The sequence below is a fragment of the Littorina saxatilis genome, linkage group LG1, assembly GCF_037325665.1.
Source record: "Littorina saxatilis isolate snail1 linkage group LG1, US_GU_Lsax_2.0, whole genome shotgun sequence".
Taxonomy (NCBI): Eukaryota; Metazoa; Mollusca; class Gastropoda; order Littorinimorpha; family Littorinidae; genus Littorina; species Littorina saxatilis.
In genome coordinates this window covers 33,024,931-33,129,930 of record NC_090245.1, presented here as the reverse complement: position 1 = coordinate 33,129,930, position 105,000 = coordinate 33,024,931, and the positions used below count along the sequence as shown (strand labels likewise).

The window sequence follows — 105,000 nt, the reverse complement described above, 5'->3', positions numbered from 1 at the left end:
CCGAGTCCCTTAAAACCTGAATCGGTCATCGTAAGGGTCATTACTCCTTCCTCTTTTTCTCGTTTCTTTCTTTATTTTGTTTCTTCTCTTTTTTCCAGTCATTTCTACTTCTTCTTTCTTTCTTTCTTTCGATCTTTCTTTCTTTCTTTTTTTTTTTTTTTTTTAGTCCATGGTAAAATATCCACCGACAGACTCCAAAAAGGGAGGTAGTATATTAGGCTTTTCACTGCATCGAGGCCATCTTCACCAGCAACAAGGCTATTTTTAACAGCATCAAGACTATTTTCATCAGCAACAAGGCATTGTTAACAGCATCAAGGCAATTTTCGGTAGCAACAAGGCTATTTTTAACAGCATCAAGACTATTTTTATCAGCAACAAGGCATTTTTAACAGCATCAAGGCTATTTCCGGCAGCAACAAGGCTATTTTTAACAGCATCAAGGCTATTTTTAACAGCATCAAGGCTATTTTTAACAGCATCAAGGCTATTTTTAACAGCATCAAGACTTTTTTTTATAAGCAACAAGGCTATTTTAACAGCATCAAGGCTATGTTCAAGAAAAGATGGTAGCAGCAGGCAGGTTTCATGGTATTAGGCCATTTTGATAGTCTCAGATTTGCTTAGTCTTTTAAATCCATATCTGTGAGAATCTGCTGTATTTGTTGTATTAACATGCAAACTAGTTGTTGTTTAAATACTTTTTTGAAAATAAAAGTTGAAATTTTTGATAATGTGTTTATTTATGTGCGTGTGAATGGTGGCGATCGTCAAAATACGGACGGATGAATTTACTTTTGCCACAGCATCACTAAACAAAGAACTAAATTCCAACACACACATGCACAAGTATCAATGCTGTGGTGGTTGAGAGTGCCAGAACACATTGAAATGATTGTTTTTCAACAACAATCGATATCCATAACACAAATTCTAACTTATACTAGCTCCGCAAAAAAAAATGTATGGGGATTCGGATCTGTCCGTCCGCATAGCGATATCAAGAGCATCGAAACTAATTGTGATTTCACAGGACAAAAACACAAGTTTACCTAATTTTGTATACTGTAAATACAAGTTTGTGCACCCTTGAAGTGAGTTATAATGTTGCCGAGGTCAATTTGCCCTTGATCGACGCACGGTGACCCGAGTTTCAAAGTTGCGATCCAGTCCGTCTAAACAATGTAGCGATCGCCACATTTTTCTTTTCATTCAAAAACTAACCGTTTGGGGAGGAAGTGACCTCACGTTGTTTTACGTTGACGCTCGCGCTCGACAGAAAAAGACCGCAACAGTTTTTCAGTTAAAAAAATCGCAAAGTAATTACATTTTCTGAGGTTTTCTAGTGTCCGTCTAGTAACAATCGCCACTCTAGCGATCGCCACTGAGTGTTGAAGTCACATTTAACTCCATTTTCGACTGTTTTAAGAAACTATTTTGACGCTCAATCGTCACGTTTCAGTGTCGAAACACGTACTGTGCATTTGCAATCAGCAGGTGTGTCCAAACTGAAATGCGAGTGATGCCTCGATTTGTCACAGTGGCGATCGCTCACGTGGTTGACGGACAGAAATACCTTCTTAGGGGGTAGGGGAACAGTTACTCCCCCATACAATAATGGTGTTTACAAATGATTGCAAACTTGTCTCTTTATAAACTGTTCAGACATGTCTTCTCTTCAATAATTTTCAGTTTTGCTCGGTTTGTTAATCAGGAGCACCTTGCAGTAAATGCTTCATCTGTGACAATGCTCGAAATGTTGACGTAATTCCAATGCCCATATCCTTCTCTTGTTACCTCATCTAGCCAAAACCATTGAAGATAGAAAGACATTTATTGAACAAACTAGATGCACAACACCAGTCTTAACACGTTTTGTTCTTACATGTATATGAAAATATTGATGGCCATGGAATCGTTTGAAAAAAAGACGGTTTTTTCCTTCAAAACGGTCTAGGTCTGCCGGAAGTCGTATTTTTTCAAACCATTCATTTGAGGATCAATATTTTGATATACATACAAGAACAAAACTTGTTAAGGATGATGTGTTGCATATTTTTTTTTCAATAAATGTCTTTCTATCTTCAACGGTTTGGGCTATATGAGCTATATGCATGCATAGGATGACCGTATTGCTTTTTTTGCGTTTTCAGGGTATGCCGCTTTGCGCCTGGTTTTTAGATATAAATAAGGACCAGGACTATAAAAAAAATTACTGTTTTTAGTTGTAACAAACTCACTTTGTTGGAAAAACATGTCCTTTGAATTGTGTGCCAACATTTATTTTGTAGAATTTGAGTGTGTAAATAGTAAATTGCTGAACACAATACTGTGAAACCTGCCAGCAGCATTTCAACTACAGCAAGTCTGACAGCTTCAGCAACCTGAACAAACGCGGCTGGTCAGGTCATCGTCTTCAGACTTAGAACAGGGCACAACAAAATGAAAGCTCACTTCCTTGACATGTTGAAGATCAAGAGTGGCATGCCGGCAATCCAAGACGAGCTCCTGTGTCAAAGCTCCCATTGAACTTGCTTCAACATTGTAACTGCACGAGAAACGCCAGAGAGGGGGGAGAATTTCCACCACAGCCGGGTAAGTCTGCAGAGAACTGTGTCATACAAGCGGGCGAGGGTTGTCACCATGGCGTAAACGAAGAAGCAGAAGAACTTGGTGAAAACGTTCATATTTCCAGTTCTATCGTAACGAACCCAAGTTTGGAAATCTTGCCACTTGAAAAAAAAGTGTGAAAGGTATTGCTGTGCACAGTGTCTTATTCTTCTTGTCGTTCGCCTTTACACTTGGAGTTCAGCTCTGTGTATGAAGCTGGTGGTCTTCTGTAGAGCTTCCACGGGACCGTGCACCTTATCTTGGAGGGTCGTCGGCCTAGGCCAAGTCTCTGTCCTCAAGGGCTTGAGGTTTTTAAAAGTTCTGTCGGACGTGAGCTGTGTCTTGTTCTGCTTCTCCACAGGGGCACATGGGGGAGGGCACAGCTCGCAGTTCTTTGTGCAGGTGTTGTTGCAGTCTGTTGTGCCCATTGTCAAGACGGCAGAGGACCGTCACTTCCTTTTTGTCGTATGTTACAAATATGTGCGTCTGCTCTAGTCGATCGCGTGGTTTTGTTTTTCCACGATACTGATTTCCCTTCAAATCCAGGTAATTATGAGGTTCACGACAACCATCATGGGAAAACTGTCTCCCTTCAATAGACACCAGTGTGTGGTGTAGCCATGACTGATTGATAGACAGTTTTGCTGTCCCTCGTCCCATGTTGCCAAAGCAATGGGCGTTTGCATGCTGTTTCTGTTTCGCGGACCATAGGCCTAAAAAGGAAGTTGTAGAAAATCCCACTTCACGCCACTGGGGTAGAACACACACACACACAAACACACCCAACACACACACACGCACACAAGCACACACACACACACACACACAAACACACACACGCACACACACACACGCACACACACACACACACACACATACACACACACACACTCTCACACACACACAAACACACACACACACACACACACACACACACACACACACACACACACAGTATGCGCAAAGGCAGGTAGGAATACAGCACGACAGACAAACACATGTAAAAAAATTTTAATGCGAGTGTGGATGTGTTCGGTTGTTTGAGTGAGCGTGATAGAACATGTCAGGGAGAAAGAAAGAGAGGGACATATCGACAGACAGAGATGCAGAAACACACACACAGACGCACAGGCAAAGAGACAGACAGACTAAAGAGATAGACAGAGTGAGGTATGGCCGCAAAATATTATATGTCAGAGTCAGTCATTGTTCTCTAACCACTTGGTAATATAGCTCTCTCTCTTTGTTCACCAGATCGACACACAAAACAATACAACAACAAGAAAAATGTTCATTCAAAATGAACAGCGTCGATGCAATGTCCACCAAAGATTTATTTTGGGAAGTGTTAAAAGGTTAGGGTCAAAAGTCAATGAATTGCATGTTGTGCTGGATATATAAATTGTTTATTTCAGTCAATGCTTGCTATGAATTAATCAAACAGCCACAAGAAAAAACAAGTCGCGTAAGGCGAAATTACTACATTTAGTCAAGCTGTGGAACTCACAGAATGAAACTGAACGTAGTCCGCCGCTAGTGCAAAAGGCAGTGAAAGTGACGAGCCTGTTTGGCGCGGTAACGGTTGCGCTGTGCTTCATAGCACGCTTTACTGTACCTCTCTTCGTTTTAACTTTCTGAGCGTGTTTTTAATCCAAACATATCATATCTATATGTTTTTGGAATCAGGAACCGACAAGGAATAAGATGAAATAGTTTTTAAAACGATTTCGGAAATTTAATTTTGATCATAATTTTTATATTTTTAATTTTCAGAGCTTGTTTTTAATCCAAATATAACATATTTATATGTTTTTGGAATCAGAAAAGGATGTAGAATAAGATGAACGTAAATTTGGATCGTTTTATAATTTATTTATTTTTTTACAATTTTCAGATTTTTAATGACCAAAGTCATTAATTAATTTTTAAGCCACCAAACTGAAATGCCATACGGAAGTCCGGCCTTTGTCGAAGATTGCTTGGCCAAAATTTCAATCAATTTGATTGAAAAATGAGGGTGTGACGGTGCAGCCTCAACTTGTACAAAAAAGCCGGATATGACGTCATAAAAGACGTTTATAAAAAAAAAACCAAAAAAAAACCGTCCTGGAATATCATTCCCAGGAAGTCTCATGTCAAATTTCATAAAGATCGGTCCAGTAGTTTAGTCTGAATCGTTCTACACACACACACACACACAGACAGACAGACACACACACACACACACACACACACACACACACACACACACCAAGACCCTCGTCTCGATTCCCCCCTCTATGTTAAGACATTTAGTAAAAACTTTTTAATTAAAAAATAGAGCTTGTTTGAAACAGGTAGAAAGGAAGAGTTGATATTGCAATATCTGTACGTGGGAATGTGGTGAAAAAGAGTGCTAAAAGTAGTAAGTCGGCCTCAGATCCATTTCAAATATTTATTGCAGAAAAACAAAATACAAATTAAAAACAAAACCACAGAACCATTACCAGGTGTCATAGGAATGTTTGAAAACAATAGTTTTAATTTTACACTGTAAATACAGGAATCAGAATTAAACACCTCAAATTGGCACATGCATAATGAATCACCTGGAATTGCAACAGGGAGATACTGAAGTAATTGGAAACAAACACTTGAAATTGACAGAGAAACAATTGAAAATATATTACTGACATGAGCGTACAATATTTTAATGGAAGTGCATTTTTAGCACGAAGCATCCGCAGGAGGATGCACTAACAATTACATAGTGCCACAAAATGTGTACGGACATTTCACAACCGTGCATTATTAGCACAGAACACATACATGGGGGCGCACAAAACATTATTGTACCATGATGATGATCGGGATTGTTGAAGATCTTTTCTTGTGCAAGGCGCCCCTGTATGACCGCAACTGATCCAACCGGCCGCATCTGAACAAACGACGTCGAAACGGCGCGAAACACGTCCTCTCGGTTGGTCTCGGATTGACTCGGCTCCTCTCGGTCTTTTTTTTTTTGTGTGTGTCTTTTTTTCTTTTCCTTATGGTCGGAGTGGTATATTTATGTACATCTTAGATTAAAAAACACAACCGAAAGCTGTGTTTAATCGTTTCGCGTAAATTGTACATTTTTTTTCAGCTTTGAAATTGTTTTGGCTTGGAGAGTCAGCGCGCTTTGGCTTGGAGACTAATTCTCCACAGGCACGTTCTTCCCAACCACAGATACCAGCGTCGTCCGCGACGCTGGAACAAAAGAAACTGAGGGAGACAGCGCCGGAGAAATTGCAGTCTGCAAGAATACCCACATAGCGTTTAAATTGTGAATAATTCAAAGGCATTCCTGGTGTGTGGTGACATACATATCTTATTGGGCGGTTCGAGACAAGTAGATTTGGCACAAGTATCCCTTTTACGAGTACATCCTCGAAACAACATTCCTGTGATACACGCTGATTTCAGTTGGCTTGTGCAGAACTATGTCCGTGTGTGTGTGTGTGTGAGTGTGTGTGTGTGTGTGTGTGTGTGTGCGTGTGTTTGTGTGTGTGTGTGTGTGTGTGAGTGTGTGTGTGTGTGTGTGAGTGTGTGTGTGTGTGTGTGTGTGTGAGTGTGTGTGTGTGAGTGTGTGTGTGTGTGTGTGTGAGTGTGTGTGTGTGTGAGTGTGTGTGTGTGTGTGTGTGTGTGTGTGTGAGTGTGTGTGTGTGTGTGTGTGTTTATGTTTGTGTGCCCTCACAAATCTGCATTGGGGTTTTTGTATGCACTATATTTTTCTTCTTAATAATTGTGATTTCACGTTCATGAAAGTTTCACGAGTTTAACAATTGTTAAGATCACTTCACCGATACTACGATAAAACGGCAATCGATCATCTCTCTCTCTCTCTCTCTCTCTCTCTCTCTCTCTCTCTCTCTCTCTCTCTCTCTCTCTCTCTCTCTCTCTCTCTCTCTCTCTCTCTCTCTCTCTCTCTCTCTCTCTCTCTCTCTCTCTCTCTCTCTCTCTCTCTGTTGCACTTGTGTTTGCCAGCCTCTGTCCATCTTTTTGTATACCACCACCATTCTCTCATGTCTCACACTCAAGCAACTCAGTAAAGGGACACAATCCTACTGCGTCGTGCGGTGATCAGTAAAAACAATGGGTATTTGCCCCTGGGACATTTTTGAAACAGCGGGCGCACCCTCCGCGCGGAGGAGGTTTGCGGCCAGCGCAGCAAAGAACAAGAGGGAACTTTTTCTCAGGGTCGCGCGGCAGCAAGCACTTAGTCTCTATATAAGGGGTAGCACATTTTAAGAAAGTGTATTGGAGTGTGTTGTGTATTTCAAAGTTAAACTGAGCACCTGATGCAGAGTTGTTGGGCCGCTTTGTTCTCTCTTGATTTTGAAAGAGCACAGTGACTACAACGAAATATGTGTGCGTGTGTTTCTCCCGTACGTTACAGCATTTAGGCCTATTCACACACAAACCGTGCGCAATCGAGCGCACATACACACACGCACACGCACATGCACAAGCACACACACACACACGGCACACTGACACACAACGTCACACACATACACACACACACACACGCACAAACACTGTGACACACACACACACGCACGTTCACCCGCACACACACACACATCATCACACACGCCATCACAAACACCATCACACACACACACACACTCACACACACAACTGAACACACACACACACATTCAAACCCGGCGTCACACACGCACGCACACACAAGTCAAGTCAAGTCAAGTCAAACAGTTTATTTACCAAATGCAAAGCACAGGATTTTGTTATGGTGTATGCATAAAACTTCACACTCCTTCCACACGCATATATCACAACAACTATGTACAGACAAAGTGTTCAATCTCACTGGGCCCACTACGTGTGCACACCAACCAGACAGTTCAAAACGGACTGGTTGTTCCTTTAGCACCAATCTGACAGGAGTAATCACAGGTTGCATGGATAAAGATAAATGAATTCCCTAAAAATCATATCTAAAAATATAGTCATCAATATAATAAATCCGAGTACATGCTAACACAGTTATTCAAAGGACACAACCCTTACATCTATTAAGATATTTCATTTAAGGATACTCGATCCATTTCAAAACTTTAACTGACACATATCACAGATCTAACAGATCTAAGAACGATCCACCATTGAGGCCGCAAGGACAAACATCTCCCCCCACCCCCACCCCCACCCCCCCCCCCCCCCCCACCACCACCACCACCACCGCCACACCTCATACACACAAATGACTTTTAAAGCACGGGAAAGGTGAAACCCTTTATTGGCTGTCAAACCATGACATTGAGGGGAAAGTCTTTTTTCTCCGAATTTTTCAAAAATGAAAATCAAGGTAGGCAACCAACAGATGAATGACAGGAAAACATTACACATTCAGTGATGCTCTTCTTGTCAATTTCACTGCCTTTGCCATGAGCGGTGGACTGACGATGCTACGAGTATACGGTCTTGCTGCGTTGCATTGCGTTCAGTTTCATTCTGTGAGTTCGACAGCTACTTGACTAATGTTGTATTTTCGCCTTACGCGACTTGTTTTGTTTGTCTTTTTTTCTACATTTAGTCATAAAATTAACATAGACCAGGAATCCAGACGAGGATGGTGGTGTATGTGTGCCTATGTGTTTGTGTTTGTGTGTATGTGTGTCTGTGTGTGTGTGTGTAGAGGGATTCTGAGAAAAATACTGGACCCATGTTCATGAAACTTCACAAACAAATTCGTCCAGATGATACCCCCCAGAAGTGTTTTTGCCAGTTTTTCTACAAATGCTTTTGATGACGTCATATTCGGCTTTTAGTGAAAGTTCAGGTGGCACTTAAAGTCCTAATTTTTGCAACCAAATGGATTGAAGTTCTGATCAAGCAATCTTTGACCGGATTATGGGATTGCATTTCAGCTTAAAAGCTTAAACATTCATTAATATAATTAGTTTGCTCATTAAGGAATTGTTAGCAATGATTCATTTTATTCCTCCTATTTTCCTGAATACCAAAATGTATAGATATGTCATGTTTACTATACATTTATGCTCAGAATTAACGAAAATCGGTTTGTGCAAATTGGGTTCGCCGAGTCGAGCGCAACCGTCAGCTTGGTCTTCGGGTTTGGGCTAACCACGCCTTACTGACTGTTAAGTCTCGGTGATGACTGGCTTTTAGTGTTGAGGTTTTAGTTTCAGGTTGACAGATCTAGATTCACTAAATGTTTTGATATCGCTTCGCGCGACTTGCTTATAAGTACTTTACGAAGTGTATGCGTTTATAACAAATTACGCATGTCTTCAACAACGAGATTGGCTTGATATCGTACGTTGCTGAGTCCACAACACCAGCCGAAGTGGAAGGGGGAGGGGAGAGCTTGGAGGTATAATTAAGGAGCAGGTAACACCTATGTTATTAAACACCTTTGAATGACAAACTAACTTTTCACAGACCAAACATCACGTATCAAGGGACAGCTGAGAGATAATAATTGTGATATGCACATTATGAAACACCTGTGGATGACAAAAAATAATGATGCCGTAGTCAAACCTACATTTGCAGGGACATTGTTCGTATATGAGTTATTCTGCACATTTGCTGAAGCAGCTTCTAACGCAATCACAAAATACAAAACAAAACAACAACAAAAAAATATTTTTCGAAGATAAAGACAGTCCATCTTTCCCCCATTGTAAACACAAATTCGAGAGCTTGTTTTCGGCAGTTTTTCCTAGTGGCAGTGGAGGCCGACGAGAGGCTGTGTGGAAAGGCAGAGCTACTGCAGTACAACGGCGTACCGCGGATATCGCCAAATGACGTGATTGATATTCTTGCATGACCGGGAACGCAGAAGAAGAATAAGAAGAAGAAGAAGAAAAAGAAGAAAGAAGTTTCAGCGTATTACCCCAAGCCGACCTGAATCCTACATCTACTGATCACACCGTAGATCAAGGAAGCTAAGGCAAGTTCAGTATACGTGCTGTCACGTGGTACGATATGGGCCCTCGAGTCGAAGTGTTGGCGGGCTGGAAGGTAGGATTTTCACTTAGTATCTTTATATATATACGACTTGTGTCTGTCTGTCTGTCTGTCTGTGTGTGTGTGTGTGTGTGTGTGTGTGTGTGTGTGTGTGTGTGTGTGTGTGTGTGTGTGTGTGTGTGTGTGTGTCCGCGATGCCAAGCCAAAGTTCTCGGTGGATCTTTTTCAAATTTGGAGACCGTATTCAGCTACACCCCGGACACAACCTCATCGATGAGATATTTGAACACGTGCTCTCAGCGCGCAGCGCTGAAGCGATTTTGGTTTTTCTTTGTTTTTCTCTGGATCCATTCCCAGTAACTCTTCCTTATCTTCTCCAGTGTTTTCAGCGTTTATCTCCCTTCCTTCGTGTGGCGTCAATCCATATTCCCGTTACTACGTTACTCTTTTTAGAATGTCACGATTGCACCCGTAAGTTGTCCTTACTGTAAAAGTGAAAAGGTCGAATCAATTTATAGCCACGCGAAAAATACACTGTTATCTATCTCTATATATTTATAGATATACATGTATATATATACGGCTTCTGTGTGTGTGTGTGTGTGTGGGGAACACCTGTAGATTGTAGAGTTCTGTTTGTGATGTGGTCTAGCGGCTTTGATGTCTCAGTATGTTCAGGCCTTCCTTCGAGAAGCCATAACAGTTATTCTCAATCCCGTTTGAGTGGACTTCGCCTTCAAAGGTGATTGTGGTGTTTTGGTCACTGAATCATTTTTGTGCTGTTCCCATTCCACCTGGGAGGGATTTAAGTTCATTCAAAGGGGGTCGATTGTGACAGGGAGACTGCGGTCGCCCTTCACAGCAGACTCTGCAGAGTTGTTCGCCTTAGAAGTTGTGGGCTTTCCTTGCATGTACCCGTAAGTTGTCCTTACTGTAAAAGTGAAAAGGTCGAATCAATTTATAGCCACGCGAAAAATACACTGTCATCTATCTCTATATATTTATAGATATAGATATACATATATATATATACGGCTTCTGTGTGTGTGTGTGTGTGTGTGTGTTTGTGTGTGTGTGTCGGCAACACCTGTGGATTGTAGAGTTCTGTTTGTGATGTGGTCTAGCGGCTTTGGTGTCTCAGTATGTTCAGGCCTTCCTTCGAGAAGCCATAACAGTTATTCTCAATCCCGTTTGAGTGGACTTCGCCTTCAAAGGTGATTGTGGTGTTTTGGTCACTGAATCATTTTCGTGCTGTTCCCATTCCACCTGGGAGGAATTTAAGTTCATTCAAAGGGGGTCGATTGTGACAGGGAGACTACCGTCGCCCTTCACAGCAGACTCTGCAGAGTTGTTCGCCTTAGAAGTTGTGGGCTTTCCTTGCATGTACCCGTAAGTTGTCCTTACTGTAAAAGTGAAAAGGTCGAATCAATTTATAGCCACGCGAAAAATACACTGTCATCTATCTCTATATATTTATAGATATAGATATACATATATATTCGGCTTCTGTGTGTGTTTGTGTGTGTGTGTGGGCACACCTGTGGATTGTAGAGTTCTGTTTGTGATGGGGTCTAGCGGCTTTTGTCTGTCTGTATGTTCTGGCATTTGAGAAGACATAACAGATAATATAGGGCTAAGAAATAAGCTCTAAAATTCTCAATCCCGTTTGACAGGACTTCGCCTTCAAAGGTGATTGTGGTGAACCGCCACGCTGTCTGTCTCTGTCTCGCGATTCACCCTCTAGTTCAATATATACCAGTCATTCATAACTACTATCAATTAGATTATGTTTCTTACGATGCTAGCTTATCCCTCCCTCATTCCTACTATGCTCAGTTCTTTGGTTTAGCAAGAAACGTCTATGAAAAATTCGAATCGCATGCTAAGATCAAAGTGCACCCATGCTAAGGTCAAAGTGCAATTCTTTCAGGCAGCTTTTTGTGCATTCCCTCGATCTATTGTACACTCTAAAACATTTCGGGAGGTTACCAGCTACCCATCTTTGTATTGTGAACAAAAACAAGAATGTGGAGGTCCTTGATCGCATGAAAACAAAATCGTGTGTGGGGTCCCAGTTCTTGCCAAGTCAAGATCAAAGTGCACATGTCTGTAAATTGCAGAAATGCTAAGGTCAAAGTGCTTTTTCAGATTATAGAGACTGCCCTCCATTTATAGTCTTTAAGGCTATTACATTGAAAATATTGTTGTAGAGGCTTCCTTGTAGCCGAAAATTTGTTTGGGGTCCCATACTATGGCAGTCAAGAGAATTATGTTACAAAATATTCACAGTATGCGAGGTTGTGCTTTTTACAGATGGACAGTCTTTCATTTGAGACTCTCGACAGCATTCATGAAATCAGTCATGAAGTGGTGGTGGAAGCCGGTGGGGATCAGGAGGAAGTAGAAAAAGTCGACCCAGTGAAACCCATGGCGTCAACCTCTATGTCCCAGGAGGTCGGTGAGGAGGAGCAGCAAGAGGAGGTACTACCAGGACAACCATTGGCCACTTCCACCCCCACAAAAAAATCACATCTGTGCAACACCTGCGGCAAGATGTATGCCAGAAAGTGGGCCCTGGTAGAACATGAGCGTCATTATCACAAGATTGGCGGTGGCTCGAGGTACACATGCCTGTATTGTGTACTCCTTTGAATCGCATATCAATGGGCACGAGGGAAAGAAGCCATTTTCTTGCTCTACCTGCAACAAGATTTTTGTGTGAAATAAAAGCTGTTCCACATTCATAAAATAATGTTCAAGAGAACTTTATACTGACCAACTGATTGACACAAACTTGATCTATAATATGTGACCTGTATCAATCCAGTCAACTCTAAGAATATTTCACATATTCAAACCAACCTCCTTCCCACTACCAGCACTCGCCTGACATACTAAAAATCCACCAAATTATTTTCGGAAAAAATTCTTTTTTGTTTTTGAACAAGAATGATGATAATTACTTATTTTCTTTCCCATATTGGGTGTTGGCTAGCCCAGATAAAATATGTACACTCAGACACTTGAGTGACCTCATTTCTGACACTATGACATCATAACATGATGTCATCACCAAAAGTAGCCAAGACTGACCAAATCAAACAATGACATCATAGCTTAATGAGGTCAAGTCTTATACCCTTGATAGCTCAGTGGACATTTTCAGTGGTCAAAATCTTTTCCAGCAAACATGTTCCTGCTGGGATTCTAAAATTTTATGAAAACAAGCCAAATTTTGGTCATGCCTGCTGATTACCAACACCTACAATTTAGTGAAATTTAGAGGCTTTTGCTCCCAAAATAACTGACAAAACCTCAATGTAAAGCTTTTACAAACATGACCCCACTGTGACCCCAAAATGTGACTGGGGTCAACCAAACTACGGTTACGTCAATAGATTATCAATCCCTTCAAGTGTTCAAAGTTTCAAAGCTCCAGCTTCAAAAACGCATGAGATAACATCAATGTTAAGTTATAATGAATCGAACATGACCCCCCCCCCCCCCCTGTGACCCCAAAACTTGACGAGGGTCAATCAAACTTATGTCAAGTCGGAAGATTATTAAACCCTAGAAGTGTGAGTATCAAAGCGGTAGCTTCAATAACATCTGATATAACCTCAACGTTAAGTTTTATAAAACGAACATGACCCCGCTGTGACCCCCAAATTGGACGAGGGTCAACCAAACTGGGGTTACTTCGTGAGATCATCAAACCCTAAAAGTTTCGGCCGGCCGCCCGGCCATACCACCGGACACATATGAATCCTAATACTCACCAATTACTCAGGTGAGTCAATAACTATAAATGGAGGGCAGTCTCTATGATCTGAAAAAGCACTTTGACCTTAGCATTTCTGCAATTTACAGACATGTGCACTTTGATCTTAGCAAAAACTGGGACCCCACACACGATTTTGTTTTTATGCAATCAAGGACCTCCACATTCTTGTTTTTGTTCACAATACAAAGATGGGTAGCTGGTAACCTCCCGAAATGTTTCAGAGTGTACAATAGATGATCGAGGGAATGCACAAAAAGCTGCCTGAAAGAATTGCACTTTGACCTTAGCATGGGAGCACTTTGACCTTAGCATGCGATTCGAATTTTTCATAGACGTTTCTTGCTAAACCAAACAACTGAGCATAGTAGGAATGAGGGAGGGATAAGCTAGCATCGTAAGAAACATAATCTAATTGATAGTAGTTATGAATGACTGGTATATATTGAATACTAAGTGAAAATCCTACCTTCCAGCCCGCCAACACTTCGACTCGAGGGCCCGTATCGTACCACGTGACCGCACGTATACTGAACTTGCCTTAGCTTCCTTCTGCGGTGTGTGATGGTGACAACCCAATATTTGAATAAGCAACAAGTGTAATTCTGGTACGACACAGCAAGCCCTATGTACTCTTCTGTTTATCGTACATACTGTACTAACTTGCCATCTGCTCGAAACATACGTGTGTGTGTGTGTGTGTGTGTGTGTGTGTGTGTGTGTGTATGTGTGTGTGTGTGTGTGTGTGTGTGCGTGTGTGTGTGTGTGTGTGTGTGTGTGTGTGTGTGTGTGTTGTGTGTGTGAGATTTCCGTACCACTGTTGCTATAGTTATCGTTGTTGTTGTTGTCATTTGTTTTCATTTGTTTAAATATCATGCATTTAGAATATCGTCCGCCACATTACTCGTTTGTTTCTAAGAGCACATTTATAAGTTTATCTTGTTGTGCTCCCCTTATTATAACTTTCAATTACGGCTTTGTATTTATGCAACTTAATAAAACAAGAAATTCCTCCGAGGTAGGAAAAACACCCCCGTCCTTACCATTCTCACTGCCACCAACTGAGAAGGCACTGCTAACAAGTGTGGTTAAAATAAGTTATTTCCCTTTGACCATGAATATGTCCCTCTATAAGTCCTTGTAGAATCTTAATCCACCAATAACTCCCTAACCGTGTGTTTGACTGGTCCCAATTTTTGTAAGGACCGTCTCAGGAATGTATAGAACCTGTTCACCAAGTTTGGTGACGATCGGTCCGTTCATTCTTGAGATCTATATGCGAACACAAACACACAAACACACAAACAAACACATCGACCGAATCCTATACACACCCCTATACCGGGGGTGTAAAAATGTTTACCAAAAAAAATATCCTTTCGCGATAGCCTATCCGCGGTCCGTCGCAGTACAGCAGTAGGTCTGCCTTTCCCCACAGCCTCTCGTCGGCCTTCACCGTACTGGAAAAACTTTTTTTCAAATTGCCGAAAACAGGATTTGCCGTAATTTTGGCTGAATTGTCGAATTTCTTTTCACAGTGGGGGAAAGATGGACTGCCCTTATCTTCAAAAAATCCCGTGTTTTTGTGTGGTGTGTGTGTGTGTGTGTGTGTGTGTGTGTGTGTGTGTGTGTGTGTGTGTGTGTATGTGGTGTTTTTGTTGTTGTTGTTGTTAATATTGCTTCGTTTTAAGCTGCTTCAGCAAATTTGCAGAAGAAATCACATTCGAGCAACGTCCCTGTAAGTGTAGGTAAAACAACGACATCATTATGTTTTGTCACCAAAAGGTGTTTGATAAGTTACATATCGCAATAGTTATCTCTCAGCTGTCCCTTGATACGTGATGTTTGGTTTGTAAAAAAAATGTTTTTCATCCAGAGGTGTTAAAGAACATTGGTGTTGTTACCTGCTGCTTCTACCTCCAAGTGCCCCCCCCCCCCCCCCTTCCACTTCGGCCAGTGTTGTAGACTCAGCAATATAACGATGCTATCAAGCCAATCTCATTGTTCGGAAGACAGGCGTAGTTTTTATTAACACTTTTACTTCGCAAATTACTTAATTAAGTCGCTTGAAGCGATATCAAAAGATTTAGTAAATCTGTCGGCCTGAAACGAGAAACCTGAAACCTCAACACTATAAACCAGTCACCATGGAGACATAACAGTAAGTAAGCCTTGCCTAGCCCAAACCCGGCCGAAGACCGAGCTGACGGTTGCGCTCGACTAGGCAAACCCAATTTGCACAAACCGATTTTCGTTAATTCTGAGCATAAATGTATAGTTAACATGACATCTATATTTTTTGGGATGCAGGAAAAGAAGAGGAACAAAATGCAATCATTTTTAACAACTCCATTTTAATGAAAGCATTAATGAGCAAACTAATTAATACATTTTTAAGCTTTCAAGCTGAAATGCAATCCCATAATTCGGGTTGAGTCAAAGATTGTTTGACCAGAATTTCAATCAATTTGGTTGAAAAATGAGACCGTCAAGTGCCACCTAAACTTTTACAAAAGCCGGTTATGACACCATGGAAACAAATTACCTTGTGACAAACAAGATATACATTTTAGACAGCATCCTGATATGCATGGATATATAAAAGGTTTACAGTGACATCTCTAGCCATCTGGTATATTAACTGAAACAGGTATGTACATGTATGCAAGCAAAAAATATCGAAAGTGATTTTGGACACTCTTTATTCTGATTTTAAGCTAGCTAAGTTTATTATTACAGCTCATAGTGCTAGTCGCCTGAAGAGTCACACACTTTTAAAGTTTTGGGGAAAATTGCTTTGGGATGTGTTTGTACAAAAAAATGGAAAGTGGCAGATTGGTTGGCCAATCTGGCTTAGAAAGAACCGTCGGTGGCACAAATTACAGAAAGGAAAACAATATTTAGAAGAATATTTAAGGTATCGAAAAGCTTGACGAGAAATGTTGACATTACCTCTTTCAACGGATGCGCCGTCACGATGTATAGTTTAGGTACAGGTGCGTTATCGCATTGGACTCTCAAAAAAGTGTTGTCATTTCGAGAGATATGTTAATATTGTTGCACTGTGCAAAACATTGAAAGCGAAATGCGTTTATGTGTTCAGAAATGTCCTGCTAAAACTACCGGACACATGTTAAAGGCACACACAGCCTCCCGTAAACCATCAGTTTCTGGTCACAGACACTGTCAGGCCTTTACACACAGTACAACCACCCTTTCGTTTAAACATTCACCGCTTGAGAACATCCTAGATGCCCTCCGTATATAGCGAGCATTTTTCAAAGAATGTAATTTTGCGTGGCTAGCCGGATTGTCTGTACCACAATCGGACGCCTCGTTTTAGCGCTAGGACTAACTTTTAAAATCTAAATAATAAATTGAAAGCTTGTTACAAAAACATTCTTAAATAAAAGATTTCTTTTTTTTCATCAAGACGAGATCAGTACAACTCGAGGTTTTGAAAGTTTTAAAAAAAAACCCGGGAGGCCGGAAGCAAGTCACGCAATGATCGTATTTCACCAAGGCAAGCAGACGAACTTTCTGCATATCGCTTGCGTCTTTGAAGCTAACCGCCGCCGATAAGGATAAGTTCGTGTGACTCGCAGTCGTTTGTTGCATTTTAAATTCAGAGGTACACAAAATTACGTGCTATTGCAGATACAGCAAGTCGCATTGAAATCACAAACTGACGACAAAATTGTGAGAAAAAAAAGGAAAGTGTGTGCCACGGGTCCACGATGGCTCAAGGGTAAAATAAACCACGAAATTTGGTGTGTGGTTTACACAAACTAAATAGCCATTCAAACGAACTGTGTCATTTAATGCTGTTAAATGCTAGTGTGAGTGTGTTCCATAAGGTTAGAACTGCGTTTTTCGTGAGAAGATTTAAATCGTTCTGTACACCATTTGAAGCAGACCTTTAATAAAACTTATAACATTAATTTTTTCAGAAAATATCCACAGACTTTCTTTCTTTCTTTGCTTTGTTTTTGATACTGAAGTTGTTTGTTGGCGCATAACCGTTCCTTCAAAGACGTTGAGACGCCGAGTCACTGTGGGGATACTTTCATAAATTATGCGCGTGCTTGTATGTCACTGATCAAAGAAAGGATACAAGAGTATTGACAGGTCTACTGGTTTCAGTCAGCCACTCGGAGAATACTGATCAAATATGCTCAGTTTCGAGTTTTTAGGCAGATATATTGAATGAATGTTTTCATGTTGCTTTAAGGTAAGGAAACCCCATGGAAATAAACAAAAACTTGGTGATAGGTGTGTTTTGGGGTTTAGACACTATGACACACTTTGATCTATGTTCTTTCAGTTGAGCATAGTCAAAATGTCAATTGTTGGCAAAAAAGGCACTTTTTTTAAAACTTTTTGTTGTTGTACTGATTGCTTTGGAATCATTTCTGGCCTCATTATATATTCATTATTTTCAAATCGCAATAACTTTCCTTTAAAACCACTTTGGAAGATGAATCAAGTATCAAAATGTAGATCTAAATACGTTGCTTGTGTTCGTCTGTTGTTGCCTAAAAGTGGGTAACCTTGTTTTTGATTGGCTGATGTGTGAAAGGGTATGAAGCCATACTTGCAAAACAGAGCGCGTCTTATATGGTACATTTGCGGGCTGAATCTAAATATGCCATGTGAATAAATTATCTTGTACAGTTTTAGATCTGCAAACTTGTGCTACGATTACAGAAGTTCAGTATGAGTAGGTCTAAGAAATGTTCGCGGCGTCAAGTCTACGGATTCATCATTGCTATGTTTGCTCTCGGAAAACACAACACAGATTTCTCGGGAATCTACATGCAGGGCCGGACCCAGGGGGGGTTCCAGGGGTTCCGGAACCCCACCCCTGGAAAAAGCATGTACCTTGCTTTGAGTTGTTGGTTTTTTTTGTTTTGTTTTTTTAAATAAATTTTGTGTGTGTCTCTAACAATCAAAACAATGCTGCTCTTAACCCTCAAAACAAGGCCCAGAATGCACCAGATTGCACAGATTTTAACCGTTTTTCAAAAATTTTCCGGGGGAGCATGCCCCCGGACCCCCCTAGTTCGTGCGCCTGCTTTGCAGGCGCGCGCTTGTGGCTTCGCCACTTCGCTGATTTGCCCCCCCCCCCCCCCCACCCAAAAAAAGGAGGAACCCCCCCCCCCCCCCCCTTACAACTCATTTGGTCCGGCCCTGACATGCGGCCACCTCCCAATACGAAAAGATGGACAAATCACAAGAATAAAATAACAAAGTACAAACAGTTGCTTTTGCTAGTTTTGAGCAAGCTGATGACGAGGTGATAAGGATCTGAGACACGTCACAGTGCCGTTGTGCGATGACGATATGCTATCTGTCACTGAAAATACACCACGGATAACTTGCGTTCAACGTCAAGCGCGATTTTAGGAAAATCGCGTTTTTCGTGGCATGCGTTGCGGTTACATGGATATTTTCAAAACTATTCAACCGATTGTCATACAATTTGGCACGATGTTTGTTGATGTATTGTTTTACATTTTGTTCCTCTGCATATAAAATACGTATTCTGAAGAAAGTTGTCATTATTGTTACGTTTTTATTTTATTTGGTACTTGTTTGGGCTGGTGAAAAACAACCTTTTTGTGCATTTGTCAAAACACTGGAGGAAAAAAACGCAGTCAATTTTTGACACTTCAGCCAAATGTGGTGACAATCGGACGAATAGTTTTGATCATTATGTGTGTAACGCTACTCCGACCATTAACTTTGGCGCCACAACACTTGGTCCTGAAAATTTGGTTTATGAAATAATAGTTTCTGCAGATATCTTAACGAAAATTGCGCCCTGCATTCCTTAATACTTTAAAGTATAAACCACGCAAGTTTTGTACAAATTGGTTTGTATTCTAGTGTGTAGCGCGAACACAAAAAAACGCTATTTTGCGCGAAATCCATGGGGCAGTTTGTCTTGCTTTCTGTTGCAGAAGAGTTATTTTACCATTCGAAGTAAGTGTGAAAAAGAAAGATGAAGTGGAGCGGCGTGTTCGTGTGTTGCCTACTGTTTGTCGCAGTCGCTGCGTCTGCTCGGGACATCGATCTTGATTCTGAGGCAAGTATGCAGGCAGCATGGGCACAGGGGGGGGAGAGAGAGAGAGAGAGAGAGAGAGAGAGAGAGAGAGAGAGAGAGAGAGAGAGAGAGAGAGAGAGAGAGAGAGAGAGAGAGAGAGAGAGAGAGAGAGAGAGAGAGAGAGAGAGAGAGAGAGAGAGAGAGAGAGAGAGAGAGAGAGAGAGAGAGAGAGAGAGAGAGAGAGAGAGAGAGAGAGAGAGAGAGAGAGAGAGAGAGAGAGAGAGAGAGAGAGAGAGAGAGAGAGAGAGAGAGAGAGAGAGAGAGAGAGAGAGAGAGAGAGAGAGAGAGAGAGAGAGAGAGAGAGAGAGAGAGAGAGAGAGAGAGAGAGAGAGAGAGAGAGAGAGAGAGAGAGAGAGAGAGAGAGAGAGAGAGAGAGAGAGAGAGAGAGAGAGAGAGAGAGAGAGAGAGAGAGAGAGAGAGAGAGAGAGAGAGAGAGAGAGAGAGAGAGAGAGAGAGAGAGAGAGAGAGAGAGAGAGAGAGAGAGAGAGAGAGAGAGAGAGAGAGAGAGAGAGAGAGAGAGAAAGAGAGACAGACAGACAGACAGACAGAGAGAGAGAGAGAGAGAAAGAGAGAGAGAGAGAAACAGACAGACAGACACAGAGAGAGAGAGAAAGAGAGAGAGAGAGAGAGAAAGAGAGAGAGAGAGAGAGAGAGAGAGAGAAGGCGAAGGCGAAGGCGAATTTTTATTGCATCAAACACAATGTGTATGTACAAGGGGGAGAAATAGTTAGCATGTGAACAAAGTGGACTTGACCGTCCGGAAGCAAGGCAACTTAAAATCAACACCTAGCACAAGAAGTAAAAACAGAGAAGAAGAAAAAAATACAGTAAGATGAAGACAAGGATTTTGGGTTGTACGATCATACCAGTCTATTTCACAATTGATTTTCTCTTTGTCTAAACGCGTAGAACACATAATTTGACAATGCAATCAGTCGTAATTTGTTGTCAGTCTGTAAAATACACAACGATGAGTTGGAGAACTGGTCAAGGTCAAAACAAGCACCAATGTACTTTTGACGGATTGCATTGTAAGCTGGGCATTTAAACAGGAAGTGGTTTTCATTTTCTTCAGTTGATTTACAAAATGTACAATTTCTGGATTCAGCGCACTCGGGATTATAGCGCAGTTTATTTACCTTCAATGGTGTAATGCCCAGTCTGAACTTTGTGTACATTTTGCGTATGTACTGGTTTTCAATGACACCCAGATACTTTTCTTTTTCAAGTTCTCCTTTAAACATCCTGTATACATCAAATCTCACACTTGTATCAAGTTTACAGTGCCAGTTTTGCTCAAAGCAGTCTTGCAGACGTTGCTGAAATGTTCTAATAAACGCACATTCCCTACCTACAGACCCGTTCAACCACACATCTCCAAATCCATTCATGCAAAGGAGGCATTTAACTTGTGAGACCCAATTCTGTTTTCCCCTTTCAACTGCGTTTTTTAACATGATGTATGACATCTTTGCATATCTCGAATCCGGCATACAGTTAAGTCTCAACCAGTACTTTACGCTTCGGATATTTGCTAGGATTGACAAAGTGCATCTTCCAAGTTCCCCATACACCATCTGGTTTGGACTGTTTGACGAGATCCCGAGTAATCTTTTACAGGCATACATGTGAACCTTTTCAATCTGTGAACAGTCAAAACATCCCCATAGTTCTGAGCCATAGAGCAAGATGGGAGCAATTTGCGCATCAAATAATTTGAAAAATATGTCCATGTCGTGGCATCCTATATTCCATAAGACTTTAAAAATTTCAATGACACCTTGTTTGGCTCTGGTGATTGCGTCATTGAAAGAGAGATTCAAACGGGCTTGGGTTGTGAATGTCAGACCGAGATACTTGTAGGAGCTAGCACTTGATACTTGCGCGTTTCCGTAGAACCATTTCTCACTTTTGGCTAAATGACCACCGTTTCGAAAAACAACGACATTGGTTTTATTCATGTTTAGCCTTAACCCAAGACGCTTTGTAATGGTTATAATATTTTGGCTTTATCAATAATACTCTTAGGTCACGTAGTGCAGGACAGCAGAACATAAAATGTATTTCATTTTCTTCAGCCAATTTACACAGACGACACAACAAATCTTCCTCACTCCGTACACTATACCTACACCTGTGTACAGCAAAGAGAGAGAGAGAGAGAGAGAGAGAGAGAGAGAGAGAGAGAGAGAGAGAGAGAGAGAGAGAGAGAGAGAGAGAGAGAGAGAGAATTTACTATTGAAGAAAGGCAGTCGGCAGGCTATTTCATGGGCAGAAAATGTTTACTTAGTTTCAATTCCGGTTGTTGTTGTTGTTACATTAATTAGTCAATGCAAGTTATGACTACTGAAACTACTGAACCGATCTTCATGAAACTTTACATGAGTTTCCTAAGTATGATATCTCTCGATATTTATTTTTTATTTTTTATAAATGTTTTTGATGTGAACGTTGAGGCGGCACTGTCCCGCTCTCATTTTTCAACCAAAGTACGGTTTACATTTTGGTCAAGTAATCTTCGATGAAGATTGGACTTTGGTATTGCATTTCAGCTTGGAGGCTTACAAATTAATTAATGAGTTTGCTCATTAAAGATGTCATTAAAATCGTTTTTTCGCAAACAGATTTAAAATTGATTGCATCGTATTTTTCATCAAATTTTGAATCTAAAAATACACACACACACACACACACACATGCATGCACTCACACACGCGCATACCATGACACACACACACTCATTGTATATTTTTAGATTCAGAATTTGATGAAGAATACAATGCAATCAATTTTAAATCTGTTTGCAAAAAAATCATTTTAAAGACAACTTTAAGCAAACTAATGAATTAATTTTTAAAACTCAAGGCTGAAATGCTATCCAGGTTTCCCAATTGCTTCGTTTCCGGCACGTGATGCGCACAAAAAATATGGGCGGTCTAGAAGTGTCGTCTGCGCAATGATCGCGGCGGCATTCTTGACCGCCAAGGACGACTGCGCACGTTGTGCATGTGAGACGTCATTCGTTAGACCTCAATATCAAAGTCCCGGCTTCATCGAAAATTACTTGACCAAAATTTCAACTAATTTGGTTGAAAAATGAGGGCGTGACAGTGCAGCCTCAAGTTTCACTAAATGCCGGATATGACGTCATCGAAGACATTTGTCAGAAAAAATAAAAAATTGTCTGGGGATATCACACCCAGGAACTTTTATGTTAAGTTTCATGAAGATCGGTCCAGTAGTTTTCTCGGAACTGATCTTCACACACACACACACACACACACATACACCACGACCCTCATCTCGATTCCCCCTCTATGTTAAAACATTTAAAAGAAACAATTTATTTATCTATTTTAATGCTGAACTTTCCATTGCCATGCAGGATGTAGCTAGCATCCCTCGTGTGAGCCGAGAGGCGTGGGCCGTGTACCAGCGCCTTGCTCCACGTGCTGTCCCTGTCCCCTGTTGTAATCCGTGCTCGAGGGGCTGCACGTGCTGTTATGCCTGACTGTGATGTCAAGGTCTGACAGACACGCAATTCGTGCTAATAAAGCGTGTTCATCTTTACCGTGGTTTAATAGACGTGTGTGTGTGTGTGTGTGAGGCGTGGTGGTGGGGTTGTGGTGGTGGTGGTGTGGTTCCCTGCTTCCGGGTTTTTCTTTTTTCAAACTTTCACAACTTCGAATTGTACTGATCTTGTCTTGATGAAAAAAGATTTCTTTTATGATTTAAAAATGTTTGTGTAACAAACTGTCAATTTATTATTTAGATTTTAAAAGTTAGTTCTAGCGCCAAAACGAGGCGCCTGATTTGCCGACAGACGGTGCACAAAAATAATTTCTTTGAAAATTGCTCGCTCTTTACGTAGGGCACCTAGGATGTTCTCAAGCGGTGAGTGCTTAAACGAAAGGGTGTTTTAAACACCCTTCCATTTGAACGCTCACCGAACGGAAAAAATCTTGGCTGCTTTCCATCGAGAGAGAAATTTTCAAAGAATTTATTTTCGTGGACCGTCTGATCTACAATCAGGCGCCTCGTTTTGGCGCTAGAACTAACTTTTTAAATCTAAATGATAAATTGACAGCTTGTAACACAAATATTCTTCAATCATAAAAGATTTCTTTTTTCATAAAGACAAGATCAGTACAATTCGAAGTTTTGAAAGTGTTATTTTAAAAAAGATAGGCCGGAAGCAGGGCCACGAAAGGTCGTGTCTCAAAGCAGACGATTTTTCTGCATAGCGCTCGCTTTCTTTGAAGCCAGCCCCCACCGACAAGTTCGTGTGACTCGCAGCCGTTTGTTGCGTTTTAGAATCAGAGGTACACAATAACGTGCAATTGCAGATACAGCCAGTCGCATTGAAATCACAAACTGACGACTAAATCGTGAAAAAAAGGAAAGTGGATCACACGGGTTCACGATGGCTCATTCGTTCTTTCTTTATTTGGTGTTTAACGTCGTTTTCAACCACGAAGGTTATATCGCGACGGGGAAAGGGGGGAGATGGGATAGAGCCACTTGTCAATTGTTTCTTGTTCACAAAAGCACTAATCAAAAATTTGCTCCAGGCAGGGGCTTGCAACGTAGTACAATGTATTACCTTACTGGGAGAATGCAAGCTTCCAGTACAAAGGACTTAACATTTCTTACATACTGCTTGACTAAAATCTTTACAAAAATTGACTATATTCTATACAAGAAACAATTAACAAGGGTAAAAAGAGAAACAGAATCCGTTAGTCGCCTCTTACGACATGCTGGGGAGCATCGGGTAAATTCTTCCCCCTAACCCGCGGGGGGAACGATGGCTCAGGGGTTAGATAAACCACGAAATCTGGTGTGTGGTTTACGCGAGATAAATAGCAATTCAAACGAACTGTTTCATTTAATGCTATTGCAAGTGTGTTCCATAAGGTTAGAACTGCTTTTTTCATTAGCAGATTTAAATCGTTTTGGGGGCCCGGTAGCTCAGTTGGTAGAGCACTGGACTTGTGATCGGAAGGTCGCAGGTTCAATTTCGAATTCGGGCCGGGACGGACACGCGTCAACTTTATGTGCAGACCCAGAGACGGAAGCCATGTCCCACCCCCGTGTCACCACAATGGCACGTAAAAGACCTTGGTCATTCTGCCATAAGTGCAGGTGGCTGAATACACCTAAACACGCAGACACCTGGGAAGCGCGACTCCGTTGCTGCTAGCTTTCCACTGGGAGGAAGCGACCCGAATTTCCCAGCGATGGGACAATAAAGTAATGAAAATGAAACCATTTGAGACATACTGGGGCTTTAAGCGGTAGCGCTACTGGCTTGTACTTCAAGCGATCAAGCTGTCTCTAACAAACACATGCGGTAAAAACCACTTGCACGCAAACAGTACACACACACACACACACACACAAAATCATGCACTTGGCCAAACAAACATTTATTTTGATGAAAACCTTTTCAGCTGGGTACATACTCACTACATCATAACTACCGGTACAGACATTATGGAATGTTTAACATAGCATCATCAGCAACAATCCCCCTCCACTGACAGGCACACTCTGGGGCTGGCCCCGGCTCAGATGAAGTAGAGAAATTGATACATGTATCTGGTTGAAGCAATAAAAAATACATCCCTTCTCGTGCATGAAAGTGATCTTGTTATCTTGTTCACCAACCGCAAATCTGTTCAGGCTTTCACACAGAATAAAACGGGAGGCACCCGATGTTCCCCCAGGTCTATGTTCTCCCAGGTCTATGTTCCCCCAGGTCTAATATGTTATGTCATTATGTCATGTGTCATGGCATGTGTCATGTCATGGCAAATGACATTTCTGTCCTGGGGGAACTTTGAAATTTCTAGAAATCTGAAATGGAGTAAACTCTGTGTGGGGTGTGTACTTGGGTGTGTACTTTTCCCGCCAACAATGTCTCCAAACTGCCCGTCATTTCCCAAAAATCCAAAAAGCGGTAGGCCTACAGAAGTTACTGCATTCCGTTGCAATACACAACGGATCTATTCTTTTATTCAGCCTCTCTCTTGGCCTGTTTGTTGGTAGCTAGCCCACTGATAAAGCTTGGGTTTTCAGTGGAAGGAGCGGACTACTCTTTTATTATGAAGTCTTATATCGCGCGCGGCGCGTATCTCCAGACTCGGACTCAAGGCGCAGGGATCTATTTATGCCAGTACATTATAGAGAGCCTTAATTAATAGAGAAATTCAGGTTATTGATGGCCGATGTGAAATAACATATGGCATGACACATGACCTGACATGGCATGGCATGACATGACACATGGTATGACTGGAGGAACATAGACCTGGGGGAACATAGACCTGGGGGAACATAGACATGCTCCCAATAAAACCATCCTTCAACTTAAAACTATACCAATAATCAGCAGCCTGCCATGGAATCTTCGCATGCAAAGTTAACTTTTGTTGTTCAATTAACTTTGCAAGCGACACCTGCTAAATTAATTCTGAAAAAAACAACCCACCACTGCACAGGATGCAGCCACGCTGTTGACTTTTGGTAAGTGTCTAAGTGTAAGAGTTGTTGTATTCTGTGTGACAGTCGGGACAGAACTGTTACGGTGAACATAATAATTTACGCGGGAAGGACGGTACTTTAAAATTATTTCATGGAATATCATTAGGAAGAGAAGACTGAGCTGGACACAACAACGACTGCAGAGAACCACTGTGAACACAATCCGACATTCAACGAGTGTTTTCAAACAGAGGTGTCAAGGAAGCTAATCATCTGGACTTGCAAGTACTGTACTAAACACACTAGCCATAGTGTGGAGTTCACTGCCCCTTCTCCTGATCACTGCCAGTACAAATCACAACGCTAAGCATCAGAAGTAAAATATTTGCCGTCTACTGTATGTACACACAAATTCAACTGGATTTTTGCTGTTAAAGCTTGCTCATAATGTTCCTTCCAGGACTGATGACAGGAAAATCTGTTTCCTCTGCAGGCTTCTGTTGCGGAGGCTCTCCTAATCCTATGCAGGATAGAGGTCAGAATCTAAGCTGAGCTAAGGACATCCACACTGATACATGTACAATGTAAATATCATATTTTACTTAAAGTAACTTTTTAATCATTACTATAAACTTCTATGAACTTTAAAACAAACTCTGCTACTGCCCTTGCCGCTGCTGTTGTTATAAGCCCTCAATACAGTGTGAAGATGCCTTTCTTCTTTCATTTCTTCAATTACTTCTGCCCTGAAGCATTTTCAATATGTGCACTCTGAGAAACGATCTACTCTTAATAAGCATAGTTAGTTCTGGGGGGGGGGGGGGGGGGGGGGTCACATGTTGTCATTGTTAGTTAGTGACTAGTTGTTGAAGTTTCCTCAATTGCTGATTCTCATTTCACACCTACACTACTATCAACAACAAAAACAATTTTTTTTTTTAAACCACATCATTAGCATTTACTCTCCTTCACTTCACTTTGTTAATGCTTTTCAGTTGGAAAACACTTGTAAGAGTGATAAATACAAGCACATGCAGATTAATTTACAACACTAGCTTCTGCTGTAGCAAAATGCCTAAGATATCAAAATAATACTCAAACGATTAAACAAATATATGTAAGTAAATTTTCTGCATGTTCTTAAAAAAATGCAAAAACGTACTTATACATGTATGGTGCATACTAATATATCAAACCAATCAAAAGCAAGATATTTTACTGACTAAAACATTCTTCCATAAATTAAACATTCACATTAATTCTGAGAAAGCCATAAAGAATTTTATTCATAAAATACAACTTAAATTTTGTTATTTAAATCAAAATTTTACAATAACAGTTTTATAGTACATGTAAGACCAACATTTTTTTGTTCCAGTAAAGATGTGATAAGGATCGGCACAAAAAGATATTAGAATTCCAATCTACCAAGGATTACAAAGAGGAATTAAAACTGCCCTGAATTTCAACCTACCTCATGTCGCATGAAAACAGAGTATGGCTGCCTAAATGGCAGTGAACAAATGATCATTCCTGTAAAAACACAATTGTGCAAAACATGAGCGTACATGGGAGTTGCAGCCCATGAACGGAGAAGAAGAACAAGAACCTACCTGATGCTAAAAACCAATCCAAATCTGACATGCCAGAAATAAAAGATAAGTATTGCACATGACCACATGAGGTTAAGTAACACTGGTGTATCATCGCTGGTTGGGATCACAGTACTTTAATATTTACACACAAAGCAAAATAACAACAGTTTCTTTCTTTCTTTATTTGGTGTTTAACATCGTTTTCAACCACGAAGGTTATATCGCGACGGGGAAAGGGGGAGATGGGATAGAGCCACTTGTCAATTGTTTCTTGTTCACAAAAGCACTAATCAAAAATTTGCTCCAGGGGCTTGCAACGTAGTACAATATATGACCTTACTGGGAGAATGCAAGTTTCCAGTACAAAGGACTTAACATTTCTTACATACTGCTTGACTAAAATCTTTACAAACATTGACTAGTACTATATTCTAAACAAGAAACACTTAACAAGGGTAAAAGGAGAAACAGAATCCGTTAGTCGCCTCTTACGACATGCTGGGGAGCATCGGGTAAATTCTTCCCCCTAACCCGCAGGGGGTCCTAACAACAGTGGACCCCCACCGTTAATACCCTACTTTTTCACATTTTCTGTTCATAACATCCGTACATGTACTGTCGAACCAGCCCTGGTGATTACCTCTCGATAACAACTACCTGCCTTCGACGACCACCCGAAAGGATCCATGACAAGGGTTTTTTCCCTATATAATTCACCTTTCGATTTGGTAGAGCCGTGTTCGACTGTACTTCAATTTTTAGACTCCCTCCCTTTTAAGACCTGATTTATCAGAATTGTGGAGGTCGCAATCTTCACAGAGGGGTTCAACTGTGCCTTCTTACTTCTGAATTTGAATCTACAGAACCCTAGTGCACAAATCAATATGTATCTACTGGCACAGGGAAACATGTACACAATCAATCAATCAATCAATATGAGGCTTATATCGCGCATATTCCGTGGGAACAGTTCTAAGCGCAGGGATTTATTTTTTTATTTTTTATTTAATTTTAATTTTATGCAATTTATATTGCGCACATATTCAAGGCGCAGGGATTTATTTATGTGATATCTTTGCAAACAGACACCCTGTCCACAATGGTTTTAGGAATTTGGAATGACCGGATTTCCCTGTATGGTTACTTTAAACACAAATTATAGATTACCAGGGACATGTTCACATGATCTTTAAGACTTCTACATGCAGCAGATTCATATAAACAGGAAACAACATATTCCTTAATCGTATTTTATAAATCTCAATCAGAGCATTTCAAGAGAGAGAGGGAGAGGGAGAGGGGGGGGGGGGGGGAGAGAGAGAAACAGACAGAGAGAAAGATGGGAGGGGGTTATATTCATGTCAAAACAATTCCCTTCCTCCTGCAGTTAAGATCCATACATAATAACTCTTAACACATAACATAGACCCGTAGGAAAAAACAATTCACACAAACAAACAAGGAAAAAAAACCAAACAAAACAGTTTCTTAATCCGTCATTTCTGTCCAGTTTTATATGCAATCCTCCGCTCACTTGTCTATCCAGAACCAGTCTAGCTGCAATGATGATTTTTAATATGAAGACTTAAAGGTTCTGTCCTTCTTGCATACACAATCATGTTCACTGCCACAAATCTATCAAGGCCTTTAACACTTTCTACCCCACCTATGTTGACCAAGTTTGTTGTAGCCGAGACCAGCTGTGCTGCAGCAGGTCACCCAGAATTGTAGTAACTGTGTAGTGACTTTATATCAACACGCTGGAATGCAGGCGTCAGATGTACTTTACAGTCTGAGCGGATATATCCGTACCTGGTGAGATAGAGCCCTGGGAGACAATGAATGTGGGATAAGAGCCATCTCCTCAATTAAACTCATGGCTCAAGTCTGCAGCCTGTCTTGAACGGGATTTATTTGCTGAATCAGTTTCACACTTTGACATAGGTTTCAGATATCAGAATTAATTCAGCAAAAAATGGTCACTGCGCACAGAAAGCGGTTGGTGTATGTTTTGGGTACGTGTCCTACTGGAAGCCTTCTCTTACAATAGGTAAAAGTCTTAAATTGACACGTCTGTAACCAGGCAGTGTGCATGAGTGCTTATACACAAGAAAGACTGTACCTTTAAAATACGATATCTCATCTTGACAAAGCAGTTTTTAACGACCAAAATTTAAAACCTGGCTTCAATCTTATTGAAATCAGCCATTAAAATGTTCATGCATATACTCATCGATCCCACACTAAAAACAATTAAACAATGATTTAACGTTCCAGGATCAGGTTAGTGTGGTTTTGCAGATTGATACATACATGTACATTTATGATCATTTAAGAAGAATTACAACATAAGGAAGCTTTTACACAGCAGTATGATGAATTATCCAAAATCGGCCAAAACAGTATAAACCTAATAAGAACAACCAAAGTTTTTCATTGTGTTGAAATACATCGTGAAAGCACATCACACCAGGAATGCAAAAAGCAAGAGATCAAATATGCCCAGAAAACGAGTGAACACTAGGCTGCCGGACTCTGGTGGCTGCAACCACAGCAGGAAGCCTTGTTGATGTTGTTGAGCCTGGCTTTGCTTGACACTTGCAGGGCCTCTTGGTACAGAGAAGGTGACTCTGTCAACTAAGTTATGTGTACAATCCATTTCAATCACCATACAGGCAGCTGTACTTAGTCTTTGACGGATTTTAACTAACTAACTAGGGGGTCCTTAACGTCCTCACAGGAAATTTTCCTTTTAGGGACATGAGTTGATAATACGCTAAAAACGGATTTTAAAATGAATCATCCGTGTTAAGGGAGGTATAGAGCTGCTCACTATGGGGAGATAACCGTGGACGTGCAGAACCATTCATGATCACCGCTGGTCATATTTGATTGGTCATCAGTCTTCTTCTCTGTGCCAAGTGGACTCACCAGCAACAACTTCTAAATCAAAATCACATTTTTAAGTGTCAGAGGAAATGTTTGTACGTCTGGATTTATGTCCTACATTTGTCAAGATCTCTGGTAAGAGTCTGTATGAGCATTCGCGAAACACAGATTTCTACATTGCAGCCAAAACCGCCTACTTGAAACAACAGAAGACATAAAGTAACAATAAATTCAAATGCATGTTTAAAGGCACAGTAAGCCTCCAGTAAACCATCACAGATACTGTCAGGCTTTTACACACAGTACAAACACCCTTTCATTTAAACACTCACCGCTTGAGGACATCCTAGGTGCCCTCCGTAAAGAGCGAAAAATGTTCAAAGAATTTATTGTTGCGTGGTTTATCTTACCCCTGAGCCATCGTGAACCCGTGTGATCCAGTTTCCCTTTTTCACAATGTAGTCGTCAGTTAGTAATTTGAATGCGAATCGATGTGAGCTTATCTGCAATAGCACGTTATTATGCACCTCTCACTATGCACGAAACAAACGGCTGTGGTTCACAAGAACTCTAGCGATGGCTTTTGAATGTTGAGAGGAACTGGCGATATGCATAAACCGTCGTCTGCTACGAGAACCACTACCTTGCGTGACCCTGCTTCCGGGCTTTTCTTTTTTCAAACTTCCAAAACTTCGAATTGTACTGATCTTGTCTTGATGAAAAAAGAATTCTTTTATGATTTAAGAATGTTTGTGTAACAAGCTGTCAATTCATTATTTAGATTTTAATAGTTAGGTCTAGCGCCAAAACGCACCACGGTCCAAAAAGTGTCCGAGACAATCCGCAAAATTAATTCTTTAAAAATTGCTCGCTCTTTACGCAGGGCACCTAGGATGTTCCCGTTTGGTGAGCGTTCAAATGGAAGGGTGTTTGTACTGTGTGTAAAAGCCTGACAGTATCTGTGATGGTTTACGGGAGGCTTACTGTGCCTTTAAGTTTATGCACATTATCATATTTGTAGCCCTCTCACTGACTAGTAAAAAAATTGGAATGCCTCAATTAGTCAGTGTCTTTGCAATCACAAAATAACAGTACAGAAGTGCTTTTAAGTACAATAAATACTGTCAACTTACCTCTGTACAATCTACCGTTCCTATGATCAGGTGAAAAGAACACCAGCTTCCACAAGTCATGGTGTAACCTTGCTTAAGCTTGTACTGGATATATCCCACACAGAATTGAAAACAAAAATTGAATCAAAACATTAGCATGTTCAACCCAGTACACATTTCAAAATAATAAGCCACAATGCGTTACTGTTCATACACTTGCGTTTCTAGTCCAATAAACTAACACACATTATAAAAAAAGTAACAATCACATTCCTATTTTAACTGATGAGTACATTATATAACATCTCTCTTCAAAATTGTGCTTATAAACAATAGAGTGCAGTCTCCAATCATATCAACATGATGAAATATCTTTAGCCTGACAAACAATAATGTCAAGTTATAAGAGAGAGAGAGAGAGAGAGAGAGAGAGAGAGAGAGAGAGAGAGAGAGAGAGAGAGAGAGAGAGAGAGAGAGAGAGAGAGAGAGATGAAAACACAGTCTACATTTGTGAATTTCTCATAGAATATTCCCAAGAAAGCACCAAATACAAAAATACTGTTTGAAAACCACTGCCCACGTCCTCACAACAAAAACCAAACAAACTCTGCTCATCTGCTCTCTTACAATCAGCTGATCAAATGATTAAATCTCATCACTGAATCTTTTCTACAAAAATAAATTCCCCTGTCAACCTCTCTTAAAGGCTGCCATATATGTAGCGTTCATTAATTAATTCATATCTTTCTTTCTTTATTTGGTGTTTAATGTCGTTTTCAACCGTTCAAGGTTATATCGCGACGGGGAAAGGGGGGGGGGGGGGGGGGGGATGGGATAGAGCCTCTTGTTAATTGTTTCTTGTTCACAAAAGCACTAATCAAAAAATTGCTCCTGGGGCTTGCAACGTAGTACAATATATGACCTTACTGGGAGAATGCAAGTTTCCAGTACAAAGGACTTAACATTTCTTACATACTGCTTGACTAAAATCTTTACAAACATTGACTATTTTCTACACAAGAAACACTTAAGGGTAAAAGGAGAAACAGAATCCGTTGGTCGCCTCTTACGACATGCTGGGGAGCATCCGGTAAATTCTTCCCCCTAACCCGCGGGGGGGGGGGGGGGGGGGGGGGGGATTAATTCATATTGTTTACATGTGCCAATAATGTTATAAAACTGTACCTAAGGGGATATAATAACGATTGGCTGTAGCTTTCGAACACAGAAAAAATTATTTCAGTATTGCAAAGTGGTGTTGATAGTGTCGAATGTAAACAGAACAGTCTCAAAGTGAAGTGGATGTTTTCCGGAAATTGCGAAGTTAACAAGAATACAGAAAAGCGCGCTTTCCTGCTAAAGCACAATACGCTACCGCGCTAATCTGGCGTGCCAATATCACTACGTTTTGCACGTGGAAGGTGAGCGATTTCCTTCACGCAGGGATTGACGAAGCTGTACTGTCTGTGTTGACAGTCTAAAAATAGCCCAAGTCCTGGAGAACTGTTGCTAAACATAGCAATAAAGAATTAATTATTTCTCGTAATTGGTAAGGACTTCAAACCTAAAACTTTGCAGGAAGCTCAATTTATACATCCCCGCAACGATGGGACAAGCCCTGGAAGTAATAAAACTAATTAAATAGGACTATATGTCAGCCTTTAAAGTAAGTAGCGATAACATTGATTAAAAAAAAGTTTGATAAGTCTTAAAAGTCAAATGTAAAACAAAGAAAGGAAGTACAAATCACATGATTACAGCAGAACAATCTGTATACATAGGCATATGATAATATACTCACTAAAATGCCACCTGTCACATTCCCAATCTTTTTCTGTTACAATGTAAAGCCTTTCTGTGCCTAAGACCAGTTGGCCTATATTGGGACAGGTATTGGTAATATGCTGAAGATATGGTGTGATACTTTGACTCGAATAAGCCTGCTGTGGCCGTCTTCTTCGACACACCAGCATTGGATTTGTCTTGTCAAAGTATCGAAATACGATCATGATAATCAGAGACAAGAGATGATGCATGCGTGTCGTCGTGTTTTCCAAGCCCTGAGACTTTCGCTGTGAACTTGGGTTCTTTTTCGTGCGCATGTGTGCACACGGGGGTGTTCGGACACCTGAAGAGAGTCTGCACAAAGTTGACTCCGAGAAATAAATCTCTCGCCAAACGTGGGATTCGAACTTGCGCTGATAGCGACCAACTGGCTACAAAGCCAGTGCGCTACCAACTGAGCTACTTCCCCGCCCCCTTCTGTGCCTGTCTCTTAGGCCCAAATAACTGTACATCATAGAAGACGCGCAAACAAGTGAACAAACTAACGAACAAACATAAACGCTCAAGCACCAGAAACAACACATGTGTTAACACACTCACACAGAAACACACCCAAGAAATCCAGAATTCTTCACCACATACATATACATAATGAGATCCCATTTCTGTAGGTTATAAGCCTTCTCCAACACAGTTAACTTTGTATTTGTTTGGCACACTGTTTGTTCTTTGAATGTAGCATGGTTTCCTTATGAAAAAGGTCTAAGGAGACATGAGATTGTGAAATTGAAAAAAAGCAAGAAAAACCTGAAAGAATGCCTTCCCCATCACCCACTGGACAATTATTGAAAACAATAAAATGCCAAATCGTACAATCCGATAAAACTCAAAAATGATCTCTCGAGCTGTAAAAAACAAAAATTCTGCCAATTAATGGAAAGATCTCATGCCTGCTCCGACAAGAAGCGGAATAGAAATGTACAAGACATTTTCTAACATTATTCTGCAACAACTATATGGCCAAGTTGTATATACATGCATGTAATCTACCTGTGTGTAAAGATATGGATGTATGTCTGTGCATGTTAGGTCCACTTCAAAATGTTGCTCTTTTTTCACGATAATTATTACGGAGATATTAGAGTATTCAAATGGATTCCACTTTTGAGTCCAAAATACTACATGTAATGTGATGCTGCTGGGTTAATACTTTGCATTGGTTTAAGTGATATACCGCTTCACTCACAATCATTTTCACATGGTCCCTCTTCATGTCCAACATTGGTGCATTAAATAAAGTTACATCAGAAGAATTTGCTGTGCAGAATTAAATGCTTAGAGTAGCTAAAGACAGACTTGCCATTACAATAAAAACAGCCATTTTCTACTACTTTAATATTAGCTGACAGTGTGTTTCACAAACAGGTTTGATCCTCTTCATCCTCTTAACGTTTGACACAAGTTCTGATGGGGATGGGGGTGGGGCTGTGTTTATTGTTTGCCTAAAATTCATCTGTCTCAGAAAGACATCATTATGTGAAGGTGGGGTGTGTACAATGTAGTTAGATGGAGGTACGATAAAAGGGGCTTTGGGTGGGGGGAGGAAGAAAGAAGGAAGGGGAGACGAGAAAGAGAGAAGAAAGAGAGAGAAAGAAAGAAGAAAGAGAGAGACAGAGAGAGAAAGAGAGACAAATACAAAAAAAAATATTGCACATAAGAGCAATCCACAAGAACACCAGTAGGTCCCACGAATCAGCCAAACTCAACGTTTCATTTCCTCGATCATTTCGGACAGCAAGGATTGTCCACCATAAGCACAACATCAATCCCATAATGCTCCACCAGCTCCATGAGAAACGTGCGGTCACCAACAGGGTCAAGGCCAATGGCCTTCATGTGGTCGGAGGTCAGCTGTCGGTCATGTGACATGGAGATGTCCAACAGAGTGTGGAACAGCCGATCGTTCAGCTCCATGAAGTACCTGAAGAGATCAGATAAAAGTATTCTATTCACCTCACCCACAAGCCTAAATCAGAGCAGTTGTAAATAGCCTTGTACATATTATTTGACATTTTCTTTTGTTTTTCATGCTTACTTTTGAGTACCGTGTCTCTATTTGTGTTGTTGCCTTGTCATTTTCATGTAATTTATGCTTAAGTGTAAATGAGTGTTTGTTTGTTTGTTTGCTTAACGCCCAGCCGACCACGAAGGGCGATATCAGGGCAGTGCTGCTTTGACATTTAATGTGCGCCACACACAAGACAGAAGTCGCAGCACAGGCTTCATGTCTCACCCAGTCACATTATTCTGACACCGGACCAACCAGTCCTAGCACTAACCCCATAATGCCGGACGCCAGGCGGAGCAGCCACTAGATTGCCAATTTTAAAGTCTTAGGTATGACCCGGCCGGGGTTCGAACCCACGACCTCCCGATCACGGGGCGGACGCCTTACCTCTAGGCCAACCGTGCCGGTCGTAAATGAGTGTGAATGAGTTGTTTATGCAAAAGAATGTGTATGAGTGCGCCTTGAGTCGCCTTGTGGTGAGATCTGTGCGCGTTATAAATTCTCGTATTATTATTATTATTATAATATCAAAATAAACAAAATTAAAAATTATCACAAACGGAGCAAAACCTTCCAAACATCAGCATGAAGGTTTTTATTTTTATTTATTTATTTTTTTAAACAACACGAAACATACACACAAGAAAAAGAGAGAATGAGAGTAAACTCTTGGAACTCTGTTTTCTTGGAGCGACACTAGCCTGTCTTCAAGTAGAAATGTTGTGAATTTCAAAAGCTGTTAATAACAAGAAAATACTTGACTTAACATATCAGTGAACACATGCACGCACACAGAACTGAAACAATGAAAATAATAATAATTTATGATAATTAAACATTCTTCCACGGATTTCATCAACACCAGACGCGAGTCTCACGGCACTTCAAATCATTCAATAAACAGACTGTTTGTGTCACAATAAATTCAACGAGACGACTGCAATAGGTTTCTCTTGCAGACCTGGGAACCCCTGTTTTGCACTTGGAGTATTCTCAAACAAACTTGGTGTATTTTCAGAAAAATGAGCGTACTCCACACAGCATTTGAACATCCATGATTTAAACATGCTTCACCTGCGCCTGTCGTACCGTTTATTAAGTTTACCAATACATTAAAAACAAATGCTTCTTTCAATGTTTTCTGACAAAAACTGTAATCATGTGTCAAAGTATTGGATCGGCTTCGGGATGTGCTTGTGAAGAAAAGTAGTCTAGGAATTTTTCTGGTCGTATTGTTTTTCCACTGACCGTACTGATCGTATTCTAGACAATAATGCGTACAAAATACGGCGAAATCGTATGGGTTCCCAGGTCTGCTCTTGCTTTTCATGTGCGAAAAGCAGGCCAGGCAAAAAAGAACAAAGCAAGAAGGTCAGGTTGACAGAAAAAGGTCTGCCCTCAACTGGGAACACTCTGCTTCACTGCACTCAACAATACTCACGACAAAATGACTTCCTCCTCTGTGATGTCATCCTCTCCCACCTCTTCTGACATCAGGGGAAACGTGTGCTGAGCTCTGAAATCACAACAACACTAATACAGTGAACAGAGCAAGGAAAGGCAAAATAACCAGCCACAGATACTAGTGAAAAGACTCTCTGACAAAAAAAAATCAAAGCCTTGCAAAGCGACCCAAGCTCTCATAGTCTTACTGGTAGTACTACACAAGTACAAATAAACAAGCAAGTAAAAAGAAGCACTATTTCTACAATTGTCATGTCTAATATCTTAACAAAGAGAAATAAATACGCTTGCAAGTGGGACTTCAAACCCTATAGATTTTCCATCAGAACTGTACAAATAACAAAACCATGCATTTAACTATTAGACCAAGTTGAAATATCCTGCTAGAAAGAATTCATAATTTGTAAAAACAACACACACAGAAAGTGTTTTGAAGTCTAAAAGAAGACAGACAGACAGACATAGATAGATAGACAGGCAGGCAGGAAGGCAGACTGACACCAAACAACTAAAGGCCTGCAACTCTTACAGAACAAGACCACAACACTTGCATTTCAGAAGAACCCTATTTGAAACTAATTTCTTATGAGTATTTCTGATTGCACTAAAAGCTCACCTTTGATTGTTGAGTTTTGTAAGCTTTTCCCTGTCAGCATCGCATGTTTTCAGCAAGTCTTTCATGGCCGGGGAGGAACAGTTAATGTTTTGATTGTCTACGTAGATGTCGTACAGGTGAGACTTGGACTCAAAGATCTTCTCTGTCGTACCTGTGGAAAAGAACAGAAAATGATAATCGTTATCAATGATCAACGATTTATTTTGATTGAGGAAAATCCTACACATACCATAACACACACACACACACACACACACACACACACACACACACACACACACACACACACACACACACACACACAACAAACAACCATGGTAAAAACAGACAAGAATTTTTTTTATAAATATCAAATCATTTTTAGAAACTCACAGGCAATGTAGGAGACCTCGTTTTCCAGTGTTTCAATGTCAGCGACATTAATATAGAAGTGAGGTCTCAACTCATGGTTCCCCAAACCCTGGACGTTGTGACTGGCCAGGCAGCAAGCACAGTATACTGTGGACAACAAGAAAAGAAAACAAAATTTTTTTGTTGAACGATTCAGAAAAAGAACAGCTTTATTAGACTAACACTCACATTAACAACAGCAAATAAGTTATTGTCCATTACATTAGAACATTTTCTTCAAAACTTAATGTAACCGAGTGCCAAAACACCACAATCACCTTTGGAGGCAAAGTCCAATCAAACAGGATTGAGAATTTTAGAGCTTATTTCTAAGCCCTATAAAAACTGTTATGCATTCGCAAAGGAATCCATGAACATACAGAGAGACAAAAGCCGCCAGACCCCATCACAAACAGAACTCTACAATCCACAGGTGTTGCCAACTTCAAAGGCGAACAACTCTGCAGAGTCTGCTGTGAAGGGCGACGGTAGTCTCCCTGTCACATTAACATCTAATGTATTCATTCAGCAAACAAAGTAAATGAATGATACTCACCTCCAACACATTTTTAAGAGGGGTGTAAAGTTCTATAAATAAAAAACCCAAGAAAGGTAAAGATGGAAAAAAGGTTTATTCAATACAAAAGCAAACATTCACTTGAGAAAAAAAAGTGAATGTTTGGTTTTGTCCTGAATGAAACGTTTCAATGATTTAACCCTTCCGGTTTTTTTATTCTTGATTTTGAACGTTAGCATTCTATCGGTTTTCAGTCTTTTGTAAGTTTCATAACCATCTCTATCAAAGCATAACGAGGTGCACATTTTTTTTTCTTCGATTTTTACATTTTACCGTTTTCTCCATTTTAAGAAGTATACACTCCACTCAACCTCCTGACCCTCGTTTGAATCTCTTAATTGTAGTCACCACTAACATTTTTGCAAATCAGCCCACCATCACTCATAGAAACGTAAGGACACAATCTTTTTCTCTCTTCCAGACGCTTTTCTCCTCTACCCTCTACAATCCCTTCACTCCTCCCTCAACCTCAGTATCCCCCCCCCCCCCCCCCCCCCCCCACCCCACCCCATCCCTAGCCTTGCTAGCCCTTTCCCCTTACCTCTGTAACAGACCACCCCAATGGGAGGGGGAGAGAAGAAGATGATGCGTCGCTGTAGTAATGCAAATTTCCACAATGTGAACACATGGTCTCCAAAGAAATTGATGAACTGGGCAAAACAGCCTGCTGGGTGGGTAATCTGCAAAAAATAAGGGTAAAATTGGACAAAGGACATGCACTGTAAAATCAAAAAAAAATTTACTTATATCTATACTTGAAGGCAGACAGGCTTAGAGTTAGAGACATAGAAATACCAGACATGTACCGGCATCACATCTGAGGAATATGAACAGGTATTATACCTCATTGCAGAGAAAACAAAGGGTATTCATGCCTCCTGAAGAAAAGGTCAAGAGGTACATGGTAATTTTTGTTTAAAAAAACAGCAGTACCGTTTATGAACTGCATAAATTGAACAAATATCCATCTAGTGTATGACAAGGCAAGACACCTTTCTGGAGTAAGATCTGATAAACAAAGGGAAGTAAGAGGTCTAAATGCATGACAAGTGTAATAGAGTAAGAGAGAGTTGTGCAGAACCTTTCTCCTGGCACCTGAGAGAATAACAAGCATCAAAATGAACAAGCGACTTTCATCCTTCTGGAGTAAGCACACAACAAAGATGATGTCAAACTTTAAAGAGATAAAATCCTCCAAACCTTCATTTCTGGAAGCAGCTCCTGACTGGGTGTGGAGGGGGTGGAGAGGGGAGAGGGGCGAAGAATCCCAGTTGGTGATGATTCCCCTAACTCTGCCTTTTTGTCATTGTAGAGAGCAGTCAACTGGGTGTACTTTCCTGGAGTTTCTAACTGGTGTCTGCAAAAATATCAAACGATCAGACACAAATTCAACAAATATGAAAAGACACTATTCTAAGTTTTAGACTACAAGGCGCTACAGTGGACCCCCCTTTTAAAAATTCAGGTCTTAAAAAGGAGGGAGTCTTAAAATGGGGGTCAATTTACAGAGGTTATGAACAGACAATCTAAAAAAGCAAGGTCTTAAAAAGGGGGGGGGGGGGGGGTCTTAACACTTTCTACCCCACCTATGTTGACCAAGTTTTTTTTAGCCGAGACCAGCTGTGCTGCAGCAGGTCACCCAGAATTGTAGTAACTGTGTAGTGACTGTGTATCAACACGCTGGAATGCAGGCGTTAGATCGACGTTACAGGAAGCGACTGAAGCTAACAGTCTGAGCGGATATATCCGTACCTGGTCAGATAGAGCCATATGAGTGGGTACGGATATATCCGTACCTGGGAGACAATGAGTGAAAAGGTGGTTCCACTGTACCATAGGGTGCATCCACTCATGTTTTTGTTTGTAACAAAAAGAATTTTGTCTGCACACAAGGTGATGCCAAGCATAACTAAGGCACTGCACAGCACATTTCTGATGTCACATTTGGGTTGACTGATGACGGCGTTCTATAGGAAGCATGGGGCAGGTGAGGATCAGGGGAGGTAAACACAGCAAGGAAAGACAATTTTGTCACAAATTAGACCAAGTCCACCTACAAGCCACACAGGTGAAGACTTGGAAAAATGTTTCCCCAAAAGTTTTAACATTTACAATTTGTCTACATCTGTTGCCTGTTAGTTGTTAAGGGGTTGTGTATCTAAGCTTCGGCAATGATCGTACGAGAGAGATCCTACTGACATCATTACTCTAAGATATCATCTTATGTGACCGTCATTGCCTGTGAAGGAGGAGTCTCCCTGTACCTCTCACACAATGACGGTAACAAAAACAATGGCACAATGCAAGATGATGTCATAGAGTAAGTAGTGATTGTAACATAGCGATGAGAGAGAAAAAAAGCACTTTGAGTACAAAATCTCCATGAAGGATGGGTGAACGGTAGTGTACATTTTTGGCTAATGAAACAAAATAAGGACTATACAATGTATTTACCTGACTTGGGTTTCCAAAAACTGCATGTGTCTGTACAGGTTGGTGTAGGAGTATGAGAGGATGCCCACTGATTTCATGCGCGCTCCTCTCTCAATCTCGCTCTCCACTGGCATGTTCTCAAAGCATGACAGTCCATACAACCCTTCCTTCCGAAAATACCTGAAAGATAGATATATTAACATGTACAAATCCATCTGCACGTTCACCACTTACTGAACGAGAATGACAACACTTAATGAAACTACAGTGGACCTCCAACAACCTGACAAAAACTGGTCTTAAAAAGGAGGTACATTTACAGACATTATGAACAGGAACACTGACCAAGCAAGGTCTTAAAATGAAGTCTTAAATTGGGGGGGGGGGGGGGGGGGGGGGGGGGAGGGGGGGGGCTTAAAAGGAGGGTTCCACTGTATTGTGAAAAGGGTCAGTGGCCTCATAATGACATCCTTCCTTCCTCATCCTGTTATAAATGTAAAGCATATTTTAATTGATCTCCAAATCTCCCACTTAAAAATTTAAAAAAAGGTTGAAAGAACTCCATCCCCTCCCAGTCCCACCCTTTCAAGAAGTCTTTCATATTTGTTGGTTTGTGTGCAACTGGTTGTGTACAAATTGTGTGAAAGATTTATTTAGAGTGAACTGGTCGCTTTGCCTGAAATTACACATTCTAAAGATCGCCTTAGCAATAATGCGACAGTGACGTGCAACTGGTTGTGTACAAATTGTGTGAAAGATTTATTTAGAGTGAACTGGTCGCTTTGCCTGAAATTACACATTCTAAAGATCGCCTTAGCAATAATGCGACAGTGACGTCCCTAACGAAGAGCAAAGCATCTGTCAGTTTGTCAAGCCAACTTACACAAAATCTCTGTCTAGCGTGTGTGACCCACTTGGCATGGCCTTGAACTCCACTCCATCAAGGTCAATGTCCTCCGGTAAACACCACTCAACCATATTGCCTGCACACACAGAAAGATGATAGCATAACACACAGCAAAGTCCTCTAACAGAAGATCCATGTTAAAACTTTCAGAGAAGTAAAGTGATGTCTTCAGGTACAACAAGGACTTTTCTCAGCCAGCAGAGAGTGGAATAGGATCACCATCAAGTCAATACCTCCCAACTGATTGGTAAAGCTTTTGCCACAAGGTCAAATCTTTTAGTAATCTTTCTTTCTTTATTTGGTGTTTAACGTCGTTTTCAACCACGAAGGTTATATCGCGACGGATCTTTTAGTAATCATGGTGACCATTGACAATAGTAACACATACACCAACATCACTGACTGAGCATGGCTGCTACCACCACCATTACCACAAGCTGATAAAGCAAAGGCTAAATCAATAAGCCAAAACAGTGTATACCATCCCTGGGTCACATACACATTTTATGTACACACATAAAGTCAGACACTGGAGAAGACCCGATTTGATTGGTTGGATGGTTAATGACTAATGTGCATTCAATTTCAAAGGTGCTGAAAGAAAAACAAAACTACCCTTTTAAATTTCTTTCAGTGCTGCTTTAACCCTGCAACACATTGTCTTTAAGTTTAATGGTGGTTTTAATTAATTCGATGAGATGAATCGATGTTACACCATCATTTTAGCAATGCACGATAAATGTGAATGATAGGGCAATCCCTTCTCGAGCAAGCGAACTCGATCTACACTCTGAATCTAAATTTTCATCATAGCTATTCTACTCCATAATAGTGAACAGAATTCAAAGTTAGACATTGCATTCCTAAGGCAATTAAGCTCCTGTTAGAAGGCACCCCCGATAGCCCCATAGCGTAAAGTACAAGCACGAAAATGAAGCAGTGAACGTTGCAGAAGTAAATTATGATTTCAAACAAAGCTGTTAACAAAACATGATCTAAGGAAGAATTTTCTTAATTTCTGATGAGGTTTTCTGGGGTTTAGCATCAACCAATCGGGTTACAACAGAAAAATACTACAACTACAACGAAATAGCAATTATGGTGCCATAATCATAGTAATTAGTAACGTATGATTGAGTGACTGTACGCCTTGAAAAAGGCGTAACCATAGCCTCTAGCGAGAGGGTTAGGACAGTAACCTCGATTATCTGCATCAAAATGACGTCATGCCATAACTATAGAAAGTCGGAGTAGGATTACGCGGTTATAAAGGCGTAACCGTAGCTACTGCCATTTCCTAAAGTTACTCGCCCGGCTGGCCAGTTACATTTTTTTTATTTGGCCACGACTTCTTTTAGTTTTACATGGAATAAGACCATCCTTCCACACACCAAAAAATAACACCCTGAGGCATGACTGCTGACGTGCTGTACGTGCTGTGTAAGTGTGTTGGAATTTGTTTAAATACATTTTTAATTTCTTAAAAAAAAACTAACTATATTCTAACTGTGCACAGTGAGCAAAATCAAAAACAAATCACATAAGTTAAATATGAAGAGAAAGAAAACTAAATCAAAGAAAATGATCTAGCCTTACCTGAGCGTGTGTCAAATGCCACAACAAAAATAGCAGCGACGAAATCGCTTTCTGCCAGGGCGGCCAGACTGGGACTGGTTGTGAGGGTGACGCGGCCAGTTTCCCCCTGGCCAGAGTCCGACAACGACCCCGCATTGCTGCTCTGATAGCCCCTCCGTCGTGCTATCCGATTGTTATCTTCGTCCGCATCTTCATCTACGCATAGCAGAGGTTTTCTGTCTTCGTTCGCCATTGTCAATGTGTGATTGTGAGAGTGGTCTCCCCTGCTCCAGCTGATTAAAAGTGGAGAAGTGCTGGGGAGCATGCCATGGTTTGCGCCCAAGAATGGGAAGCTACTGACAAAGAGGAGTACTAACTTTATGTGAAAACGGAATTATGTTGGTTGTTAACCAAGTTTGACCTCCACACCATAAACCTCACTTTTTTTGCACAAATGACATTTGTTGGGTGCCCAGCGCCTTTTGAAACCAAAAATGCAAATATTTGTCCAATGGTGAAAAATATAAAGTACCCAACCTCCTGAACATAAAATACTAAAAATTCAATTGTCTAATCATGGCAGTGGAACCTCCCTTTGAAGACCCCAAATTTAAGATTTCCTGCTTTTAATTGAAGACCCTCTTTTTTCAGATGTTCTGTTCATAGCCTCTGTAAATTTGCATCCATTGAAAGACCCAGCCGATTTTCTACGATTTTTGAAGGACGTTAAAAGTGGGTTCCACTGTACAAGGTTATTTTTTTTTACCGATAAATCTACAATGTTACTGTCCACAGCTTTGGAGCACACTTTCAACACTATACCGTCTTGCTGGAGAGGCATCCATTTTGAACCATTATTTTCCCCCCTAGTTCAACACTTATCTGAGCATGCAAGTTGTTTGTAAATCTAACGAGTAAATCACTAGAGTAAGTGAACAATAAAGCAAAAGAAGTCATCCGTTTCAGAGCTTTGCAGACTACTGATTGGCCTTTGCGTGCAATTTTCTCAATGAGAAGAGGCCAGAACCTTTAGTAACACTAACACCATCAAAATTTGTAATAAGGCCAAAAAAAAAAATAGGTCTGTTTACGGTAACCCGACCGACCCTAGTTTTTTCGCGCGACCCTAGACTTTTTTTTGGCATTTGGGGAACAAAAAAAAACCCAAAAAAAATCTTGGTTTTTTTTGGGCAAAATAACGTAAAAATATGGTTTTTTGGAAAAAAAAAAAAAAAAAAAAAAAAAACAATCCCGACCTACCGACCCTATTTTTTGGGCCTATGTTACCGTAAACAGACCTATTTTTTTTTTGGCCTAACAAGGGGAGGCGAGATGAGTGCAAAGATGAGTGATCAAAGACAGTTTCCATTTCTCTGTTTGTTGGTTTTGATTCTTAAAAACCCATAGTCCTTGTTATGGCGGGCTTGTGCATGTTCAAACAAAAGATACATATTTGGACTAAATTCCATTTAGCTTTTTGTTGTTTAACTGTTTTCAACAGCCCTTTTAGGTGTCTTCCTGTGTATGCGCTGTGTAACAGACAATGTTTTGTAGTGTGCAGGATATTTTGAGTACGAGTCTGCAAAGGACATTAATAAGTTTGACTTTCAAGGTACATTCCTTCCCGTGAAAAAAATAATGTTCAGCACCACAGATTTGTTCAGGTATTTTATAAGGAATAAGAGCATCCTTCCACTTCAAAATATGCCAAAAATTAATAGCCTGGCTGCTTCCTGCACAGTGGGCTTTTTAAAAATTAAGTTTGTAACACCAACACCTTATCTCACGTTCTGATCCTTTTAATTCAGCCATTAATTACCACTCAGCTCAGAAGGCAGCCACGTGTCGAAGTTCAAGGATGCTCTTAATCCACACAAGACAGATCTGCGATAGTGAATATGACCATATAAACGGGAATTAAACTGAGCTGAACCTTATTTCACAAGGATGAAAATTTAGGGCTAGGCTTTTTCTTGTGGTCAAGAGAATAACCTTGTCCCTTGCATTGTACTCCCAAGAATGCACTCCCACAACAATCCTCACAAAACAAAAATGACATTAATTCACATGTACAACACTTTTTTTTTATTTGCTTTTACAGACTCATGAAATGTTTTCGGCTTTCACTTCTTGCTCTTTTTCTTCCTCAAACGTTTGGGTTTGGGTGTTGCCTTCCTGGCCTTCTTCATCAGCTTGCCATACTCCACGTTGACAAGGCGGTTCCTCTGAAACACGAATCAAACAATATGTAGCTTTTTACAAGCAAATATAATTTATTATAAATTGAATGCTTAAAACTTAAACTGATATAAATATGCTATCAAAGGCTGATAGTCAAATGAATAACCATCATATTTATAGCACACATACACACGCTCACACACAAGAAATTCAGTCCAAAAATATAATACAATGTACAGCAAATTTTGCCATACAGAGTTTCAACAGTAACACTAATCTTTCACACACAAAATAAGGACGGGGAAAAAAAGCTAAAGAAAACCAGTTCAATGTGTCAGAGTAAGAGTTGTCATCGCAATACGTCAGACGGCAATTCCTATCTGTAAAGGCTCATCATACACAAGGGACTATAGCTAATGTAGAAGGGATAAAAGATAAAATGATCAGATGTATACTTACAGCCTGCTTGGCTTTCATGAGCTTGAAGCGCTCAAAGTCTGTAAGCTCAGCTCTCTGAAAACACAAATAATAAAATTCACAAATATTGCATGGCTTGGGCAACTGGGTAAAAATGTCAAGGTCATTTAGAAAGGCATGTCTATGTATGTCAAAGTAACCGGACATCAGTGTGTGTGTGCTCCAGTCCTCTTGGGAAATTCTTGTTGAATGCACAATACACAGAGCAATGAAAAGCCACAGAACATTAAAGTGCCTTGTGTCAGATTAAGAGTTGTCATCCCAAGAAGTCAGACGGCAATTCCTATCAGTGAAGGCTCATCATACACAAGGGCTTACTGTTACAACTGAGCATGCTTTCACTAGCTCATGTTGTCCTTGTGAGCTTTGGAAACTAACTGAGCTTGTTTTCCATCAACTGACCAGAATGGTAAACTGGTCTGAAAGTATCCATAACAACAAATGCCAGCAAAGAGATGTACCACACAAACAAATTTCAAAACTATGATCGTAACCGCTTATTAACCATTCAACTTAGCAAAACACACAGATGTCTTCAAATTATTTTTTTCAAAACTGAATTTAAAATCCGGAATTTCCGGCTGAGGATATTTAAAAAAAAAAGATTTCTGACGCCTTGCCGGAAGTGTGTCAACCAGGCATGCACGGTATTTTAAATTTTATTGGCGCACAACCTGAAGCCAGAATTCCTGAAATTTTATCCTCTGGAAAGACGACAACTAGAAGAAAATAAAGGTTTCAACCCTGGAAAAGTAAGACCAATCAATACTAAGACATTCAACAAAGAACTTGAAGACTGCAGATTATCTACCACCTGTCTCTGATTAGGTATAGTCCACAGGTGTCATATGACACATTCAGACGGCAATTCCTATCGTACAAGGCTCATCATTGACAGGTAGCACTAAACAGTGCCTGATATTCATCGATACATACTTATTCATTCATTTGTCGATCTGAATGCCCGCGGCATATAATCGCCCACGTTCATACAATTAACACTAGCTATTGCACCAACACACAAGATTTAGATGTCTGGTCTGTGCAACTGCAAGCTGGAAACCACAGTCTGTGTATGTGTCTGCATGATTTGAAGGAATCAACAGAAAGTTAGCTCTGTAAAATATAAGCCTACAGACCAATGGGAAGCTTCTAACAACTGTTTTTAACTTGGTTTAGGGCCATATACCATACACAGAGCAATGAAAAGCCACAGAAAATAAAAGTGCCTTGTGTCAGATTAAGAGATGTCATCACAAGAAGTCAGACCGCAATTCATATCAGTGAAGGCTCATCATACACAAGAGCTTACTGTTATAACTGAGCATGCTTTCACTAGCTCAAGATGTCCTTGTGAGCTCTGGAAACAAGCTGAGCTTGTTTTTCATCCAGTGTAGGAATAATGTGTGGAGAACTGGTCCAGTGGAACCCCCCTTTAAGACCCCCAGAACTGAGAAAATTAGGTCTTAAAAAGGAGGGAGTCTTAACATGGGGGGTAAATTTACAGAAGCAATGAACAGAAAGTGTGAAAAAGCAAGGTCTTACAAGGGGAAAGGTCTTAAATTGGGAGGGTCTTAAAAAGGGGGGTTCCACTTAAAGTGCTTTGCAATCAAATCAGTGAAGCTGCTACCACTACCAGTGTTGGAGGAGCATACATTTTTAGTTCACCACCCTGCCGGTGACTTGCTGTACATTAAAAATGCTCAGTACCCGCCTACTGTGGTATTTTAAATGTTATTGGTGCATGACCTGAAGCCAGAATTCCAGCAATTTGAAGTCCTCTGGAAAGAAGACAACTAGAGGAAAATAAAGCTTTAAATCCGGGAAAAGTAAGATTGATCAACAGTTATACATTTGACAAAGAACTTGAAGACTGCAGATAATCTACCAACTGTCTCAGATTAGGGATCGTCCACAGGTGTCATACGACACATTCAGACGGCAATTCCTATCGTAAAAGGCTCATCATTGACAGGTAGCACCAAGCAGTGCCTGATATTTATCGATACATACTTTTACACTCATTTGTCGACCTGAATGCCTGCTGCATCCAATCACCAAATTAATACAATTAACACTAACTACTGTACGTATTGCACCAACACACTGTGCAGGCAACTGCAAGCTGGAAACCACATAGTCTGTGTATGTGTCTGCATGATTTTAAGGAATCTTTCTTTCTTTCTTTATTTGGTGTTTAACGTCGTTTTCAACCACGAAGGTTATATCGCGACGAGGGAAAGGGGGGAGATGGGATAGGGGAAAGGGGGGAGATGGGATAGAGCCACTTGTTAAGTGTTTCTTGTTCACAAAAGCACTAATCAAAAAATTGCTCCAGGGGCTTGCAACGTAGTACAATATATGACCTTACTGGGAGAATGCAAGTTTCCAGTACAAAGGACTAAACATTTCTTACATACTGCTTTTTTAAGGAATCAACATAAAACATTTAGGTCTATAAAATATAAGCCTAGAGACCAATGAGAAGCTTCTAAAAAATGTTTTTAACTTGTAAGGTTTAGGGCCATATAGCTGTTTGTTTTGTCGAATGACAGAAAGTGAACATAACAAATCTTGAAGAGGACTTGGCCTGCTGGTTATAAAACACAGTGAAATTATATCCTCAATGCCAACTGGATAGGTATAAACATAAAGTTCGGGGAAATACACACACAAAAAAAACAACGTACACGAAAAACCCATTTAGTCGCTTGCCTCAGATTAGGGATAATCAGCAAGTGTCACACGACACATTCAGACGGCAATTCCTATCAAACAAGGCTCATCATCGGCAAACGACCTTGCTAACACCATACTAAGAATAGGTTATTTTTCCCCATATCTTTCTGTTCCTAGGTTGCGATGACGTCAAGCATTGTGGAAGAGTTGCGCCCTACTTTAGCGAGTCAAATAATAACACGTGTTCAACCAATTAAAACCAGCAATCACAGCAAATAACTGACTGTATGTTATGCAGTGTCCACTTAATGACTTTATTTTATGATTTGTTACAGCAATTCTTCTTCTTCTGCGTTCGATGTTGATGGCCGTGCTAAATCCTCAGACCAGTGGCTGCCAGGAAGTCCGCAGTGTTATAGCAATGATCGCTTGCCCCGAGTGATCACAGACATGTTTTGCCCAAGGTCACGCGAGTTTCACTTGAAATCATGCGAGTTGGGGAATCACGTTTGCTAAGCAATCACTGCAGGCCATCGCAAGCGAATCATGGTTCTGATCTGCAGAATTTCGAAAGGCAAGCCATAATATTGAGCAGACACTGCTTAAAAAAAACATCAGTCAGCTATTTGCTGTTTTTCACTGGACGACCATGTGTTATAGTTTGACTAACTTAAGTCTAAAGTGGTGCGCAACTCTTCCAATACTGCAATAGGAAATGAAAATTCGAGCTTGGAAATCATTTCCCGCCCATTGTGCCCGTGGACGGCTCGGGACAAAGACATGCATAGTAATTTAAATGTTATTGGTGCTCTGGCAACTGGAGGAAAATATAGGTTAGAACCTTGGAAAAGTAAGACCGATCAACAGTATTAAATTGGACAAAGAACTTGAACACTGCAAAATATCTACCACCTGTCTCAGATTAGGGATCGTCCACAGGTGTCATATGACACATTCAGACGGCAATTCCTATCGTAAAAGACTCATCATTGACTGGTAGGATCAAGCAGTGCCTGACAGTAAACGATACATGCTTTATCACTCTCTTAGTAGTTTTACCGATCAGAATGCCTGCAGCATCCAATCACCATCTTAATACAATTAACACTAAGTAATGAGACCTAAAGCACCAACATGCAAAATTTAGATACCTAGCCTGTGCAACTGCAAACCACATAGTTTGTGTGTGTGCATGATTTTAAGAAATCAACATAAAGCATTTAGCTCTAGGTTAGGTATAAGAGAATATAAGCCCAGCGACCAGTGGTAAACTTCTAAAAGCTTTTATTTTAACTTATAAGGTTTAAGGCCATACTGCCCTTTGTTTTGATCGAATGACAGAAAGTATACACAATAAAAAATCTTGACAAAGACTTGGCCTGCTGGTCATAAAACTCAGGGAAATGGTACCCTACAGGCACACAGACAACCATAATCTGGTTATTAATTCCTGGCTCTTACTCTTAGAATTTAGGATATATTATGATATATAAATATATCAAGACAATTTTTTCACAGCAATACAATGCCAACTGGAAAAGTATAAATATATAGCTCGGAGGAAAAGAAAAACAAATGACACGAAAAACGCTTCAAATGGCTCGCCTCAGATTAGGGATCATCCGCAAGTGTCACATGACACATTCAGACGGCAATTCCTATCATACAAGGCTCATCATTGGCAAACAACCTTGCTAACCCTGTACCTGGAACGCCGAAGAAGAAGCTAACCCTGTACAAAGAAAAGGTAATTTTTGTGAAAACATACACATCAGAGTTTACAATTTGTTGCGACAATGTCGCCTACTCCGAGTGATCAGTTTTGTCCGAGGTCAAGTAAGTATCGTTTAAGGTCATGTGAGTTTGGGAATCATGCATGCTCAGCGATCACTGCAGGCCATCACCAGTGAATTGTTGCTCTGATGTGCAGATTTTGGAAATAAAAAGGCATTTTATCCAGCCGATACTGCATAACTTGCACATCAGTCAACTATTCACTACAATTGCTGGTTTTAACTGGTCAACCACTTGTTTTTGTGTGTGGTTTTTTTTTTTACATTAAAGTCGGGCGCAAATCTTACACAAGGCCTGGAAATCCCAACAAAGTTATTTCCAAACATTGTCTATTCTAAGGCTGCAGTGGTACTGATCACTAAACTAAAAGGTACGTTCTCCATTCGAAAAAAAAAATTCCTTGGACAAGGCAATACTTCAAGAAATTGACTACCTTGGCCAGTTGTGAACTTGATATATCTAAGATAGCCTGAATCTGACACAACCTAAGCATTGTGGTCACACTGCTTGAACCTGAAGACACACACTTCCTGCACACACAATCGTACCCTTTCTTTGGAGGCGATCTTCTTGGCCCAGGTGGTCTCATTCCACTTCTTGGTGATCTCTGCCTTCTCCCAGGCCTTGCGCACAGTGCCGGAGCGAGCTGAGTTGCCGATGCCGATTGTGAAAGGAGTCAGGTGCAGTGCCTTGAAGTTGGTATCACGACGCAGCACACCACTGCAGGGCCCGTCAATCAGAGCCTGGAGAGGAGAAAGAAGTTAGAATTCTTTGTTTCATATGCCATCATCATGAAATCCATTAAGGTAGTCTTTCAAGTTCGTTTAAATCTAAGTGATGGTGTTTAATCTTGTTGTAAAGCACACACAAGGAGAAATAAACGAAAAAGCAAACTAAAGACCTAATTCACATAACCCTTTCTTCTGTTATAAACTTTTATAGAAACAATTTTCACTCATACCAGACAAAAAAGCAAAATTAAAATTTGTCAGGGTTTATTTTCACCACTTCACCAAATGAAACACCTATAAGGCCAAAAAAAATAATAGGTGCACGGATCGCGTTTACCGGTAATTTCCGGTATTTTACCGGTTAAGATTCGCCAATACCGGAAAAAAAAGTGGATGTCGGTCAGACGTACCGATTGTTATTTGGTTTGACCGGTAAAAAAAAGTAGTAATTACAAAAATCGTTTGTCAGTACGAGGGGGAGAGAGAGAGAGACAGAGAGACAGAGAGACAGAGAGAGAGACAGAGAGAGAGAGAGAGAGAGAGAGAGAGACTCAGACTCAGACCTTTATTACAAAAGGAGAGAGAGAGAGAGAGAGAGAGAGAGAGAGAGAGAGAGATTTGGATGGCTTGTTGTGACAGCGCTACAATGTTGCGATTATGTCTCCATTGATGACACTTGATGTCAAGGTGTCAAACATGACGTCAAAAATAACAAGGAGGCGAGCTCCGAAATGTCTTTCAGTACGATTACAAGTGCCAGATCTAAAGTATTTGCTAGCAGATTATTTGAGCAATGTAGGTGGTCAGGGAGCGGAGAAATCTTTCTTGTCGCCGAGAAAAAGATAGATCTACACACACAGACATCAGACATCATACTTTTCGCGCCATTTCTTTTGGTTCCCGGTCCATCGTAAAATCTTTCAGTTTATGAGAAACTGAAAGACAATAAGGGACGGCGTCTAACTATAGCCGACATAGCATCATACCGGGAAATTCCCGTACTCACACCAGCTTAGACCTTTGTCTACATACAGATTATTGTGAGGCGAAAGTGAAACTGTAACAGTAAGTAACTACTACTAGTGAGTAAGTCTTCCAGTTGCGTGATTACTATTTTACTATTTGCTTTCCTATTTTATTTCGGAAGTCTCTCTCTCTCTCTCTCTCTCTCTCTCTTACAGCGGCTGCTGATGTGTCACTGTCAAGTTGTGCGACAGTTGCTTTGAGAGGGGGGGGGGGGGGGGGGGGAGAGAAAAAACGTCCGCATATCACTGACATTGACAGACCTGTTTACCCTTACGATTTTGGCGTAATATATTTTCTGCAAAAAATACGCCATTCCGCTATCCGTGTCAAGACTACGATTTTCATAAATAAAAAAAATGTTTTTTGTTTTTTTTTATCAATTCACATGTTTGGCATGGTTTTTTCAATGGCAAAATGGGGTGAAAAAGCACAGGACTGACCAGAGATCATGTCTGTCTGATAAGACGCTGGAGAGCCTTATTCTAGTGGTGAAGTCTCGCCCTCACTCATTCGGCAAGCGCAAGTACAGTAGAGAAGCGCTTGACACACTGAAAAAAGCCTACTACGAGCAAAAGAAAAAGAATCAGTGATGCATGTGCTTTTGATGTGATCTTCGTTGAAATTATGAAATTACTACAAAAACTGACTGATGTGTTTGGTTTGTGAATGATGGATATATGTGCATGATTGCGTTTCGCAGACACAGTTGTCATGTGCGTTGTAATTGGCGACGAATGCTGGATGATTACTATTTTTGTGCCAGGATTACTATTTTTGGGGCTGAGCATTACTCCAAAACACTTATGGGGGTAAACAGGTCTGCATTGATAAACATTGATTTAATGTATTGTAAGTCATTGTTTGTCTTTTACTGGTTGCCTTGGCAAGCTTACCGATTTTCGTGAGAGCCTTGTAGCCAGCTCATGACGTCATACCGGTTTGAAAAATACCTAGCGCGATCACTGAGGTGTGGTTACGGTAACATAGCCTAAAAAAATAGGGTAGGAAGGTAGGCAATCACTTTTTTGTTTAAACTTTTTTTTCTAATGTGTACAAATTAAACCTACTTGACAGGGAAATAAGTGTGCGACTCGGGCGCTTTCACTTTGCGTTTTCTGCACTCGTTTACTTGTTTTTTGGGGTACTTTTTTGACAAATGTAATAAAAAGTTATAGGGTCGGCCCCAAAAAATAGGGTAGGTCGGGTTACCGTAACCACACCTACTTTTTTTTTAGGCCTAAGATACCCAGGTTACTGACAAAAAAACACAAGGGTGGCACAGCCTTGACCTGAAACAGTCACTTGACCGACTTGCAGCAAATGTGAGATTTCAATGCATGAAGGATTGCTGACCCACACATGGCCTTGTGGTAACTAAGCACCTTATAAAAGGAATTTGTTTTCTTTCTTATACTCACTCTGTTTTGGTCAATAACGTCAACGATGACGGCAAGTTTGCCTTTCTCAGGACCATAGGCAATGTAGGCCACACGGCCTATCTCCACAAAGCGCTCAAAAACCTGAAACAATAATTAGCAGAATGACACTGACAGTGACACTGTAACTCTTTAAGAATCTTCTTGACACACCAACATTGGCCTATTTTGTTGCAGGTTTGCATTGGCATCACAAATATATGTATGCACAGTGTAAAACAATATAAAATAGTAAATGAGACAGTGACAAAAGGTCAGGTGTCATGTCTACTGTCCCGAATGACACACGATTGCTGACATTTCACCATTGCCAAAAGAATAAACAAATAAGAAATAGGTAGAAAATGAATGTGAAAACTGACTTCAATTGTTGATCAGTATTTTCTAAACCACTAACAAATAATAGTTACACATTGATGTTTGGCAAATGTATGTTGCATGGGACACACTGACATGAAAGTGGAAGATTTTTTCCCTCTAGAGAAACTACATATCAAGTTACACTTTTTGTGCTCTTCCATTCCAGTTGACAATCAATTGTTAACGCATGTTATTAGAAAAAATAGAACGAAAACAGATTAGATAGAATGAAAAATGTACTGGTGATGTCATTTGGGACATACTGACATGAAAACGTCACCTTTTGTCATTGTCTCAAATGTATAACTATAATACACATAACACCAACAGAAATGAACAGAAATGGAAAATTTCTAAGTAAATTTTCATTTCATTAATATACTTACCCGAATCACATAAAGCATTTGACTACGTCTGAGATGCTAGGTACTGAAAAAACGCTACCCATCAAAAAACAAACAAAGGGAAGCGACCCCTACCAAAAAAGCTTGAATAGCTATGGTAACAGCCAGGTTCCCTGGGAGTTACCTCCCATATAGCTACTTCCTCTCTGTCACCACGTGACCGCTCATACGGCTTCAGAAAGACTAAAAACCACAAGCGGGGAAGGAGGGAGGGAATTCACTATGTGATTCGGGTAAGTATATTAATGAAATGAAAATTTACTTAGAAATTTTCCATTAAATTACATATTCTTACTCCGAATCACATAAAGCAGATAACATCAACATGGCGGTGGGCAAGAAATAAACTCAAACTCACCATCACGTTCTGGTCAGAACCTGACCAGCTGCTACAAGTGCAGGCAGAGCACGAGAGCCGTCCTGGCGGAGGGCAGAAATGTCCCGAAGATAATAATTCAGGAAAATATCTTCAGAGCGCCAGTACGCAGTAGACAAAACATCATCGAGGCGCATGGAGCGTAGGACTGCGAGCGATGATGCCCATGCCCTCGTTTCATGGGCTCTGGGGGAGTCCAGGGGAAAGGCAGGCAGCGCCCCCCCCCTGTTTGTGCTACTCCAAACATAAGCTTGCCTTATCAGAGAAGTCACCCACCGGGCCAACGTAACCTTTGAGACATCTCTCTCCCGAGTTGTAAGAAGGGAGAGAAACAATAACTTCTGAGACTTGGAACGCAAGGGCTGAGTGCGCTCCAAGTACAAACGGAGGGCCCGAACAGGGCAGTTGGCCAAATCAGGGTCGTCCGGAGCCAACGCGTTGGTCAGTGCCTTGACTCTAACCAACGGAGAGGCCTGCCCCGGAGTCTGATTTTTGGCCAAAAAATCGGGACGGAAATGCAAAGAGACAGAGCCGTCCGACTCGAAAGAAATATCTTCTGGCAGACCCGACAGGGCGTGGACCTCGCTACCCCGCCGGGCCGTCGCCAACAGAAGAAGAAACAGCGTCTTCCGAGTAAGATTATGCAGACTAGCCTCCCGCAGCGGTTCGAACTCCGAAGACCGCAAGAATGCTAAGACCAGAAAAAGGTCCCACTTGGGGGACGGGCACCTGGACCTGGCCTGCTTGAGAGCAGCACCCTTGATTACTGCTGCAATCACACCCCCGACGTTAATAGATCTACCGATCTGCTTAAGCGTCGCAGAGATAGCTGAGCGCCGGACCCTCAAGGAGGAAACAGACGCACCCTGCGAAAAAAGAAAAGAGAGGTGGTTGGCCACCTGCATAGAGCGAGGCGCCACCGAACTCACCCCCCTCTCCAAGCACCAGGAGGCCCAGGACCTCCAGTGTGAGGCGTAAACAGACGCCGTGGACGCCCTGTGCGAGCGGTCCACCAGATCCAGCGTCAAGGATGACGCTCCCGAGCGCCTCAGTGAGTCCCGAACAACCTCCACACGTGAAGCTTCAGAAGACTGGGCTCCTCGTGTGGAATGCCTGTTCGGGGCTGCACGAGTTCCCCTCGCATAAGGGCGAGAGGAATGGGAGGCCCGTGGGCGAGCCGGAGCAGGTCCGGGAACCAGACCTGCGACGGCCACAGAGGGGCGACCAGCAGAAGAAGAGTCGGCCCCTCCAGCTCCGCCTTTCGAATTACTCGGCTGAGTAATGGGAAAGGCGGAAAGGCGTACGCCTCCAGGCCCGTCCAGGGAATGTCCAGAGCGTTTACTCGCCAAGCCTGAGGATCCGGGAATGGCGAGACAAACACCGGAAGCCTCTTCGAGAACCTTGTGGCAAAGAGGTCCACGAGAGGCTTTTGGACCTGAGCCCAAAGGCGCAGCAGTGCCCCGTGAGTGATGGTCCACTCTGACTGAAGCACTCTGCCGGAGCGACTGAGCTCGTCCGCCAGAGTGTTCAGCCTCCCTGGAAGGTACCTGGCTGAGATCGTGATGTGGTGAAGAGCACACCACTTCAGGATCTCGCAGGTCCTGTCCGAGAGAGACGGGGACCGCGAGCCTCCCTGCTTGTTGATATAGGCGGCCACAGTCGTGTTGTCTGTAAACAGACGAACATGCTTGGCCTGCAGGGAGGGCAGAAACTCGACTAGAGCTAGAGCTACTGCTTCCAGCTCTAGCAAGTTGATATGCCACTGGCTCTGTTCCTCCGACCACAGACCTGACACCGTGTGTAGGTCCGTGTGTGCCCCCCATCCCCGCAGAGAAGCATCTGTAAACAGATCCAAGTCTGGGGGAGGTAGGGCGATCGGAACTCCCTTGCTGATCCATTCCGTGTCCAGCCACGGAAGGGTCGCGGACTGGAACCATCCCTGGAGGGGGACGAGGGCGTTCCAGTCCACCTGAGGAGAGTCCACAAACGGCTTCAGCGCTGCCTGAAAAGGCCGTTTGTGGACCCTGCCCAGAGGAACCAACAGAGCCATGGACTCCATCTGCCCCAAGATGGAGGCGAGAGACCGGAGGGGCGCCTGCAGGAGAGGCAAAGTGGAGCGGATCTGAGCCAGGAGTTTGTCCACCCGACGCTGGGAGGGCTGGACAGTCCAGGCAACCGTGTCGAACGACATCCCGAGGTAGGTGAACGTTTGAGACGGGATCAGCTCCGACTTTGATCGGTTGATCGAGAAACCCAACAAGTGAGCCTCTCGAAGAACCGATTGGGTATGCTGCGAGCAGCCTATCTGGGATTGATTCAGAACGAGCCAATCGTCCAGATAGACCCGCAGACGAACCCCCTGCGACCTCGCCAGAGCGCAAAACTGTCTCACCACCATGGTAAAGATCCATGGTGCGAGAGACAGCCCGAAAGGGAGCGCGCGGAACTGGAAGACCTGATCTCCCCACCGGAAACGAAGCCATTTCCGGTCGGCCGGATGCATGAGAATGTGGAAATATGCATCCGTCAGGTCTATGGAGGTCGCCCAATCTCCTGGGCGCAGAGAGTCCCTGACCGTGGCCGGCGTCTCCATCTTGAACTTGATCTCTCTCAAAAAAGTGTTGAGGAGAGATAAGTCCAAGACGGGGCGCCACGCCCCTGAAGCTTTGGGGACGGCGAAAAGCCGGCCGTAAAACCCCAGTGAGCTTTGGTCCAGGACCCTCTCGACCGCGCCCTTCTGCACCAGGGAGACAATCTCCGCCTGAAGGACGGATCTTGCTTCCTGCGAGGAGGGGGGTCTGAAGAGCGGCGGATGTCGGGAAAGAGGTGCCTTCTCCTCCCGCCATAAGAGACGGAAGCCCGATCTCACAACTCCCACTATCCATTGGCTGTCTACTGATACCATCCAATGGGAAAGTGCCCGGGAGGGGCCTCCCGCCATCACCAGAGTGGAGGGCGGGAGGGTGGTGAGATCGGGAGCGCTTCATTGGGGGTGAGGCTTGCTACTCGAGCCGCCTCGTCCCCTTCCCGACGCCATCCGTTTCTTGCCGCCTCTAGAGCTCTGCTGTGCAGGTCTCTTCTGAGCAGGTTTGGGATGAGAGGCCGGCTGAGACTTCCCTTGCTGGGAAGGCTTAGCTTGCTTCATGCCCTGTAGAGTCATGTCCAGGAATTGAGAATCCTTGTTGGACTGAATCTCCTGTTGCCGAGCGACAAGCGCCATTTGGCTGAACAAGGAGCCCTCCACAACCGGAGACACTCTGAGAGTGTCTCTGGTAACCTGCTCTGCAAACTGAGAGTTGGCAAGAAACAACTCCCTCCTCGCCAAGACTGCGTGTGCGTACTGTAAAGAGGACAGACGAGTCTGTTCCTCGTTTACCTTAGCCAACGCTGTGAGGAGGGAGGAGACGTCGTCCGCGTTCTGCTCTTCGCTGAGCGTAAACGGGACTAAGTCGTCCGTCAAAGACCTAGAGAGAGCCCGAATCAGCGTGTCGGAAATTGAAGCCAATTCCAACAGCTGACGTCCGACTTCCTCCAGGGAGAGGAGAGTGCTATCTTTCACCGGAATGACTGAGTCGCCCTTGACTGGCTTGGCCAGAAGTGCTGTCAAGTCCGGCGTCACCGGCAAGACGGAACGCGGAAGTGCGTAAGACGCAACGAGGTTCCGGCTATGCCGAGGAAGCGCGAGCTTCCGCTGAGGCAATGGCACGAAAGTAGAAGTCTGTGCCATCGTCGCCAGCCAAGGCTGAGATTGTTCCGGAACTGTGCCGAAAGGCACCAGAAACGGAACAGGGTCCGAAGGCACACCACCTGTCCGCCTAGGCGCCGACGCCCAGACTTGCGACAGATGGTAGGCTATGGCGGGCGACTCCGCGAAGCGGAAGGAAGGATTAGCCTCCTTAGCAGGTAGGAAATCCGACATCGCCGAGGGTGCCCCCGAAGTGGGAGACACCGCCGCAGCCGTGCCCTCCGGGAAATAACGTGAAGTCACCTCAGCTGCTGTGTCCAGGATGACACGCAGCCTTGACGACATTCCCGAAGGAGGCTCTTCACTGGCCACTGATTGCACATCAGAGTGGTCACAGGAAGTGCCATGACCGTAGTCATCCAGAACGCCGGCGGCAGGATACGCGGGATGACCGGAAACCGGAAACCCGTAATCCTGGAAGTGATCCCGACTTGAACCCTGACTAAAGTGCATAGGGTAAGACGGAAACCCATCCGAAGCCACCGGATGTACGTGGGAGGAAGTCGCGACCCCGTCCGGGGGAAGTGACAGCCTGCCTGGTTGAAGCGCCGGAAGCGCAAAAACCTCACGCCGTTGATCCCTCTCCTGCAGCCAAGCGGACGTGCTAGGATGAGAGACAGCGTGTCCGGCCGAAGCCGGAAGTGCAGACGTCGAAACCGCCGGGGGCGGAAACGACGAATGCGAGAACTGCGGCTGAGAGCCGTAAAGCCCGGAGGCCAGTTCTCGGTCAAACCCGTCACTGCGGCACTGGGTGCGGGCTAGTGAGGGCAGACACCGAAGCTGAGCGACAGATTCACCATACGGAGTACTGTTGCCAGTAGAGAGCAGGGAGTGACCCCGAGCCAATGAACCGTTTCCCGTGAGGGAATGTCCGAACGCCTCACGAGGGCTGCCAGACCGGTCCGACTTACTTGAGACGCCTGTGGTAGAGGCGGAAGCAGCCTGAGCATGCAGACCGGAAGCCGAGGTAACCACCACGGAAGCGAGGGAACGCACCCCCCCCATCTCCGCAGGAAGGAAAGCGCTAGCGGAAGGAGACGCTCGTTGCATTTCAGTCTGAACCATGGAACGTATCTCTGGGAGTAACGAACTCAAAAAGGAGGCAACGATAGCCCCTTGCTCCGGAGCCGCAGAGGGCGGCGGCGGAGTAACGGCAGAAGTACTAGGACGAGAAACAGTACTAGGACCAGGCGGTGAAATGGGCACCGTCAAAATGGTATTGCGTGCTTCATCCGACACGACCACCAAAGGCTTGGTGCTAGAAGATTTAGGTTTCACTTTGCCCTTCAAATCGGATTTACCCTTACGTTTGTCTGGATCAGCCATGCTGACGAACAACGAAAACGTAAACAAGCAAAAAATTTCACAAGGAAAGTTACTGAAAATGAACGTAAACACGAACCGCAAGCAGTAACTAACACGCAGAAACAAACCAAACTTGCAACAAAACAGTGAACAAGCACAGGTTAAACGCCACAGACAGCAAGTCAGCCAAGCTGACAGAAGCAAAATGGCAACACGCACGTGTTACTGACACACAGAGTCCAAGGGACAAAATATCAGCAACAGCAGGCGAAAACGAACAAAAACCACAGAAAAAACAGAACGGGCTCACCAAACGAAGCCCTGACAGGAGAACGATGGGTTACGTGGCCGGCAAGTGAACAACTCCACCAAAGGCAGCCACAGAAAGCGCACAAAATTTCCAACACAACCTCTCTGCAAGACGCTGAAGTCAGTATGAGCGGTCACGTGGTGACAGAGAGGAAGTAGCTATATGGGAGGTAACTCCCAGGGAACCTGGCTGTTACCATAGCTATTCAAGCTTTTTTGGTAGGGGTCGCTTCCCTTTGTTTGTTTTTTGATGGGTAGCGTTTTTTCAGTACCTAGCATCTCAGACGTAGTCAAATGCTTTATGTGATTCGGAGTAAGAATATGTAATTTAATAAACAATTTATTAAGAAGAGTCAACACCTTAGGCTTATCAGCAGTCACTCAATGTAGGTTCTTTTTTAGGCATCATACAATTAAAAGTAGGGCACCAACAAGGTAACATAAAGGCGCATGTTTTACACCAGGGCAGCTGGGAAATTAAATCCCCTGTTACAAATTCGTGCTGTATTCCTCTTCTAAATTAAGTACCTGCCATGCTGTATTCACACAGAAAGACAGATAGGTATGCCTGAGGCTGACGAACGGACTGCTGTTGTGACAAGCAAATAGGAGATTGATTTAAATTGTGTAAGACACAGTAAATGACAAGTAAAAAGGAGATTGGTTTAAATGGTGTAAGACACAGTAAGATAAGTCTGACATTCCTCTGAAACGATGTTTAAAAAGACAGAACTTTGGGCAAGCTACGCCATGTCCCCCTCAAGTCCACAACTGCACAAGCAGCGTGCGACAACGTGGTTCTTCATTCCACTTCCAGTGGCCAAACACCGTGATACGCATGATTTACGCACAACCACGTCACAGTTTCAAAAAAAGGAAAAAGCATTTAACACAGAACAAAATTACAGGAGAATTTATCAACCGAATTCGGTGTACAAAGTGTTTCATAGGCTGATAAATGTAGCATGTGGTACCCACCATTTTGCTGGTTAACCGGAAAAGGCTTTTCGCTGCGTGGAGTTCTGGGACATATCCGCTGATTCAAAAGAAAAAACAAGCGTTTCACTACTTGACAGCTGTGTTCTCTTTAATTGTGATTATTTCATGTTATAATAAAACATATAAAAAATAATAATTGATTAGGAGTCTATATTGCTTGGAACGTAGCTCATTTTCTTTTGATCAGAAGCTTGGTTTTAATGAGGGATATGTCCATGACCCTTGACCTGACATTGACCTCATTGTTGTCAAACTGCGACAGGCTGCAAGGGGTGAACATGTTTTCGCAAAAGTTCATCAGACATGCTCTGCTTTTATCCAGCAGAGGGAAAAGCGGCATTCGATGCAGATTTCGTTCAACACAGGTGAGAAATAGCTCGCTAATTGCAACTGTTCGGGTACTTTTCAAACTGCAATGCAAAACAGATTTTTGTTAGTTTCTGGACTACTTTCATAATCATAATGTTTGTCAGGAAATCAACGGCTTTCTCCCCACTTAGTATTTGCTAGATTTCACACAGTCCGGTGTGACGAATAGTTATATTGTATTATGCACATTTAATCAACCATTAGGTTTGAATGAGGCTGTTCTGTGCTGAAGCTAACATATTTCAAGTGATGACTCTTTCTGTCTTAGTCTGACCACAGGCAGAAGTGGTCTGACCACAGACTATGAGAAAGTAGTGGTCCAGTGAACGATCCCACCTTCCGCCTGTGGTCTGACCCAACCGTCAGCTGGCTAAGGGCCATATAATATATCCCCCCACTGCCAGTGTGTGTTTAATGTGTGTGTCTAATTTACTGTAAACATCTTCTGAGTGCTAGCATTTATTCTGTCAATACACTCTGAAAGAATCACACAGACAAGCTTTCAAACTGAACTCTGAGTCACTCCTGTATGATAGTATGTGCAGTCATGGTGGGCAAAATTAGTGTGGTAGCACTGGTACTGGTAACCTAAAAATGACAGGGCAAGACTTTAAATGTTAGAGATAACACTGTTATACAAAAGAGAAGAATTTGACCTTGACTAAAACTTATGAACCTTCTTTTTCACTTCCTCTGTTCTTGTGATTATTTAAACTTCTAGTTTTATCCCAGTGAAGCTGGAGGTATCCCATGAACGCTATACTGACTTCGACTTGAGGCATGTTCTTCCCGATAATACATAATAAAGAAGCATTCTTTGTTGCCAAACTGCGGCTACACTTGAGGATAGAAGTTCACCAAAATTTGGGAACATACTAACTTAAATACGTTGGCCGGTTGTTCACCAACTCGTTCAAACGCCACCCAAGGCTGATGTGGTCGTGTGAAAATTCTGAGTCTAGAACATAGCGCTTGTGCAAGTAGACGACGTCACGATGTTTTGACATCAATGCACCGTGACATCATCCACTTTCTGGGGTCTGTCTGGGTTTCTTTTCGATTTCTTAGTATGTGGACATGTCTGTGATTTCTCTTTCTCGTGCATAGGTGTGTGTGTACATGTATGTGTTAGAGTGTGTGTCTGTGTCTGTATGTGTGTGTGTGTGTGTGTGTGTGTGTGTGTGAGAGAGAGAGATAGAGAGAACTTAGTGTGTGTACATGTGTGTGTGTATACGTGTGTGTATACATGTGTGTGAAGGATAGGGAGAGAGAATGTGTGTGTGTTTGTTTGTGAGGGTGTGTGTCTCTCTGCCTAAAGGCGGTTCTTTTTTTTTTTTGTTTTTTTTTTTTGGTTTTTTTTTTTTTTTGTTCTTATTTTTTTTTCTTTTTGCCAAGCACATCATTGTGGGGCTTTTAATCAGTAACATGCATCCGTCTACAATGTATCATCATTCATCCTTCAACATGTATCATAAATGGCAAGTATAAATATATATACAACATTGAGACATAACAGACAGACGAGAGAGAGAGAGAGAGAGAGAGAGAGAGAGAGAGAGAGAGAGAGAGAGAGAGAGAGAGAGAGAGAGAGAGTGAGAATGAGAGTCGGAGAGAGAGAGAGAGGAAGAGAGAGAGAGAGAGAGAGAGAGAGAGAGAGAGAGGCGGGGGGTGGGGGTGGGTAATGATGGTGGTGGTATCATTTATAATGTATACTTAACGTTCCATGAACAAACTTCACCTCGTCTCGACTTATACAGTACTCACAATCTTCTAATGTACATTTCATTTTCCAATATACTATTCAAATCGTATCTATCACCATACTTATATTTACTAATACACATTTTTGCAATCAAAATAATGTGATTAATTACCTTATTATTTTGGCATATATTATTAGGTTGATAACCAAACAAGACATCGTGTTCTGAGAGGTGCACATTTAATCCTGTATTTCTAAAAATATAATGGACAACATTTTCCCAAAAGCACGTCAACTTCTCACACTGCCAAAAAAAGTGTTCAACATAATCAATGTGTTTACAAAATGTACATAATTTTGTTTCTCTAATTTTCATTTTATTTAATAATATATTCGTGGGATAAATGTTATGTAAAATTTTCCATTGTAACAATCTCAATCTTTCTTCTTTTGTACATTCGCTTGCTAACAGCCAATAATTGTGATCTAGTTTAACCTGATATTTATGTAACCAAAATGTAACAGCGCAAGGCTCGCTCGCTTTAGACTGGACTATCAGCATGCGAAACTTTCTCGCGGAAGGGTTAGTGATCACAGGGTTCCGCGTGTCAAGGTCATTATTGTGTTCGCCTGCTCGCGGGCTGGCTGTGTTTTTGCGAAGTGCAAGCGCTCGCACAGCGGTCTTCATTGCGCCGTACTCAAAAAATCTAGAGGGACTGTATCCTATCTTTGTGCACAGCTGGTTAAAAGGAATCATATCTCCGTTATCCCAAATATCTTTCACCGTATCTAAGTGTGCTTCTATCCATTTTTTAAAATATAAGCTTTTATTTTTATACATCACATTTATATTGTTCCATAAACATTGATCACCAAAGCGATCTTCTCTCTCATAAATCAATGCTTTATTATGGATCCATTTTAAGAGAACTTCTTTCCAAAAGTTTGATCGAATGCATTCAATACCTTGAAACAGTTTTAGTGGTGTTGTGGCTTTAAAACAAAGTAAATTTCTTCCCAGTACCTGATAAAGACTTAATGGAATCGTTGTCCACGGTTCATATTTTCGTTGTTGAAGTTTTGCTGCCCATGTGAGTAAGAAAGAAGTCTGCATATCGTGGACGTTTATCATGTTAATACCACCTTCTTCCACCACATTACACAATACATTTCGTTTAACTTTTTCAAAGGCTTTTGTATTTGAATACTTCCTTTTCCAGAGAAATCTGAACAAAATAGTATTCAACTTATCGAGAACTTTAACAGGGGCAAGAAGCGCCTGCATAGCGTAAACAAATTGTGAAACTAAGAAGGACTTAATAATACACAATTTGCCGCTTATACTTAAATTCCTTCTTGACCATCTGCAAATGATTTGTTCAACTTTTTCAAGTCTTTTGGACCAATTTTCCATAATTTCAGAGGCCGGGATGTCATTTTTAAAAATAATTCCCATGATTTTAACCTGGGTATTCCATTTAATATCGCAATATTTCTCTTGACAGTTTTTACGCGATCCCAACCACATTGCTTCCGTTTTACTTTTATTTAATTTTAAGCGAGATATATTGGAGAAATCATCAATGATTTCCAAAACCGTTTCCATGTCGTTTTTATCTTGAAGTAAAACAGTTATATCATCGGCGTACATAGCCAGTTTCAGGATACGCGATGTTTGTTCTGCAAAATCTACATCTGGTAAGGCAAATCCTTTAATATTGGGGTGACTTCGGATTTTGATTGCTAATAATTCTACAGCAAGCACGAAGGCCAAAGGTGAGAGGGGACATCCCTGACGGATTCCGGAATTCACACTTATTTCTTCCGAAATCCAGCCCATATAATTTATGCAGCTCGTGGTGTTTGTCATTAGAACTTTAATCCATTTCACAAATTTTTCGCCAAAACCAAATTTTTTAAAGGACCAGACCACATAGTCTTTTGAGATGGAATCGTAGGCTCGGGCGTAGTCAAGGGCAAGTAATATACCGGGTTGATTTCTTTCATTTGCGTAATTAATGACATCATCTATTAATCTAATCAAGTTACTTGCCTTTCTTCCCTTAATAAATCCTGTCTGATCTTCCGACACGAGGTCAGAAATAACACCAGATAAGCGCTGCGATAAACATTTTGCCAGCATTTTATAATCTGTATTGGTTACAGATATAGGTCTCCAATTCTTAAGGCTATCTCTCGGCAAATCTTTACCCTTATGAATTAACGTGATAACTGCTCTTTTCTGAGTATCTGACAATTCACCGACTCTAAATGCATTTTGAAGGGAATTAACCACCATCATTTTTACTTTAGGCCAAAAAAATTTCATGAAACTTGTAGTCAATCCGTCTAAACCTGGTGACGAACCATTTTTTAATAGATACAGCGCCCTGCCGATTTCTAACACGGTAAAATCAGTTTCCAAAACATATTTGTGTTCGTCATTTAACTGAGGAATATTTAAATTAAGAACTTTACTTTCAGCATCCTCCTCAACAAAATTCCCATTTTTATCAAACACGTTATTGTAAAATCTCACTTGCTCCTGTAAAATACCTTTTTGCGTCGTTATCTGAGAGCCATTTTCATCAATTAATCTGTCCATAAATTTTAAATTAGCTTTCACTTTTTCCATATTTAGAAAATATTTTGTATTCTTTTCACCTTCGTCGATATATTTTTCACGGGATCGAATTTGAGCACTCTTTGCCTTTTGAATATCATATATTTCCAACTTTGCTTTTAATTTTTCCTTTTCAACAATAAATGTTGAATTTTCAGGGTGCCTGGATATCTGTTTATCTAATTGATTCAAATCCTTTTGCATTTGTTGTTGGTCTACAACTGTTTGCCGTTTTTTACATTTACTATAGTCAATAGAAAATTCTTTAATTTTTATTTTACATAGGTCCCATTTAACTTGTGAATCAAAATCAAGATACTCGTTGTCATAATTCTCCAAAAAGGTGTTTAAACCTTCAACAAACACTCTATCTTTCAATAAACTGTCGTTAAATTTCCAGTATGACGGGCCTCTCTCCATATGAGTCAGACTGTATTTCATTCTAACCATTCTATGGTCGCTCTGGGCAACGGATTGAATTTCGCACTCATGTGCACGATTTAAAATGTTATCCGACACAAGTATATAATCCAATCTTCTTGCTATGAAAGGAGTTTTCCGGTACCATGTAAACTCCTTGTCGTCTCCATGTGCCAAACGCCACAAATCGTTTAATGCACATTTAGTCAACATCGTCTTAAACATTTCAACATCTGTGTTGTTATGCTTTCCGCCGCTTATGATATCTAATTGATTATCAAGTACACAATTAAAATCTCCACAGACAATTTTTTTTTCATAAATTCGATCATTTAGACAGTTGGAGACATCAATGCACCGTGACATCATCCACTTTCTGGGGTCTGTCTGGGTTTCTTTTCGATTTCTTAGTATGTGGACATGTCTGTGATTTCTCTTTCTCGTGCATAGGTGTGTGTGTACATGTATGTGTTAGAGTGTGTGTCTGTGTCTGTATGTGTGTGTGTGTGTGTGTGTGTGTGTGTGAGAGAGAGAGATAGAGAGAACTTAGTGTGTGTACATGTGTGTGTGTATACGTGTGTGTATACATGTGTGTGAAGGATAGGGAGAGAGAATGTGTGTGTGTTTGTTTGTGAGGGTGTGTGTCTCTCTGCCTAAAAGCGGTTCTTAATTGTGCCCAAAGTCGACTTTGCGACGACTTCGCAGAGTCTTTTGACAGAAAACTTGGTGCTAAAGCACCGTGCGGCCAGCTTCGCGAAGCATACTTTGTGTAGTCGACTTCACCCAATTAATGACAGGCTTTAGTGCGTATGTGTGTGTTTTGTGTCTGAGTGTGTGTATGGGGCTTGGGGTGTCTGTGTGAGAGGGAGGAATGGCTGATTTGTCCTTCGCTGGGGGTATGCAGTGCCTTGGGTGGTTGATGACTGTGCCAAAGGCATTGCACTTGTACTTAATTTGTACTGATTAAGTTTAACTTTCCTTGAAAGAGGCCATTGACCTGTTAAAGGAGGGGATTGGCAAATGGTCAGGATATATATATATGCCCCAATGCCTGAATTTGAAAATTACGTATTTGACATCTTTTTACTTACATTATGTCTATTAACCTATGATGCTATGCTAAGTAAATTATTGCTTACTCTTTCTATTTATAAGTTTGACCCTGTATTTGTGCATGTTTTCAGGCAATAGCAGAGAAAGTAACAGATGGGTTTGTGGAAGACCTGCGTAGTATTGTAGGCAAGGCAAACGTGTCCACTGCAGAAGCTGTCCGAGACCAGCATGGCCATGACGAGTCTTACCATGAGTAAGTCTGTGTGTTTGTACTATGATTTCAAGTGATTATTTTAGATTAATTATGAATAAAGTATTGTTGTTCTGGAGGTACATGTAGTAGATTTTTTATTAGTTAAGCTTTGGCAGTGGTGTAACTGTAAGTATACATGTAGTTGTCTAGATGCCAGAGGTCAATATAAAAGCCAGGTCGAGATAGTTTGGCTTTCATAAACTAATTAACAGAATACATGTAATGTCCCGGGAAGAATAACAACAATCTGAAATGATTTCTTTCACTGTTTTATTGCCACACATTGCTGCAATGATTCAGATTTAAACCGTTAATGTTACAACAACAATTCAGGCTAGTTGTGAAGCTGGCAGATGCGACAGTTTAAAATTGATGCTTGTTTAAAACTTTAATTGAGGCAGTACTTTCTATGTGTGCGCATAGAGTCTCTTCCATGTGGGACTAATAGTAATAAAAGAAAGGCATGAAATTTAAGCACATGCCAAAATTATGAAATGTTCTGTATTTACATGTAACACATATTATCTATCTTTCTCAGAAAGATGCAGTGATGTACATTTTAGCCTGTCTCCGGTCTCTGACCGATCCAGTTTCCCCAGGACATATAGCTTTAACCCCAGCAGGACACAGGTCCGATTAACCTACAGAAGAAGTGGTCAAGGGTCCGATCGTTTTTGACAATGAAGCGGACATGCGGACTGTTCAATTTTCAAGAGGAAAGCTTGTTTCGGTTTTGCCAAGCGAAAGTAAACACTGCGTGAGGAAAGCTGGTTTTGGTTTTGCCAAGCGAAAGTATGCACTGCGTGTGACCAGTTTGTTGAGTGAACGAGGCACCATATGGGATCTGATTCTTTGAATTAATTTATCCTCAAGTTGGATCAAGAAGAAAAAAAGAAAACCGAACCCATATGGTGCCTCGAGTGCATTCATTGACTCAGCAATAAATCGTTTAAACCAATGGGAAACACGCTGTTGCTGCACCAGGACACAAGGAGAATCAAGAGATATGCGAGAAAGTTGTTTTTTCAAAGCAAGAAAAGGGATTAGCAACAACTGTTCAAATAACTTCGAAATGTGATTCAATCCTTTGAGTATCTAGTCATGACAGTCGCGGAAGGTGGACGAATTTAAACTGAAAAATCTTTTTAAATGCGGTTTTACGAGTCTTGTTTTTGTCCTATTGAAATTGCAATCTCAGGACACTGTGTCCTATTGATTTTCAGTCTTCAGGACAATTGTCCTAAAGGCTGCTAGAAAAATGTACATCACTGAAGATGGCAGTGGTATTTTGACAAATTGAAACACTTCTGCTGGCTCAGTGCAGTGACAGTGTAATGTTAACTTCTGGCAGAACTTGTGACCTGAAAAGTAGATATTACACAGTTTGTGAGTTTTCCACTAGATCTGATCAGTCAGCTTGTTTGTTTGTTGTTGTTTGTTTGCCACATGGTGTTCTTCTTTTTACCTGTGCAGAACCACTCTGCCAGACGCTGTGGTGTTTGCTCAGAGCGTGGAACATGTCAGCAAAGTGGCCAAACTCTGCAACGATAACGTGGTGCCTCTCATCCCGTTCGGCAGTGGCACAGGGCTTGAGGGGGGCATCAACGCTTTGAAGGTCTGTGTGACAAAACCGATGGTCTCTGATTTCCTTACGTTATTAATTTGTGTGTTGTTGGTAAAAAAAGACGAAATACAGTACACTTGCTGTGTACATCACAAAATGTTAACCTTCCAACAGTATCCAATAAGGTCACTTGTCAGTACTGTGTAAAGAAACAAATAAATAAAATGTCCTGCTCACATATGAAGTATAGAACACGCACTACTGGCCTTCAGTTTGAATCATGAAGTTTTTTCAGATATGATAATTATATGTGCCAGCGCTGTTCACATTACTGACAGTGTAACACTGGTAATTTTTCCCTTATTCACATTCGTGTTGATGACTTTGTGACAGAATACCATGAAAATTGCTTATCCAGATTGCCAGTAGAATTAATGCACAGTTGTGCATACAAACAGTTGGCATTAGCAATTCAGCGTGTAATTGTAAAAAGTTGATTGATAAATATTTTTCTCCACTGGCATGACTTGGAATAAAATCTTGGACTTGCTACTTTTCTGTCCCTTTAGGGAGGAGTATGTCTTGACATCAGTCAGATGAAGAACGTCATAGAAGTGAACGCAGAGGATTTCGACTGCACTGTGGAGTCGGGTGTGACTCGAGGTGAACTCAACAGTTATATCCGTGACACTGGCTTGAATTTTCCTGTTGGTAAGTGATATATAATATATATATATATAGAGAGAGAGAGAGAGAGAGAGAGAGAGGTTACAACACGAGTGGTTTTTTATATGGCTTGTATTTCAGTCAAGACCCAGCGGATGAATATCAAAGGACTTCACGAGCCATATACAAAATCACGAGTGTTGTAAACTGTATATCCCATGAAGATCCAAAAGACAACGTGTGACGGAAACATCAAGCTTTAGTTGTCTGTTCAGATGAGGCACCTCTGCACATACATTATTCTAAAGGCACGTCTGTTGATCTATGTCAATTCGGTGCATAATGGTGGCTTGGTTGTCCCCCGTCAGCTGAAAGCCTCTTACACGGATTTGACTGAATACCTAGTGGTTACACACGCATCTCCTGAGATCTTGGACACCTTCATCGTCTATAAGGGCCTACTGCACCACAGAAGAGCTAGAAAAACTCGCAAATTGCATCGAACAGCTTGTCCAGAGAACAGTCGTAGTCGATGATGTACCGATAAGAACGTGTGTACCAGGTACACTGTAACTTCACATGAGCATAACATTGCTTCTCGAACGGACTGGGTTTTTAACGATTGCTAGTTTGACTTCTGTTTTAGTTACGAGCACACACACTCAAACACATACGGCTTGTCATGTTGATCACAAGAGAGAAACAGAACTGCGAATAGAAGGAAACATAACAGATTACGTCCCCATAATATGACGCGATGGATGACAGACTTCATGAAATCTATGACGCTGTGATGATAGTCTCGGCAAGACGAGACCAAAACTAAGCTATAGCACTGAACGACTCTCGCGCATGTTCTCAAAAGCGTGGTGACCCCTTGCACATCCGGTCTTACAGGTACATTTGCTTTTGGAATGTCAAGGACGACAAAAAGTAGAGCCAGCTATGATGTATTTCGTGCACCCTTATTTATCCACTATTTTATGTGTTAGAAGAGTGCAATAGTTACATCATGGATTTGACAAGAGTACAATGGAAATACAAGAAATATACCAAGAGTACATTTACAGAGACAAAGTAGGGGCGGATCAGTTGCTTTGTAAGGGGGGGGGCACTTTGAATCGAAAGTGAAATGTGATGGGCGCGAAGCGCCCGAATTTGCTAGGGGGGTCCGGGGGCATGCCCCCCCCCCCCCCCCCCCCCCCCCCGGAAAAATATTTTGCCCAAAGAAGCAAAATGGTGCCATCTGGTGCCATTTGAACTTAGAAATGGTCATAGAATCAGCATAGCAAAATCTTTTTTTTTCTTCTTCTTTTTTTTTCTTTTTTTTTCGGGGGGGGGGCACGTGCCCCCTGTGCCCCCCCCCCCCCCCCCCCTCGTCCGCCCCTGCAAAGAAGGGAGGTCATGGGATATATATATATATATATATATTTGACTTCTGATTTAGTTGAGAGCACGAGCACACACACTCAAACTCATACGGCTTAGTAATTGATGCATGAATTGGCGTCCCGCAGAATTACACGCCCCTGAGGAAGGCCTGGCAACAGGTCGAAAGTTTGGGCTGCCACTTGAAATTCTTTGTTTGGCTTTTCTTTTCCTTGATTTTGTGTTATCTTATATGGATACAGTGTAACTGGTATGTGTATAAAAAAATTATGCACGCATGCATGCGTATCTTGTATGTCATGTGTGCTGTATGTCTGTGAGATTTTGGGTTTATCGATAACATTCCATTAAACATGTATTGTGTTTATTTGAATGTAACCAACATATTATGAGACCTGCACAGTTGGCCTAGTGGTAAGGCGTCCGCCCCGTGATCGGGAGGTCGTGGGTTCGAATCCCGGCCGGGTCATACCTAAGACTTTAAAATTGGCAATCTAGTGGTTGCTCCGCCTGGCGTCTGGCATTATGGGGTTAGTGCTAGGACTGGTTGGTCCGGTGTTAGAATAACGTGACTGGGTGAGACATGAAGCTTGTGCTGCGACTTCTGTCTTGTGTGTGGCGCACGTTATATGTCAAAGCAGCATATGGCCCTTCGTGGTCGGCTGGGCGTTAAGCAAACAAACCAACATATTATGTTCTCTCAAAGCCAGAATGTGTTCCTAGTATTGTGCACATGGTTGAAATGAAGTCTCCATTCTGGTCTTGTTCTGGTGAAGAGCACATATCTAATGTTTGTTCTTTGCCAAGCCTGTTTCCCTGTTTTACATACAGGATTTATATGTACCGAGTGTTGTCTTTTTAGACTGACTTGAAAAAGGGGGTCCCACTTTCGCTGTTGCTGCTCCTTGGGCGGGGATATAGCTCAGTTGGTAGCGCGCTGGATTTGTATTCAGTTGGCCGCTGTCAGCGTGAGTTCGATCCCAGGTTCGGCGGAAATTTATTTCAGAGTCAAATTTGTGTGCAGACTCTCTTCGGTGTCCGAACTCCCCCCCGTGTACATTACATTGGGTGTGCACGTTAAAGATCCCACGATTGACAAAAGGGTCTTTCCTGGCAAAAATTGCTTAGGCACAGTTAATAATTGTCTACCTATACCCGTGTGACTTGGAATAATAGGCCGTGAAAGGTAAATATGCGCCGAAATGGCTGCAATTACTGGCCGTATAAAATTTCATCTCACACGGCATCACTGCAGAGCGCCTAGAACTGTACCCACGGAATATGCGCGATATAAGCCTCATTGATTGATTGATTGATTAAATGATAAGAAAAAGGCAACCTTATTGATCGATTGGTTCTTATTCTGTATGTTTGTTTTTGTATGTTTTCCAGATCCTGGTGCAGATGCATCTGTGTGTGGGATGTGTGCCACCAGTGCTTCAGGAACGAACGCAGTGCGCTATGGTACGATGAGAGAGAACGTCTTAAACATGGAGGTTGTCTTGGCCGACGGTACCGTCTTATGGACTGCTGGAAAGAACAAGCGCTCCAGGTTAGTGCTCCTTTGACAGATGAGACCACATCATTATACGTTATTTGTATTGTTGACCAAAATATGACATTTTACACAGATTGAAACAGTCAGTGTTCCTCCGATATCGCGCCAGTGGTCGAGGTGAACAATGACTGTCGAGATCTGTGTAAAATGTTATATTTTGGTCAACAATACAAATAACATTTATGTATTAATTGATTTTATTTAGAATTCCTTTTATTTGTTACGATTGAACACACACAAACATGCACTCTTTTGTAGTCTCGGCTAGCCATCTGAATATGAGTTTTTGTTGGACTCTGACGTCACATGGCTCAAAGAAGTGAAATCCAAGGTTCAATTGATACATTATATTATGAATGCATGCATTGAAAGTACAGGTGTTCTGAATTGTTAAGTGTGTGCATTGTTGACAGTGTGCAAACTTATGAATAGATGGATACTGAATTTTGTAGTTATTATCATGAACTAGCTGTTTTGTATACATTTATTTTGCAAGTAAGAGAAAACATCGTCTGTTGGTGGGTATAGGATTAAGGGGACAAGGATATTATGTCGTATGGTAAGCACAGTAATTGTAGGAATGTTGTTCCATGCAGACTCTTGAAATACCTCTCTATCAAAGGTTTGTTCAACCAGTATAACCCTGTGATCTTTACATTAAACAAACATATGTAAATTGTTAAAGTGGTGTGGTATTCTTTCTTCACAGTTTAGGAGGATGGGTGCTGAACGAGGTATGCATAAACATACACTGAAAGCACTGATCTTGCTCTTTTGGCAGGAAAACCTCTGCAGGATACAATCTGACAAACTTGTTTGTTGGATCAGAAGGAACTCTAGGCATTATCACCAAGGCAACCATAAGACTGTATGGAATTCCAGAAGCTGTAAGTGATCATACATTTATGTCACTGTGAATGGCATAGCCCACGGTCCAAAATGTTTTGTTGTTGCATGTTTGGCGGGTAGGCGGGAAATTGTTTTTCTGAGAGAAAAAATTTCTGTGTTAAAGTTTGGCAGTTGTATATTTTATTTGTGGAAGATCTGTGTATTAAATACTTTTTTTGCTTGGTTTTTGTTATTTGACAACTCTTGATAATGGCATGATGGACAGAAGGTTATTTATGAACTTGTGTTTATCCATGTTGCTATTGTTATAGACATTGTCAGCAGTGGTGCATTTCCCCAGCATACAGGAAGCAGTAGACACTACAGTGCAGGTGATGCAGTGTGGTGTTCCCATTGCTCGTATTGGTGAGTTAATCTGTGTATTTGTGGTCAGTATTTAACAAACAAAATACCAAAAGATTGAAGCCTTTATTTTCAAAATATGGTGGTTGCCAGGTGCATGGTTGGACCCTGCAACTGACATTGGCTCAGTTCATTTGTATAAGCTTCAACGTTTCTTTCATCCTTACAGATTTCACACAGTTCGCCTCAAGTTACATGTATAAGTGAATGTTTCTTTTGTCTGCAGAGTTCCTAGATGAGGCGGCTATTGATGCCTTCAACAAGTACAGCAAGTTTGACATGAAGGTGGCACCCTCTCTCTTCCTGGAGTTTCACGGCTCGCCCAGTTCTGTGGAGGAGCAGAAAGAAGTTGTTGGTATGTCATGTTGTCTTCATGGGCAATGCTTCTCCTCAATCAGAATTGATTTTCTTGTTTGGTGCCAAATTAGCAGACTGATCAGAATCAGTTGAATATCAAATTAAAATCTTAACTGGTACTTTTGACCAATCTGAGTAACCGTGAGTCAGAATAATGAGCAGTTACTGTCCGTCTTGGCTGGCCAGCCGTGAACAAAAAAACTAAACAATAAGGTTTTGTCAAATGTTTGTGAAGCAGTTACTGTTCGTCTTGGCTGGCCAGCCGTGAACAAAAAAACTAAACAATAAGGTTTTGTCAAATGTTTGTGAAGCAGTTACTGTTCGTCTTGGCTGGCCAGCCGTGAACAAAAAACCTAAACGATGAGGTTTTGTCAAATGTTTATGAAGCTAAGGCTTTGAAATATTTCGCACTTCTAGGGTTTAATAACATCCTGACATAACCTTAGTCGGGCTGACCCTCGTCAAATGTCAAGGTCACACCAGTGTCGAGTTTGGGTCATAAAACTTAACATTGATGGTTTCTCAAATACCTTTTTAAGCTAATAGTTTTGAAACTTTACACACATCTAGGGTTTGATTACCTTCAAACTTGGGCCAAGTCTGGTTGACTGCGTCAAATTTCAGGGTCCCTGCGGGGTCGTATTCGGGTCTTTAAATTGTAAATTATAAATTTCTAGAACATTTTTTTAACCAGAGCTTTGAAACTTTGTATATTTCTAGGATTTGATGACCTCCCAACGCGACCTAAGTCTGGTTGACCCTCGTCAAATTTGTAGGTCATTCTTGAGTAAAAAAAATGGATATTTAACCATCAGACATGACGCAACTCTGGTTGACCTTCCCTAAGTTTCAAGGTCACAGTGGAGTAATGTCCAGGTTAAAATATGGAAAATTATCAATTTCTTGAAGATTTGGTTAAGCTATTTTAAAGCTTCAAATTTCACACACTTCTAAGATTTGATTGCCTCCGAACATGAATCAATTCTGGTCAAATTTCAAGGTCACAGTGGAGTCAACTTTTGATGAAAAATGGGAACATTATTATTATCTTCAACGTTTTTTTTAAGCAATAGCTTTGATACTCCGATGGTTTGATGATCTCCAAACAAAACCCATGTTGGGTTGACCTGCCTCAATTTTCAAGGTCAAGGTGGAGTCAATTTGGGGTTCAAATGTTAAAAAAAGTATGTTATATTCAATGTTTTTGAAGCTTACATTTTTTTAATTGCCATTGCTTTTAGCGTTTGTGGCTTCTGAACATGACTCAAGTCAGGTTGATCCTGGTCATATTTCCAGGTAACAGTAGGGAAGAGTTTGGGTCATAAAGTATAAAATTGTAATTTTCTTCAATGTCTATTGAGCTAGCTGGAGCAGTAAATAATTTGCATCTCATATATTAATTTCTTATGATGAAGGTGGGCTGTATGAGCATTTTCCTTTCTTGTTGTTGTTTTTTGTTGACAAGAAGGAAATTTTGTTCTCTTTGAACAGTCATAAAAAGTGTTCTCTAAACCTGCCCCTCATTCTGATAATTCTTTGCATGAAGTATGTTGGAGTCTTGTATCAACCAGATGATGAAGCTGTATTGCAGGGAAACCGGAATAGAACTGCTTACATGTAAAAATACAAAAAAATGGAGACACCAGTTCCTTTATGATATTAATTGGCTGTAGAAGAAGCAGCGAAGGAGTTGCTTTCTTTTTATTTCATTTGTTGCAAGGCCATTTGGATTCTTGAAGTGTTGCATATGTGTCATCAGACATTTACTGAATATTTTTAAGAGACATCCCAAAGCATTTATTCAATTTCTGATTTGGGTATTTTTCAGAGGAAATTGCTAAGATGAACAATGGAAGCAACTTCAAGTGGGCGACAAACGCAGATGAGAGAAACAGACTGTGGAAAGCCCGCCATGAGATTGTCTATGCCTGCACTGCTCTTGTCCCAGGCTCCAAGGTAAGACATTATTGTGTGTGTGAAACTGTTAAGTGTGTGTGTGAGTGTGTGTGTGTGTGTGTTGTTGGTGGGTGGGTTGTTTGGTGCATGTGCAGGGATTGGCTTGGGTTTTGTCCACTAGAGGTTCATTGACTGACTCGGTATGAAACAATCAGTCATTTTGCAAACCAATCAGTCAAGGTAAAAACATTTCTTCCACCACGGGACTGCCGCAATTGCGCATTACAGCAGTGAGGAGAAACTTTTGAAACTTGTTTACAATGTACAAATGAGAGGAACATTCATGTAATTTCTTCATTTTCTTGTTTATTTTCCAATGGTCTTACATGAAGAGGAATAAAAGCTCTGAGGACACAATAACCATATTTGTCAGTAAGTACTGGTGTCACATGACTGATGTGAACCAGTTGATTGGCTAATGGCGATGCGCTAAAACTGTTAGCGCACTCTTGGAGTGCGCTAACGTTTCCACAGAGCGTATTCTTCCGCCCTTTGCCTAAGGCCAAAAAAAAAAAGTTGTAAGTTTCTGGTCACCTGACCCTACCTAGTTTTTTCCCGCCGACCCTAGACTTTTTTTTATTGCTTTTGTAAAAGAAAAAGAAGAAAAAAAAGCGTCAAAACGAAAGTAACAGACGGCAGACGACCCAAGGGGGATAACCCCGCATCCCTTTTGTCTCATTTGTTTTGTAATGTGTTGTCTTTCTCTTTGTATAGTAAGTCCAGTCTCTTTGCGTCACTGTATAGTTATTTTCTACCCTGACCACAAAAAACAAAACAAAAAAAAGATCCCTACCTACCTACCCTATTTTTTGTAGCCATGTTACCAGAAACATACAACTTTTTTTCTTTGGCCTAAGCGAGACTGTGCTCTCATCCTCAGAATTAATTAATGACATGTAGCCTATATTCTCCACAATACCAAATGACCATAAATTCCCTGCTTCTCAATTAAAGCAGAAGTGGGTTTTTTTCTGACAGATTGCATGTGCCTGTGCCACAGTGCCACTGATCTAAAAATAGAAGCCGCAGTGTTATTTTCGCCGACTTGCATAGATTCTTCTCATATGCCGTGTTAGTGGCATGTAGCTTATCATCCACATTACCAAATGATGAGTTAGTATACAATTCCCAGCGGCTAACAGAAAACACAAGTGTTATTCCGATAACGTACCAGCCAGAAATCTCCTTAATAAATAAATAGACCAGCATTTGGAAGACTGACTCGATCGACTCTGGCATACATAGCAGACTACACTGAAATACGACTGCATCAGTTCAGTAAATGAATGGTTTCCGAATTATTATTTCAAGGCAAGAACAATCGTAATCGAAAACGTGTAGGGTTCAGAACGTTCTTACCATATAAGACTTATTACCAGCCTGCCTCATGCGTGCAGACTCAGTGCAGTCTGCAGTGGTTCGATTGCCCAAGCCTAGCAGACGACATAAACCCCGCTCAGCAAATTAACATGTTGGGCAAATGTGAACGAAAAAACGATGGGGATATAATACGTGTAGGGTTCAGAGCATTCTTACCGTTCATATTTAGTATCAGACTCCCCGATGAGTGAAGATACAACACGGGAAATATGCCACATTTATTTTGAAAATGTGCTAACCGTCGAGTCCTTCGGGGGGTAGTCAATTCAAGGGGAGTCACTCCGCACAGTCAATCCGTCGAAGCTCGACTGGAGGTTTCGAATCGCAAATAACGAAGAGCACAGTCCTTTCTCCGAGTTCAAATGAGGTCTCTCTGAAAGATCATCACTGTTCAGCTTAACGCTACACTGGAATTTACCAACAGAAATTAAAATGCGTGTGACGAAAGCACGACACACTTCAGACACCCCACACAAAAGTAGATCTTACTGTACACGACCTGACCACACAGTTATGCCTATTCAAATGCGCGTAGCAAAATGTGCGTTTGGAATCTTCTTTTTTCTATGGCGGTACTGACAATATCGTTATTGAAACAATCCCAGTGCACTAAGGGATTTATAGAGCAAATCTCGAAAATAATTATTGAACTCAGCGCTATGCGCTTCGTTCAATAATGAATTTTCTCGATTTGCTCTATAAATCCCTTAGTGCACTGGGATGTCTCAATAACTTAAATTATTTCAATCAAGTAAGGAAGGGGAAAAAAAAAAGAACAAGACAGCAGACAAAATAAGACGAGCTGACTGACTCTGCTGCATGTATTATATCGGTCAGTTGACGGATTGAGACCCATGTGTGTCAGTCTTTTCCGAATTAACATGGCAAAAGACCAATGACTGACGTCCAAGCCAATCCCTGCATGTGTGAATGTGTGTATGATTATCTGTCTTGTCTGCTCCACATGCACAAATAGAGTGTTGATGTTTTTTTCTTGAAAATCTGCATCTCAGTCTGATAATATATTGTAGGTGACAGTCTGCAGCAGCATGCATAGGTCTTTGAGAATTAAATAGGCAAGACTTAGCACAGAAATACTGCCCTTGGCTGGTTTGTTTGTTTGTTTGCTTAACGCCCAGCCGACCACGAAGGGCCATATCAGGGCGGTGCTGCTTTGACATATAACGTGTGCCACACACAAGACAGAAGTCGCAGCACAGGCTTCATGTCTCACCCAGTCAGATTATTCTGACACCGGACCAACCCGTCCTGGTACTAACCCCATAATGCCAGACGACAGGCGGAGCATGCAGCCACTAGATTGCCAATTTTTAAAGTCTTAGGTATGACCCGGCCGGGGTTCGAACCCACGACCTCCCGATCACGGGGCGGACGCCTTACCACAAGGCCAACCGTGCCGGTCCTTGGCTGGTTGAAAAATGGACTCACAAATTATTATATGATTTTTGTATGCACTTTAGTTTGATCATGGTTACGTTTGAATATTTTCAAATATCCTTATGAACTGTTGGGACTGAAGCATGGAATTTTTTACTGAACCTGTTTTGACCTAACGTGAGTACGTGAGTGCGGCAGATGTAGCTCTGTTTTCCTTTGTCTAAACTATGTTTGGTGTTGCTGGTGATTCTTTGCAGTTTTGCTTTGTGGAATGTCACAGAAACAAGCTTTGATACCTTGACACCAAATATGTGACTTTTTAACAGTCTAAAAGTTTCTTAAATCACTTTTGTCTACAAGTACAACATAGCTTTGCAAGAAAGAATAAGGTCAGTCTGTGATGACAAGTACTGTCCCTTTAAAACTGAGGTAGCTAAGTAAATGAGTATCAATGGTGTTTCAGCCCTATTCAACAGATGTGTGTGTTCCCATCTCCAATCTGCCTGCGGTCATCGTGCAAACAAAGGAAATGCTCAAGAAAGAAAACTTAGTTGGTAAGTCCTATCACTGCTGTGGGTGAATTTGTGTGTGTGTGTTTGTGTTTGAGCTGTGACCTTCACCTGTTTCCATGTGCATCCCTGTGCAGTGTATGTGTGCGTGCGTGCATGCGTGCGTGCGTGCGTGTGTGTGTGTGTCAGGCCTGAAAATGGCGAGTAGAAATGTAAATCTACTCTCCAAATGCGAGTAATGTTGCTGAAACAAATGGTTGCATGGTTTGGCGAATAAAATTTTAAAAATGTGCTCTCTGGCTAGTAAATTATGAGAAGTACTAGCCAAAGGCCAGTGCCCCATTTCGTGGACTTTCAGCGCTGTGTATGCGTGTGCATTAGCACCATACTTAGTATTTACAACAATTTTAAGGTAAACTGTACCATTCTAGTCTTAACAGACTGAAAGCATGCCATTTGTAACATGTCAGTGTTGTTGTCAGGCCCGATTGTAGGCCACGTCGGCGATGGCAACTTCCACATCTTCTTCCCAGTGGACCACGACCATCCAGAAGCTCTCACGAAAATCAAAGCCATGAGCGAGAAGATGTCTTTGTAAGTACACTGGTTGATGTTGTTGCATTGCTTCGTTGTTGCGCATTTCTGCTTTTTCTTTTATGTTTGCGTGCAGTGCCAATGGTCGGCCATGTTGGGGACGGTAATTTCCACTGTGTGTTTTTGATTGACCCTAACTCTCAGCAAGAGTATGAACAGGCCCACAAGTACTCTCTGGCCATCGGAGAGTAAGTGGAACAGGAACTTGTACTTGTGAACTTTGTAACACATTGGTGATTAGTTGTTACCATGAACAGCTGGGAACTATCTAACACATTTCTTTAAATTGCCAGTTTGTAGGAGTTGCATCAATGATAGATCTGAATATGGGTGATACATCTGTACTTTGAATATGTGTGGTAGATCTAAAATAATAGAGTTAGTACATCTGATAAACATTGAGCTTAGAAAATGCTGAACGTGGAATTTACTCTTGGTCGTTCAAGTACATGTTCTCTCACCGCATCAGTACCAGGAGCTCACTCTTTTAGTTGCTGTATCTAGGCACTGGAAGCCATTTGGGCATTGCTGTACTGTCAATATTTGGCTATTATAGTATTTAAAGTTAGTACCAGACTAAGTGCTAGAGTGCTAGGTTAGCAACAAACCCCGGGGAAAATGTTCTGTGCAGGAATCGAAAATGAATAGACAACACTACGGTGGACTCCCCCCCCCCCCCCTCCTTTAAGACTTTCTCCGTTTTAAGACCATGTTTTCTCAGACAGTCTGTTGATAACCCCATTTTAAGACTCCCTCTATTTTAACACCTAATTTTCTAAAGGGGGGGTTCCACTGTAGATGAGCAAGGGTAAGATACATTTTGATGTTGGAAAATGTGTTAAAAGTTTTGTTTTAGTTATTTGAGGGGTTGGTTGTGTTGTGAATGGTGGCATGCTTTTTCTGGCGTCGCTTTGAAATAAACTTGTGTGATTCTTGATCTGGATCAAAATCTCTACAAACTGTGAGATTTTCGGTGTTTGAATCGAACTCTTTCAATTTGAAAGTACCGTAACAGCAAGGACAACATTTTGAGGGACATCTCACCTTAGTTGAAAGGCAGCAATATTTGGATGTTTTTCATGTCATCTGCAACTGTATATCTGTAGTTAATCAATTGATGAAAGAATTGTCTTTTTTTAGATCTAACTAGATCTGAGTTTGGCGATCCACATTTTTTAGTGTTAGGCCTAAAAAAAAAATAGGTGTGGTTACGGTAACCCGACCTACCCTATTTTTAGGGGCCGATCCTATAACTTTTTATTACATTCGTCAAAACAAAAAAACAAAAAAAAACAAAAACCAGTGCAAAAAACGCAATGAAAGCGAAAGCGCCCGCGTCGCACACTTATTTCCCTGTCAAGTACCGTACTTTCCGGGTCATAAGGCGCGACTTTTTTCCTCGAGTTCGACCCCTGCGTCTTCTTGTGATAATGCATGTTTCAGCTACTAGGTACTGCCCTGCCTTTGATCTGGCCGCACACACAGATTTCCACTCTGTTAAACTCGGTCACTGACCGGTCACTGACCCCGATGCAGGAAGTGTTTCCTCTCTCAGATATGACAGGGGAACCACCTCTCATGGCAAAAACTGGGTCATTGACCCCTGGGAAGAAGGTCGTGTCTTTTAACAAGGCCACCCAGCTATCACAATGCCTTTGGTCACTGACCGGTCACTGACCCCGATGCAGGAAGTGTTTCCTCTCTCAGATATGACAGGGGAACCACCTCTCATGGCAAAAACTGGGTCATTTTGGTGGCCCTATTGGCCCCCTGCCTCCAATGGGTGACTGGATTACAATTTTTTTTTTTTAAAGAAGGGGGTGCGTCTTAGATAACAAAGCGGTTTAATTTGTACACATTAGAAAAAAAAGTTAAAAAAAAAAAAAAGTGATTGCCTACCTACCTACCCTATTTTTTTTGGCTATGTTACCGTAACCACACCTAATTTTTTTTTTTTTGGCCTTATCAATTTTCTTCAGTCGTAACAGCAAGGACATTTTTTTGTGAGACAAAATTTTTTTTTCGTATTATGCACCCCTAAGACCAAGTTTTAATTAAAATTTTTACTTTAGCACACAAAAAAACAATAAAGACTATAATGTGACCAAATTTCATGATTATCCGAAACTGAAAAACAGAAAGAAATAGATCTGAAAGACTGGTTGGCGACCGTGAGACACTCGTTTTACGGCACCCTTGCGTTAAATAACTCAAGCTCTACAAACCATATTGACATAAAATTGTATTTTTGATACAGGAAGTTAATGACCCTTGGACAACGAACAAAATTATACAAAATGTTGTCTAGTTTGTTTTAAGACGCGACGACTGTGCGGAGCCAAAGTCCGGGGACAGCTTTCGCGACATTTTTTGAAAACGACCCATATAACATGGCCGCTCTTTGTGCAGGCTGGTCATAGATATAATGCACAGAACGTGTCTGGGGGACCACAGAGAATGAATATGATGTAGCTAATAACACACAGAATATAGATATGTTGTATAACATGGCGAGATATGTTGTATAACATGACTGCTCTTTGTGCAGGCTGGTCATAGATACAATGTTCAGAACTTGTATGGGGGACCACAGAGAATGAACATGTAGCTAATAACACACAGAATAGAGATATGTTGTATAACATGGCAAGATTATGTTGTATAACATGGCAAGATATGTTGTATAACATGGCAAGATATGTTGTACAACATGGCTGCTTTTTGTGCAGACTGGCCATGGAAATGCATGGAACATGCACGGGGGAGCACGGAATAGGGATGGGCAAGCGTGAGCTGCTAGAAAAGGAGGTGGGGATAGAGGGGCTTCGAGCCATGCAGATCGTCAAGAACGCCTTCGACCCCAACCAAATCCTCAACCCCGGCAAGATCTTCCCCGTGTGACTGGACTGACACAGTGCTGAATGCTGAAAAGGTTGACTTTGTAAATTTTCTGCTTCATTCAGGAATTCTTAGCTGCTGCGACTCAGGATTCGAGGACATTGAAAGCCCCTACCCCATGGCCAAGGATGCTGGTTAGTTCTTGAACAACAACTCTGATCCCACACATCAATTCTTACCAAGTGTAATGCCATTTATGTTGCCGGTCATGCACTTGACTTGAAAGTACCAAGCAAAGTTCCTGTAAAGGCAGGTCTTCCCAAACTGTGCATCCTTGCGTCCTGTACACTATAGAAGCCGACACATTAAACCTAAAAACAGCTGGGCACACTATATATCCGCTATACATGATGTTTTCAGAACATTTTCTGTGAGATCTGTACCAGCGCAAATTTATGGAGTAAATTTAATCAATATGACCATAGTGTTTTTTGTGAAAGGCTCAGAGATGTCCCAAGCAGGTGTTAAAACGTGAAACATGCAAACTCTATTGTGGCTTTTGGGAGCTAATGCTTTTCAGGTTCTTCAGTTCTGCTGGCTCCTATTTATGGATATCTTTTTGCAAGTTCAACCCCTTCGGTGTTTTTAACTGCGTCAGCTTGGCTTGTTTTAGTTAAACGTACAAGGAAAAGAGATGTCTTCTATTACTAAAATTGATGTGAAATATAATGAGACTTGTGATATTTAACCTTCGTTTTAATCAGAAAATGTGTGACCTGATTAAAACAAAGATGAAGTAACGACTGCATGTGTGATGTTATGAATGGAAAAAAAGGAGAAATAAATAAAGTATTGAATGCACTGAATAAGATTTTAGAATGTTGCACTTTAAAGGCTGTTTTATTTCTCTTGGTGTCTTGCAGGCTCAGGCATAAAAATGTGTTAAATCTGAAATAAACTTGTAATGAAATGTTTTGACAAGGTCGAACATCGTTCTGATTTACTGTAATCCAGTTGGATGCCATTGACCTGGGCACGGAGATGTGTAAATTGATTGTAGCAGTGATCTTTGCGAGTCATGTGTATTCTTATTGTTCTTGGTTAGTAAAACAAGCGAAAAAAATGACACTTAAACTAGCTGTTCACACTGCGACTACCTTCCAACACTTTTGTATGGAAAATTATTTTCAGAAGTCGGATGAAAATCGGCCTTGTTAACATCTTTTTACGCACACTTATTTCAGCAGAAAGAACTTGTCTGTAGATCTGTACTGCATAGCTTGACTCTAAATTTTACTCGTAATTTTTTACTGAACTATTGCGTCATTATATATATATAAATATATGAGGGCCCCAAAGGGTTTAAAATCGTGATCGTGATTGGCGTTTTTTGACCTTTCTGTGACCGTGATTGCCGAAATTTCCATTTCTGTGATCGTGATGGGACTTTGCCCGTGATCCGTGATGACAAAAAAATCAAGTCTCGTGATCGTGATCGTCATTTGTTTTCGTGATCGTGATGGGCATTATTGCAAAGCATTTTATTTTCAACGTACATTTTTCACAGCTGTATCACTCTATGATCCTCTATTCGTCAAGGTGTTTGTGATCGTGAAAACAAAAATCAAGGTAACTGTGATCGTGAAAGCTAAAATTTCCCTTCCCGTGATCGTGATGATACTCCCCCTTTGGGGCCCTCATATATAAATAAGACTTCTGTGTATTGTTAGTGCATGTGACTTTTGTGTATACTTTCATATGGTAGCAGTGTCATGAATATACATGTAAACTGGCGGATAAATGCATAATCAACAGAATAAAGTGTTTGCTCATGTGTGGACACACACACACACACACACACACACACACACACACACACACACACACACTCAAAACCACACACACACACACACACACACGCACACCATTTTTCACATACAGAATTTTGTACCGTTGTTTGTTACCCCGAGTTGAGTATGATGGCTGTGATACAGAAGATGACAGTCACAAAATGGATTAAATGTTGTGGACTGCTGTCAGCTGCTTGCAACGATTTGTAGTGCACAGTCTTCTTTTTGGTTCTCGCAAAAATAGAAGAAACAATGCATGACAAAAGGTATCGTTTTCATGTCAGCATGAGACAAATGACATTACCAGCACATTTTTCAATCTATTTAATCTGTTTTTGTGCTATTTTTTCTAATACAGTAACATGCGTTAACAATTGATTGTCAACTGGAATGGAAGAGCACGTACAACAAGAATAACTTGATATGTAGTTTCTCTAGAGGGAAAAAATCTTCCACTTTCATGTCAGTGTGTCCCATGCAACATACATTTGCCAAACTGCTATGTGTGCGTAGATTATTAGTTAGTGGTATAGAAAATACTGATCAACAATTCAAGTCAGTTTTCACATCCATTTTCTGTCTATTTCTTATTTGTTTGTTCTTTTGGCGTGGTCAAATTTCAGCAATCGTGTGTCATTCGGGACAGTGGACATGACACCTAGCTGACCTTTTGTCACTGTCTCAGAATAAGATACTTGCATTCTCTCAAATGTTGCGTAATTTACTTACTGTTTCAAGGGCTGTTTATGAGCCAGTTCTGTGTAACCAGAGTAGGCTGAAAGTTTTCCTCCGCGTAGGGTGATAGTAATTTGGCAGTATATGTTAATATCAGACTGTTATTGTTAATATTTTGTCTCTGTTTAGAAATGTTTTTACTTGACAGGACAAAGTTTATCTTATTTTGTTATCCTATATTTCGCCTTCTAAAAAAAATGTAAAAAGAAAAAAGTATGTAACTTTATAATTTGTTTGATTATGATTGGGGATAAGTGCATGTTGCTGTTCATATACCTTTGCTAGAAAGTCCGGTTGTTGGTGGTTGTATTTCATGTGACTGATTTAATGATTTAACGCTATAATCACTGGAGATGTATTTCATGTGACTGATATAATTACTTAACACCATAATCAGCGAAGATGTTTTAGTATCAAACAGATGAATGTCGTTTTTTGATGGTTGTCTATTTTTTGGGTTTACTCCAGCAGCAGCAAAATGTGTCTTGAAAATCACCACTTTTTATGTTAATTTACTGCTTGTGCATGAGTCGTTTTTGTCCCCAAAGTTATTTTGTCTTGTCTTTATTTACTTACAAACCTTGTCAGTACAGATTTACATAAAAGAAAACAGAAATGACTGTCATTGTTGGTTGTTTGTTACATCTTAGAAGTGTGTATATATGTGCGTTCCATATATTTATGTGTGTATTTCTCTCTGTCTCTGAGTTTTTCTGTGAGTTTTTTGTGCAGCTGTGTGTCTTTGACCTTGATAGAAGGTTAGTGTGTATAATGATCTATCTTTCTGCCTTCCTGCCGTTGTAACTGCAGATAGAACAAGTCTGTAGAAAAAGAACAACACAAAAACAACAAATGCAACAGCAACAAAACCTACACAAACAAACGATCGAAACAAAATTAAATAGAAAAAAATGTCCATGTATGTGGTGGTGTAAGGAGAGACAACCCATGAATATCAAGATTCAGCCAGAAATCATCCATTCCCACTTAAAATCCAATTCCAGTCCCACTCAAAATCCAATTCCATTCCCACTCCACAACAAGTCGTTCAGATAAAGACAAAAATTCACTTTTTTTTGTCCCGTCGAGATTTAATGCAAATAAATAAATTAACTAATTTGTGGAATTTGATTTATGATTTACAGTGGGTATTTGGTAAATAAAATCACCCTGTAGAATCTAAATTGCCTTCAGTAAATGTCTTCCTGTAACATTCAGTTAAAAATGTATGAACTGCACAAATGAAATTCATAATTTGTCATTATGATTGTGATCCTTTGGTCAAGGGTTCGAGTCCGGGCCAGGACAGACACGGGTCAACCTTATGTGCAGACTCAGAGACGATATCCATGTCCCACCTTCATGTCACCACTCTGGCACGTAAAAGATCTCGGTCACTCTGTCAGAAGTGGCAGGTGGCTGATTACACTTAAATATGGAAAGGCAGTGCAACTCTTTGTTGCTTCAGGTCTTGTTAACTCTCTCCCTGAGCTTTCCTCTGGGAGGAAACGACCCGAATTTCCTGGCGATTTGATAATAAATAAATAAAAATGAAATGAAATGAGAGTTCTGGACAAGGAGAGTCTGTTGATGTCAAATGTCTTCGGCTAGAATCAATGGATCTGACATTAACTTACTGACGGTAAGGGGCACCTGTCAATGAAAGTCTGTTCTGCCCACGAGCCCCTTTCTTTTCGCACACGCTAAATTGAAGTGTTCCGCTTTTGAACACACTTCCTGTCTTGAACACAGTTTGAAATACAGTCGTACATTGTTCTACTAGCAAAAGTAGCACACAATCATGGTAAGCACTATAGTGTCCTGTCAGTGTTTACCATTTGTGCAACGTTTGCTAGTAGAACTATGTAGTATGTCACGCTGTGTTCAAAACTGGTTACAGTGTGTTCAGAAGTAGAACACTTCAGTTCAAAGTGTAGATCTCAATGTCAATATTACATCTGTCATTTGCTTCAATATCATCTAATTCTGTAAAAAGGGACAGGCCACATGCCGGGTTACATTCGGCCTCTAGTTACGTTTCTCAGTAAGATTCACTTTCTCCAGGATACAGTGGAGGCCCCCTTTTAAGACCTCAACAAATCTGAGAAAATGATCAGGTCTGAAACATGAAGGTAACTTGAAATGGAGGTAGGCTACATTTACACAGGCTATGAACAGGAAATCTCAGAAAATGATCAGGTCTGAAACATGAAGGTAACTTGAAATGGAGGTACATTTACACAGGCTATGAACAGAAAATCTGAGAAAATGATCAGGTCTGAAACATGAAGGTAACTTGAAATGGAGGTACATTTACACAGGCTATGAACAGGAAATCTCATAAAATGATCAGGTCTGAAACATGAAGGTAACTTGAAATGGAGGTCAATTTACACAGGCTATGAACAGAAAATCTGAGAAAATGATCAGGTCTGAAACATGAAGGTAACTTGAAATGGAGGTCAGAAAATCTGAGAAAATGATCAGGTCTGAAACATGAAGGTAACTTGAAATGGAGGTACATTTACACAGGCTATGATCAGGTCTGAAACATGAAGGTAACTTGAAATGGAGGTACATTTACACAGGCTATGATCAGGTCTGAAACATGAAGGTAACTTGAAATGGAGGTACATTTACACAGGCTATGAACAGGTCTGAAACATGAAGGTAACTTGAAATGGAGGTACATTTACACAGGCTATGAACAGGAAATCTCAGAAAATGATCAGGTCTGAAACATGAAGGTAACTTGAAATGGAGGTCAATTTACACAGGCTATGAACAGAAAATCTGAGAAAATGATCAGGTCTGAAACATGAAGGTAACTTGAAATGGAGGTACATTTACACAGGCTATGAACAGAAAATCTGAGAAAATGATCAGGTCTGAAACATGAAGGTAACTTGAAATTGAGGTACATTTACACAGGCTATGAACAGGAAATCTGAAAAAGCAAGGTCTTAAAAGGGGGGAAGTCTTAAATGGAGGGGGTGGGAGTGGGGGGCACTGTGTAGACGATAACACCGTCTTCCCAGCTCTGTAAAGCTCCTGAAGATTTGCACTCCTGGTTGCACTTCTGACACATCCACGTACTCGACTGTTTCTTCTCCCCCTGCCTTTTGTATTTCAGCTATGACCCCGGGAACTGATGTTTCCTGACTGTTACGCCTGCTAGTCAAGGAAACGATGATTTCTGCGATATGTTGGGCTATGCCGGACATGTGGAAACAGTGTAGTAACTTGCAGCAACTCTTAAACTCCTTGGAATGTGAACACGTCGGATGCAGCCGCTGTAGTGAGGAACATTACCCTGCAAATAAATAAATAAATAGATAAATAGATGAATAGATAAATAAATGAATAGAATTAAGATAATTATTACCAATTTAAAAGGTGCAACTTGCGTTAATTCGTATTGGGTGGTTATGGCTTTTGCAACACAAATAAGATCATGAGTTGTGGACATTTGAACATTTAAACGTGCCGAAATTCAATTTGATTTACTATACAAGCTAGAGCTTCCGCTTTGGTGTCGTAACAAGCTTGCACATCATTTTCTAACAGTTCAATAAGCGGCCAGACAATGCAATAAAGTCACCATACAATAGACTGGTCAACTGCGTGTAGCAAGCAACGTCACAGTCACTGGGGCGTTTTAGAAAGGAAACAAATGCCGTGCATCGGTTACATGGCCATGTCGGTTGAAGGGACATTAAAAAAAAAAAAATTAAAAAAAAACGACTGGGGCGTTTAAAAAAAAAAAAATTGCAGGAAAAGGATAATACAAACCAATATCCCACTGAGAAGTTGACTGTCACGTGGTGTGACGCCACCAAACACTAGTGACGTCAGCTCAGCGCAATTCGTGGCATAGGCCTTGGTGTCTCGAACCCTGTCCACCACGACCTGCATCCTCATGTTGTCACGTCGGAACCTCACCTGCAAAGAATCAGACTTCTTCTGCTGGAACTGGAAGGCTTCGCTTGTGTCAGGGTATACACACATATAGAATTCAGAAAGTAATTTCTCTTTAGAGATAATAAAGTATCATTGTATTGTATGTACTAGATGAATACCCGCTTCGCCTGGAAGAAGTAGAGCCGAATACCCGTACGAAGGAAGGGAGATAAACGCGCAAAACACTGGAGAAGATAAGGAGGAGTAATACCCGGTTTCGCCGGGACAGTGACCTTCTAAAAATAGTAACAGGAATATGGATTGAGCGTTGTGTTCTAAAAATAGTAACGGGAATATGGATTGACGCCACACGAAGGAAGGGAGATAAACGCAAAACACTGGAGAAGATAAGGAAGAGTTAGTGGGAATGGATCTGGGAAGATGAACAGAAAAACCAAAATGCTGAGAGCACGTGTTGAAACTTCTCATCGACCAGGTTGACTGGTTGTGTCCGGGGTCTATCTGAATATGCCCACCAAATTTGAAGCAGATCCATCGAGAACTTTGGCCGTGCATCGCGAACACACACACACACACAGACACAAGTCGTATCTATATATATATACGACTAGTGTCTGTCTGTCTGTCTGTCTGTCTGTTCGCGATGCACGGCCAAAGTTCTCGGTGGATCTTTTTCAAATTTGGACACCGTATTCAGCTACACCCCGGACACAACCTCATCGATGAGATATTTCAACACGTGCTCTCAGCGCGCAGCGCTGTGCGCGCTGAACCGATTTTGTTTTTTTTTGGTTTTTTTGTTTTGTCGGGATCCACTACCACTAACTCTTCCTTATCTTCTCCAGTGTTTTCAGCCGCGATTATCTCCCTTCCTCCGTGTGGCGTCAATCCATATTCCCGTTACTACGTTACTATTTTTAGAAGGTCACTGTACGTTACTATTTTTAGAAGGTCTCCGGTGTTTTGCGCGTTTAACTCCTTTCCTTCGTAAGCCGGCGTCAGGCGCAGCCTGGTATTCGGCTTTACTTCTTCCCGGCGAAGCCGGTACCCGGCGAAGCGGGTAATCATCTAGTATATATATAGATTGTATATTGTGAAGTCCCAAATTGACTTGCTTCGTTCTCAGATATGTTCAGGTCGCGATCTCAGAGTTATTGCAAGGGCTCCATCAAGGGCTCTGTGCAGATTTTGTCCTTGGTGGAGATGACAGGACAACACATTTTTCAAACAAACAAATAAACAAACAAACAAACAAACACACCGTTAACAGCCACGCTTACCCTTGTCATATTTTATAAATTGATGATCTGCGCTCTATCAAAAAGAAACTATTAAGTACGTAACTAACTGCTAGCTTAACAAGCACTGAAGCAAGTTTTTGTTTGTTTGTTTGCTTAACAACCAGCCGACCACGAAGGGCCATATCAGGGCGGTGCTGCTTTGACATATAACGTGCGCCACACACAAGACAGAAGTCGCAACACAGGCACTGACGCAAGTAAATAGTCCAAAACACTGCAACAGTTTAGTTTAATTCAGTGCCTTGACCAATAAGGTCTTGGGAGGGGGCAAGCGGTGATCATATTGTTTTAATCCTATTGAAAGCAACACTGATATTTCGCCTTGATAAAACTACCACAACAACTTACCGCCACGCTATGCCAGTGCCCATCACTAAGCTTGCCCATGGGATGACGAAACAGCAGATCGGCGGACAGGGAGGGACATCGGACAGTGTAGTACAGTTTTCCTCCCGCAAGTTTGAGCGCCAAGATATCCTCTGGCCCTCCCCTAGCCCGTCCGTACACCAGCAGACCGTTGTCTTCCGTCGTGCGAAATTCAAACTTAATGACGTGCCTGTTGAGGACAAGCAATGACATCATCATTTCCTTCTTGTCATTTTCATTATCAATACTGACAATGTCTCAGTGCCAACAGTTTCTCTGTCTATCCTCATGCCCGTCCGTATAGAAGCAGACCGATGACTTTCGCGGCGGTGCGACAGACGAACTTGATGACGGACCGGGTCATGAGGAAAAACAATGACATCACTGTGATGATGTTCAATCCCGTTCCGGCGTGACGTGACAATGACGACATATATATTGACGGTTCGACTGACTTAGAGGCTTTTTAACTGTCCAGTAACATTGTAAAAGACGACTTGCAGGTTCATCTGTGCAATACGTTTTAACTTGACATGAAGATAAAATGATATATATGACTGCAATACTTTGAATGCGTTGTGAGAAAAAAAAACCATTGCAGTTTTGTCTTTCTAAATGATTTTTTTTTTATTAATAAAATAAATTAAGAACATTCCCCAAAATGTGGTAGTATCATTATTTTCTCACCTTTCTCTGTGCAGTCCGGGTGTGTGTGTTTTGTGTCGTAGGTTCAATTCCACGTGGCTTCGCTCCGTCGGCTCTAGGTACACACCTTCGTCCGATGATATTAGGCCCATGTCATTCTGCAGCGTGGAGGGAAAAAGAACAGCAGTCGGTCAGTCGCTTGTCATGGTGCTTGTCTCGCCGCTATGTGGATGGTCGGTTGGTTTAATGGTTACACGAGTCTTTGCAAGGTACTAAGCTTATGTCTCTCACATTTACAAATTGACAAAGAAGAGTCTTCAATTTGGACGCCTCGACTGCGGGACGTTTTGAGTCAAATACACGTAAGTAGAGTATATGTAGGATGAGCAGAATTTTACATGAACCAGATTTACACTCGTTGCTTTTTCAAATATTAAAAAGCTCGCTTTCGCTCGTCGTTCAATATTTAAAAAAGTAACCCGTGTAAATCTGGCACGACACACGGCAAGCCATGTAGTTTTCTCTATTTACTACAGTACTCCCCGGTTAACGTCACTACCGTTTAAGGTCATACCTCTGATAACATCAATCAGGGTGTTGGTCCCGACCTAAAGCCTTCTTTGTATGACTAAGAAAACCTCGTTTTTTTCTCCATATGACGTCAAAAGAGAAGTGACGCACAAAAGTAAACGTCATCAGATTATTTGGCCCGATTATTTTACCCCCGCAAAGAGAAGGATGAGGAAATCTTTCGCAAATAAAACTTGGAAAATAGTTCCCTATTTTTATGGCTATGTTACCTGAACCACACCTATTTTTTTTTTGTGGCCTTATCAAACCGGGACTCGTGTGGTTATCAGCACGGAACCCGTGTTTCAAAGCATGGCTCCCTGGGTTGATTGTGATTTTCTCACTACCAAAATGATGACAAAAACGATGTTTGGTGGTCATATCGTCTTTTGTTTCATATTTATTGACCAAGGCCGTTTCATATCGTCTTTTGTTTCATATTTATTGACCAAGGCCGAAAGAAACGGCCTTGGTCAATAAATATGAAACAAAAGACGATAACGGATATGCTCCCCCTCGGACCGACAAAAAAGCTGGTCTGTCAACAACCCATCAAACATCTTATAATTTTTATATTGTTGAAGATTTGAGATATTTGGAAGCTCTCTCTCGCTTTCGTTCCCCCTCTCTCTCTTCTCTCATGGTCTCTGTTTCTGTCTGTCTGTCTCTCTCTCACTCTCAGTCTCCGACCCCTCTTTCTCTCTATCTTTGCCCCTCTGGCCATCTCTCTCTCTTCTATCATGTCTCTTTCTCAGCCTCCAATCTCTCTCTCTCTCTTCCTTTCAATCCCCCCCCCCCCTACTCTCTCTCTCTCTCTCTCGATCTCCCTCTTTTTAACTCTATGTCTCTCTCTCCGTCTCCTCTCTTTATCTCTGTCTGTCATTAGGCCAACAAAAAAAATAGGTGTGGTTAAGGTAACATAGCCCCCCAAAATAGGGTAGGAAGGTAGGCAATCACTTTTTTTTTAAAACTTTTTTTCTAATGTTTACAAATTAAACCTACTTGACAGGGAAATAAGTGTGCGACTCGAGCGCTGTCGCTTTCATTGCGTTTTCTGCACTCGGTTTTTTTTGTTTTGTTTTTGTTTTGACAAATGTAATAAAAAGTTATAGGGTCGGCCCCTAAAAATAGGGTAGGTCGGGTTACCGTAACCACACCTATTTTTTTTATTTTTTAGGCCTTATCAGTTTGTCTGTGTCTCTCCTCTCTTTCTATGTATGTCTGTCTTACCTCACCTCCTCTCTCTCTCTCTCTCTCTCTCTCTCTCTCTCTCTCTCTCTCTCTCTCTCTCTCTCTCTCTCTCTCTCTCTCTCTCTCTCTCTCTCTCTCTCTCTCTCTCTCTCTCTCTCTCTCTCTCTAATGCAGCTGATGGTCAGTGTCAGTATGTATGTCAGTGTGTGTCTCTCTCTGGATCTGCCCATTATCACGTCATTGACTTTCAATTGGCGGGAAGTCTTTTATGGGGCCTCAAACTAAACTCTGATCTCCTCGGATAATATCAATTTTTTCTACTGGAATTGATCTTATCCGAGGACCGGTTAACGTGTCCCTCGGATAAGATCACGAATTTTTTTGGTCCCAAGGAGGGTCACCTTATCCGAGGAGTACTGTAGTCTGTGGTGCATTGCCAGTTACGTATATTAAGTCTGTTGCGCTTCAGAGTGTTAGTCCAGAGTGGTATTAGTCTGCGTCATAAGTGGATGAAATACTCTATTATGATAGACTTCTGTATGCGTATATGTGCTGCCTCTTCACCCTTCTGTTTTGCACGAGTGGTCTTTTACATGTATGACCATTGTACCTCACCATTTAGGCATCTATAGCTCCGTTTTCGGAGGATGCATGCTACGTATTTTCGTGTTTCTAAAATCCACCAAAATCTTACATGAATAACAGGATCTTTTCCAACCTGTTTTCACGTGTACACACGAAGGGCCCAATAAAACAATAGCAGGCCTGCACATGAGTTGAACTGGAAGATCGAAAAACAATTCTCCGCCTTAACCACCAGGCGCGGGAGCCGGGATTCGTACCCTGACGGCCGAAGGCCGCCGGGCTATTTCGCCTGCCGTTTAAATATGCTCCGAGCGATTTGACTGGCCTGTTTCTCTTAAAAGGAGATTGTTTATTCTGCTTTCATGTCCGTGTTTTTATTTGCATCTATTTTGCTGATAATATCGCTGCAGACAGTCTCAACGGGGAACCAATCATGTAACTTGTTTGCCCGCCTCGTGTATGAACATATCACCTGCGGCCAACCGCCTAGCAAGACTGATGAAGTGGCATCACAATCTATTGCAACGGGTAAACGAAAACCAATTTTATAAAGAGCTTGACCATTTTACTGTTGCCATAGTGACAAGATTTAGCGTGATGGGAAAACTAACGCAACATGAGCAGTCTGCTTTCACCAAATAATTATAGTCAGTCATTGACTTATTCGTCTTTCGTCATCGCATATACGCGGCAAGAAGAGCACCATTGCATCATTAATGGATGGCCGCCACTATCGTAAAACACAAGTCGGAATGTTTTCTAACGCCTAAAAACATTATTTTGTTATTGTTGACAATTTAGCAAGTATACAATGCACTGGCACGCACGCACGAACGCATACTCACACACACACACACACACACACACACACACACACACACACACACACACACACACACACACACACACACACTCACACACACACACACTCTCTCTCTCGAACACACACACACACACATACACGCACACACACACACCGGCACACACACACACACACACACACACGCGCGCGCGCAATTACGCACGCACGCACGCACGCACGCACACACACATATACACACACACACACACACACACACACACACACACACAAAACTAAAAGCAAATCAACAAACAACATTAACGCACACAACAGCCAACACACACACACACACACACACACACACACACACACACACACACATACAAACACACACACACCGGCACACACGCACGCACGCACTGGCGCGTACATACACACACACATACGCACACGCACGCACAAGCGCCAACAGTATTTTTGTCGGTGTCGTGAATGAATTCGAACAGTTAATATCCATGTGCCCGGATTTTTCGCTTAGTTTAAAATGTACTCACTTTCAAATGCAGTAATTTGCTGGCTTGTGACTGAATTCTTTCTCTGGGTTTTCACGGATTTACTTATCTTGTCGGTCAAACTGTTCCCTTTTTATAAAAAACATTATTGACCGCAGGCTTGTCCGGGTCAAGAATTGTGAACTTACTCGATACCCCCCGCTGAGATACCCCGTTTCCTTAAGTATATAATGTTGAGCGTACACTTTTTTTTTCTTGGTCTAGCATAACGTATAAAAGACATCGGACACCGCTTGACCAAAACATTCAAGTGATTTCGCTGACATTTTGCCTGTGATATTTTCAGAGTGTGTTAAAACAATTAGTGTGATTAATTTAGAAAAATCGACCGGACAGACTTTATGATACAGAATGTTGAATATGATGACATGCCAAGAATATAAACGAGGGCTGGGTAATGAAATGGGTACATATCTGACCGATCTGACAAAATAATTATTTGCCAAGTCGATGTTTGGGGTTACTCAGTCGCTGTTGTATGCGTTGACTTTGTTCTTTTTTTCTTTTTTCCCCCCAGAATTCTGTTCTTACTCGATAATGCTCGCTGAGACGCCTCCTTTGCTTAATATATGTACATTTTCAAACGTAGGATTTTCTTGGTCCAGTATTACCATATAGATACAGTCTACCGAGCTGCCATCTTTATTTAACACAATATAAAACGTAGATTTTTTTTTATTGATCTAGAATAATGTACTTACTCAATAATATGCGCATTTTTTTATACAAAATATCAAACGAAGACTTTTTTCTTGGTCTAGAATAATGTATTACTCGATAATGTGAGTTTTTATGAAAAACAATATTAAACGAAGACTTTTTTCTTGGTCCAGAATAATGTACTTAATCGAAAATGTGCGCTTTTATATCTAATGCAATATCAAACGAAGAATTTGTTCTTAGTCCAGTGTTATCACATATCATATACAGTCAACCGAGTTGGCACCTTTATCTAATACAATGTAGACTTCTTTTCTTGATCTTGAATACAAAAGTACTTACTCGATAAAGATGTGCGGAGAAAGACCCAGCGTTAGTGGTGGTTATCCAGAACGTCAGAATGAGAGCAGAGAAGACACACAAGAAGTGCGACATCGCACGCCTACACTGCATTTCAATGGCACGCCACGTTCACTCTGCCGTTGACACTTCGCGTCTTTGTTTTCACCAGACTGGGCTCATTTTAAAGGTGCTGTTAGTACCATTTGGCCTGCTGCCGTCTCTGTTTTCACCACACTGTGTTCATGTTAAAGGTGCTGTTAGTACCATTTTGCCTGCTGCCGTCTCTGTTTTCACCACACTGTGTTCATGTTAAAGGTGCTGTTAGTACCATTTTGCCTGCTGCCGTCTCTGTTTTCACCACCCTGTGTTCATGTTAAAGGTGCTGTTAGTACCATTTGGCTTGCTGCCGTCTCTGTTTTCACCACCCTGTGTTCATGTTAAAGGAGGTGTTCGTAGCATTTGGCCTGCTGCCGTCTCTGTTTTCACCACACTGTGTTCATGTTAAAGGTGCTGTTAGTACCATTTTGCATGCTGCCGTCTCTGTTTTCACCACCCTGTGTTCATGTTAAAGGAGCTGTTAGTACCATTTGTCCTGCTGCCGTCTCTGTTTTCACCACACTGTGTTCATGTTAAAGGTGCTGTTAGTACCATTTTGCCTGCTGCCGTCTCTGTTTTCACCACACTGTGTTCATGTTAAAGGTGCTGTTAGTACCATTTGTCCTGCTGCCTTCTCTGTTTTCACCACCCTGTGTTCATGTTAATGGTGCTGTTAGTACCATTTGTCCTGCTGCCGTCTCTGTTTTCACCACACTGTGTTCATGTTAAAGATGCTGTTAGTACCATTTGGCTTGCTGCCGTCTCTGTTTTCACCACACTGTGTTCATGTTAAAGGTGCTGTTAGTACCATTTGTCCTGCTGCCTTCTCTGTTTTCACCACACTGTGTTCATGTTAAAGGTGCTGTTAGTACCATTTTGCATGCTGCCGTCTCTGTTTTCACCACACTGTGTTCATGTTAAAGGTGCTGTTAGTACCATTTGGCCTGCTGCCGTCTCTGTTTTCACCACCCTGTGTTCATGTTAAAGGTGCTGTTAGTACCATTTGGCCTGCTGCCGTCTCTGTTTTCACCACACTGTGTTCATGTTAAAGGTGCTGTTCGTACCATTTGTCCTGCTGCAGTCTCTGTTTTCACCACACTGTGTTCATGTTAAAGGTGCTGTTAGTACCATTTGGCCTGCTGCCGTCTCTGTTTTCACCACCCTGTGTTCATGTTAAAGGTGCTGTTCGTACCATTTGTCCTGCTGCAGTCTCTGTTTTCACCACACTGTGTTCATGTTAAAGGTGCTGTTAGTACCATTTTGCCTGCTGCCGTCTCTGTTTTCACCACACTGTGTTCATGTTAAAGGTGCTGTTAGTACCATTTGTCCTGCTGCCTTCTCTGTTTTCACCACACTGTGTTCATGTTAATGGTGCTGTTAGTACCATTTGTCCTGCTGCCGTCTCTGTTTTCACCACACTGTGTTCATGTTAAAGGTGCTGTTAGTACCATTTTGCCTGCTGCCGTCTCTGTTTTCACCACACTGTGTTCATGTTAAAGGTGCTGTTAGTACCATTTGTCCTGCTGCCTTCTCTGTTTTCACCACACTGTGTTCATGTTAAAGGTGCTGTTAGTACCATTTGTCCTGCTGCCTTCTCTGTTTTCACCACACTGTGTTCATGTTAAAGGTGCTGTTAGTACCATTTTGCATGCTGCCGTCTCTGTTTTCACCACCCTGTGTTCATGTTAAAGGAGCTGTTAGTACCATTTTGCCTGCTGCGGTCTCTGTTTTCACCACCCTGTGTTCATGTTAAAGGTGCTGTTCGTACCATTTGTCCTGCTGCCGTCTCTGTTTTCACCACCCTGTGTTCATTTTAAAGGTGCTGTTAGTACCATTTGTCCTGCTGCCGTCTCTGTTTTCACCACCCTGTGTTCATGTTAAAGGTGCTGTTCGTACCATTTGTCCTGCTGCCGTCTCTGTTTTCACCACCCTGTGTCACGTTCATGTTAAAGGTGCTGTTAGTACCATTTGTCCTGCTGCCGTCTCTGTTTTCACCACACTGTGTTTATGTCAAAGGTGCTGTTCGTACCATTTGTCCTGCTGCCGTCTCTGTTTTCACCACCCTGTGTTCATTTTAAAGGTGCTGTTAGTACCATTTGTCCTGCTGCCGTCTCTGTTTTCACCACCCTGTGTCACGTTCATGTTAAAGGTGCTGTTAGTACCATTTTGCCTGCTGCGGTCTCTGTTTTCACCACCCTGTGTTCATGTTAAAGGTGCTGTTCGTACCATTTGTCCTGCTGCCGTCTCTGTTTTCACCACCCTGTGTCACGTTCATGTTAAAGGTGCTGTTCGTACCATTTGTCCTGCTGCCGTCTCTGTTTTCACCACCATGTGTTCATGTTAAAGGTGCTGTTAGTACCATTTTGCCTGCTGCCGTCTCTGTTTTCACCACCCTGTGTTCATGTTAAAGGTGCTGTTAGTACCATTTTGCCTGCTGCCGTCTCTGTTTTCACCACCCTGTGTTCATGTTAAAGTTGCTGTTAGTACCATTTGGCCTGCTGCCGTCTCTGTTTTCACCACACTGTGTTCATGTTAAAGGTGCTGTTAGTACCATTTGGCCTGCTGCCGTCTCTGTTTTCACCACACTGTGTTCATGTTAAAGGTGCTGTTACAGTGGACGCCGCTTAATAAAACCGCGGTTAATAGAGCCAGCCGCTTATAAAAGCCGATTTCAGACGGTCCGGATTTATCACTATATCTTATGTATTAGAAAAAGCCGGTTAATAAAACCAACCCGCCGCTTATTAAAGCCAGTTTTCTCAGAGAAATCACGTAGTTTGTGACTAAAACTCACATTATCTTGTTCTGATGTGGAAGACGACCAACAAACAAACACTCATAAAATCGTTCTTCTCTGCCGAGTAATGGTTCGTGACGGTGACATTATTGATGTACCGAAGTGATCAAAGTGCACGTACATGTACATAATTAAAACAAAAGTTCAACATCCTTCGTGAAGTTTTGTTTAGATTCAAACAAGTGTAAATGACGAAAGAAAGTGACTGAGTGACGTAAACAAAAGAGAAGATTTTTTTTTCAAAAATGACGTATTCCTGGACCGCCGGTTAATAAATCCGCCGCTTATTAAAGCCATTTTTCGTCAGTCCAAAAGTGGCTTTATTAAGCGGCGGCCACTGTAGTACCATTTGGCTTGCTGCCGTCTCTGTTTTCACCACCCTGTGTTCATGTTAAAGGAGGTGTTCGTAGCATTTGGCCTGCTGCCGTCTCTGAAAGGGAGAAGGTCACCGCCGAAGATAAGTGTTCCTCTGTATGATTATCATTTGTCTTGTACACTGGAATTTCCCTTTTTCCCAGTGACTCGAGTTTCCGAGTCTCTGCGTTCGTATTTGTGTACTGTTCTCCATATCTCAATGTTCGGGGCTAGTTCAGTAACTGACCCTACGCTCCCGGTCACTTCGTATAAGTTTGGAAAGCAATATCAAGTAGCGATAATTTCAAGCGAGACCGACATTATTGATACGAAATGCATTGACCAATCGCCGAAAGGCGCATGAAAGGATATCCCAAAATCCTCTATTCTCGATGACATACTAAGGAGCCTAGTTCGGGAGAACGACGATCTATGGACGGTTTATCATATAAAGGGAAGCAAGTGGTTAGAAACGGGCGTCGATAGAGCCTATGAACAATGTTATCTACTTGTAGTATTTCATCCACTTGTGCTGTTACTTAACTAAATGTTTTATATCGCTTTACGCGACTTGTTTATGCTTGTAGCTCTGTTATACTCGAAGCCGAATGAATGTAAGCAAAGCGTCCATTTAATACCAAAGATCTATAGAAAACAGTCTACAGCAGCTTTCTTCTTTCCCTTTGCATATTGTATCCCATTTATCATTGATTACTCAAAAATGTTATTTTCATGTGATGTCATTTATTTTTCTTCAACCGACATTTTCTTGATCGATTTTGTTTTGATCATCGAAATCATTAAGTATACATGCTGGTCTTGTAAATAAAAATAATATCATAATTGAAACATTTTTGGCCGACGTACAATTAAATAAATCGAAGACAGCGCACAGAGCGCACAGAGCGCACAAATTTAAATATAGTCAAGTTTTTGTAATTGGCTTCTATCTCAAATCATAGAAGCTTAATTGATTTTAAGCCACGGATAAGCTGGTTAAGAATGTCGTCGGCATAAATAGATCCCTGCGCCTTGAGTCCGAGTCTGGAGATACGCGCGCGGTATAAGACTTCATATAACATTTGTTTGTTCCGCTGACGAAAATATTCCACCGTTGCTTCGCTCACGGCCATCGGCAAAACACTAATAACTAAACCTTGCTATTCCACGACTTTCTGATTCATTCGTATAAATCAATCGTTTTCTGTCTCTTCACTCATCACTCACTGTCACTGAGAATGATTGGTTGTGGTTGGGATTTTTTTCTTCCCTTCTTTAAAATTTTATTTTTGTTAAATAATGTCCCTCAAAAAGGTTACTGATATAGTATTTTTCTTGACAGAGACGTCGTTTTGCACCGGCACTGAGTCGGCAAAACGTCAACACCTTGTTCAAATCGTTAAAATTGCCGTCATTTTGGCAGACCCGCCAAGCTTTTTCACGATGGGGAGAAGGTGACGCCACGAGCTTTCATGACCAGAAACTTTGATGGCCATTTCGACAAATTCGGTCAAATCCTAGCAACAACCCTATCTATTAGTGTTGTCCTTCTGCACGTCTGAACTGACTGTCTGAAACGTCCACAGAAATGACGTTTTATATTTTGCGTTTAACAACTCTTTTAAAGTATTGATTAATGGCTGTCGAAGCGAAAAACAAAACAACGCCCACAGCTTCTTGAAATAGATAATCTCTCTCTCTCTCTCTCTCTCTCTCTCTCTCTCTCTCTCTCTCTCTCTCTCTCTCTCTCTCTCTCCCTCTCTCTCTCTCTCTCTCTCTCTCTCTCTCTCTCTCTCTCTCTCGGGTTTTTTTGACTCCCGTTCCTCTCTGACTGCTATTACGTTGTGGAACTGTGTCGTCAGATGATTTATTTGGAGACGGATAAGTCAGAAATGACAGAGGCTTACCAGACCACAGGCAAGACATTTATCTGTACTCCTCAATTTGCGTTCATTCCATTTCGTTATCCCTTTTGCCAATCCCATTTTTGTGTGCCGAGTGTAGTTAGGGATGAAACACTCTTTGGGTAACTTTTTTTTAAAGTCTTGAGCAAGTTTCTTTTATGTTTTCTTTTCTTTTCTTTTCTTTTTTCTCCCCGCCTTCTCAGTCTCCCTTTTCATTATATTTTCATCTTCTACCAATATTTTACTGAATGTTTTGCTCGACTTATTTCCCAGATAAAATCCCCACGTTGCTTTTATTCTTTGGTTCTATAAATGTCTTTTATGACATCGTAACCATTTGTGGCGACCGCATCAGAGACCGCTTTTTAAAAACAATCAAATTCATTGAAATTTGTGTTAAATATTATCCGACCCAATCAGGACTATGGGATTGCAGTTCAGCCAACGAAGCTTAAAATTGATTAGTTAATCAAAATTCTGCCTCGAACAGCATTACATTGCAATAAGAGACAAACATGTGGTTCCACTGTATTCTTTATAGTTTGTTAGAATCAAAAAATAAGCTCAAAGAAAATCCGTTTAATGCAAATTAGTTTCAAAGGTGACATATCTGGCCGTGACCACTTCAAACTGTCTCGGTCAGCGGGTTTCTGCGAGTCAGGGTTTACTAGCCTCGGTGGAGAGTGATCCAGAGTACTGTAATTAGGCCGACAGATTTGCTGAATGTTTTGATATCGCTTCAAGCGACTTGTTTTTGTTGTAGTTCATTCTTCCCGCTGTTAATGAGCTCCTTGCCTAGTGCGCAAAAGTGTCACACTTGTACAGGCCATGGCCTGAAAATGTCAATTAAAACTACTCGTTCTTATTGACGAGCCGCACGAGCGGGTCGTCTATTGGCGACGGGTAAGTAGCGTGCAGGAGGAGAAATTTTTGTTCATGGGCGAACACGTGACAGGAAGTCGCCGTTTGTAGTCTGTGGTGAAATACCTCACAATGTGCTCAAACAAATCACAGGCACAGGAAATGAACAAGAAGAAGTGTGTCACAAGAATTTGAATTCTAACAAAATCACTGAGCAACACAGGAACACAGGAAGTTGTGGAATACGTCACCCTATGGGCAAAATTGTTGAACAAAAATTCGATTTGTGCAGGGTCAACCGCAACAAACTCAAACCGAGCCATTCATGCATTGCTGTATTTGAGTGACTTATATACCGACATTTTTATTTCTTTTTTTCAGCACAGGTGTAGGAAAAATCATGAACCAAAATGTTATTTATTTTCTAATTTAACCTTTTTTTTTTTTACAAATGTGACCATGGTCTTTTAAACAAACAATGACATTAAACATTGTTATGTTAAAAAAAAGAAAAAAGAAAAAAGCTTTTGTGCACAAATCAGAAAATACATTGTACATTTTACCTACAGGCCAAACCGTGAGTGTCGTGGCAAAGCCAGACCGAGGAAATTGCACTGGTTTTTATTTTTAGATCAGTCGCAAGTTGTCAAGAACAGGCGCTTGTATTTGGATGTGTCCACTGATAGTAGGTTTGGTTGTGATCAATCAGAATGATGTGGGAATAAAAATGTATGACAGTTTGGTATGATGACATGTAATTCACATATGCTGAAATGTAATATTATACATGATATAATATTATTAAGGCTGTTGCCATGACCATGAACCCCATGGGACTGGGTGGTCGAGTGGTAACGCACTTGCGCTCGGAATCGAGAGGTTGCGTGTTCGACCCTGGGTCAGGCCGCTATTTTCTCCCCCCCCCTTTCCTAACCTAGATGGTGGGTTCAAGTGCTAGTCTTTCGGATGAGACGAAAAACCGAGGTCCCTTCGTGTACACTATATTGGGGTGTGCACGTTAAAGATCCCACGATTGACAAAAGGGTCTTTCCTGGCAAAATTGTATAGGCATAGATAAAAATGTCCATCAAATACCCGTGTGACTTGGAATAAAGGCCGCGAAAGGTGAATGCTCGCCTAACAGCCTTGAGGTTTGCTGGTCGATGTGAATGTGTAAAAAATGTTTGTAAACAACTCGTGTAAATCTGGTACGACACAGCAAGCCATGTAGTATTCTCTATATTTCCCATTTATCTACAAACGCCGAAAAGACAATTTAACAGGACACATCATCACTATTATTTTGTTTACCTGTACCAACAGGTGTACAACTCCCTGTTTCTTTCATATTGTCAATGTTTCGGCTCGTGTTGATCCTGGGATCAACTGAATTTCTTATTCAATTTGCTCTTGGGTCTCCCTCATTTTCTTAGCACAAACAATGCATAGGCATTGGAATTGTCGAAGAGTGAGAATGAATGCAGACATGCAGTTTATTTACCCGAGAGCACATGAATAGGAACAAGAGATTACAAAAACCGAGGTCCCTTCGTGTACACTACATTGGGGTGTGCACGTTAAAGATCCCACGATTGACAAAAGGGTCTTTCCTGGCAAAATTGTATAGGCATAGATAAAAATGTCCACCAAAATACCCGTGTGACTTGGAATAATAGGCCGTGAAAAGTAGGATATGCGCCGAAATGGCTGCGATCTGCTGGCCGATGTGAATGCGTGATGTATTGTGTAAAAATATTCCATCTCACACGGCATATATATAAATCCCTGCGCCTTGAATATGTGCGCGATATAAATTGCATTAAACAAATTTTTTTTAAAATCCCTGCGCTTAGAACTGTACCCAAGGAATACGCGCGATATAAGCCTCATATTGATTGATTGATTGATTGACTACAGGTGAGAAGAACTAGAACAAAATAACAATAATAATGTACTCACCAGAAACATTGACAATCAAACATGAACACGAACATAGACCGGTTTCGACACAAGGTCTTCTTCAGCAAATAAAGTCTTCTTCTTCTTCTTTGTTCATGGGCTTAGACTCCCACGTTCACTCATGTTTTTAGCACGAGTGGATTTTTACGTGTATGACCGTTTTTACTCCGCCATTCTGGCAGCGTACGCCGATTTCGGGGGAGGCATGCTGGGTATTTTCGTGTTTCTATAACACACAGAACTCTGACATGCATTACAGGATCTTTTCCGTGCGCACTTGGTCTTGTGCTTGCGTGTACACACGAAGGGGGATAAGTCACTAAGCAGGTCTGCACATAAGTTGACCTGGGAGATCGGAAAAATCTCCACTATTAACCCACCAGGCGGCAGCGACCGGGATTCGAACTCACGA

General features: G+C 41.5%; 4 protein-coding genes and 1 long non-coding RNA gene across 11 annotated transcripts; 2 read left to right on the top strand and 3 right to left on the bottom strand.

Moving 5' to 3' along the window:
* The first annotated feature begins 8,994 nt into the window (after positions 1 to 8,994).
* On the top strand, positions 8,995 to 23,048 carry LOC138967440 (uncharacterized). 6 transcript variants are annotated; one of them, XR_011455963.1, is made up of 4 exons: positions 8,995 to 9,009; positions 9,338 to 9,574; positions 19,336 to 19,460; positions 22,864 to 23,048. It is a non-coding gene; the product is annotated as an uncharacterized lncRNA (long non-coding RNA). The 6 variants fall into 6 exon arrangements; XR_011455960.1 differs by lacking the exons at positions 8,995 to 9,009; positions 9,338 to 9,574 and adding an exon at positions 15,511 to 15,533; XR_011455955.1 differs by lacking the exons at positions 8,995 to 9,009; positions 9,338 to 9,574 and adding an exon at positions 15,990 to 16,022.
* Positions 23,049 to 24,888: 1,840 nt separating this feature from the next.
* On the bottom strand, positions 24,889 to 43,643 carry LOC138967434 (DENN domain-containing protein 11-like). The gene is made up of 9 exons (XM_070339983.1): positions 43,397 to 43,643; positions 41,777 to 41,876; positions 40,915 to 41,073; positions 39,661 to 39,817; positions 39,002 to 39,140; positions 37,866 to 37,991; positions 37,494 to 37,644; positions 36,855 to 36,929; positions 24,889 to 35,326 (listed from the first exon to the last, which is right to left on the bottom strand). Exons 1-9 carry the CDS (start codon positions 43,626 to 43,628, stop codon positions 35,128 to 35,130), a joined length of 1,338 nt encoding a protein of 445 aa, XP_070196084.1. The 5' UTR covers positions 43,629 to 43,643; the 3' UTR covers positions 24,889 to 35,127.
* A 1,802-nt stretch (positions 43,644 to 45,445) lies between these two features.
* Positions 45,446 to 61,215, bottom strand: LOC138967422 (large ribosomal subunit protein eL14-like). The gene is made up of 5 exons (XM_070339975.1): positions 61,177 to 61,215; positions 53,682 to 53,783; positions 51,055 to 51,249; positions 46,016 to 46,069; positions 45,446 to 45,600 (listed from the first exon to the last, which is right to left on the bottom strand). The coding sequence occupies exons 1-5, from the start codon at positions 61,177 to 61,179 to the stop codon at positions 45,499 to 45,501; spliced, it is 456 nt and encodes a 151-aa protein (XP_070196076.1). The 5' UTR covers positions 61,180 to 61,215; the 3' UTR covers positions 45,446 to 45,498.
* Positions 61,216 to 61,416: 201 nt separating this feature from the next.
* LOC138967401 (probable D-lactate dehydrogenase, mitochondrial) lies at positions 61,417 to 86,281 on the top strand. Of its 2 annotated transcripts, none has more exons than XM_070339952.1 (12): positions 61,417 to 61,562; positions 67,496 to 67,617; positions 69,091 to 69,232; positions 69,751 to 69,892; positions 72,629 to 72,788; positions 73,576 to 73,681; positions 73,955 to 74,048; positions 74,272 to 74,400; positions 76,231 to 76,358; positions 79,600 to 79,690; positions 80,316 to 80,427; positions 82,969 to 86,281. In XM_070339952.1, exons 1-12 carry the CDS (start codon positions 61,476 to 61,478, stop codon positions 83,138 to 83,140), a joined length of 1,485 nt encoding a protein of 494 aa, XP_070196053.1. In that variant the 5' UTR covers positions 61,417 to 61,475; the 3' UTR covers positions 83,141 to 86,281. The 2 variants fall into 2 exon arrangements, with proteins under 2 accessions (XP_070196053.1, XP_070196046.1); XM_070339945.1 differs by lacking the exon at positions 80,316 to 80,427 and adding an exon at positions 80,128 to 80,239.
* Positions 86,282 to 87,959: 1,678 nt separating this feature from the next.
* LOC138967417 (neurexin-1a-like) lies at positions 87,960 to 96,818 on the bottom strand. Its single transcript, XM_070339962.1, has 5 exons — positions 96,618 to 96,818; positions 91,938 to 92,053; positions 91,233 to 91,440; positions 89,455 to 89,604; positions 87,960 to 88,975 (listed from the first exon to the last, which is right to left on the bottom strand). Exons 1-5 carry the CDS (start codon positions 96,726 to 96,728, stop codon positions 88,874 to 88,876), a joined length of 687 nt encoding a protein of 228 aa, XP_070196063.1. The 5' UTR covers positions 96,729 to 96,818; the 3' UTR covers positions 87,960 to 88,873.
* Positions 96,819 to 105,000: the final 8,182 nt, after the last annotated feature.

Coding starts and splice junctions, on each gene's coding strand:
- LOC138967434 (XM_070339983.1), bottom strand. CDS start 43,628: ATGGCGAACGAAGACAGAAAACCTCTGCTATGCGTAGATGAAGATGCG. Junction 37,645..37,865: donor CGAGGTCTCCTACATTGCCT/GTGAGTTTCTAA, acceptor TCTTTTCCACAG/GTACGACAGAGAAGATCTTT. Junction 36,930..37,493: donor ACAAAACTCAACAATCAAAG/GTGAGCTTTTAG, acceptor TTGTGATTTCAG/AGCTCAGCACACGTTTCCCC.
- LOC138967422 (XM_070339975.1), bottom strand. Junction 46,070..51,054: donor AGATCGCCTCCAAAGAAAGG/GTACGATTGTGT, acceptor TTGTGTTTTCAG/AGAGCTGAGCTTACAGACTT. Junction 45,601..46,015: donor TCATGAAAGCCAAGCAGGCT/GTAAGTATACAT, acceptor TTCGTGTTTCAG/AGGAACCGCCTTGTCAACGT.
- LOC138967401 (XM_070339952.1), top strand. CDS start 61,476: ATGTTTTCGCAAAAGTTCATCAGACATGCTCTGCTTTTATCCAGCAGA. Junction 69,893..72,628: donor TGGCTTGAATTTTCCTGTTG/GTAAGTGATATA, acceptor TATGTTTTCCAG/ATCCTGGTGCAGATGCATCT. Junction 73,682..73,954: donor TGTATGGAATTCCAGAAGCT/GTAAGTGATCAT, acceptor CTATTGTTATAG/ACATTGTCAGCAGTGGTGCA.
- LOC138967417 (XM_070339962.1), bottom strand. CDS start 96,728: ATGCAGTGTAGGCGTGCGATGTCGCACTTCTTGTGTGTCTTCTCTGCT. Junction 92,054..96,617: donor TCTCCGCACATCTTTATCGA/GTAAGTACTTTT, acceptor TCCACGCTGCAG/AATGACATGGGCCTAATATC. Junction 91,441..91,937: donor CCCGGACTGCACAGAGAAAG/GTGAGAAAATAA, acceptor TGTCCTCAACAG/GCACGTCATTAAGTTTGAAT.